Consider the following 144,179-nt stretch of genomic DNA (forward strand, 5'->3'; position numbering starts at 1 on the left):
TGATGAACAACAACAAATTTATGAAGAAGTCACAAAACAAATTGATCATGGATTACTACATGAAAATAAAGAGTGCTCATGCACATCATTTGAACCAATCAGAATGTATGTGAGTGGACAAGCTGGAACTGGAAAAAGTTTCTTAATTAAAGTAATTAGAAGCTACCTACAGAAAAAAACTGATTCAACTTTGTTTTGTGTTGTTACTGCTCCAACTGGGTTAGCAGCATATAACATAAAAGGAATTACCTTACATCGTTTGCTAATGTTACCAGTAGATCTTGAGAACAAAATAGAATACCACAAGCTAACAGGAGAAGCATGTTTTGAAGTTTCAAGAGTGTTGAAGAAAATGAAAGTTCTCATTATTGATGAGGTAAGCATGGTATCAAACTTAATGCTTTGTGCATTTAAGAATGCAGCAAATTCTAAAGACAGACTATGACGTGTTATTTGGAGGAAACCATGTTATAGTTTTTGGGGATCTACTGCAGCTCTCTCCAGTTAAAGGACAACCAGTATTTAATACTCTTGCACATGAAGACACGAAAAAGTAATTAGGAAGTATAGGTAATGTGAAGATTTGGTCATACTTTGAGTACAAAGAACTCATTACCAATATGCGGCAAGCAAATGATGATGATCATGCAAGTATTCTCAAAGATATCAGAATTGCACTACTCACAGAACATGGCAGAAAAGCTTTACAGAGTCGATTGCTATGTAATTTGTTTACAACAGAACAAATAGTTCCAGAGAAAATATACAAGAAAATTGCAGAAAAAAATACTGTAATCTGCTTAATGCCAACACTAATGCTCTATATTCAATGAAGAACTTTTGAAATTGGAAAATGAAGAGATTATAAAAATGGAAGCCGTGGATAAAATACAGCATGAAGGAATAACTATTATATTGACAGGCAAATTGAAAACTAAATTGGGTTCTCTAGAGAAAAACATATCTAAAACAGCTGGTTTAGAAAAGAATCTTTATGTATGTATGAACTGTCGAGTAATTTTAAGACGTAATTTGAATGTAGAAAAAGGTTTAGTGAATGGAGCTATGGGTAAAGTTGTGGGTTTTGTTAATTACCAGAAAAAAGATGGAATTGAATTTGTAAAAATAAAATTTGATCAGATTGAAGAGGTTAAAGACATTAGTCTTTGTTCAGTTCGTTTTTTGCTTGTGAAAGACTTATATGTACGTAGGAAGCAGTTTCCGTTTTCTCTAGCATATGCTGTAACTATTCACAAATCTCAAGGATTAACTGTAGATAGGGCTTTTTTAAACATTGGATATAGTGTGTTTAAAGAAGGTATGACAAATGTTGCTTTGTCACGAGTGAAAAAATCATCTGGTTTATACATGATAGACTTTGATGACTCAAAAGTTAGTGCTGATGCAAATTGTGTAAAGGAGTATAATAGATTAAGAAGAAGCTATGCTCCTCATTTAGGTCAGTATCCTGTGTTTGAAAAACGTGTTGTTTGTCGGAAAAGGAGAATTGAGAATATCTGTAATGAGGATGTACAGAAGAGAAAACAAAAAGAGAGTGATGTGATTGCAAGCAAAAAGAAAAAGGACAATGTTGAAGAGGTTGTTGGTTGTCATTTTGAAAATAGCTCTGGTGTCAACTGCTACGCTAATGTAGTGCTGAATGTTGTATTTTATCTTGAAAGTTTGCAAGAGCAGATAATACTAAATCCTGAAAAAAGATTTTGTTCTCTGCTGAGTTTCCTTTATGAGAAGTTGAGTAATGATAAAACTAAAATAGAAAGTCCTTCTGATGTTAGAAATCTTTTAGATGTATGTTCTGGATGTACACGTTTACACAAAATGTCCAGCAAGATGCACAGGAATTCTTAATGTATATGCTTATGGTACTGGAAGATGAAGGGGTAGAAATAGAAAATATGTTTGGTCTCTCTTATAAATGGGAACATTGTTGTGAAAACTGTATGAACACATGCAGCACTAATGTTGATTCTGAAAGGTTCATACATTTAACATTACCAGAGAGTAAATCAGTGACTTTTAGTAAATTAGTTAAAGATGCAAATCACAACATGGAATGTTCTCAATGTAAATCAGAAATGTTATCAACGTTATTTTTAAAGAAATATGGACAGTATATAATTTTAATGATGCAATGTTGTAGAACTGATGGAACAAAATTGGACACTTTAATAAAGAAGTTTGTAGGAAATCAATTATCAATATCAGGAAAGACTTTTGTTGCAGTTGCAATAATTTTCCATGATGGACCCTCTATAACTTCTGGTCATTACACAGTTTATCTAAAATGTGAAAAAGGCTGGACACTGTGTAATGATTCTCAATTGATTTTCAAGCAACGTTTGCCTGCAGAATTACCAAATTCCTACTTAATTTTTCTAAAACCAAAATTTTAGATACAAATTGCAGCATCTGAAGAAACCATTATTTCGATTTTATAGGATTACCATTGGATATTTCACCTAAAAGGGATTTAAAGGTAAATGTTTCTATTGTGGACTTCTTTGACAGATATTATTTTGGTGTATGTGCTTAAGCAACAAGATTTACAGACGTTATTTATTGCAAATAGTTATTGTTCTTAGAAGATATTTTTAATATATATGTTACATTTCTATCAAGGTATGTTTTACTGAGGATAGATTCAGGGCTTTTTTAAACAATCTTTCAGATTATTTATTTTTTTGCCCGCTGTTAAGTGATGAATACAATTGATATCACTATTTTCAGTGAAATTCAATATATTCTGAAAACAGCAAAAAAAAGGGGAAAAAATTACTTTGTTAAATATGAAAATATGTGTACTGTATTCTAAAATGTATTGTTAAATATTACTACTTTTTTTCTTTTTTTTCAGATCTAGAAAGAAAATTTAGAAAATTGAATCCATTTTTCTTGTAATTTAAAAAAAACATTTATTTCTAATTAAGTTATTTTGTTGGTCAGGTAAGTTTAAAATATCTGTATTTTTCACCCCTTCACTTTCATGCTCCCTTTTCTTCACTTCTCCTCACTCTGCTTTTCTCATTCCCCTTCCCTCTCTCTTCTTCCTTTACTGCTCTTTCGTAACTCCCTCACCCCTTCTCTACTACTCCCCTAGGTTTACTGCCTCCATCACTATTTTTTCAACCATGTTTCTCTCCCTGTCTCCATATGTCTCAGTCATTCTAACTGCCTTACTCCTTCTCAGTTCCTTGCTCTCTGTCTCTGTTTCTGTCTCTCTCCCTTTGTCTGTCTTACCCTTAATTTCCTTAACATCTGTTTCGACCACTCCTCCTCTCTCCATCACTCATTTTCCATCTATGTTAATTTTTTAACCTTCTCCGCCATTCTCCTTCCCTCACCTTCCCTAACTGTCACTATCCTTTACTCATAGTCACTCCTATTCTCCTACTTCACATCCTCCTGTCTGTATCTCACACCCCTTCACCTTTTCGCATTCTTTCCTTCACTCTCCCTCACTCTCCTTTGCTCATTGAAATCCTGACTCCCTTTCTCTCACTCCAGTTTCCTAAATCCCACCATCCCCTCACTCCCCATCTCTCACTTTCCCTTGCCCCCTTTTCTAATCCTCATACCCCTTATCTCACCATCACTCCACTTCTCTTACTTTCAATCCCTTTACCCTGCTGTACTTCATCTACTTCATCTGTTACTCCCTTGTCCTATCTCCGTCCCTTACTCCCCTTTTCTCACTCCCCCTCCATCACTCTCCATTACTCACTGCCATTCCCTTACTCATTCACTCTTCTTACCTATATCCTCTACCCTTAGTCCTTTTGTTGCAGTCAGTCTTTCACTTCCCTTTCATGACTGATCATACTTTCCTTTTCTCACTCATTCTGTCTGTCCTTTCCTCCTCTTCACTCAGTCATTTCAATAATTTCAATCATTCATGTATACACTACACATTCATTCAATAAAATTACAACACAGTATATTAGGAATATAGCTCTTCTTGGAGAAGTGAAGTGAGTTCTGAAAAGAACTGTTTTTTTGTCTTTTTTGTTTTGTATTTTTTTTAGTTTTTTAACAATTTTGTATTTTTTTTTTTTTTTTTAGAGGACCAAAAAAAAACTGGTAATGAAAAACTGTTCAACAGGAACAAAAACAATAAATGAAAAAAATGATGGGCTGGAGCATGTGTGCTGCTGTATTTTGTTTTCGATCGAGTTAATACTGCTCTCAGAGTAGCAAAGAACAGCATTGCACACATTACAATGTATGTGCACCTTCTGGAAAAGTGGGCAGATGTCCAGTGACCTGGTACACGGAGAATCTGCGGCCGAAGATGATGTGCTCGGCTGAGCAGGTGGAGGGTTGTCTCTTAGGGCTCTAGTTGACTCTCGAGCATAAGGTTCAGGATGCACTGTCTTGAAGTGTCTCAACATTGAATAACTACTAAACGAGTATTTCTTGGTGGGATCTCCTCTGGATAACACACTTCCACAAATAGTGCATGTCACCTTCGGGGCATTGATCTTCTTTTGGCCCTCTGGAAAGGTGAAGAATTTCCAGATAAAAGAGTCTTTTTGTTTGGTCTGCCTTGGTGGTACCACAAAGGTCTCCTCCTCACTCCCTGAAGTAGACTCCTGTTCTGCCATTTTCAAGTAAAATTGTACTAGAATAGCTGTTCAGCTCCTTGTTCCAGGAAATAAGAAGAAATAGTGAGGGGAGTGGGTGTGGTGTTTGAAGATTCTGGAACAGAAACTACTATGAACCAATGAAAAGTGTTGTTTCGTAATCACATGACTTGTCAAAGTTACTGGTGATAACGTTGACACAAAAGGCTGTTTGTTTCAACCAATTTTTAATTTATCCTATATTTAACTGTTAGTTTCTATAAAGAAACCTTGATGGATCTACACAAATGACCCCTTGCTGAATTCTGAATTTTGTCTACTTCTCTGAAATGTATAGCTTTCCAGGATCCATTATTGCTTTTATACCCATTTCTACCATTAACCGGAAGGAGGTCGAAAGCACAAAAAATAGCAAAAATAGGCTATGTCCCAAAAAAATGCCAAAACTGTGTAAAAAATGTTGGGTTTCTGACAAAAGTCTGGTATCCCCTAAAAGCTGGGAAAATGGTGATTTCAACCCCACAAACCCTTTTTTGATAACATTTGCAGGGAAAAACCCAGATGCTTTCATTTGCAGCCCGTTTTTACAATTTTTCTGAAAAAAAACCAAAATGTTGCTGTATTTTGGCTCATTTCTGTGACCCCTCCAGGGGAATCCACAAACCCTGAGTACCTTTAGAATCCCCATGATGTTGGAAGAAAAGGACGCAAATTTGGCATGGATACCTTATGTGGTCAAAAAGTTACAGGGGCCTCATCGCGCACTACCCCAAATAGCCAAAAAAAGGCTTGGCACAGGAGGGGGAAAAGGCCTGGCAGCGAAGGGGTTAAGAGTGCATATGTGATGGACTGTATGGGTGGGTGACTGTGTCTATGGTTGTGTTAGTGATTGAATGTATATCTCAGTGGTACATGTGCCAGTAACTACATATGTGAAATGCAGTGTATATGTGTGTAAGAGTATATAACTGGCTATATGTGAGAGTGTGTGATTGTGACAGTGGCTGTATGGATGAGTGTGTGTTTGTATCAGTAACTGTATAAGAGAGTCAGAATATGGTAGTATTTTTATGAGTAAGTGAACTTGTGTGTGTATAACTGTATAGGTGAGTAAATTGGAGTGTGATTAATTATTTGCATGACTGACTAGGTGTGTGAGTACGTCTATGGATGATTGGCGGTGTCTTAGTGTCTATATAGGTGTATAATTGCATATGATAGTCCTGTACTGAGTGAGTGTAATTATGTGTGACTGTACAGGTGGTTGAGTGGAGGTGTGTGTAGACTTAAGAGTCAATGAGTGGGTATGTAGTTATTGGTATTGGAGTATCTATGGTTTTGAGAATGGCCGTCTGAAATTTTGAGTCGGTATATCAAAGGTTATATTAGGGTGTCAGAAGATGCACTAATTTATCACATGGATGACATCATCAGTGATGTCATTTGAGATGTCATCAGTGATGTCATCAGTGATGTCACTGACCATGTCATGAGTGATGTCATATGTGACGTCATCAGCAGTGCATTGCGGGGGCGCGAGTTCTAGTTAGCTGAACTAACTATAACGGGGGAATTTCTAGGGTTTTGTACGAGGGAAATGTCCAGCTATCTATAACGCCCCTGAAACCTATGGTTTTTTCAGTGAATTTCTAAGGTTTTTTAAATGCCAATTCCTAACTATAACGTGCATGAAACCTTTGGTTTTTTTCAGTGAATTTCAAAGATTTTTTAATAATTCCTATCTATAATTTATCACTAAAGCTATGATGTTTAATGATTTTCATTGTATTTCGAAATTTTTCTATTTCAGTGTGTCAATTCCTTTAATTATGTTTTTTTTAAATTGATTTTTATCACTTAACGTATTTTTTCAATTAATTCTTTTAAAAAGTAAAAATATTATTTGTTTTAAAAAAAAACAATTTTTAGTTTTAAAATATATTTTTATATATTTTTAAAATATTTTTAAAACTATATTTTCAAAAATATTTTTTTTATTTTTTTCTCTCCATTTTTTGAGGATCCGCGCACCCTATGCGCACCCTTCACGACCTGAAGACAATGCGACCAGAGCACGACTCCAAGCCTATACGCGACACATTACGCGACGCTTGCGCGCTTCGACGATGCGTCATGTGCGTGCAAGACGCGGTAGGTGCGCGAATCCCGCAGAATATTTAACATTTCAAAAAACATATATATATGTATTTTATGTGAATATTAATTGAACACAAACTCTAAACTACTCATAAAAGTAATATATTTTTACGTTTAATCCTATATTCTTTTTAAATTCAATTTCGGGGATGCGCGCTGGGTGCGTGCTGCGTAAGCGCACGGTGCGCGGATCCCAGGTGACCTGAAAAAAAGAGATTTGATTGGTTCATTACACTTCCTGTTCTAACTATTGAAAGACCCCACCCATTTCAATCATTCTTCTTTGACCTTCTTTGGAGGAGCATCTCTTTGCAGAGAAGAAGCTTTTTTGGACTAAGTTTACACTTAGCTCTAACTTTTTTTCTAACAAAACAATGGCTTCAGGGCAGCAGGCATCTCCTGTATCTCCTCATTCATCTGAGGTTGAATTTTTGGAAGAGCCACCGCGCCCACCACGGTTTTCATCTGTGGTGTGGACATTTTTCACATATCCAGAGGGGCAAACAAAGACCAATGCCACCTTGGTCACTTGCAAGATCTGCCAGAGAGTGCTGTCTCATGGGGATCCAAATAAGAAATATTCATGCGGAACGGCGAGCATGATGAAGCATCTGAGGACCCTTCATCCAGTAAATCTTGCTCGGGAGGAATGCCAAAGGATGAGAGTCGCTCCTGCTCCTACGGATTCATCAGAGCCAAGCACTTCTAGAATGCATCCTTCTGCACAAAATGTGGACATCCGTCCGCAATTCCAATTTTTGAAAGTGCTCTGCACAAAATGCAATGCAACTTTATGCTATGAAGTTCATTGTTTTGTTCCTCCAGTTCTATTTTTTCCTTTTTTTTAAAAAAGAAAATCCCCCAAAATTTAAAAATTGTTCCAAAAAACAAAACAAAAAAATATAAAAGACAAAAGAAGAAAAAAAAAAGTTCTTCTAAGAACTAACTTTCCTGGTTTAAAAAAAAGAGCTATATACTTGTTTGTTGGTGTGTGAAAGTTTAGATGAATGTATGTGTAGAACGTAATTGACTGAATGAATGCATTAATAGCGTATGGTGAATGTAATAGTGCAGAACTATGAGGAAGTGCTGCAGCATCACACAGTAACCTCTTTAACTGCAGTGTGCTGTAGTACTTCCGAAGCACAGGGATGCACAGGGATGCAACATATATACATAAATATGTTGCACATCTATGCTTCTCTCTGCACGGCTACATAACCCCTTCCACGTGTGGCAAATTCTGCCGCGGTGCGAGGGGGGGCGGGGCTGGGTGTGGCGCCCAGGTACTCAGGACAGCTCCCGGCCGTCATGAATCACGGTGGGCGTGTGCTCATGATGGCTGGGAGCCGTCTGAACTCCGCCCACTGATTAATTCACCCGCACAGGTGGGGAATTAGCTGCGCGTGGGCAAAGCGGCAACGGTTGGACAGCTCCCGGCAATCATGAGCACCCGACTACCGTGAGGGAGCCATCCTGAGCATGGATGTGGTTAAATTGCAGCCATGTGGTGACACAGGCACCCTTGCACCATAGTGGAAGGATATCTGTCTCATGTGCTGTTTGTTTTTGTGAAGACACACCTTCATGCACAAAAACAATCAATAAACGCACTTTTCTCTTTCAATGTATGCTGAACATTTTAGCATGTATTGAAGATTTAAAAATGAGGAGAAAAACAATTCTCCTTGTTGTGCTTTCGTACACTAATTAGAGAATGGTGCAGCATTCACACACATCGAGATTTATGATTTCTGATAAATCTAGAGATGTGTCTTGTTCTATGAGTATTCAGTGCAATCATGCACAACAACACTTATAGAACAACCTTTCAATGCAAAGTGGTGTGTATGATGAGGTTGTATTTACATGGTGTAGAAAAAGTACACAGAGCGCCTTTTCCTCTCTTTGTAAATATGAAAGAGTGACTAGTGCAATAACTATGTTACAAAAAGTGACATATTCCTGTTTTAAAATTGATTTCGAATGATAGAAGGTAAGCACTGAGTTTTGTCTACAAAGATGCTCAAACAAGAATGATTGAAATGATTGCGGTCCTTCGATAGGTACAATGGGAAATATTATGAACCACTCAAATTTGTTTTTTTGCAGGTCACATAATATCCGGTAACAGAGAGATTTCAAAACTACATCGGTATAAACAGAGTGTTTTTAAAAAATTGTTCAATCTTTGTAGGTTCTTGCAGATCTGCCCATTCTGCATATTTATATTTACTTAAACTTACCTTCACAGTAATAGAAAATAAAAATGATATACATTTTTTTCAGATTTTTCAGATTTTTTTTACATTAAAAATTGATGTAAACTGCTTATTTTAGAATTAGGATCTGTAAAGAAAAGAAAAAATAGTTATAACATGTAATAATAAATTTTTTACAACACAGCATAATTTCAACAAAGTAATTTGTTTGCCTTTTTTGCTGTTCTCAGAATATATTGAATTTCACTAGAAATAGTGATTTCAATCGTACTCATCACTTAACAGCGGGCAAAAAAAAAAAACAATAAAAAAGATTGTTTAAAAAAAACAACAACATGCTATTCTCAGTAAAATACCACATGATACAAATCACACATATATAAAATGCTGATGGCTAACAAAATTTTATAAGTTTAACTTACAAAAACTGTAAATGTTGTTGCTTAAAAATATTCACCGAGTCACTGAGCACAAAAAAGTCCATAATTCAAACATATAGCTTTCCTTGAGGCCAAATGGTATTTTTGCACTCCTTTTTATGTAAATTGTCCAATGGTAGTCCTATTAAATGATAATAATAAATTTCTCAGAGAGTGAATTATCTTCCTAAAACTTTGACTTTACAAATATTAGGTAGGAATTTGGTAATTCCCTAGGCAAACGTTGTTTGAAAACCAACTGGGAATCATTACTAAGTGTCCAGCCATTGTCACATTTTAGATAGGCAGTGTAATGTCCAGATGTGGTGGAAGGACCAACATGGAAAATTATTGCAATTGCTACAAAAGTCCTTCCTGATATTGATACTTGTGTTGCTACAAACTGCTTTATTAAAGTCTCCAATTTTCTTCCATCAGCTGTACAACGTTGCATCATTAATATTACGTATTGTCCATATTTTCTTAAAAATAATGTGGATAACATTTCTGATTTACATTGCCTACACTTCATGTTTTGATTTGCACCTTTAACTAATTTATTAAAAGAAACTGATTTACAGTCTGGTAATGTTAAATACAGAAATCTTTCAGTGTCTACATTAGTGGAACATGTATACATGCAATTTTCACAATGATGTTCCCATTTGTAAGAAAGGCCAAAAATATTTTCTATTTCTACACCTTCATTTTCAAAAATGGTAAGCATATACATTAAAAAGTCCTGAGCATCTAGTTGTATTTTTTGTGTAAATTGTGTAGAACCAGAACACACATCCAAAAGATTGCGAACATCTGAAACAGACTGTATTTTACTTGTATCTGTTGTCAATTTTTCAAAAACAGAATGCAACAGACAACAAAATCTTTGTTGCCGATTCTGCATAATTTGTTCTTGCAAACCTTCAAGATAAAAAACAACATTGCCCACTACATTGGCATAGCAGTTGACACCTGAACTATTTTCAAACTGATAACCAACAACCTCTTCAACAGTGTCCAATTTCTTTTTATTCGCAATCACAACATTATCTTGTTCTATTCCCTTCTCAACACCTTCAGAACAGATATTCTCAATCCTTCTTTTTCGACCAATCACACGCTTTTCAAATACAGGATATTGACCTAAATTTGGAGCATACACCCTTCTTAACCTATTCTACTCTTTTACACAGTTCGCATCTGCATTAACCTTTGTCTCATCAAAATCAATCAAAAACAAACCAGATAATGTTCTGACTCGCGACAAAGCAACATATGCCATACCCTCTTTAAATACAGTAGATCCAATGTTCACCAATGCACTGTCTACACTTAATCCTTGAGATTTATGAATAGTCACTGCATATGCCAGAGGAAATGGAAATTGTTTCCTACGGACATATAAATCTTTGACAAGCAAAAAACGAACTGAACAACGACCAATTTCTTTAAGATCTTCAATCTGATCAAATTTAATTTTTAAAAAATTCAATTCCTTCTTTTTTCTGATAATTAACTAAATCTACCACTTTACCCATTGCGCCATTAACTAACCCTTTTTCTACTCCAAATCACGTCTTAAAATTACCCGACAGTTTACACACGCATACAGTGTCTTTTCTAAACCAGCTGTTTTAGATTATTTTTTTCTAAAGAATCCAGTTTTGTTTTCAACTTTCCCGTCAAAATAATAGTGATTCCTTCATGCTCAATTTTATCGATGGCTTCCATTTTTATAATTTTTTCATTTTCCAATTTCAATAGTTCTTCGTTGAATATGGAACACTCGCGCAGTGTTGGCATTAAACAGATCACTGATTTATTTTCAGCAATTTTCATGTACACTTTTGCAGGAACTACATTTTCATTTGGAAAGACATTGCAAAGTAATCGACTTTCCAAAGCTTGTTTGCCATGTTTTGTAAGAATTCCAATTCTTATATCTTGAAGAATACTTCCATATTCAGCATCATTTGCCTGTCGCATATTTGTTGTCAGTTCTTTGTATTCAAAATTAGTCCAAATGTTCACATTACCAACACTACCAAGAGACTTTCTGGTATTTTCATGTGCAAGTGTTTTAAATACCAGTTGTCCTTTTACCGGAGTCAGTTGCAATAGATCTCCAAAAACAATGACGTGTTTTCTTCCAAATAACACGTCGTACTCGGTTTTAAGAATTTGCTGCATTCTTAAATGCACAAAGGCAACCATCAAGTTTGAGACCATGCTCACCTCATCAATAATGAGAAGTTTCATTTTCTTCAAGACTCTTGAAACTTCACAACAAGCTTCTCCAGATAGCTTGTGGTATTCCAATTTGTTCTCCTGCTCTACTGGTAGCATTAGTAAACGATGTAAAGTAATTCCTTTAATGTTATGTGCTGCCAACCCAGCTGGAGCAGTGACAACACAAGACAAATGCGACTCAGTTGTTTTTTGCAGATAACTTGTAATTACTTTAATTAAGAAACTTTTTCCTGTTCCAGCTTGACCACTCACATACATTCGGATAGGTTGAAATGATTTACATGAGCACCCTTTCTTTTCATGAAGTAATCCATGGTCAATGTGCTTTTTCACTTGTTGATATATTTGTTTCTGTTCAACATTTAGTTATTCTTCCAAGTTTCCTAACTGTATTACATACTCTTGAGCTTGATACATTGCTGTTTCCACCTCATTCATGGCAGTTGCTGCTTCATTTTCAACAATTGGTTGTCCAAGTGGATCTTGACTCAGTGCCGCAGAACTTTGACTGTCTTGAGAACTGTCTCTAGCAATCTCAGCTGCAATTGTAGCCTCTTGGTGAATTACATCATTCAACATTTTCACATAATTTGCAAAAGCACTGCATTGTATGCTATCTTTACAGCATTAAATAAATCTTCATAGTTCTGAAAATCTCCAAGTAATTCCAGTTCTGAAAGCCATGGTTTGAACATTTGCAAAAGGGCTAAATAGTAAAATTCCCTTTTATCAGCAGTGTCGCAACTCAGTTTCCTCTGATTAATTAAATTTCCTTTCCTTTTTTTCACCAGACATCCTTCAGAACCAATCACTGCATATTTCCCATCATTGATGTTCTCTGTAGTATTCCGTTTAAAAGTGTAGTTTTGCGGCACTTCATAGAGACACATGTTCTCAAGATGATGACTTCTGTTTGGGTAATATGTGTCCAACATATTTGTTTTCAAACTATCTGTACTTTCTGGTTCTTTTTCTGCTAAATATTCAATTTCTTGCACAGATTTTAGTACCCGATTTTGCATTCCTGCAAGACCTAGACTCACCCAAATGATTCTTCTACTTTTGGAATATAGACTTGCAGATGATAACCGATCTGAACATTCATATGCTCCAATTTCACGATGCGATAACATCTTCAAACTGAAACTGTATAATTTTTTACTTAGAGTCTTCTCGAGAGAAATCTCTTCCCACATTTCTTTCAATTCCGTCTTTTCTGATTTAGGGCCATATGTAGGTAGCCTAATACCGGTCGGTAACGGCCGATTTTCGGTAAATATCCCGTTACCGACCGGTATTTAGGCTTGTGCTATGTAGGGGGAACATTTCAGGATTCAGTAATTTACCGAATCGGTAAAATTACCGAATCGGTAATTTTACCGATTCGGTAAATACCGAATCCTGAAATGAGATGTAGGTGACACTCAAATGAGTGATGTGTAGGGAAAATAATTTGGTATTTAGCACCAAATATATGTTGGTGCTAAATACCGAATTCATTGCAAAAAGCAATATTTTGCTGAACTAACAGTGCCATGTGGCAGACATACATGCCCTTAGGTCATGTATGTGCGCCACATGTGCACACATGCAGGAATCAGGGGTGCAACAGGGTGTCAATGTGCCACCCTGCCACCCTTGAATGTGCTCCCCCCATTACCGAATCGGTATTTACCGATTCGGTAATGAGGCATACCTTCCCATTGATTCCTATGGGCCTCCAGGCCCAAAGGAATCAATGGGAAGGTATGCCTCATTACCGAATCGGTAAATACCGATTCGGTATTTACCGATTTTCTCCGATTCGGTAATATTTACCGAATGATTACCTACATACGAGTTACCACTTCTTAAATACCGAATCGGTAAAGTTCGGTATTTAAGAAGTGGTAACTTGTATGCTACCTACATATGGCCCTTAGTAATGTAAGACGTTACATATCGAGCAACAGCAATGGAATTGTCCGCAACATACTGAATATCCATGTTAGCATTCCACATGGATAAAATAACTGGATTGTAGTCATGTATGTATTTCGATTCTTCACTTCTTTTTAAGTTGTAGGTATTTTTCGGAGACTTTCTTGTGTTATGGTATGCCGCATAGCTGACATAAAACTGTTCACTCTTCCTTTAGATAATGCAGGACGTGGAAATCCAAAAGGACATTTGGTATAGAACTTATCCTTTGACTTGTATTTTCGTTTACAGTATTTTCCACATCGATGGCTTTGGAATCATAAGACTTGTTGTTTTAAGTTTTTATGTTCTTTGCAATTGGGTACAGCACATGTGGCATAATCTTCAATGAAAAACAAAACAGTTTCATCTGAATCTGTTCCAAATTTGGGGGGCGTCCTTGATCCTTAACAACATATATATATGAGGAGCACCTCTTGCTTGATACTCCTTTCTCCCAAAAAAATCCACAACTTCTCCAAGAGGAGGATTCTTTTTATTGCAGATGAAAGACATCATAGCTTCAAATCTATGATTGAAATATCTGCATACATTAACAGGATCCAATGAGCACAATTCTCCAGGGGTCTTGTATTCAATATTTTTTATATTGGAATTTGCCTCTCGAAGAAATTCAAGTAAATCATCCCAAGCATACTCAGCACAGCTTAGTGTAACAAACCATGTAGGAGTTCCCAAGTTACGTAGCATACATTTCAGTTCTCCATGACGACGGTACCAATATTCATTAGTCCCACGCTGACATGCCATCAGATTAATCAACTGAGATTCTAAATGATCATCTCTCTGATGCACTTTATCCATAAAATCCTTTGCAGTTACATATTGCAGATGCAATCCAGTTTTTAAAATGTGATTTACTGCATATGAAAGTCCAGACAAGTCACTTTCAAACTGAAGATGAAACATATAAGGGATACATTGTCGAAATCTTGGATCTTCTGCATATAATCTTGTTGTCCGATATTCAGATGCAGGAATCTGCACAGGACGTTCATCATATCGTCCACCTTTTCCTGTTGGAAACAACTGCGGGAAACAACGAGCTTCCAAACTCTCTTCCCATACACTCATGGGACTTCCTGTTGCTTTTTTCATTTGGAACAACTCAATCGTATTCCCCATCACCTCTTTGGAATGAAGTGTATGTACACTGTAATGTTCATTGATTTCTTCACATCTGGACATGTTCACTTTTTCTATTTGTCCACTTAATGTTTCAGTATCTTCTGCTAAATCTATTTCTTCTTCTCCTACAAACACATTTCTATAGTACTCATTATTTTTTAACAGATACAATGATGCCTTTTGCACTTTTCCAACATCCACTAACTCTTGCCAGATTTTCTTATTCTTAGTAGGAATACCATTAACTAGAATGACTAGTTGCTCATTTTCTGCATGGTCTACACCAATAGTTTCAATATTTTTCCTTAAATCTAACGGTAAATACACAACTCTTCCTTTCAATCCTCTTTGTAACTCTGATGGAGGTAATTTACCTGTTTTAGGCTCCATACGAACAATAGCCTGAAACGGATGAACACATTGAATGAGAATAGACTCATACGTATTTAAATCTATCAGCTCTGGAGGAATAGCAACCAACTCTAGATTATTATGAACAGCTCTAGCAGGCATTTTATTCTCATCTAATTTGTTATAACAATATATGCAAATATGCTGCTCAGATCCCAAATCAAAACAATTCTCTACCAACAAATAAGTTGCAAATTCCATCCTCTTATCATTATCTTCTATTTCACTTTTTAAATACAGATTGACACCCCTAGTCTGATTTTCATAGTGAGTTCGCCGACAACAAATACAAGAAACATTTGGTCTTTCACCTGAAATTACCTAACTTTGTGATTTCATCCTCAACATTTTTTGTAATCACGGGTTCTACATTGTCTTCAACATTTTGTTCTACTAATGTGTCAGTTTCTGCACTCTCTTGCTGAGGACCAAAGTAACAAAACTCAATATCATCACAAACCTTCTTCACATCTGATACTGAGCCACGCAAAAGAGCACTGTTCAACTCATTTAACTTTAGTGCTGGATTTTTCGCATAATACAATCTTCTCACTAACTTTCGCATTTGAGTATGATGTACTGCCAGCATCCTGAAATGGTGAAAAACACTTTCACAAACTTTCCTAGAAAGACAAGCCAGAGAATGACCTTGCAAACCAGTATTTTTTCTCACTCTGCAAGGGTCTAGTCCTTGCAACAGCTTAATCTTTTGTTTAACACTTTTTTACTATATGCTCGTAAAAAACTAAATAATTTATCAATAGATTCCTGTCGTTGTCAGAGTACCAAGTATCCACAGGAGCCGATGATGGTCCCAACGCCCCGCTACCTCAGGTACCACCCGAGAATGCTCAAGGTAGCAACTAAAGCGGGGGGGGAAGGGGAAGTGGATGGGAAACAAGAGAGACAGCCTCGGAAGTTGATAGTTCTTCACACTGTGGTCTGGGTAGATCTTCTTACTGCACCTGGATTTTAAAGACACACATGTAAATGCTACCTACACCTTTTTAATACTCGATATTACACCACAACACTAAATTTACCCTGTAGACCTCAGGCTGTTGCTTCTCCCTTTTGTTTTTTTATTTGGTTTAATTCGGCATCTGTATTTGGGGGAAACAACAGCTTTTAAAATAACATTCCTATACTGAGTAACGCTGAATTTGTATATATTTTAGTAAGCCCCCTCCTAACTACCTTCACTACATGTAGTAGCGTGTTATTCCAACTGTCAACTGTAATTTTATCCAGGGAATGAGTTATGAACCCACTAAGATTCTCCAAGGTGTACGAATTTAACTTGAATACTTTGGTATAATTAAGTCAATGGGCAATATGCTCCTGGTTGTGTAAGTTTTAGATCATATCTTCAGTCACAAATACTCTGGTGTTCAGTGAAGGTGAAACCACAACATAGTTATCTGGAACACGAAGCGCTACAAATTTTTTTTACCTCAGGTGTTCATGGAAGGTGGAAACAAATACCGCTAACTGGAACATGAAGTCAATAGCGCTACACGAAGGTTCTCTTTCTTCAGTATTTTCTTGTCAGGATAGTTGACTCCCACGTTGCGCATGCGTATACTAACCACAAATTGAGATAATTATATTTTTCTGAGGTAAACACTAAAACGAGCTCTGCGCCTTAAGGAGACGCTACACACTCCCAGAAGACTACAGTTGAAGTGCGCAGTTCCTTCGTGGAACGCGCACCTTGAGCTTCCTAACTGTCGCGTGAGGGGAAACACTAGACCGCCAACCTGCTTTAGATCTGTGCTCACCTGCGCAGCCATTTCTCTCACCTGAGTTTCCTATTATTGTTATGCATTGTTTTAACAGGAGTTTGGGCGCCAAACACCTTCGTCTCCAACGCGGATACTTAATTTGTTTTGCCCAAGGGTTGCAGGGTTTTACGTTGCATCTCGCTATGGTTGAAGTTGTTGACAAAGTCTTGACAGTCGTACACTACAAATACTACTGCAATCCCAAGTGTACACAGGGTGTTTAGGACGTCTCCCTAGAACTTCATCAGCTATCACTTCTTCTGCATTTCTTTCAACCATTTTCTCTTTCTCAATTGGACAACCATCTCTAACTTCATAACCTCTACCACTGGTGTCAACTGCAAACAGTAATGTTTTGCTCTGTAAACAACTCTCTTCATTAAAGAAAGGCTCTGAACTGGAACTGTGTTTCCATTCTCCCAAAAAAACATCACAACATTTTTTTCTATTAATTACTCTTTTCCTCCTACTTTTGGCCTTCATTAAATTGATTGGTTTATCTAGTGATCGAATTCTGTTTAATACTAAAATGACTAGTTTCCTTTTTACTTCAAAAGTCTTTTCAACAATGTATTCAATATGCTTCTTCTTTTTATAAAATAGAGCTCTCTTTTTATATTTCTTCACATCTTTCAGCAAATTATGAACTACTCTCTTGTAAAATATTTTTTGTGTAATTCCTTATACTGATTTTGCCTTCTTTTAGCATACTTTGTCTCCTTTGACTGAAAATTTGTTGTTTTGCTTTTCCTGTTATTTTGAATTTTTTTTCTAGTTGTAACATTCTCAGTGGTTTCAGCATTCTGTACATTCTGTTTGCTCCTACAAACATTTTTAATAAATTGCTTTGTGATCTTACCAGAAGATTTTTTCTTTTTAGACACATTATCTTGTACATTCAATACTTGTGGTTCATGTTTCTTCAAGTAATTCTCCTGTCTATGTTCTTTTCTTTTTCTGGCATGAGTTCTCTATTTTAATGTTGAAAAACAGTATCTGTAAAAAAGAATCACAAATAAAATTATATTAAGAACTTTTAAATTTATACTATTCTATTACTGTAGAAACACATTTTATATAAAAAATAACTAAGAAACTATAGCCCTGAAGCACAAGTGTGACGACGGTAAAAACACTACATGCATAGTGCATACTACTTTGAAGCAGTTCATGCCCTAAAGCCTACCTCACTAAAAGAGTACATGCTAACTGACTGAATGATTACAATACTATAAGGAGACACACTGGGTGAGTGACAGGGTGTTTCTTAGAAGTGTATGAATACTGACATGGATATTGATGGTGTGAAAGACAAGTGTGTAGGTGATTAGAGACCTACATACATAGTGGACACATGTTTCAATCCATCCATATGTTAAGGCCTGTCTCACTCCAATACTACTTGGATACTGATTAAATGATTAGAGTACTGCAAGGAGAGTGCCTGGGTGAATTTATAAGTGTTCGGGTTTTGGCACAGTGAATGGATTAATCCATGGTGCTGAATGGGTCACTAGAGGACTGCAAGGGGAGTGACAGGGTGTTTGCTAGAAGTGTATGAATACTGACTAGGGAATTGAAGGTGTGAAAGACAAGTGTGTAGGTGGTTAGAGGACTGCATGCATTGTGGATAGGCATTTGAAGCAATTCATGTGCTAAGGCCTGGCTCACTGCATGAGTACTTGGGTACTGACTGAATGATTAGAGTACTGCAAGGAGAGAGCCTGGGTGAATTTATAAATCGGTGACTTTTGGCGCAGAGAATGGATTAGTACATGATGCTGAATGGGTCACTGGAGGAGTACAAGGGGAGCGATAGGGTGTTTGCTGCAGTGTATGTATACTGAGTGGGGAATTGAAGGTGTGAAAGACAAGTGTGTAGGTGGTTAGAGGACTGCATGCATGCTGGATAGGCGTTTGAAGCAATTCATGTGCTAAGGCCTGGCTCACTGCATGAGTACTTGGGTACTGACTGAATGATTAAAGCACTGCAAGGACACTGTCTGGGTGAATGTATAAGTGGTTGCCTTTCGGTGCAGTGAATGGATTAGTACATGGTGCTGAATGGGTCACTGGAGAAGTATAAGGAGAGTGACAAGAGTATTTGCGGAAACTGTATAAATACTGTCTGGGATATTGAAGGTATGAAAGACAAGTATGTAGGTGGCTAGAGACCTACATCCATAATGGATAGACGTTTGAAACAGTCCATAGAGTAACACTTGGATCACTGCAAAACTACCTGACTACTGACTGAATCATTAGAGTACTACAAAAAAGAGTGACTCAGTGAATCTTTTTAAGATTTTGGATTCTAGTGCAGTGAATAGGTTAGTACTTACTGCCAAATGAGTCAGTGGAGGTGTGCAATTAAAGTGACAGAGAGTTTATTGGAGTTTATAGATACTGACAGAGAAATTGAAACTCTGAAAGGCAATTGTGATGGTAGTTACAGGCCTCCATGCATACTGGAAACACGTTTGAATCGATCCAGACAATTGTCTGTCAGCAAATACATAATTTTACCAAATGCTTCTCTCACAGTGGTTCCCAAATGCACACAGACACACAGTGTGATTATACACAAGCAACATTATCCCTAGGAGTTTACCAAAACTCATTCACTACTGTGCAAGGGGTAAGGGGACTGCACACAATCTACATATTTCAGTACTGCACTTTAGTGTCAAAGGCTTACTCATCGTGGCGCCGCGGCCAGGGCGACTGACTCCGGACACTGGGGATCACGGTTCGATCCCCAGCACCAGAGGCAGATTAGTCCAGCACCATGTGACTCTGGGCAATAGCTTGCTTAATCTTCCCGACGGCCCCCAGCGCCTAGAGACCCTTACGGGTGTTTGTTCGCGCTTTACAAATGTGGATTATTATTATAAGCAAAGACTGTCTTCTAATGCTACTAAAACTTCACAACATGACAGGTTTTAATACAGTTATCTGTCAGCAAATGCACGATGTTACCAAATGCTTCTCTCACAATCCTTACCCGGAAAGAACACAGACTCACAGTGTTATTCTAGACAAGCAACACTATCCTAGGAGTTTACCAAAACTCATTCACTACTATGGAAGGGATAAGGGGACTGCACACAATGTACATATTTAAGTACTGCACTTTAGTGTCAAAGCCTGACTCATTTTATCAATGCACAAGCAAAGACTGGCTTCCAATGCTACTAAACCTTGACAACAAGACAGGTTTTAAAACAGTTATCTGTCAGCAAATACATGATGTTGCCAAATGCTTCTCTCACAATGGTTACCGAAATGCACACAAACTCACAATGTGATTCTAGACAAGCAACACTATCCCTAGGACTTTACCAAAACTCATTGACTACTCTGGAAGGGGTAAGGGTACTGCACACAATCTACATATTTCAGTACTGCACTTTAAAGTCAAAGCCTGACTCACTTTATCAATGCATAAGCAAAGACTGGCTTCTAATGCTACTAAAACTTGACAACAAGACAGGTTTTAAAACAATTATCTGCAAGCAAATACATGATATTACGAAATGCTTCTCTCACAATGCTTACCCAAATACACACAGACTCACAGTGTGATTATAGACAGCCAACTATCCCTTGTACAAAATACATTTACTAGTCTACAAGATCTAAGGTGACTGCACACATTGCAGAAAATCTTCTACTACAGATTAGTACCAAAATGTTTCTCTCAAAATGATTCCTAAATGCACACAGACTCACTGTGTCATTCTAGACAAACAACACTATGCCTTGCACTATACCAAAACACATTTCTTAATCTACAAATACTACATTTTAGTGTAGAAACATGACTCATTTTGCAAATTTATAAACAATGACTGATTTCTAATTGTACCAAAATATAAAAACAGCAGTTATCTTTCTGCAAACACATGAAAAACAAAATGCTGATCACAGAATGATTTCTACATGCACACACACTGTCAATAACATTGTAGACAAAAAAGGTAATCCCTGCACTATACCAGGAAAAATACATTAGTCTGATTAAAATCAAAATACAGCACATACATCCCCTCACAATTAAATAACTCACCTTTCAAGTTGTTTTGTAGATTAAGAAGTATATCAGTCACACACCAGATTTTCTTATACAGAATCTCTGCACTGTGCACCTGTCAGCAAAACCAAAGAACGGCAAAGTTTCCCTCTCATTTTCCACACATATACATGTAAACATCAAATCACATTCCTTCCCACATAAATTCAAAACCAAACACACATTTCTATTGGTTAAACATTTCAACCCTTTCCAAATGTCATAAATTTCAACCCTACCCCCAAACTGCCTTTTGCCTGTTACCAGAGAAACAGGTCATGGAACACTGAACTGAGCACACGGGTCACAAGTTCAGCACACAATGTTGCTAATCAAAATAGCAAGTGTGCTTGACTTTTCAATATATCAGCTTATCATACATAATGTTCCTTTCAATCACTTTTTGTTGACCAATAAGAATCATGCGTTTAAAAAACAGAAACATGCACCCTACCTTTCAGTGTAGAAGGTTGTCAAACAACCAATGATTTGTCTTTTTTCAAAACTGCATCTTAGCCACCATTTTAGAAAAATCTTACTTTTCAAACTGCCCTTTCATTTACAGAGACCATCTGAGTGCATCCAGACCTCCCTTCAAGATGCTTAGAGTGTGGATTGTGGGACACAGCTATATTTTCTGGAGCCAAAGGTATGCAGAAAACAAAGGCATTCACAAAGACCTAGGTTTGCAAATGTAGACATTAAATGGATTGGACAGAGAGGGTTAAAGTGGCACCAATTGATGCCATTGGTAAAAACCTTTATGCATATCCAACACCCTGACCTCATAATAGTGCACTGTGGTGGCAATGACCTAGGCACTTTGACTGGGGTAGGTCTGGAAATGCTTATGAAGGACACCTTTGCAGAACTGATTTCACTTTTTCCCAAAACTGCCTTTGTGTATTCCAACATATGCCAAAGGCAGAAATGGAACTGGTCCAATCATTTTTGTCCACAAATTGAGAAAGCTAGGAAACATGTGAATAAATCTGTTTCTGCTTTTCTCCGGGACTATAGAATGGGGTCCATTTACAATAACAATTTGCGCTTTCATATGCAAGAGATGTATAGGAGAGATGGAGTACACTTTACTGATGAAGGAAACAGAGTCTTCCTCAACAACTTTAGACTCTGTATAGGTACTTACTTATAAGTACCAAAAACTCTGAATGAACACAACGGCTCTTTTGAGAGCCACTCAAGAACAAAACACTTAAGCTTGATGTTTATCTTCCAAAAATTTCAGGTTTTTTCCTTGGATCCGCGCACCCAACGCGCTAGGAACCGCGCACCCAACGCGAGAGAAACCGTGCACCCAACGCGTCAGGATGCGCGACTCCTAATTTTACCGTAAAAAAATAAATAGCCCCTATGACTAATTTTTATTATCCCCGGGGACCCCATCCCCCGGGGCTTATAAAAAAAACGTTGGAGACCGTGGGGGGAGACCCAACGCCCCCAGCCGGCTCCCCGCGTCCTTCGGGAGCCGGCATTGCTTTTCCACATGGGGAGCTGCTGACATGCAGCTCCCCGTGTGGAAAAGCAATATCGTTTGGATTTTGAAAGAGAGAGCAGGTTTCTGCTCTCTCTTTCAAAAGCCTAACGAAGTTTGCTATGGGAGGGCAGGAGACTTCTGCCCTCTCATAGCAAACAAAAGTGTCCTGGGGGTGGGCACCCCAGGACACTGTAGGAGCCAGCCCTGGGGGGTGGCGGTCCCCAGGGTCCTCGAGGTCCCCAGGAGGGGGGCCACGCAGCCCCCTCCCCCTTTTAACTTATAACAATTTGCCCCAGGGATTTGGCCCACTCGGGGCTAATTATTAACAAAGCGCAAGTCTTTTATTTTTTTCGTCCGGATCGCCGATTTAAAAAAAAAAAGAAAGGGGGGCCCCAGGGGGTCCTTCTGGGACCCCCTAAGCAACACTAGAGGGTCAGACTATTTCTACCCTGCCCCCTTTATATGTTTTAAACACTTATTCCCCTTACTTAATCAGCCTCGCTTCTACCGAGGCACAAAATGGCTGCCAACAGTTCCTGGTTTCGAATGTAGACAGACACTTGACAGCCAATTAGCATTCAGCGCGTGATCGGGAGGGTGAGCGCTCGGTTCGGGGAGGGTGCGCATAGGGTGCCCTTAGGGTGCGCGGATCCTCCGAGGCCATAGATATATCTATCTTTTTTAGTCTAATTTTCTCAGGAACTACTGAAACAGATTTACACCATTTATGCAAAAGGCACGAGTTTGAACTGAGGACTACCTCTTTGCCAAATTTGGTGCAATTCTGTTCAGCAGTTCGGGCTGTAGCTGCGTCAACAGGTCCTATGGGAAATTGCATGGGGAAAACGCGTTTTGGGACCCCCCTTTTTTCTCATTCCCCGCTTGACGAATCACCGCGAAACTTTCAGGATAGGAGCGGACCGGAGCAGGACAAAAGTTTGGAAAATTTCGCGAAGATTCGTCAACCGGCACCAGACGTATTGGGAATAGAATGTTGCGGATTTCCTATGGAAAATAGGCCCTAACTATAACTACCTACTGGCGACCGCCAGTAGGCAATATATAGATATATATATTGTCTATATATTTTATCGCTTTTATGATTGTTTTTAATGATTGACTAAAACTATGTTAAACTTTATTGGAAATTAAGTGATATATAGGAATACAATTAGTTTTATTATATTTTAATGAAACTTAATGTTAACCTTTTTTAATGAAAAATAATAAGGTATTGCAATTTTGAAATAAAATATTTTTTTATATTAAAACGATTTATATTTGTAACAATTTTAATTTAATGTAACATTATTTGCCATAGGGTTTTATTAGAAATGCATACCACCATTATTTTGGAACAACAGATGCTTCATGTTTGAAAGTAGGGGGAGAGAGTTCCTTTAGATGCAAACAGCTAACGCAACCAAAACACTTGGTGAATAATCATGAAAGTGCAGGTGGTCATCTTGATTCATTAATATTCTACGGCGTATGATTCTCTAAACACACGTTCTTGCTGGTCCTGATATCTAATATAGATCGAGTCAAATCCATCTCGATATATACAATCCAATAGAGGTTATAGCCACCTGGGTGAAAAATGGCCACGCTGCCAACAGGGAACTTCTATTAGGTGGGTGGGCCATGGATGGGTTGACGGTGGCAGACTGTCCAGTGCCACACCCAGATGGGCTGCTAAATGAGCGGGGCAGACATGACTCCTGGGGCTATTTCAAAATATACTGGATCTGTATGATGGTAGCATATTTATCAGTAACAGCAATGCTGAAATTATTGAGTATTTTATTTAGTCTCTCCCTGCCCCTCTTTCTGTCCATCTACATCAGGTTTCCTTCCTATCCTCCGCTCTTGTGTTGTAGCTTTCTATGTTTGTTTTTATAGGTTACTGTTGAACATGACAGATGCATGAACACTGGCATGCTAGGTTTTTCACCTATCATTAACATACTGTATAGACGGGGGGTGGTGGTTTTTAAAGCTCTGGCTGCTGAAATTGTTTTAATAAACTGAGATCTCTCTTTAGGTCTTGTACTGTGAGCAGGTAAAATCTGTCTTTTCAAGCATGCCACCGGCCTATGTATTGAAATGGGCCAGCTATTGCCTTTTAATAACCTAATATCCTCACTTAAGTTGTTAGAATTGGGTCATATTCTACTTCCAAAACGTCTCCAGAATTGAGTTAACTAACCTTATCTAGAGTAAAGGCAGGATTTTCCGAAATATTTACAACTGCAGCAGAATGTACATCACTGTCCAAATTAGAATGACCCCTTATTACAATTACACTGAATTTGGAGCTTTTTTGGCAAACTAGTGCCATTGATGTGAAATTGTGTTTCTCTATTCTCTTTACGCAGCGCTAGATGGGTTCCTTGTTTAATGATTTCACATTTTATAATAAATTTAATTATTGTGGCTTTCCAATTTTTTCATTAAACAAAACATCACATTTGCCAACAACTCATCATCAAACAATTTCTTTTGCAGTAAAGTTCTGGTTTTCCGTATGTGGTCAGAATAAAAGATAAGGATATAGTATGATTATGTATGCATGGGGAGTGACCCATTCCTAATGACACTTAAGTCGGTGTTTAATTTGTCATGGGTTCATTATTTATCCCATCTGCAAAGTTCTCCTCCTGTTTATTTATATTTTTTACAATTTTGGACACAGCCCCTGGCCTCGTATATTCGGATCTCGGGGATATAGCACCTATTAATGTCAGGCTTCCATACCGGTGCATTTGAGGATGTTTGGCTTCTCCAATTCTGGGGGAGGCCTCCTTTCCACAATGTTAAACAAGATTTCTAAAATATCTTGTCAACATTTATAAAGATCTCGTCTTCCAATTTGTTAAGTATGGTTAATTTTGGACTTTGGTCCACTGGTTGCCCTAGAACAGACTGGAGTGGACAGAAAATCTCTGATCAAAGTCGAACAAGTCCAGACAGCATGTATGAAGCTCACTATTGCAGACTGAAAAAGAAATCATTCTGGCCATGGCCTCTTCCAAAAAAGTCAGAGTCTTTCAAGAGTCAATTATATCCTATTAAGATATGTAAATTGTATGATTGGCGCTTCATGCAGGGTCACGAGTGCAAACGTCCCATTCCTCCCACAATTTATTAAAATTAATCGGTGAATTAATCACTGGGGTTTTGTGTATATGAGATACTTTCTCTGTCAATGGAAGAAGAAACATTACCAGTTTCATCTCCATCTGACCAAACTCTGGTACCTCTTCAATATTGGATATGCATGACGTCAATGGATGTCTGAGTTGGAACAATCTGTAGAAATGAGTTTTCAATAAGCCATGATCCTCCATAATTTCTTAGAATGTCATCAATTGACCACCCCTGGTCGCATATCATGGATTAGAAATTCAGTCGGTCCAAGCCCCCAAAGCACTCCACTGCCAACACTTGAGAAAGAAAAGTACCCATTCACAGCATGTGCAGACCTGACCCACTAGTATGCTTGTTTGAGGCTATTCACGCTTCGCAGGCTACTCGTGTTGCTGGAGGTATTCTCAGGGGTAGTTGCCTCCATATAGAAAATGGTTCAGGGATTTCTCTCCCAGGGTAAACAACTCTACAGAATATGCAGGGTCCAAAGCAGATCCAACATTTTCAAAATGTATCCAATTGTTCACTACCATCAAGTGGGCGACCCAATAATAGGATCCTTGATCCATCATCGCTAAGCCCTCATCATATGTTGATTGGCAGCATTTCACGGAGGAGATCTGGAGATGGCCCTCAATCCATAAAACGTTTCTCAACACTGATGTCAGGGTCTGAAGATTACCTTGAAGTAGAGCAAAGGGATAATTTTACAGGGTATACAAGATCTTGGGGAGAATGATTATTTTTAATCAGGAGATTCTCATCATTGACAGCGACAGCCAGATCTGTGTATCTTTATGCATTCCATCAAGTAGGGGGATTATGTTTTCAGAGTGTGCTGTCTCTTCACTTCCTGTGAGTGACTCTCTAAGTATTTAATGCTATGGCTGTTAATCCAAATCCCTCTCTCCTGTATTGAAGCCCCATAGTTATCCTTATAAGATAGTGGATTTAGAATCATTTTAGTACAGTTAGCCTACAATTGTCTAATATTTGTATCAATGCTGGTCCAGATGTTTTTGGGGTTACACAAATTTATTAGAATATCGTCCCAATATAGCATCTTCCAGGTTCTCTGACCATCTAACGACAAGAACCTGATCAGACTGACACATTCTGAGGGCTAGTGGTTCTGTTGCAATAGCAAACAGTGTATTGGAGAGGGGCATCACTGGCACACCCCTCTCTCCTATTCAATCATGTCTGAAAGTGAGTTTCCTACCCTTACTCTGGCTCTTAGCCCTGTGTAAAGTGATCAAGTATGAGCTATGGATGAAACGAGGGCCGAAACCTACAATGTTCAGTAATTCAAAAAGATATTCCCAAAATATGCTGTTAAAAGCCTTTTCTAGATCTACTCAAAGCAAAGCAGCAGGTTCTTAAATCCAATGGCTTATTGCTAATACTTTAAAGGCTCATCTGGTGTTATGTCTAGTCGCTCTATGTGGCATGAAGTTGCATTGCTTGGACTGAACCAAATTAGTAGTTACTGCAGCCAATCTCCACCCCATTCCTTTGGCCAGGATGTTGCCATTTATGCGGATTAAAGAGACTGGACGATATTAATTTAGATTTTCTGGTGGCTGACCTGGTTTGATTATGTACATAATGTGTGCCTCTCGAAGTTCCGAAAGAAAGCACTTTTGGTCTCTTGCCCCCTCGAATACATCTAGAAGTGGACATGATAGCGGGTGGTGTGACATTTGAAGAATTCCACAGGAAGTTACCATTCAGCATCTGATTAACAGATTTTTTCCAAATCAATGGCTTCATCCATTTGTGCCATATCTATAGGAGGCTGGCTCAGTATATAGTGTCCATCTATTGATGAGGCATTGTGCACTGAGTCCAGGCAACCCTTAGTGATAGTGTTTAAGAGCCTGATACCCAAAGCTCTCAAAGGGTAGCTGTGGAAAGCTGGGAACACTTATTCAGGAGGGTGTAACACAGGTACATTTATCACATAGTCAGTCAGGAAACTTTCAAACAAGAAAGAACCACACAAGCATGTATAAAAATACTGTAGTATGTAGTAACACTAGGAACTAACTTGTTATATCTCCTACCTGAAGATATCACATAACAGGTAAGTAGCATAGAAGAATACATGGGGCCCTATGGCTGGGGGGGCAAACCATATATTAAAAGTGTTATAAGAGGTAAGTACCAAAACAAGATTGATACCCAAGGATGGAGAAGCCCCAGGGAACCTCGGAACCACCAGAGGTGAGTAGCTCAGTAATTCTAGGTGCCCGGCTGCAGAATGGTTACACCGGGTCAAACATCCATAGGATAACACAGGGGAAGTCACAATTGGTATTTTCTTTCCGGAAGGAGCCTGAAGACACCAATTGGATCAGGGTAGGTTGGAGAGCCATCCCACCCGTGGATATCCAGGCAACCAGGATACCTACACAAGGGAGCCCAGGTGCATAGGGGTGAAGTGGTGTTGGAACTGCCTGTTGAAGTCAATAGAGAATCTTGGAAGTCCGGCTACTGAAACGACACGAGGACCCTGGAATCAAAACGAGAATTCTGGACAAGAAGTGCCTGAAAGCAGAAAGGGGAAGAGTCAAAACCACCCGAAGTTGTCCAAGGGGCGGAGGAACAAAAAGCCACCCCTTGTCAGAGGTACTTGCTGTAGCATGACAGTCTTGATGAAGCAGCTGTGGACAACAATCCAGGAGCACAGGAGTCGTACACGAGCTGTCCCTTGACAGATGAAGAATGCGGGGTGGTCAGCGTCCGACAGGACCACCAACCAGCCTTCACAACCACAACAGTCGGGGCAATGGAAAAGAAGCTTGGTTGCAGACCAGCAAGGTCTGAGAGACTAACCCAGGAAGAGTAGGTCAGGGCTGGCCCTGAGCACGCAGGAGAGCCAGTAGGAATCGTTGGAGCGCCTCGAGGACCCTCTGGCAGGAGGCACAGCGAAGCCTATGCAACCCACAGAAGGTAAGAGGCCCACAGTAAAGACAATGCAGGCAGGACATCGTTCTTGGAGCTGTGCGATACTGGAGGCAGAGGCTTCTTGGAGCTTGAAGATCTTCCTTGAAGAGAATCAACAAACCTTGGCAATGGAAGACAGATGCAGCACACAGGGAGGTGGTTCAGGTCAGCTGGAAAGGGATTACAGTCAACCATGTTGCAGGGAAGACTGGTCAGGCTTCTGGGGAGCCAACAACCCACCACCTGTGTTGCAGAGCCGGGAGATGTCCATGGGACAACAGGATAAGAAAACCGTTCGTCGAGATAGACGTACATGTGGATGCAGGGATGTGAGGCCAAGGAGTAGCAGAAACTTGGAAGAGCGTGGAGACGAAGTGTCATTAGGAATCCTTCCACCAAAAGCAGTCTTGTCTTTGATCCTGGCTCGATCCAGCAGCAGAGTTCAAGTGTCCAGCAGCAGAAGTGTCTTCAGACAGGTCTTGACGAAGTCCAAAACGAATCTAAGGACCCATCCTCATGGGAGCCCTTAAGCAACGCTAAAAGGGGGAAGGACATCTTCTGTGGTGATCCACCTATTTGTGTAGTTTCATGCCAGAGCAGGAGTCGAGGGCTCCTGAACTGGGCCAAACTGGTTTATGCAAGGAGGGCACCAAATCTGCCCTTCCATGCAGTCTGGTGGTGCTCGGAAGGGCCCCCACCTGACCTAATTCTAAAGGAGAGGGGGTCACACCTCTCCTTAGCAGCAAATAATGTTTTCAGCTTCCCCCACCCGAATAAGGCCCATCAGCAGGGGGGAAGAACAGTGTCTGAGGCCAGCAGCAGACCCTGTAAGGCCACATAGATAGGTATCGGTGGGTCCTCTAAGGAGCCTCCTACTACATGGTATCATTCCTGCAACTAACACTGGAATCTGTGTAGCTGCATGATTTAAGCATATGTGACACCATTCATAACCATGTTTGGAGCAGCCATTATATAGTTTGCCATTTCGATTTGCCAGTGTTCACTACATAACTTAAAATGGCTGCCCTGCACTTACAAAGCACAGAGAATGGAGTCCCTTGGTTTGTAGGGGTACCTCTGCTCATGCAGATGTACCCACACACTTAGAACCATGCACCCTGCCCTTGGACTCATGGGCCTCCCTTAGGGGTGACTTATAGGTTTAAAGTGCAGTGAACGGAATATAAAGGAGACCTACTAGCTAAACCGAAAGGTCCAGTCACAATTTCACGCAGACAGAAATGGCAGTTCTGCAGACACAGTTTGCATGGACTCCCATGGTTGGCACAAGCCCATGTGTAACGCCCTGAACGTCTCAGGATCGTTTAACAGACACGATAATGAGAACGCAACCACTTGTGAAGGTTTAGTTATTTTAATGAAGGCAAAAATAATACAAGGAATAAACAAAGGTTATAGTCACTGGAATCCTCCAGGCTAAGTACGTTACCAGCCCACAGCACGGATGGTCCTAACCGTCCTCTGCATATACGCCGATCCCGGCGTATGCCAACAGAGGGCAGAAATGAAATGGCCGACAATGCCAATCGGTAGGCTGTGAGGGGCACGAAGAGTGTTGGGGAGAATCGAGGAGTTAGGGAAACACCCAGCCGGGGTCTCTACCTGAAGGGAGCAGCCGCTCAACCTCTTCCTCAGACTGCACCGGGACGCGGAGTCACCTCCTGGTGATGCGTCACCGATACCCCAATCACAAGCAAAGAAGACTGAACCGAGAGCAGCCGCTCGATCGATCCTGTGGACTTCCGAGTCTGTAACGCGGCAAACACCTCCTGGTGTGCGTTACAGCTGGCAGTCCCTGTATCTCTGGTCGGGCTGGGAGTTACGACTCCAACCAGCAAAAGCGCCAATGCGCTTTGACTCAGCCGAGTCAAAAAGCGAAGCTCAATGGTTATCCGGTAGAGCTTCCGGGTCCTTCACAGGTGACGATGGGGCAAGACACGGCCCAGGGAGTAACGACTCGACCTACCTCCGTTCTTGCCTTACTGGAGCACCACTCCAGAACACTGCTCTTCACTAAGCAGGTACGTCGGTGTAAACACAATATCCGACAGCGTTGTACCTCCCGGTTCCTCCCTTTATAGGGCGTGTTTTCCTTGAGTTATGTAACAGCTCTCCTGTTTACATAAGGGCGTGTTTTCCTTGAGTTATGTAACAGCTCTCCTGTTTACATAAGGGCGTGTTTTCCTTGAGTTATGTAACAGCTCTCCTGTTTACATAACCCCTCAACCGCTAAGCATCCTGGGAGATGTAGTCCGTTTTCGCTGGTTACCGTTTTCCTCCCCTCGCATGACAGGAATTCTTGACAGTACATCCTCCCTCTCAGCGGCTCCCCACGGGTCCAGCGCTGGCAGGAAAACGCCGATGGAACAAGGAGACCAAGCGCGGAGCATGAACCCCTTCAGCCGGTTCCCATGACTGCTCCTCCGGGCCATAGCCTTTCCACGCAACCAGGTACCACAGCTTCCCCCTGCGCCATTTGGACGCCTGTATGCCCGACACTTCATACTCCACCTCCGACTCCACGCATACCGGCCTAGGTGTCCCAGACGGCTTGGAGGGTGCTGGTTTGAGCAATGATACATGAAAGACAGGGTGTATCCGCAATGACTGGGGCAAGCACACCTTCACGTTCACGGGACCCATACACTTGGTAATTCGATAGGGGCCCATGTACTTGGGATGGAACACACTGTTCTTTCGAAACCTCATGTTTCTTGTGGATATCCAGACGTAGTCTCCAGTGCGGTACAGTGGCCCGGGCCTTCTCTTCCTGTCTGCCGCAGCCTTGTATCTTCTCTTGGCCTCTATTAGGACAGCCCTTGAGCGCATCATGTCTTTTATGTGTGCCACCCTGTCCGCTGTGGCGGGAATCCTGTCCTCTCTGAACGGATGTAGAAATGGCAAGAACCTGGGATGTTGGCCATAGTTGCTATAGAACGGAGATGACTGTGTGGAGCTGTGAGTGGCGTTGTTATAGGCTATCTCTGCAACCCATAGCAAGTCGACCCATTCTTCCCTGCCCTGGTCCACAAAACATCGCAGATACTGTTTGAGCGTTTGGTTCAGGCGCTCGGTTTGGCCGTCCGTTTGAGGGTGGTAGCTGGTGGACAGGGCGGTCTTAACATGCAGCGCAGTGCACCAAGTCTTCCAGAATTGCGCAGTAAACTGCGACCCCCGGTCCGACACGATCACCCCAGGTAATCCATGCAGTCGTACCACATTCTTTAGGAGTAGTGACGCCAATTCCCCGGCCGTAGGGACTCTCTTGCAGGGGATGAAGTGCCCCATTTTCGTCAAGTAATCCACCACCACCAGTATTGCCGTCATCCCCTGGTCTATCGGTAGGCCCACCACGAAGTCCAGTGATATGCTATCCCATGGTCTATCCGGGGTCGGAAGTGGATGTAAGAGCCCTTGGGTTCGGCCATGGTCGGCCTTCATGGTAGCACACGTAGGACACTCCTGTCCCCACCTCCTGACATCCACTCTCATGGTTGGCCACCAGAAATGCCGTCCCATGCTAGCCACCGTTTTTTCAAAGCCCAAATGACCTGCACATGGAGAGTCATGGCACCAGATGAATGCTTGTTTCCTTAGCCTAGGCGTGGGTATCAATAGGCACCTGCCCTTCAGGGGTATCCCGTCCTTCAGCTGCCATTCTCTGTGACTGAGGAGCCACCTCCGCCATGCGAATGACCTGATCCCTCTCTTTATTCCCCTCAGGAAAGTATCCGGTTGGATAACCCCCAATACCATCCTCGGGGAAATGATGGAATGCTCGGTCGCAGGCAATGGTCCCTTAACTGCAGATTGACGGGACAGGGCGTCCGCCTTCCGGTTTTCCGTCCCCGGCCGATATGTGATGCGGAAGTTGAACCCCGCAAAGAAGATCATCCACCGCAGCTGTCTGGGAGAAAGGTGTCTTGTGGCCGTCATGAACTGTAGGTTCCGATGGTCCGTGTACACCGATACCACATGTCTTGCCCCCATCAACCAATGCCTCCATTCGGTGAAGGCGTCCTTGATTGCGAGAAGCTCCTTCTCCGCAATATGGTAGTTGCGTTCGGCGTCGTTGAGTTTGCGGGACATGTACGCAACGGGATGAAGCACCCCTGTGTCGTGGTTGCGTTGGGACAAGATAGCCCCCAGCGCCACATCCGATGCGTCCGCTTCCACCACGTAGGGGAGATCCGGATCGGGGTGAGCCAACACCGGCGCCTTACCAAAGGCGCTTTTCAGGGCCTCAAAGGCTTTGTTCGCTTCAGGGGACCAGACAAACTCCTTGGACTTCCTCAGTAGCTGTGTGATTGGGGCCACCAATCCTGAAAATCCATCTATAAACCGCCTGTAAAAGTTGGCGAAGCCAATGAAACTTTGGACGTCCTTCACGCTTTGGGGCACCGGCCATTCTTTCACCGCCTTGATCTTTCGTTCTGCCATCTCCTGTCCCTCTGGACTCAGCATCACTCCGAGGAATTCCACGGATGTGACGTGGAAGTCACACTTGCTGAGTTTACAAAACAGCATGTTTTCCCTCAGCTTTTGGAGCACAGCTTTGACGTGGTGTACGTGCTCCTCCACACTGGCCGAATAGATGAGGATGTCGTCGATATATACGACCACGTAGATATCCAACTCCTCTCTGAATACCTCATTCAAAAAGAACTGAAAGGCTGCCGGGGCGTTGCACAGACCGAACGGCATGACGAGGTACTCAAAAAGGCCGAACCTGGTCTTAAAGGCGGTCTTCCACTCGTCTCCGTCCCTCATGCGCACCAGATGGTATGCCCCTTTCAAATCCAACTTGGTGTAGATACGAGCTTTCTTGACCTGTTCCAGAAGTACACTGATGAGAGGCAAGGGGTACCGATTCTTTACGGTTATCGCTTTCAATGCCCTAAAGTCCACACAGGCTCTCAGCTCCCCATTAGCCTTCGGGATGAAGAAGAGTGGCGAGGCGGCCGGAGACTTGGACGGGCGGATGAATCCTAGCTTGAGGAGTTTATCCAGGTACCCCCGGAGATGCACGTTTTCAGGCTCCGTCAGGGCATACAGCCTGCCGCTGGGAACGCTGGCCCCTGGCCGATCTGGCAGTCAAACTGTCTATGTGGTGGTAGCACTTCCGCCTTCACCTCATCAAATACATCCTCAAACCTGTGATAAGCCTGGGGGAGAGCCACATCTTTTTCTGCCGCTGTAGCCACCGTCTGACTCCCGCTCTCATCTGCGTCAAGGGATTCCGTTCTTATTCCACAATGCAGGATGCAATACGGTGACGTCAGTTCGATGCGATGTGTTGGCCAATCCACAGAGGGGTTGTGTTTCTGTAGCCACGGCAATCCCAATATGACGCCATATTGGGGCGCTCGGATGATGTTAAAATCGATTTGTTCCAAATGGTTCCTCCCACATCTCATCGGAAGGACCCCCGTGTGCTGCCCGATGGGCCCAGTCACCAATCGCCGTCCGTCTACAGCATAGACGTCTTCGGGTACAGCTTTGGGAAGAAGCACTAGCCCTAGCCTGCATGCCTCGTTGTGGTCCATAAACATGCCAGTGGCCCCTGAATCCACCATGGCCACAACGGGTATCCACTGGTCATGCACTCCCACGTGCACCGTGAGAAACAGGTGTCGTTGTCCCTTAGTGACCGAGTTGGAAAGTAAAGGGATGGATGAGTGACTCCGAGATGCCCCTTCTTTGGTCTGGGAGTCCTCTAGTTTTCCGCCGGTACGTCCACCACGGCTGTTACCGACCGGTTGGCCCGATAACGTGACGTCTTCGGTTTGGCAGGGCATTCACGTACGTAGTGGCCTTTTTTGCCACAATATAGGCACAATCCTTGTTTACGGCGTGACTCTTTCTCCGTGGCTGTGAGGCTCGCTCGTATTGCGCCGATGTCCATGGGTTCTCCCTTGGATGCGGTGGAAGTTTCAGGACTTCCCACTGTCACATAGGATGGAAGGGAGTTTCCTTTTCTCCCATGATCCCCCTTTCTTTCACTTAGCCTATGTTCCAGCCGTAATACCAGGTTGATAAGGCCCTCACATGTCTTGGGTTGTGGGTCAATATGAGCCACGGCGTCCTTGAGCTCATCGCACAGCCCGTGATGGAAGAGCGCCGTCTGTTTAGCAACAGGCCACTTGGTTTCCGCAACCAGCCTTCGGAACGCGTTGAGATACTGCACCAGGTCGTTGGATCCCTGTCTCAACTCAAGCATTTCACTGTCCGCCGTGTACGAGTCAGCCCTTCTGTCGAAGACTTTCAGGAATTCCTCGCGAAAAGCACCCCAATCACATAAGATGGGGTCGTCCCTGCTCACCAGAGGTACGGCCCATTGTGCCGCGTTTCCAGCCAAATAGGATATAAGGAAAGCCACACGAGCCTGACTCGTGGGGAACGCCCTTGGTTTGCACGATAAATGTAGCGCCACTTGTGTGAGGAATACCTGCACTGTGTTAGGATCCCCACTGTACCTCTCTGGTGTTGCCAAGGGGACGGCTACCGGCATTTCCACTACTACCGCAGGGGTCTGGTTCGTGAGGGAGGTGCTGGGCGTGAGCGGGTCCAATTGGATAGCATCCAGTCTGGCTTTTACATCGGCTGTTTCTTGCCTGGAGGCAGCCAATTCAATTTGCACGGTCGCTAAAGCAGCCAGCACATCATCAAGTGTTGCCATGTCTGTTATCGACCGGGAGACAGTTAGTGTTATTAAGGTCGGATATTTTGTAACGCCCTGAACGTCTCAGGATCGTTTAACAGACACGATAATGAGAACGCAACCACTTGTGAAGGTTTAGTTATTTTAATGAAGGCAAAAATAATACAAGGAATAAACAAAGGTTATAGTCACTGGAATCCTCCAGGCTAAGTACGTTACCAGCCCACAGCACGGATGGTCCTAACCGTCCTCTGCATATACGCCGATCCCGGCGTATGCCAACAGAGGGCAGAAATGAAATGGCCGACAATGCCCATCGGTAGGCTGTGAGGGGCACGAAGAGTGTTGGGGAGAATCGAGGAGTTAGGGAAACACCCAGCCGGGGTCTCTACCTGAAGGGAGCAGCCGCTCAACCTCTTCCTCAGACTGCACCGGGACGCGGAGTCACCTCCTGGTGATGCGTCACCGATACCCCAATCACAAGCAAAGAAGATTGAACCGAGAGCAGCCGCTCGATCGATCCTGTGGACTTCCGAGTCTGTAACGCGGCAAACACCTCCTGGTGTGCGTTACAGCTGGCAGTCCCTGTATCTCTGGTCGGGCTGGGAGTTACGACTCCAACCAGCAAAAGCGCCACTGCGCTTTGACTCAGCCGAGTCAAAAAGCGAAGCTCAATGGTTATCCGGTAGAGCTTCCGGGTCCTTCACAGGTGACGATGGGGCAAGACACGGCCCAGGGAGTAACGACTCGACCTACCTCCGTTCTTGCCTTACTGGAGCACCACTCCAGAACACTGCTCTTCACTAAGCAGGTACGTCGGTGTAAACACAATATCCGACAGCGTTGTACCTCCCGGTTCCTCCCTTTATAGGGCGTGTTTTCCTTGAGTTATGTAACAGCTCTCCTGTTTACATAAGGGCGTGTTTTCCTTGAGTTATGTAACAGCTCTCCTGTTTACATAAGGGCGTGTTTTCCTTGAGTTATGTAACAGCTCTCCTGTTTACATAACCTCTCAACCGCTAAGCATCCTGGGAGATGTAGTCCGTTTTCGCTGGTTACCGCTTTCCTCCCCTCGCATGACAGGAATTCTTGACACCATGGGAGGCCCCGGGTGTACCAATGCCCTGGGTACCTCAGTACCATATACTAGAGGCATACATTGGTACCCTAATATGACAATTGTCGGGTGTCCTAAGTACTTACCATCACATTTAGAGGAGAGAGCACTGCCATTGGGCTCCTGGTTAGCAGGATTCCAGTGAACTACAGTCAAACACACTGACACCAGGCAAAAAAGTGGGGGTATCTATGTCAGAAAGATCCTACTTTCCTACAATATCTATGTCTAAAAAGATAGACAAGGATATAGACGACAGGAAGGCTTGGAGCTTGTCTAGTGGATTCAGAGTGGTTAGCTGGTATAATGCCTTTAATGTTGTGCAAATGTAGTTGATATTTCATTCGGACTGGTTCTGGAAATTTTCCTTCCTTGTCTCAGATTTAGTGTATATGTCTAGGCATCACTTACCTGCATGCAAGTCAGTGTGTCAGCTTGCATGTTTTGTCTCCTTGCACGTAGAGTCTACTGTGGGCAGCTAACCATGCCTTATCGGCCATATTCTGTCTAAATTGTTCATGGTGAAGTTTTGTTTGCTTAAATTTACTTAAGTTGTCTTCTGTCATGTTGCTCTGTACTCCTGTTCTGCCAGGAGGACATCTTCCTCTAGTTTATTAAGTAAGTGTAGTTTTTCTCTTTTGTGATGTGAAATATAGCGGATGGCCGCTCTCTCCTAATTACTACCTTATAGGCTTACCATAAAGTTATAGATGAGTCCAGTGTTTCTCAATTTATTTCACAATATTGTGCTGTTTCTTTCATTAGTGTACCTCTAACCTATCTATCCTTAATCCACCAGCTGCTCGTTCGCTATCTATACTAGGCTCTCGGCAATATGCCATAGATTTGGAGTTCTATGGGTACGTGGTCGGAGAGACATCTGTTGTTGCCGTCATAGTCAGTCTAAGGAAGCTCACAGCATTGTGTGTTAGCTGATAAATCCTTAGTTTTCATGATTGTGTAAGGCTCTTTCTAGAAAACTTTCTAGTGCTGTAATCCATATTGTTATCCCAGTATTCCTTCATCATGCTGTTAAAGATTACAGGGATCTGTTAGCATGAGCTGAAAGCCATTTTGTACTTGGCAGCCATTTTAGTTAGCTATGTGCTAGCAATTTGCTTTCTCCCTCTTCCAGAGCCTTGCACATGCTCAGAGGGGCCTAGCTAGTAGAATGCACCTGCTCCTAGTATAGAACTGTCAGGCTGATGTCAGCAACTTATTACTCCTCCTACTAGTTGACTGTGCATTTTCTGTATGGCAATCTATGTGTGTAACTCTTCTCATGTGTACTTGTACCGCCTTCTTTTGAGCCCCTGTGTGGGTATATAAGGCCCCTGTTCTCTGTATTCCTTAGAATGCCTCCTACAGTGACTTGAGGGTACGGTGTGACGCAATCTCCCTCATCTGAGGTTAATAAAAAAGATGTCTTTTATATTACAGCTTCTGTGCCAATCTCTTCTTTGTTGGTTTGAAAGGACCAGGTGTATCAGTGAAACCCCTGAGAAGGTTTTGATTTCTTCAATGCACCTTTCTGCCTTACACAGACATCTGTGGGGAATAACACGTCTATTAGCATGGCCATAATTGGGAATTTGTCGCCTGACAACAACCTGTTATTTTATTTATATCTTGAATGTGCTATGTTACTGTAACTGACTTTTTTCAGTAATTCTGGCTGAATCAAAATCACAACCTCGGTCAGGTATCCAATGGATGAGATTAGCTACTCTGCTGTATCAGTTTCTTTTGTACTCATGTCAAGAGGCGTTACTATTCAGAAACCCATCGTGAGACAATCTACAATCTTGTACGAAAACACATTTATTGTCCTTTAGCTTTATTATTTCTTTATACAGTAAAGCAGTGTGGGTGTGCATGTCAGTTCCTGGATAATACAGAGATTCTCCAAAAGTTACTAGCATTTTCCAGTTGTCTTTTTTCTGTTGGTCTAGTTTTCTGATAAGTCGTTTTCCTCTTCTTGCTCATTCACCTTCTTCCTTTACTTCATTTAATGAAAGTCTATCTGCAAGGCACTTCACTTTGTCGAACTCCAGAGCAAGTGTAAAGATATTAGGAATGTTTAGCCCTGGCTATGGTTGGTGTTGATTTATGGTGACAAAATTCATTATTTGAGGCTTTGGTGACGTGCTCACACAAAGGTATTTTTTTTGCCTGACACTGTAGCATCAACCGGGCCTGGTGTTTTTCAGTTTGGGTATTCAGTAAAATTATAGTTTCTCGCTGACAAATCTGGATTTGGTTTGTAAAAATGCTTCAACACATTTGATTTTTCTATCTTATTGATATCACTGTTGTTTCCTCAAATATGATGCGCCATGGGAAGTCAGTATTTGGCTTGCCGCAGGTATGGACTTTTTCTACCTCTATCCAGTGTTCTTTTTGTACTTTTCAACTTCCTTTTCTAATTTCTGTTTTACTCACTCTAGGGTGCAACTGCGTACACACTGACATTTATTTCATTTGTTTTATCCGGAACTCCAGGTTGGATATTTTCAAACAAACTTTTTTTTTGTACAAGTTCCCAGTTTTCTAGCTTTTTAGAAACTATTTTTATGAATCAATGTTTCGGTCGTTTAGGGTATGTGGCCTAGTAATATCTGAACATTAGATTGTTCTTTTATTTGAAGGTTCAGGAAAGAATATCATGCCCTCTTCTTTTTCCTGTAAGAGACAGGTTCCTGGTTGTTCTCCCTGTTAAAACACAAACAGACTTACCATGATCTGGCAGTGCGGGAATTGTAGCTTTTGCACTATTTCTAACACCATAAACAACCCCTTTGTACAGGTGGGATGGGTTGCATTTTTGTTTTATTCTAGGTGAAGGTATTCAGCCAACGCTTGAAAATGGAGGAGCTACTAATCTACAGTTCTATAATTTATCTCTTTCCTCCATATTTATACGACATATGTGTTTGATGATGTGTTCTGGACTGGAGTGTTAAATCACTTCCCACATTCGTTAAACCTTATGGAATTTCAATGCGGTCAGTGTCTTCCTGTTGGGATTTGTTTTAGAACACACGAATAATGATTCTTATTGATACACCAAGGTTTTCTAGCATAATGTTCTAAACCATTTTTAATATTCCTCAATTTAGGTAATATGGTCCAGCCTTAAGGCTTTTTGGGTCTATGGCCTTCAATTTCTGCGTGCGGTCTTAAGGACAGAAACATTCACAATGCACAAATGCCACACCAAGAGTATTATCATTTGTATAGGACTGCATGAGTTGCCACCACCCCAACAGATCCCTGGGCCAGATTTGGTGCTTGGCACCTTTTGTGTGTGGTGGGCCCGTCTTTTCGGCAGCGTGGATGTGCAGATGCATAGTAATGACTGACTCAAACTCAATTCTTAATCCACATTTACTGCACACGTACAGTGCATCACCTGTGTGTGTTCACTGATAGGTTCTTAGATTTGATGACTGATTATATTTCTTCCCACATTTACTGCACCCATATGTTTTTTTCCTTTGTGTGTTTGCTGATGGCGCCAAAGGTGTGATGAGTCATTAAAGCACTTTCCACATTCACTACATGGGTATGGTTTTTCCCCAGTGTGTCTTCTCTGATGAACTTGTAAGTATGATGAGTTTCTAAATTTCTTCCCGCATTCACTGCACATATATGGCTTTTCTCCAGTGTGTATACGCTGATGGTTCCTTAAGTGTGAAGATTGAATAAAACTCTTCCCACATTCATTGCAGACATGTGCTTTTTCTCCTGTGTGGATTTGCAGATGACGCCTTAGTGTTGATGACTGGCGGAAACTCTTTCCACATTCACTACACATGTGTGACTTTTCTCCTGTGTGTGTTCGCTGATGAGACCTTAGATTTGATGATCGATTAAACCTCTTCCCACATTCACTGCACTCATATGTTTTTTCTCCTGTGTGCGTTCGCTGATGGACCTTTAGGTAAAATGACTGATTAAAACTCTTTCCACATATACTGCACCTGTACGGTTTTTCTCCTGTATGTATTTGCTGATGTATCTTTAGTGCTGACAACTGTGAAAAGTTCTTCCCGCATTCATTGCAGCTGTATGGCTTTTCTCCTGTGTGTATTCTCAGATGTACCATTAGATTTGTTGACTGAGTAAAGCTTTTCCCACATTCACTGCAGGTGTGTGATTTTTCTCCTGTGTGAATTTGCAGATGGCACTTTAGTGTTGATGACTGACTAAAGCTCATCCCACATTCACTGCACATGTGCGTCCTTTCTCCTGTGTGTATTCGTATGTGGGTTTTTAGGTGTGATAATTGATTAAAACTTTTCCCACATTCACTGCACCTATATGGTTTTTCCCCTGTGTGTGTTCGCTGATGGACCCTTAGGTTTGATGACTCATTAAAGCTCTTCCCACATTCACTGCAAGTATATGGTTTTTCTCCTGTATGAGTTCGTAGATGGCGCTCCAGCATTGATAAATATTTAAAGCTTTTCCCACATTCATTGCATATGTATGCATTCTCCCCACTGTGTTTTTTTAGATGACACTCTGGCTTTGATGAGTGTTTAAAGGGCTTCCAGCACACACTTTGGGTGTACAGTGTTTGTCCACTGTGTGTTTGCTGATGGAGTTTTAGGTCCGATGCCTCATAAACGTTCTTCTCACATTCACTGTAACCATATGATTTTTCTCCAGTGTGTATTTGCAGATGATCCCGTAGGTAGGATGAGCATTGAAAGTGCATCCCACATTCACTGCAGGTGTATGTATTTCCCCCCATGTGTGTTTCAAGATGACATCTGAGGGACAATGATTGGCTGAAGCTCAACCCACATTCACTGCATGTGATTTGTTTTTCTTCTGTGTGTATTTGCTGATGGGCATTTATTTCTGATTTTTCCCTAAAGATCTTCCCATATTCATTGCAGGAGTACGTTTCTTCTCCTATGTGTGTTCTATGGTGGATCTTTAAGTCTGAAGATTGACTGAAGCTATTCCCATATTCTTTGCACCTATATGGTTTTCCCTCTGTGTGTGTTCCCTGATGGGGTTCTAGGTGTGATGAAAATGTACAGCTTTTCACAAATTCATTGCATGTGAATAGTTCTTCTGTTGGGGTATGAGCCTGTTGATTTGTAACTTTTTGGCAAGCATTCATTGAATGTACTTGCTTATGGGCCATCATAGTAGCTAAAACACTAAGACAGTCAAATTATCTGCATGTATACAGTATTTCAGAAGTGTACATTCCAATTTAACTAAAGGGTTGAAAGGATACCAACATTGATGCCATGCTGAAGTGCATGGCACCTCTGCTGGAGGCAGTGTGTCTTTATAACTGATCACATTATTTCAAAAAGTAAACAAAGAACAAGTCTCGTTGTAGGGTCAGCCCATTCCAGAAAATAATTTACCTTGTAAAACAGCAGGGCCCCCTCTTTATTTTCACCTTACGCTGTGTGGTCACAATTCATGTATTTCCCATGTGTGGATTTGTTTCTGATTTGTAAGGTGTGGCTGACAAGGGCTGGTAATTACGTTAACAGAATAGCATGCTTAAGTTATACTGATATCAGACCAAGAGCACTGTTGGGCAAATTTTTCTGCTGGATTTTATGTAACAGTGTTGTTCCAATGATTACTTTTCAAATAGGCCTCATGGTTTCATAATGTGGATGTGCACATACTCTTTCGTCACTGGATTTCACGGGCAGCTTCTTGCAGCATGTGTCTGTTCACAAGGGAGTATTTCAGCCTTTTACTGCATTATCAAATTCTGAATAGCCAAGAGTACAATTTCTGAATCTTCTTCCTGAGATCTGATAGTTTTCCATTAGTATAATATGTTCTTCAACATTCATCGTCATCAATTTATAAATGCATGGGTCTGTTGGAAGTAAAGAGATCTGAAATCATTAAAAGCATAGGCTGTATGCAGAAGATTGTCTATAAACAGCTCATAACTTATCTAGAACACAAATTATGAACACTTCATAACTTAGAGCATAGAAAAAAAGTAAGGAGGGAGATGGTGGCAATGGGGGAAACAGAAAGAAAGAGGAAGGAAGGAAAAGAGAGGGAACGGTTGAGGAAAGATTCATGTTGAGAACTGAAAAAAGCAAGAAGAGATTGATGGAAAGAGATGAGAATATTAGATGGAAAATAGAGCTGGAGGGAGGGGAGAAAGAATAACAGATGGCGAGTGAAAGACAGAGAGCAACAGTGTAGAGCTGGAAGAGACAACATGCAGTCATCTACTTATGTCACATACCTCACATTATCACATTTTGGGATAAATCTTTGAAGAAAAGCAATGTTTTACCTTTTATTAAAGTAGCTAATAATTCTCCAAAATATTCTTCATATTTCAATACCTCAATTAAACTGATTACTAGAAACATGATCTTATTTTACGATTGACCTTTATTCAAAGTATACCGAGAACACTGCAGCCAGCACATTGGTTTTGATTAAATCAACATCATGACCCTCCTATATTAGGTAAAGAAGTGATGTTACAGCGGGATTTGCAACACCATTTCAGAACGGCATTGTTTAATGTTTTTGCTGTCTCACTTTGATTTGTGTTTGCTAGTATTAAGACCCGAGAACCAATCAAGATAGAAATAGTCATCACTCGGCTCTCAGCAGTGGTAGATGCTTTGGAGCTGGACTGAAATCCCACTGCGTGTGTCATCAGTGGCGGCTCCTCTATAGGGGCGTTTGGGCGCCGCCCTCCTGCTTTCTCGCAGTGCGAGAAGGTAGAAACATAAATGGTAATAACTACCATTTATGTTTCTGCCTTCTCGCACTGCGAGAAAGCAGAAGTGTCTGGTTGGGGGTGGGCGTTCCTGCTCGAGGGCAGGTTGGGAGTGGCTTGCCCACTGTTGTGCATACTGATTGTTTGGTCGGTCCTGAGGCCGACCAAACAGTCAGTATGCACAACAATGGGCAAGGCACACCCCCTCTGCCCTCGAGCAGGAACGTCCACTCTCCCTTTTCTCTATGTAGGCTGCTGCATGCAGCAGCCTACATAGAGAAAATGGCCCGGATGGGGCGCTCTCAGATTCACCTCATAAGTTGTGATTGGCGGAGGGGAGGGAGGGCTGATGATGAGGGGAGCAGCAGCCGGCCGGCCTGGAACTGGAAAACGCAGCAGGAGTCAGGACCGGACGGCGGGAGTCAGGACTCGGGACCCATCCAGAAGATGACGCGGGACGGTAACTTTTATTTCTTGTATTTTTTTTCCATTATAACACCTGCCTCCACTCGTGTATTTGCACTGGGGAAATTGCTGAAACCCAAATAAAAGACAGCAGGGCTCATGCACCTGGTCACAGGCTTCCCCCAACGCGATCCTAAACGTGGAATTAATTTAATAACAGTAAAAAGTTGAGCAGTTTTGAATAGGACTAAAACACATGGCAGACAGCTGCATATCCTAGTAGATGTTTAGTTTCATGACGTCATTGTAGGATGCTCATGAAGAAGAGACACAGTCCATCTGATTATAAAATGTGTTTTCTGTATACCACCTGCAACCTCAGTTTTACATTTTTGTAATTATATGGTATACAAGTGCAACTATCAGCCAAGTTAGCAGTAGCAACCGACTCAGCAGCACGAACGACTGAGTTGGCCCTGTCTTCTCGTGAGTTGAACTAGTCACATGCTATTACAGCGTTAAGCTTATAACTCACTGAGATATCCTAAAATGTTGCAGGGCTTCTACAGGAATCATTCACAACCTCTGATGCATTTCTTACAGAGGGATGCGGGGTGGACCCACTGTCACATTCGTTTCCTGAGACCTACTCTTTAAGTGGGTTTCTGATAGGGGGAAGTACAGTGAGGTGTGTTTTGGGTTTTTGGTAAAATGCGATCAAAGACGTCCGCTGCTGAACTGGCTGCCCTGTGCTTTCGGGCATAAAATACTTTCTAGTGAAGTGACTACTTTACCAGAATTGGGCAAGAACACATATTTCACTGGTGCAAGCCTGGGTAAATTCCCACTGACATTAGGGCAGGCCAACTAATGCAAACATTGCTTTTGTATCAGTCAACTTGCCAGGCAGGATAATCCCAGTATAAGGTTTCCCCAGCACCGGTGCAGTTTACATAATCTGGAAATATCAGCGTAAAATTGCAATGACACGAGGGAAATTGATCTACTCTGGAAAGGCTGATGCACGATTGCACTGCTGACACAGGACTATTTGGTTTTATTTAGCTGAAGCAACTACACTCTGCCTCTTGTAAATCCAGGTATGAAAATAATGCATTAATAAATGTGGCACTGCCACACGGTATCTGGTATTCTACTGTCAAATCTGCTTAAACCACATGGTATACTCCATACTCCTTCAGTGTGAGGTGAGTTGGTTTGCTTCGCTCCTGTACTTAGATTGTGACTTAACGTGCATTGCACATTACATTAACTGTTGAATATATAATGTAATAAGATAAGGCGCTGTTTTTAATGTGTTTAATATTTCAAGGCTATACATTTCCACTGATTTATAAGCTTTGCTTTATCACTAAATTAATTTGTTTTAAAATGCACCAGTTGTCAATCTTTTTTCATTTTTTTCTCGGCAATGTTCATCCATTAAGCTTGCTAAGGTTGCTTGCTACATAAAAGTCAAACCCAACTTTTACGACTCACCACTTTTGAATGTCATCAGCCGCCACTGTGTGTCATGTTTTGTCATCTTTAAGATGGTCCTACTTTTTCTTCTTAGCATCAAACTGCCAGCCCTAACATGGTGAATTAGCAGTGCTCCACTAGTGATACCTAAGTATACAGTAGTCACTAGGCCTGGGCAAAAATGTCGTTCCGTTCGCGGAAATTGCGATAATTTGACATTTACGCGTTCCGCGGAGAGCACGAAAATGTCAAAATTTCCGCTTTCCGCAGCTTGGCGATAATTTGTTTCTTGCTCGCGCTGTAAAATAATACATTCTCGCGCGCGATCGCCTTACCTGAATCCCTGCGCTCGCCGACAAGTTTTCTTGATCCGGTCGCGTTCTCCATGAGATGTTGGATTGTTTTTAGCCATTTGCGCTGTCTCGCGACAGTTCGCGCCTGCAGTGACGTCATTCGTCGCGCGATCACGTCTTTCTTCTCGCGATCATGCACCGCGAGACAACTCAAAACAAGATGGCCGCGCCCGCGAGCAACCACATGGGTAAGTTGGCGACCCGCAACCATGCAGAAAATCTCGCGAACATGCGGGGAAAAAAATTCTGCATCTTCGCGATATTTCCGCTTATTTGCGATAATTTTAAACATTTTCGCGATAATTTGCGAAAGTGGATTTCACAAATTCCGCCCACCCCTAGTAGTCACAACTATTCTCCCCATCCTTGGTTTTATCTCCAACATCACCTAGAATGTTGGCCCCCATTAATAATACGAGCATTTTTAAAGCGCGCAATTGCCTCAGGCGAGGTGTTCTGGCGCTGAAAATGGTGGACAGCAGAGCAGAGGGGTCCCTGCAGTTATTCCGGTTGTCTAAAGAGTCACGTTTTCAGCACCTTTCTGAACTCTAACTCGGAGTTGGTCCGAGATTGTCATCTTAACTCCTCACGCTGCCATAGTATTGCTGCCTAGCCACTAACTATGAGGCTGTGGTAGAGGTGAGACAATTGCCAGGCAGACAGTGCTAGTCTCACCCGCTGCCACCAGCAGCCTTGTAAGAATTGGACAGCGGTATTTGTTGCTGTATGCTTATATGGTCTGAGGGGACAAAAGATGTTAGTTAGACTTGCGAGGACACTGTATGAGAGAGCAGAAGACAGATGATATTATCCCTGCATCCCAAAGCACCACCTGCTCACGTTTAAAAGGGTATGTAAGAGAGGCCATGCTTTATAAATTCAAAATTATTGAATTCTTCTGCTCCTTATTTTATGTTCATGTTATGATTCACTACTTTTGTAGTTGTTGGGTGTTTTATTTGGGGTTGCTGAGTATCATTTAAGGGTCTGAAAATATGAACTTCATTAAAAAAGTTGTTTAATAACTTCCTTATCTGGGTAGGAATTCAGTTCAACTATTTCCGTGTGTAGAATGAGAAACAGCAACCTCCAAGTCGAGTTCTGTTGAGATGTAGCAGTTTGAGGTGCAAAACTTTTTTGGACCATTGTTTTTAAAGGACGGTAGGTCAGAAACTTTGTAGTAGAAATGGTGGTCTCAATCCATGCAGTTCTCGGGTGTTATGCACAATGATTTAAGTGTGATCTAGCAAGAAAGTGGATGCAACTACAAGGTCCCAAGGGATGGACTGATGGGGTCCCAGGTTTTTAGGTCTAGATATAGTACAGCAAGTGACTTCTGCACACACCGTGTTATGTTTAGGAGGGATTTCCAGGACCCTCTGCATAGTCCATTTGAGTAACCCAGACGAGAGAGCACAAGTGCGGCTGCCGCTTGAACCCTGTGGACGAAGCTTAGGTAAGGGTAAGAGTACATATTAAAATACTAATACTGCTAACTTGAAAAAGAGACCAGCTAAAAAATATTTTAAAAACTCTTCTTTAATAGTAATTAAAAATCCAATTTAATGGGAAACAGATTTTCAATAACTATTAATGAAAAGTAGCTTTAAGAAAAGTAACTATTTCTTTTCCTGGAGTCTAAATTGCAGTGTGAAATGTCTCCCAGAAGCAAACAACAGGCTGACCAGAATGGGTAGAGAGGATTCCTCTCAATTCCACAGGCTATTGAGACTGGGAGCTGTCAGCACCTTGACACCACACTGTCGAGTCCTGGCTGACAGGTCTGTTGAGCTACATGTAACACTCAGGGCATGCTTAAACTGCAGAGTACAGGTTGCCAAGAAAATTCTTGTTAGTCCGCTATCTGGTTGTTGAAGGACGCTGCTTTTGTCCTACCAGACTTCTTTCTCTGGGTCTGTTGTGGGAACAGTACCCGCCTCAAACTGGATTTTCGTGTTAGATGTGTGAAGACACTGGTGATTTCACTATGACATTTCCACCCATCCGCAGCTCTCAGAGTCCAAGTTTGGTGTAGCTGAAGACTTTCACATTCTTGAAAATACCCTGACACCAGGGCTGGACTGGCCATAGTGGGCACCGGGCATTTACCAGGTGGGCCGGAAGGGCGGGGCTGGTTTTGTACCAGTGGGGGTTGGTTTTGTTGCTGGGGGGTGGTTTTGCAGCAGTGCTGCAAAATCGTCTCCTTGTAACAAAAGCTCAGCAGCAGTGTTCCAGCCCTAGCAATTACGCCCCCCCCCCGATGGCCAGTCGGATGTAAGTGCCACTGCTGGTTTACGATCCCAGTCTGGCCCTGCCTGACACATGGTATTTTGGGCCTAAAATAGGTAGATGTTGGCCCTGGGTACATCTACCCCATTGGTGAGCGTGTCCATGAGCCCCCGTCACCCACTAGCTGGTACCAGGCATAAATGTGGCATCTCCAGGCACCCATATCAGATGATCAGAAGAGTTCTGGACCTGCTGCCTGTGATCTGAGAGGAGTCCTGAAAGACTGGACCGACTTCCTCTTGTACCCAGGACAAAGGAGTGTACAACAGCAGTCAGATGGCTGACCTCCAGTGGAGCTACAGGGAAACTACAAGTTGTAAGAGGCCTATTTCCTGACATACAAAGCTGACTGGGCGCGACTGGACATGGACTGGACTTTGCTGTTGTCCTCTGCCTGATACCCTGAGAGTTTCTAAGTGCCCTTCTCTGAGGTCCTAGGGGCCCTGGATAGGTAATTCTCTGGCTGGTTGGGACATAAAAGACTAATGCCTGATTTACATCTTGGCGGATGGGTTACTTGGTCACAAAGGTAACGGATAGCCGGTCCGCCGACATATAAATCCCATAGGATATTATGGGATTTATATTTCGGTGGACGGGATATCCGTCACCGTTGTGGCAGAGTAACCCGTCTGCCGGAACAAGGGAAAATCTTTGGCCAACACGAACTTAGTTGGTGTATCCAACCCGCCCACTGTGGTCGGCCTCAAATCTCATCGAGGTCCTCGTCTGCAGAGACCCATTGACTATCGTTTGTGCTTTGTAGTGCTATTTTCATTTCACCTTTAAAAATTCATCTCTTTGGTTCCCCTTCCTGGATTATTGTCATTATGGTGTCATTTTGTGTACTAACGTTTACTCTATTTTTCTGATTTGGTTTGGGATTTTGATTATTTGATGTTTTGACTTTATTTCTATTTTGGTACTGCATAAATACTTTACACATTGTTTTAAGTTAGGCCTGTTTGTACTGTGCCATAGACACAGGGGTTAAGCTCAGGTTAGATGAGTGACTTTGAGGGTGCACCCTGACAAGGGTTGTAATTATTCCCTGAAGTGGGCAGTCACTCACCCCAGATAATAATCCAATTTCTTACATTGAGGATTTAATTACAGCATTAATTTCTGGTTGCAAGGTAACATCTACAGCTAGGACAATATCTAGGTTGTTTTATTGCTTTTCTTAGGAGGGTGCTTCTCTTAGTCTCCCGTCCAGACCGGAACTCATTTTGTTAGTGGCAAATTTCCTCAGCTGAGCATTTCAAGTTCACCTCAGTTGCCAGTCGTTCAGTCTTTAACAGCAAGCATGCAACTAGTGTTAGCCCCGAAGTCACGGTGTCGTTAGATTTACTGAATTTAAGGATGCTCTGTGTGTCATCTTTGAAGTGGTAAGTAGACAGAGAAAAGAATTGAAATAGTCCAGGCAATGGTCTGCGGTCGATGTTACACTGAAAGGAAGAGCTGCTTGAGCCATGTGGACTCTGATACTGAGGTGGCAGCGGTCATAATTGAATGTTTTTAGGGAGATCATGTGGCTCAGGTTAAAGAAGGAGGACATCTAGTCCAACACTTCTGCTTGTACGCGGACATTATCCAGGCTGGACAGTAGTGTAAGTGAAGGATTTTGTTGAAAGCTGCAGAGAGTCCTACTACGATAAAGATGGTTGTCCCTTTGGTAGGGTGGACTCTACCAGGGTTTGTAAAAAGGTGTTTTCCCTGTAAATTCCCACATCTGGATATATGCCAATGTTTCCAGTAATTTAGCCAAGCGGCCTCCATTTAGTATTAGTCTGTAGTTAACAGACCAGGTTTCTTTAGAAGAGCTTTGATAAATGAGTATTTGCGTTAACTTGGGATGGTACTAGGGCAAGGGGGGTATTGATAATATGTGAAGACCTCCGCATCAGACTTGATAAATACAATTTTCTTGAAAATTGCCAGTGGGAATGGGTCAGTTCATGAACCAGATCTTTTGCTTTGTGATACTTGTTCTTCAAATGATTAATCCAGTAGGGGTGAGAAGGTACTTACGATGATTCCTTCCCTGGTTTGGTTGTCTGCTTCTGGTTTGGGGAGTGTATTGCATCTTGGTACATTTGGGTTGTGAATGGTGCTTATCTTTTTGGCTTTTCCTACAATTTGAGAGGCCAAAATATCAGAGCGTTTGGAAGGGAGCCATTTTATTAGAGCAACACATATGGTTTTGAAATTCAAAGAGAATTCAAAATAACTCCTTTGCAGGGTATGATGCAAAGGCACAGCAATAGTATTATTTTTTGTCTTTTCTAATTGTTTCTCTGCAGATGTTAAATTTAGAGATGCATCAATTTCTACTGAGTTTGTTTACATTCTTTCCCCAGTTCTCTATTGGCTACGAGAAGCTTCAAGGTAAACGTCTTTGTGGGTCTAGTGCAAGTTGATTGTGAAACTCTATTTGAGAAAACTGTATCAAAGGCCATTTGTTGAATTTTGGAATCACTGATACCAACCAGCTGAAAGTTTTACAAGTATGTTGAGAGATGGAGTTCCAAGGGTGTCCAGTTTCAACTTCTTCAGACATGCTCTACAATTCTTAAAGGAACTTGGTTGGACTTGCAATGTTTTGGGATCACATTATTGAAAGGGATAGCAAGATAGTGACTCCATGACAAGTGTAAACAGTTGAAAATGCGTATGTTTCCAGTGTTGCAGAAAGTTCTGTCAAGGGGCAACGCTTCAGAGTTTGGGTAGAATCAATAATGAGTTGTGTCCATCCAAAAGCTCAAACACCTGAGAGTAGTGTTTTAGTTGAGGGTCTATCTGGTTTTCCTCAAACCATGCATTTAAATTAGATTAGAGTGCTTTAGTCTGAGAGTGGCAAGAATAGTACATCTATTGCAGAAAGAATCCCTTAATGTGTTAGCAGGAATATAACACTAGCCTCTTTCCAGCTACTAACAAAGTAGATGTGCGAGGAAGCATATTGCTTGTATTTTTTAGAACAATTGACTGTTTAATCCTCAATGGGAGAATCAATAACGGTATTCCTGCTCAGTATAGTCATAGCTGAAAATCAGCATTTTCCATTTTTGACTATATCATTTGATCAGATTTTACATATGGGCTTTTGTCTACTTTGTGTGCCATCATTGCTGCTGCTGCCTGGTTGTTCAGTGGGGGACTGCAGGTCCCAGAAAGCATTGCCCCGACGAAGGAGGGGTCACCAAAGCTCTTAAAAGCGCCAACTGACTCCCGTGGCGCAGGATGCCTCCATCGTTGCTGCTGCTGCCTGGTTGTTCTTTGGGGGACTGCAGGTCCCAGAAAGCATTGCCTCGAGGAGGGAGGGGCCGCCAAAGCGCTTAAAAATGCCAACTGACTCCTGCGGGATGTGCGCGGGCTACTCTGGGCAAAGCCTGGGCCAAGGGCCGGCCCATCCTTGCCAGTCATTGCCAGGCAGGGCAGGGCCACCTCCTTTGATCCGTGGGCCATCTAACTGTGAGTGAAAACTATTCTAACTTTGATTCTGACCCTAACTTTGACTCTGTTCTTGCCCCCCCCCCCCCCCCCCCTCAGCTGTGACACCAGTTGAGCATCTGGTCCTGGCCCATTTGTCCTTTGGGTTGTATTTTCTGGTCCCTTGGACTGTTTGATCCCTGCCTGTTGTCTGCTTACTGACCCACGCCCTTGTTTTATTACAGACATAACATAGAACTGAAATTTTATTGCACGGGTACAGCGACACGCAAACTGAGGCCAGCTGCAGTATCTCCTGTTGGTTATTGCGGTTGAGATCTTTGTGCTCTTTAGGCTGCATGCTGGGTATTCTAGCTTTAATTCCAGTAAGTGTGCAGGGGAGGTACTCAGGCTATGCCTTAGATTTTGTAACACAAAGCCCCATAAATCATGATAGGGAAAAGAAAGTCCAGAGTCTTAGAAAATGGGGATGGAGGGGTACAACCCAAACCAAAAACTAACAAAACCAATAAAGTACGCAAGTCGGCAGGAGGTAACTGCGTCCTTGATCGCATAGACGATCATCTTGTCGAATGCGAAGATATCTTAACTCCGCCAGCCACCTTACCTTTGACCCCTTCCCCCCTTGTCCACCAAATCACTCTAATAATGCAAAGTCTTGCCAGCCCAAACGTATTCCATCTATGTTTAGAAAGCCTAAAACACGCAGTACAAAAAACTGTTCTCCCAACCACTTATTAGTGTCTCATATTTCAAACGATACTGCAGAAGAGGTAGAGGAGGTGATACGTTCTGAACTCCCTGCTAGGGTTCTAAACAACGCTTCAGATGTTACTAGTTTAGATACTGATCTTACCCTTTCTAATAGGTTTCTCCCACTCCAGCTCATGCGTGAGCCCCCAGTGGTAGTGAGGTTGGTGCTAGGTGAGTCCCGCAGCCTAGATGATGGGAGACAGGAATCGAGAGTCACTTCAGCACGGGCTATTATAGATTGCCACCACCGACCAGGTCCTGAAGGGTCAAGATTCACTTAAGACTATAGTTGATCTGAGGTCCGAGGTAGACTTTCTGAAAAAGGCAGTTCAAGAGCTAACGTAACAAATTAAATTATTAATAAACAATGGTGTCACCGAAGCCCAACCACTTAAGCAGCCTCCCGTAAAATCTTTGGCACGTACCACTACTCTTGATAGCCCGTCTGCTTCAACTTCAGGATTGAAGAGGCGAATCTCCAACTAAGGCGTGTCTCAGGGGCTCTGATGAAAGAGCACAAGATCTCATCGAACAAGCCAATAGCCGCCCCCCTTTGCATTTATGATCACAAAGCAGTGGGATCAGCCCTTTATGGGGCGGAACTCTGGGGGTTCGAAAAACTGGATGCACTCCTAGTGACCGAAAATAAATTCTTGAGATCACTTTGTTCTCTCCCACAGAGTACCCCCCTGCAACCACTGACATTAGAAATGGGTAGATTCTTGATTGTACAAAAAGCACAGCTACGCCCTCTGCTCTATTGGCTATGTTTAAAAACCACCCTGAGCTACACCCATATGCTGCTGCTCTCGACGAGGTCTATGCGTTGGACGGCCATAAGAAAATTGGCTGAGTAACCAGGGTGAAATCACTGATGGCCACTCTAGGGATGGAATGTACATGGGTCACAGATACTTTAGATTCTCTTCCAACCAAAGCTCAGGTTAAGAAACATTACTGGAACTGGGTGGCGCAGTCCCTTATTTCCCATCCATCCGGGGGTCGTTTGACACTTGATTTCATGAAGTTTAAACTGGAAGGTGCCTTTAAGCATTATTTGGAGGTTATTACAAACTCGAAAGGATAGGAAACTTTACATGCAATTTAGATTTGGTTCCCTTACTGTTAACACTTTTGTTGTGTCCTGGAGCCAGACCTCTTCCACATCTAAGCTCTGTCCTGGCTGCTCTCTTGCAGCCGAGTCCATCAGTCACATTCTTTTTGCATGTCCTAGGTATCACCATTTGAGATCTAGGTGGATAGCTCCTGTTTGTAGACAGCTAGGCACCCGCTGTCACAACGATACTCTACGTATCTCAAAATCTGATTCTAGCATGCTAATCGTCTGTGCTGTTGATAACTTTCTGGGCAAAATGTGGATCAGTAGGAAGTACGCATTGACCACGTAACTGATGCAACCCTTTTGTATCTTAACATTTTTAAATGATTTTATACATGTATCTATTAATTAGACGGGGCATGCCGTCAAATTGTATGGTATTGACTTTTGCTGCTACAGTCCTTAGATAAAATCTTAGCTGTTTTTATTGCTCTTTTAACCCTGCTTTATTATTTGTACTAGATGGTCTGAGCTGAACCAGCTTATGGGAATTTGTAATCAAACTTTAGTCTCTTTGCACTTTAGGCACTGGTACGATTTGATAACTGGGGATCAGGCTGATTTTATCCATCCTGGGCACCTGCTTTTTGTATGAAGGCTACCAAATCTTTTACACTTAACGCACTTGCACTTTTGTGGACCTCTTTCATTCCCCAGAGTATTAGGAAGTCTGGACTCTTAAAGGAAAACATCTACATGTCACTACAGACTCTGATCTTAAATTCGAATGTTTGACTATGTCTGTATTGTACTGTATGCATGTGACACTTTTATGGCCGCAATCGCCGAAATAAAGTTATTGACTGACTGGCTTTGTGTGTTGTAGATAATTTCCTGAATGATCATTAAAAAAAATGTTTCATCAATTTGTTGTCAGTTGAAATAACTTAATGGAATAAAAAGAAAAAAAGTCCCGGTCTCAATGAATAAAACCAATGGACACACATTGGAATAAGGGAAAAGTAGGGGCCTTAAATGCTGAGTTAACTGTGATTGAGGACATAACTTGCCCAAATAAAATCTGCTGGTAAAGTTTGAACTTCATTTAAAGGGCTTTGTGAGAGTGGAAAAACAGGCATTAATTGCTCAAGGCAAAAGTTTAGCTTGAAAATAAATTGTCTAGGGAAATAAAGCGATTGATTAGGCGTCAATTTCAATTCTTTTCCATCATGAGGAGTAATTTAATTAATAAAATGAAGAAAAAAGTACTAGAGAAAGAGTTTTAACAAAAAAAGTAACACAGATGAAAAAGGGATCACAATTAGAGAGGATGTGGTTTCCAATAACTCTAGAAGGCTCTGAAATTCAACTGCTGAAACAAGCAGGACCAGAAGAGATGCCTCTCCAATTTTTATGAGTGATGAAACCTGGATGAAACATATACCCGCTTTATTACATGTAACAGCTTTATATGCAGCAAAGACTGTGGACTCCCATGAACCATTGCCTACGGCTGTTTCGTTCACTGATGCTCTTAGTAAATATGGCCCACCCTCTGCTGGACTGATTAGGAGTTTTATACTAAAATCAAGAGCACCAGATAAGATGACAATTTCAGTAAAAGAAAATGCAATACCCTGGTCCTTTTTAGCTCCTATCTGTAAATACTATTATCAACATGGTGTTATTCCGTCATCCTGTTGGGCAACGGTCTTCAAAGTGGGGGGTGGGCCTCCCTAGAGGGGCCTCCACTGATCCCAGGGGTGGCGCCAGGCTCTGACCAAAAGAAGCATTATGCTGATAACAGTGCTTTGTTTTAAGCGGGAAATAAATGAGCGGCGAGCTCTGCAAAGGGCCCTCATGAACATCTTTTGTCATTTATATCCTAGCTAGGAGTATGTGTCAAAAAGGAAAGGGCTCCAAATATTCTTCGAAAACCTGACCCCCATTTCAGATAGTCACACTGTGAATACTTTTACACATTAGTAAGGCCTGCCTGACCAGAATAGTATGTTTGGCAATGATGCATTTGGTTGCATTTTTAAAACGGTGACAGAATGTACCTGCAATCTTTAAATATGTCGAGACATATTGAAACATTGCCAACTTAATAGACTAATTGAGAAGCGTGGGGCTCGATGAATTTAATCTTTTCACTGGGGGGGGGGGGGGTGGTTGGGGGGGGGCATTAAAACATTTGAAGACCACTGCTGTAGGGGAAGCATAGTAGTCCCATCACATAAAAAAAGCATTGGCAAAGCCAATAGGTCTCAGCAATCTGAGAGCTATTGGCTAGATGTTAATGCCCTTTAGCCATGTTGAATAACAGCACATCTGCAGTTCAGCATGGCTGAAAGTAAAGTAAAAAAAACATGTGTCATGGTTCCAGCCGGGGGTGTTCTACGGCAGGAAACCGACTTCTGGTTTTCGGAGCACGCACCGCTTTCAGGTCAGCGGTCTAGTGCTCACGAAGACCATAGGAAGCACTTCCGGGTGAGACCGCATTTAACCGCGGCGGCCACTCCCGTCAGTGCTTTCAGTACTGAGACGTGTTGCTGCTTGGCTGCCTGCTTCCACAGATTGCCTCACCGCCTCCAGACCCCTGGGGAAGAGAACCACAAACCTCCTACGAACCACGAACGTTCTACACTCCCTTCGCAGGTAATTGCCGTGTCACGCGGGAAGCGTGGTCACGGGCTTGCTTTGCCTCCTCACCGTGCCGGAGCGCTTCAAGTCCAGTCTCCTTCCGTGACCCACGCAGGAAGCGTGGTCACTGGCTCACTTTGCCCCCTCACCGCGCCGGAGCGCTTCAAGTCCAGTCTCCTTCTGTGACCTACGCAGGAAGCGTGGTCACGGGCTTACTTTGCCCCCTCACCGCGCCGGAGCGCTTCAAGTCCAGTCTCCTTCCGTGACACACGCAGGAAGCGTGGTCACGGGCTTGCTTTGCCCCCTCACCGCGCCGGAGCGCTTCAGGTCCAGTCTCCTTCCGTGACACACGCAGGAAGCGTGGTCACGGGCTTGCTTTGCCCCCTCACCACGCAGGAGCGCATTTGTACATACCTTCGTGACACGCACAGGAAAGCGTGGTCACGTATTTGCCTCCTTTGTCCCCTCACCACGCAGGAGCGCTTTTACACCTACCTTCGTGACACGCACAGGGAAGCGTGGTCACGTATTTACTTCCTTTGCCCCCTCACCGCGCAGGCGCGCATTTGTTGGCTCCATCACATGCTGCTGTCCAAACAAGCATGTATGACGGCCATTGACCCTCTGCACGTAAGACGTCGGGATCACCAAGACAACCCTCTATCTGGAGTAACACGAAGGGACCTACAACCACCAGGTGACTATAGACTCCTACTACCAGCCCTGTAGTATGGTATGGTTGTTGCGTCTGTACGTGTGATCCACGAAAGGAAAGCAAGTGCACTAATCATTGTTGTTCCTCTGTTTAGCTGGCGATCCCCCAGAGAACATCCCCAGCCTAGCGTGACTCCTCCTCTGATCCTCTTCAACAACGTCTTTCCCCTGATCCCATTCGGCATCTTTCCCTGGTCTCCTCCGTGCCTGGGTCTGATTCTTCCCTTTGATCAGGTAGGGAGGGAGGGGAACGGTGGAGGTTGCTCACGGAGTCCCTGCGAGATAGCTCCACGAGTACAACAGGTAAGACTTGTGGGGTCCTGACAACATGAAGCCTGTAGACGTGTAGAATGACTACAGGTGTGAGCATAGGAATGAACTTGGTGCGCGATAATGTTTTATTTGCAAAATTGTTACAACAAATAAAAAGATCATTCCTATTTTAAAATGCATTCCAGAATATTCAGCAAGATATCACCTTTTTAGTTTCTTTCAGTTTTATACCGCGCAAACTCTATCCGAAGGTATCGGAGCGCTGTCCATGAGCACCCGCTGCATTCATTCATTTTTACGAACAGAGAAAGTAATTAGCCCAGAATCACAGGATATTGAGCCAATGCTGAGGCTTGAACCAGGACGGCCGCTCAAGTAGTTGCGCCACAACCTCTCCCGGTGGCTACAAAGGAAGCACAGGGGAACATTAAAGAGGAAAGCTTTTGAAAAATTAGAAGGCAAGCTTTTCCACTGCACATGTCAGGTGAAAATAAATACAGGCAGTGGCAGGCACCAAACATTGCACGTACAAAGCGAGCCAGGATTTGCCGGAACAGCAGGATGTTGAGCCTGCCGCAGACTCGAACCCAGTTCCACAGCTTCAAAATCGGCCGATCATGCAGTTACGCAATATCCTCCCCCACTGCTTATAAATGGAAGCAGTGAGGGAAAGCTTTTAACAAACTAGGAGACAAGCATTCCTACTGCACACACACAACCAAATCACATCAACGAAATGTGTAGTTTTGTAATCCTTGGTGGAAGTTTAAATTGTTGATGCAATCATACATTGGACATAAATCAGACTTAAAGAGCGTGCATTGAACTCGGACTCGTGTTGCAGAGGCGCAGTGTTGTCATGGTTCCTTCACATGTGCAGCTGGCATCAAGGAGGGCGAGCAAGTCAAGGGAGCAGCAAAGCGCGCCATATAGTTGGAAAGGTAAAGCGAACAACAGGATATCACAGAAACAACATTCCAGTGGTGTGCTAGATTGTAAATAAAACAAGCAAGTCAAGGGAGCATTAAAGTTTGCTGTAAAGTTGGAAAGGTATTGGAAGGGGGTGAGAGTGGGTGGGAGTAGACGGAGCTGGTAAAAGCACGAGTTCTGTCTACAGTGCTGAAAAACAAAAAGAACAAAGTAGGTCCTAAAACGGGAGAAGTGGATGTTTACAAGTACTTGGTCCATGCTCCGGGGGGACGGCTAAACACAAGAAGATGCATCACCATGCATGCCAGGAACAAATGGTGACAAAGTATATGAGACAGACCATGGAGCAAGCAAATGGGAAGCCTGCGGGCGTGCTGAAGCCCACAGATTAAACACTGCATGTCTCTTCATGACAGCGCATGCGCTGTCTAGCCGAGACCTAAAAAGGGGGATAGGTCGGTAACCCCAAACTATAGACAGATAGCTTTCCTAGATCCAGTAGGTAGGAAGATTCTTCACTAAAAGTATTTTAGAACGTTTATAATCGGTCAGAGAAGGAGATTTTGCTCAATGACTAAACTGGATTTAGGGCTAACAGCTCCACCACGGATAACACTGCAGTAGCAATCATAGATCTTTCCACCGCAGTTGACCACAGAGACAGTTCTCCCAACCCCCCCCCCCCCCCAACCCCCACAGAAGAAGCTTTTAGCACTTGGGGATCCTTGGGGAGAATAGTTGATCTCCACACTTTCACTTGGGTCATGTTCTCTCTAGGGGAGGATCAGGGCCTCTCCTACAAAAATCCCAATGAATAATGGATTAAAAGCAGGATGCTTACTGGGCCCTTGATTATTTTCCCTCTACATATATGATCTACCGGATGCCCTTTCAATATGCGGATGATATCGTGATATACAGTCTGACTCCTATAGGCACCCAAAAGAGATTGGATAGTCTCAAAGACTACGCTGAAGGGCGTTTCTTGAAAATTAATATGCTTAAACGTGAAATTCTTGTAGTCAAAAGAAAACATAATCAGAAAAAAAAATACTCATGGCATTTGGGGAAGCAAATTCTTGAAGTCACAAAAAACGTATCTATACTTAGGGAATTTTTTTTATCTCATCTAGTACAAAAAAACGTGTCACACAAATGGGTTGAGCTTATTCTAATGCTCATTGCCATAGGCATAGGCATTTTTCTTCTTTTTCTATTGTTGCACTGGCTAAACATTCCACCGAGCATTTTCTATGAAACAGAGACAACTGATGTAAAAAATTGGTGCTTTATGGACACACCTGGAGGAAAGATTTTATGTAAATTAAGTCAAGTGCAAACAAACAGGGGCAGTACTACAACCCTCAGGATCCCTAAAGGTAAACTCTTCCCGCCAGGAGGCGCCAACAGCGCAGCATACCGTGCGCATTTGAGGCACCGTAGGCCCCCGTGGGCCGGGACGCACCCAGTCTGAGAGCAGGCATGTCTGCACATGTGGGCGTCCAGACAAGGCAGGGTTGGGATCCACCATTGTAGCCCTGGTATAGGAATATCGATCTTTGATGCCCCAGTCCTTGCCGTTCATCTCTGCTACTCTGTTATATACTTGGATATATTATGGGCCACAGGAAAATAGATCACACTAAGGGTAGTAAAGACTCAGCAGTGACTAACCCAGTGATAACCACTTATCTCACAACAGCTATCAGGACATCACATGTGAAGACTGGGCTAGTAGAAGAGAGAATTGCTGCAGTCCGTAGACTAACAAATGACCTTAATATCACCACTGAAGTATCGCTCTTTGAGCTGGTATCGGAGTAAGTACGAATTTGGAGGAAGAAGGGGGCAAGCATTTATATGGAAGATACGAAGGAAACTCCAAAGGTAAAGGGAAGCAGCACAGGGGTGCAGGTCAAACCTGAGCGTCATTGCGGACCCTGTTTTGGATGCAATTGATCCTGCACCAAAAACAGTAAATTTACCCCCATTAAAGAGAAAATTGGCAGCTACACAAACTGTTAAACAGGATAACAATCCCAGCAAAAAACTTCTGCCAAGGCTGCACAAAGTAATGTTCATTTATTGTACTTGAACTTAATACAATCTAGATCACCCAAACAATGTCAGACCTTCCTCAAAAAATTTAAGATACGTTGAGGGGCTTCCACAGGTTATCACACATTAGATGGCAGAGTTACATGATAAAATGTCCATGTTAAGAGGAGCCCAATGTATATATGTCTGTTGTACCTGCAGTCATAAGTCTTTGAGGCATCCACCACAATCAGCTGATCCATAGAGGCGGCATGAAGTTGAGCTCCGTCACCAATATCGAGAAGACCCACAACCACCTCTGGACACTAGAAACAAACCTGTATCGGACAAAGCAGGATTACAAGAAGCGGTGCATCCCCCATATTGCCTGTTAGAAACTCACACACAGTCTGCAATTGCAGTTTCAACCTAAGTGTACCCCATATGTTATTATAGTCCTGGAGGGCGTTCCCCCACTGGAGATCACGCAGGAGTGGAGCCACACAGCAGCACACTGGTTCATTTGATATGTAATTCTGCCGGGTACCAGATTCTTCGTATATCCCAGACCTGTATTTTTTTTCAGATATAATACTTATCGATTTTTATTATAGTAACTTTGATCAGCTGACCACTGACATTATAGATTGGTTGAATGAAGTGATATCAGGCATCGATGACAGAAGCGAAGCTGACCCTTATTGTGTGGGCAGAGGATTTTATGATTACAAAATGCCGCTTCAGTGGCCAACCCCTTTGCAGATGGTCGTGGAGAGGACTGTTTGCATTTTAAACATTCCTCATACGGTGATGCAACAAACAGCCTGGTTATGAAGGCTAATCTGATATTTGCCAGTGTTTTTTGTTCAGGTGACAATTCATATATCCCACTTTTACTGGCCTTAGATTTTATATTATTATCCTTTGCTTCGTCTCCCCCGATTGTGGAATTTAAAGTCATAGTAAATTGTACAAGTGATCACAATCCATTATTACTAGTTATAAATGTTAACACTATAGAGGAAGCTCAATGTTCAGAAGGGCTGGTATGGATTATTCCAAAAACAGAGAATTAAATGGAACAAGAGAGATACAGCCAAATCCTTTGAAGATATAATAACAAAAAATGGAGAGGAGATCATGAGAGGCCTTATGTTAGAAGCAAACCGAGCGTCTATCACAGATACTTATAGAGATATTTACAAATGTATGTCAGATAAGTGTATAGCAAGGAAAAGCGCGCGAATCCCTCCTGTACATGGATGGCTTAACTCAGCTTGTTCATATTCACATGGGCAACTCAAAGCGGCTCTGACAGCGCTTCCTGAGACACTGCGGCTATAAGAGAAGCCAGGCAGGTATATAAGGCAGCTCTAGTGCACAGGAAACAAGAAATCCGAAGATCTGCCTGGAACAACCTAGATTTACCAGCCCACTCTAGGGACTGCAAAAAGTTCTGGGAAGTTATAAACTACCCTCTTTTCTCAGAAACAATAATGCGAAGGTTGAAGGCCACATTAGGGCTGATTCTTGGGTAGCGCACTAGAAAAGGTTTTTAGTAGCTGAACTCTTGGTTGAAAAGATTATCAAATCCATAATTACTAAGGAAAAGGCCAAAAATGTAAGTGATTCCATTGAAATTGCTGAAGTAATAAATGCTATTAGCAAGAGTGTACCGGGCGAGGCTCTGGGCATGATGGTGTCCAGTGGATGTTTTTAAACAGAACGTGAGCTTCTGGCCCCCACTACTCATGAATGTAATTTAAGCATCGATTAGGGAGGAACTGCCCGGCTCCTTGTGCGAGGCAATAATAATCCCAATTTTTGAAAAGGGTGATAGGAACCTGCCAGGTTGTCATAGATCACTCTCATTGATCGGTTTAAGCATGTAAATTCTGGGCCGCGTCCTCTTATCTAGACTCGAGGACTGGGCAAAACAAAATTATAATTTAATTGATGTACAAAATGGCTTTTGCCCTGGCCTGGGCACAGTCTTTAAACTTACCATTGTTGAAGAGAAAATATGTCAGAGCCAGGAGAGGTTCAGTGCACATGGCCTTCATGGACTTCTCCCGTGCCTTTGACACGGTCAGTTGTCCAAAGCTGTGGTCCTTGCTGGAGAGGATGGGAGCTGAGTTGAAGAGGTGTGGCGCAGTTGGCAGGGTGGCTGACTCCGGAGCGCAGGGCTCATGGTTCGATCCCCGGTGCCAGCGGCAGCTCAGCTCAGCACCGTACTCTGGGCAATAGCTCACTTAATCTCCTCGACGTCCCCCAGAGCCTTGAGACCTTTGGGGGGGGGGGGGGGGGAGGGGGGAGTAGTTTGCACTTTACAAATACCAGATATGGATTTGAAGGTGCACTAGTAGACTTACTGAGAGGTTTACATCGATACAACAGTAAAAGTACGCTATGGGCCAGAAGGGGAGTGCTAATCCTCATACATTCTAGTAGGGGAGTGCGGCATGGCTGTATTTTACCTCCAAACCCGTTTTTACTTTATATAAGTGATTTTAAAAAAACTCTACTGAATGGAGGAAAAGATATGCCACAGGCTGGGAAGGGCACAGTAACTAGTCTTTTAGATGCAGATGATGCGGTTCTCCGGCCAAGAACCGCAAATGGCTTGCAGACTATTTTAGATGCTATTAATGATTTTATGATGGAACTTGATTTAAAAGTTAACTTGTCTAAGTCCTTTGTAATGATTAGCTACCCAAAAAATACAAAATCAAGGGTAGACATTATAGTTGGGAGAAAATTAGCCACTGTAAGTCCGTGTAATTATCTAGCCGTTACTTTTTTACTTTGATTTGGGATGGGGACATCTAATAAATCAGAGTACTCAATCGCTTGCAAGGGCAAATGAGGCAACCTTTAGGTTTGCCACAAAACCAGGTCACAAACCAATAAAGAAAATGCTACAGTTATATAAATGCAAAAGCATTCCAGTGGGCACTTATGGGGCGGGAGTTTGGGGATACATAAATTCTGACAAAAAAAGAGAAGGCAGAAAATAGTTTTCTAAGCAGGCTCCTTTCTGTCCCAACGAGCACCACAGCTCAGATTACCCATAATGAACTAGGGATGAGATACATGGAGGATAGCATAAAAAGTGCCCTTTACTCCTCTGGCTCGAAATTTGGTATTCACCTGTAAAGTCTTTCTCAAGGCTCATTCTGAGGGATTGTGACGCCCTTGAAGATACGGCTTGGATTCCATGGCTTGATTATGTGAAACAAACTTTTACTGATAAAGGAGTGCCAAAGTATTTTAGTACCCCAGAGTCTCCTACTGCTAATTCAAAAAATAAATTATGAAGATTTGCTTTTGATTTTAGGTTCAACATAAGAAAGTCTCAGACAGAATCCATGCATACACTTCTACAGTATGGAGATTTAATTACTAATATAGGAATGGAATTACACCTAACTTGAATTTCTTCATCTGAGCAAAGGCTTTATTTCACTCGCCTTCACTTTGGCCCTGTGCACTTTCTTGTAGCTTTTTGCACAACAGGGCAGTTGGTTCCCTAAACTTCCAAAATGCCCATGTAATAACATTTCTGCACAAAGCCCTATGCACTTTATGTTATTTTGTTATTTTGTTCACTATATAAATCAGCGCGTCTCCAGTTTTTGCACCCAATGTTTCGTGGTAAAGGTCTTAGAAGTACAAAGAAGGACTTATGGCCTTACAAAGATGAGAGTCATAAACAGCGTTCTGCAGTCATCAATTATATGCAAAACTCTTTTGTAATCAGGAAAAAAGATTACATTTTTATTGTATTCTTTTGCTGCCTGTTTTATCATATTTTTTTTGTCTCACCAAATAATAGCTGATAACGTTTATCATGAACATTGCATGTAATCCTGAATCGCGAAGTAAGAAATGATGTATTATTGATAATATGTACTTTTATAGAGATTAGCCGAATCAAGTAAATATTGTTTCTGCTTCAAGTAACTTAAATACACGAGCGGCAACCTATTCGATTCACTTAGTACTTGGTCTAACCAGCAGTTCTGCATGGAGAGTTGTGGCTCTGAAGCCCTGAGGAAAATGCTGCTTTCTGATATTTTACATCCAGGAGAGAAAGGACAGTACATTCAGCAGGAACCTCTTTGCGCCTCTAGATTCGTTTAAGTTTCAACAATTAGCTTCTAGGTCAGGTTTATAGTTAAAATCTTTGCTCAAACTCACTTGTCCAAACCTCAGTATGGAGCAAGATACAGCGTTATGCCTTAATGAGGGCAAATGTGAAACCCTGACCTCTCCCTGCAGGGTGAAAGGTCTGCAGCCGTATTTGGAATGGGATCTGGGGCTGCGATGGAGTGGCCTCATTGATTCAACAAGTTACCTTTGGAAATTGTTGCTGCGACATGGAAATATTGAGGCGAGATGATGAGGGCACTGCACTGTGTGGTTTCAAGACTTCTGTCAGGTCGCCTTTGTTTGTCCGACATTGCTCTTTGCACAATGTTTTCATTTGAACCCGCGTTTTCTCTGGCACGGCATTGTCTCTGTAGATAAGGCTCATTTATTTGTACATTTTTTAGAAGATGAAATAGGTTTTAGAATTTGTTTTTTGAAAAAAATAATTTGTATTGATGCATGAATGTATTTTTCTAACATGTAATTGGTGTTAAATTAATATGTGAACATCTTTGAAGGTTCAAATCTTTTTACAGTAAAAATTGAGAACCTGGGTTAGAAGTTGTTGTCAATAACTTACATGGAGAGTTTTTTGAGGACCCAGGTAGAGGAGTGACTGATAGATTATAGTAGAGAGAAGGACGTAAAGATTATATGAGGGAGGTGAAGAGGTGACTACGGGAGACAAATAAAACAAGCATTTGCAATGCAATAGGTCTCGCATTTGCAAGGGTTTCAGCTATTGGCATTGTAAATGGCAATGCCTTTCTTATGTGTTGATTTTTTAAACAGATAAATTAAAGGCATTGCTATGTACAATGCCAGTAGCTTAAACTCTTGTGAATGCGAGACCTGTTGCATTGCACGTGCTGGATCTGTGCCCCCCATGCAGCCTGCAGGCTGTAATGTTGTCACGACTATGGAACCAGTGAGAGTTAGGAGAAAATAAAATGATAGTTATGCATAGCTGGCAAGGTGTCAGGTTGATATGAGTGACATTTTAAAAAAAAATCAGTGTAATTATGAGTGACATTTCAATGAATATGAGTGACGCTTTCTCCCGATCAAAGTAAAGACGAGGGAAACACACAAGTATCAGAAATTACACCCATTTGAGCCACAAGAAACTCTAAGATCTTGAAACTGCCCCAGACACTAGAAATGAAAGGGCACTAACATAGCATCCAGTAACTCCCAGCGATCCTCACACGGGTTTCCAATTTGCATAGTAGGGACGTTCTTCGCAGCAGGGATATTAACCCTCTGCGATAGAACATGCAGAGTGAACTGCCAGTAGACAAATCTACGACTTTCGAACAAGAACAATTCATGATAGCAGCCTTAGTTTTTGACTTTCCTGTGTCTCCGAGTCACAATTCTGCTGCTGCCGATGTGTTGTTACTGAAGTGTCTCTGTGAGTCACTGTCAGACTCACTGGCCGCAGACACAGCTGCTGGAGTGAAGTCGAGATTTAAGTCTGTATCACATGAGGGGCGGTGAGAAGAGCTGCTTATAGGAGGAGTCGAGTCAGGGAGGGCGCTGCCGTTTCGAGAGCTGTGCTGCCGTGTGCCGCTAAAAGACACTGACGGCGCCTGCTCGCGGACTCACCGGACCCCACGGCAGGGCAGCCGCCCTTGTGAGGTCAGATAAGGGTTGTCCTAATTTAACTTTGGGGGCCTGGGCACGCAGGAAATTGAAATCATTTTGCCACATCCTGGCCTGTACGGGCCGTGTCCGTTCTCCCTGGTATCATTGATTAATTGTTGACACTCAGTATGTCCAGACGACCGACTTGAGAGGCACCAGCGACCCCATTCTGGCACCGGAGAACATAGAAAAAGTTGCACACAGCTGCCCAATAAAATGAACGTTATTAATACATAAATCAAGAAGAACTGCATGTCAGCCATGAACAGTACTCTCAGACCGGTGAGCGGCCGACGACTCTTGCAGAATGGCTCGGTGAGGCTCCAGACTGGCAGCAATACAGCAGCGCGCAAAGAAACGACTGATGCTCGCCGCCTCACCCAAACAGGGACTACTTCTGTATGCAAATCACATGGACCCTACTGTGCGATTATTGTTGGGGACGTCACGGGACGCCAATGAGGCGGGCCTGGGCTGAATCTTACAGCAGCAGATGTGATTAGATAATGCAGCCACAGTCGCGACCTGGGGGCGACCTGTGAGAGCCTCAGGGCTCAAAAGGAAACAGGTCACTGACTGGGGATGGCACCAGTTTAAGTTGCCACAATTCAGCATTACTCGCGTGCCAACCCCAGATAACTGCGCTTCCTCGTCTCCGTGGACGTTTGCAGGCCAGCTAGATAAGTCAGGCTCAAAGTTCACCAAGCCAGGCCAGTGGGGTCTCAGCTGCTGCTAAAAGAGCGCCGGAGCTAGCCTGGCTGCCGCAGGTCTCCTGCTGCGCCCGTGCACCGTCCCCGACCTGCAGCTACCCCCAACAGCCAGCTGTGCCGCTGTTCATGCCTGCTGCTGCCCGCCATGATTTCACCCGATCTCAGCAGCATCCCTCCCAGTAACATTGTAAACAACAATGATCACATTTTCAGACGCACGGGTTTCACTTCCGGTGACTCAGTCACAGTCTCAGTCACTGTCTCCTAGAGACAGGGGCGGACTTTTAACTGATCTCGCATTTGTAGTGAACAAGCCACTTTTGCGGTCTGACACCCTATGATGACCCTCAACCACCACCACTTAAGTGTGTTATGTTACCCTAGCCTTAATGTAGGACGGGTTTGCATATGCCTGCTTCTCTTCTGTCCTGTAATCTTGCTGTCTTTTAGTAGAATAGTCTTGCCAAGAATAGAAGGTATGGGATGTTGAGGTGCAGTGTTGTGGTTGATGGTGCACACATGTGCTCAATGTTGTATACTGAGGGATAAAGTCTATAGTGTTATTTGGGTTAGGTGAATTATGTGTTGAACTATTGCCTTTGACATGGCTTCATGTCATTCTGTTTTCTGACTTTACCTTGCTTTATGGCAGTGCTGACTTTTGCCTTGGACATGTTCTCATGTCATCTTGCTTTTCAATTTCATCTTGCTTTCGGCCTTTCTGTGTGCATGGCTTAACTAACTCCATTTTCATGACTGAAGCCATTTTCTGTGCCTGCACGAAGCTGCAGAGGTGAAGAGGGCATGTTTTGCTTTCCTCCTGTTTTCACACTTTACTGACTAGAGAGAACTGGTTCTTGTCGGAGGAATGTGCTCGCTCTGCTCTGAAGCCATAGCAGACGCCTGGCCAGCTGAAGCTGTGGCCTCGGTGCGGAGTGGTACCGACTCTGATGGGAAAAGGGGGCGAAGCTCACCAGGAGCTTCATCTTACGTCTCCACTTGTACTAAAGGAGGTGTCTGGGTTCTGTTCGGTGGAAGTTCATCACAGGGCAGACGTGCAGCTGTGGGAGTGGGGCGTATAGTGTCACTACTGTCTCCTGTTTCGCCCGAAGAACCGGACTCCCCTTTGGCGAAGTGGAAACATGATGGACAGACAGTTGGTGAGGTGTTCCACTAATTTCTAGTTTTCCTACTGTTCTTGCTTACTATAACTTTTTTTTAATGTTCCATACATTTATATACATGTATATATTTCTACATATATCTTTGCCTGGATTGTGTTTCAATCATACTATTGATATGTTAGAGTCTGCTATGAAGTGTTGTGTGTGTTATCTTGGTCTAGAGGAGACTCATGTGATATTGTTTTCTTGCCTTGCCTTTGGGGGAGTGTTGAAAGTTTGCCCACCTTGGGAAGTGCTGTGTATATGTTATATTCCATAAGTTTGGAACTGATATTCTCTCCCTGGGAAAGTGCCTTGGTCCAGGGGAGATCTGAGACCTTTCATTACATTTTGGCGTAGTCGGTTGCAGGATGTGAAAGTTGATTTAAAAGGGGAAGAAATATGTTTTCTAGATATTGCAAGCAGACTCTTAGATATCAATTGATTTATTTGCATGGGGGTAGCCCATTTGATGTGCTGGCTCATGAGTGAGCTAATTGTGCTGGGTTGAGTGAGAATTGGTGTTTGTGTGTTTAAGTGTGTTTTGTAAAAAGTGCTTATAAATAGCTTGCTACGTTAGGCAGAAAGGGCTGGATCCCTTTCAAGTGTTTGTTAAGGAATACATATAAAATGTTTTCAGTTGCAAAGTGAATGTAAAATATCAGAGCATAACCCTGAAACGTGGGACTCCTCCGAGGTTACAGACTCCGGAGTTGCGATGAAGGGTGTTAATCAGTAGGAGATTAATGACATTTTAGACAGAGACAGCGTTGTTACTTTAAATGTGTTGGTTAATATGCATCAAAAATGTGAGCATTTGCAAAAAGAACGTAGTGAGTTGAAAACAGAGCTAGTTGATTCCCAGTTTGAAAATATATCTTTGAAGACAGAATTAAAGGTGTACCAGGCTCTAAAACCGTTTGTTTTGCCCAGCTATTCCAATAGCCAGGATAACTCAGATATGAAAAATGTGACAGAGAACCCAGTCAGGCTACAAACTGCACAGAGGGTCCTAATTAATTCTTTTGAGCAGCCAGAAAGTAATGTACAGGGAGATAAACAGACAAGTGTTTTAGACTTAACGATCACCGGTTGCGGACATAAATTAGACATGACAGTGAATTATACATTTTGCTTCAAAAGAGAAATGCAACAATATGATTTTGAATGTAAACAACAGCAGATTGTGTACAATAATTCTGATATGTGTTTAATTCAGAAATGTGAAAATGTATTTTGTGAGTTAATTCAAGATCAATGTGCCCTTTTTAGTTACAGGGGAGTGCAGGGAAAGAAGAGGTCACTTTTAAATTCAGATGCTGGACAAATGCAGATGATTCTGTGCTTTTGCGCACCAAAAGATACTGGACAGAACAGAGTTAGAGGAAATGTAATTTGCCTATGGGAGATTGCAATGGTTATTAACTGGCATGTACAGACAGAAAAGCAGTTTGCGCAGGGCTTGACAGAGGCAGGTTTGGTGACCCCAATCACTAATGCTTAAAATGATTTTGTGTAGCTGGTGCGTAAATGTGATAATTCTTGGCGCATGACAGTTGATTATTGCGAATTGGACAAACATATACCTTCTTTGACTGATGCTGTCCCAGATATTGTTACAGAAGTAGCATGGGACTTGGTATGTGACTTTTGATATTGCCAATGCATTTTTTTCTTTTTGATAGCAATGGTCCCTGAATGTCAAGAGCAGTTCAGTTTTTTTTTCCATGCTGTGATAGACTAATGACAGTTAAGAATTTGCTTGAATTAGTTAGACAGAATGGTGGAGCATTTTCAGATTAAAGAATGTGAAGTCTTTCTGGAGGTCAGGAGAGGTTAAAGCTGTTTTTCCTCTCAGACATGTAAAGAGTTGTTCTGGGAGTGGGTGCACGTAGAAATCTGGCACACGGGAAGAAATGAAATACCTGGTTGGTGCTTCATTTGAAAGCTTCTTTGAGATAGATGTTCGGGAGGCTTGCAAATAGGAGCAGTTTTCCCTCCTCCCCTCTGCAAAAGAAGAGGGAGGGGTTGAGAGGAACAGGGCAGACAGGAGAGAGTTTGTTGCTGGCTTGCCATGACCTTGGTGTGATAAGAAGGCATTCCACTGCGTCTACGAAGACTTTGTAAAGGAGGGGCTAGAGCATGGAGTGAGAAGCTCTGCTTGTTATTTTTGGCAAGGGACCAGTTAGTGTCCGCAGAGATTTTGTGAAGGCGGGGCAGCGCCTGTGAGGGGTGCAGTGAGTGAAGGAGACTGCCCCAGCCCTTCTTGCTGTGTAGAGAAAAAGAGAGATTTTACCAAGAATTCAGAGGCTAAAGCGTGGGTAGAATTCTTAGACAATTCTCCAGAGCTAGAAGAGAGCTATGTAGATAGAAATGAAAATATTGTACTTTCAGAAATGCAAGACAGAAAACGTGTGCCTTTGAAAAATGTTTTTTGCAAGAAGAGTGATGCTTGTTTCTTTTTCAGATTCTCCCAGTCCCACCGTGTGAGTGAGACTCCCTTCCTCCGTGTGAGTGGGACTCCCTTCCTCCGTGTGAGTGGGACTCCCTTCCTCCGTGTGAGTGGGACTCCCTTCCTCCGTGTGAGTGGGACTCCCTTCCTCCGTGTGAGTGGGACTCCCTTCCTCCGTGTGAGTGGGACTCCCTTCCTCCGTGTGAGTGGGACTCCCTTCCACCGTGTGAGTGGGACTCCCTTCCACCGTGTGAGTGGGACTCTCTTCCTCCGTGTGAGTGGGACTCCCTTCCTCCGTGTGAGTGGGACTCCCTTCCCCCGTGTGAGTGGGGCCCTCCCTTCCCTCCCCCAAGCCTGGAGTGATCGCCAGACCAGATGATGGCGGCTGATATCATGTGGCTGATGGAGGCTGATGTCCTGTGGCTGACCGGACCGGATGGGGTCCTCCTTTGTCAAGGAGATACAGATGAAGATAGATGCCGGAGAGCTGTGTCCTACACAGATGGACTGTTTCTTTCCAAGCGAAGAGGGATCAGCAGAGTGTGCTGCGATTGGAACTGTTTCCTTTACGTGAGGCCGACTTTACATGCATGAGGGCTGTGTGTCTTTCACACAGGGAATTGCTTGTGTAGAAGTGAGGAAGAGGGAACTACAGGATGTGCTTTGCCAGAACTGTGAACTGTTTTATCAACGTGAAGTTCAGATGTGATGGGAGAAGGCTGTGTGTTTTTTCACAGTGAAGAACTTTTTTTTTTAGGGATGAAATAATAGAGACACTATAATTAGAGTAGATATTTTCTGAGTTAGAGACTGAAGAGAAACACCTGTTGCTGTTGCTACAATATATGAGTTTGGCAGTAGAGTTTCCAGTTTAACCATTAGAGACATTAGGAGCATTCAAAAGCTTGATTCATTTATTTTGTGTATCCATTCAACTTGTATTCAGATATCTGTGTGCTATTTCTAGATGCACCTGAGTTATTGCGTTTACATGTATTTAGGTAATGCAGCCTTTGCTTGCTCTATAGTGATTATCGTATCTTTTGCTATGTTTTTCAGTTATGTGATGTCGTTTTTTAAACATAGTCAGTTGCGTTTTTGACATGCAGTGCTTCAATGATAGTTTTGTTTTTATATACAGTTGCTATTTGCTTTGCAATGATTCCATTTTGCAGTTGCTTCACTCATAGTTGTGCCTTTAGTTAAGAGATTTTGTTTTTGGTATATGTGAATGGTGATGATCGAGGGTCATGGGGTGCCATGTAGTGAACAAGCCACTTTTGTGGTCTGACACCCTATGATGACCCTCAACCACCACCATTTTGTACTGACTTAAGTGTGTTATGTTACCCTAGCCTTAATGTAGGATGGGTTTGCATATGCCTGCTTCTCTTCTGTCCTGTAATCTTGCTGTCTTTTAGTAGAATAGTCTTGCCAAGAATAGAAGGTATGGGATGTTGAGGTGCAGTGTTGTGGTTGGTGGTGCACACATGTGCTCAATGTTGTATACTGAGGGATAAAGTCTATAGTGTTATTTGGGTTATGTGAATTATGTGTTGAACTATTGCCTTTGACATGGCTTCATGTCATTCTGTTTTCTGACTTTACCTTGCTTTATGGCAGTGCTGACTTATGCCTTGGACATGTTCTCATGTCATCTTGCTTTTCTATTTCATCTTGCTTTGGGCCTTTCTGTGTGCATGGCTTAACTAACTCAATTTTCATGACTGAAGCCATTTTCTGTGCCTGCACAAAGCTGCAGAGTTGAAGAGGGCATGTTTTGCTTTCCTCCTGTTTTCACACTTTACTGACTAGAGAGAACTGGTTCTTGTCGGAGGAATGTGCTCGCTCTGCTCTGAAGCCATAACAGACGCCTGGCCAGCTGAAGCTGTGGCCTCGGTGCGGACTCTGATGGGAAAAGGGGGCGAGGCTCACCAGGAGCTTCGTCTTACGTCTCCACTTGTACTAAAGGAGGTGTCTGGATTCTGTTCGGTGGAAGTTCATCACAGGGCAGACGTGCAGCTGTGGGAGTGGGGCGTTGTTGGACCCGGCCGCGTGGCGTGGTCCCTAACCCCCTGGATTGTGCCCGTTCCCCGCCCCGGCCTTCACGGGCCACCCGTCTGAACTGCACCAAGGCCCTTCACCCGGAGCTGCACGTGGTCGCATACTCCTCGTGGCTCCGCCATCTTGTTGGCATCCACGTCACACCGTGCACCCCCGCTCAACCCGGCCTCGACCCCAGCGAAGCCCCGACATCGAGGCACCACGAACTAGCCAGGGGGTGCCGCAGGAACCATTCATCGCCCCCGGCGGAGGACAGTATCGATGGGACCCCCAACTGTCCTCCCCTCTCGAGGTGTGATCGCCCTGCAACTCCCATGGGCCTGGCGCCTCTCCTGCTGGGCGTCTGGCCACCTCCACCCGGCCACTCCGCCCCCTCGGGCGCATAGGTCCGGACATCAAAGGGCTCCAGACCTATATCTGGGGCGATCCCACCACAGCTCGGGAGTTGTATCCCGGAGTCGAGAGCCCTGCTGATTGAATCGCGGCTGACCCTACGGAGAAGAACTCTTGTCGGAACCATCACGAGCCCTGCTGACTGCGTCGCGGCTCCTTCTTGTGAACCCTTTCTGAACCACCTGGAACATCGGAGCCCTGCTGACGCAGACGCGGCCCAACCTCGCTGAAACCTTCCTAGGAGCCCTGCTGACGACGTCGCGGCTCGAGCTGAGCAGAAACCATCTTGAGAGCCCTGCTGATTTGATCGCGGCTCTCCACGAACTGTACGCCAGAGCCCTGCTGACGCCGTCGCGGCTCGACCCATCCGAGATCCGGAGGTCCTCCAGCTTGAGGATAAGAACTGGGCCCCAGGTACCCTCGTACCGCATTCCTGCCAAAGACTGTCCCGCTACCCCGACCCTTCCAAAGAGACACTGAGACTTTTGGTGGATCCCTCGATCCCTTCGTGTAAATATTGACCTCGTAACCTTTTTATTGCTGATAAAGAATTGCTTGTCACAAGACAACCTCCTTGAGTCCTGTGTGGTGGTGTTACTGTGCTAGTACGTGATAGGAGAAGGATCTCTCAGGAGACTTCTCGGCAGCGCTCGGCTGCTTCGTGCAGTTTGAGGGCCCCCCCCTTGGTGGTCGTACCGACTCCTCGGGGTCCGCCTTCCAACAGGCGTATAGTGTCACTACTGTCTCCTGTTTCGGCCGAAGAACCGGACTCCCCTTTGGCAAAGTGGAAACGGGATGGACAGACAGTTGGTGAGGTGTTCCACTAATTTCTAGTTTTCCTACTGTTCTTGCTTACTATAACTTTATTTTCAAGTTCCATACATTTATATACATGTATATATTTCTACATATATGTTTGCCTTGATTGTGTTTCAATCATACTATTGATATGTTAGAGTCTGCTATGATAGATACATTTGGCTTCCCGGTGGTGCTATTTACTAATAAATTTATCCCAGATATACCAATTCATCGTTTCCTTGTAGCAGGAGGTGTGGACTCTTCTTGGCCAAGTATTCTGTTGTAGAAGGATGGGTGAATTCCCTTCTAGCAGGTAATTGTGTTATAGGAAGTTGTTCTACTCCTGGCAAGTGATGTGCAAAGTATATCTCGCTCTAGAGAAGTGTTGAGTGTGTTACCTTGGTCTAGAGGAGCCTCATGTGATATTGTTTTCTTGCCTTGCCTTTGGGGGAGTGTTGAAAGTTTGCCCACCTTAGGAAGTGCTGTGTATATGTTATATTCCATAAGTTTGGAACTGATATTCTCTCCCTGGGAAAGTGACGGTACATACCTTGGTCCAGGGGAGATCTGAGACCTTTCATTACAGCATTTGTCTTTCAAACGCAAGCCAAACATGACTGCTTCTGCCCCAGCCCTTCTGGCGCTGAGACCGGGATCAGGAGATGTTACTACTCCATCCATTCCCTCATTACCAGCCTCACAGACGCCCTGGACGGGGTGCGCCTGACCCCGTCCCAGCTCCACCTTCCTCGGAAAGGCACAGGCCTGACGCAACGGACTGCCCCAGCATGAGCAATGCTGGGTACACTGAGTACCACAGACTAGTAATAGCTGGGAGGCTAGCTCAGTGAGCTGAAAGCTCGCCACGGCGAGCTATGGTGCTCTGGAGGCAATGATTTTCAGTTTGGGCAAGGCACACGCCACCGTCATCACTCTGAGGCGGGAACAGCGAGTACCATAATTTGGGTAAGCTGGCCTCTATTCTGTGCAGCGCTTAGAATCAGCAGGGCTGAAGCGTTCATTCAGCATTATTAAAAAACAAAAAAGTCACTGGGAGAGGATGTGGCGTAATGGACAGAGCCGCCTATTTTGTTACTGGGGAACCGAGGTCAAGTCTCGGCGGCAGTTCAACATTCTGTGATTTTGGGCAAATAACAATCTCCCTGTGCCTACAAAAAATATAATGATGTGTCATTGCGTAACGAAATGAAACCAGCCCTCATGTAAAGCACTCTGATACCTTCGGGTCATGACACTGTACCCTCTGCTAATGTTTTTTTCTGGCTGAACAGGCAGCGTTCCAGGCTGGTTATGTTTTTATCTCTCAGCGGCTTCACTTTCTCGATATTCCCACATTTGTCTCAGCCGAGGACGGGGCTGAAGTGAAGGAGACGCTGTTTGGGCAGCCAAGCTGGGCAGAAGGGAAAAGCCGTGGCTAAGGCCGCAGTGGGAGAATGGTGTGCAACCGCCATTTATATGAAGCTTAGTGTGCCGAACTTCATAAAAAATATACATTTTTATAGAAAAGGATTTAGGCGGCGCGCTCTATAAGAAAGTTGCGCGTCCGCCATATGCACATTGCATACAAATTTAATTAACATAAAAATCAAGAAAGGATTTAGTTGAGCCGCGCTATGTAAATGGCGCTGGTTCCATTACTAAAGTTCAAGTCATCGGGGAGAAATGGGCGCCACCATGAATATCAAGCTTGGCGTGCTCTGGGGGAGAGCATGTCCGACAGCAGGAAGGAGATCTCTTGTCTTTATGGGGCCATGTGTTTCAAATTAGAAACACATGGCCCCATAAAGATAAGAAAGTGCTTTGTGACAGACGCAAAGCAGGCCACCCAGTCCGGCTGGGAGGCGAAAGGGCGTCTACAGAAAACCCTCATTTCCAATGGCAGGCCACCGTTTAGCATAAACGGTGACGCCAGCCAATGGAAACGAGGGGCGGGGCTTAAAGCCCTCTTCTGAAAGTCCTTGTTAACAATAAATCTCGTGAGGCGAGCAGCGCATGCGCTGCCACGGGAGACCTAAGAATAAATCTGTCTCATCAGGAAATGTCAAGTTGAGCTCCCTTTCCATTTGCCCATTGACCCGTTGTGCACACTTACATTTCTTACAGGCACTCTGCCAAGAAGGCTTGTTTCGCTGTCTGCCCGCCTGTGGCTTCACAGCACAGGAGACTTACACTGCAGCTGGAGTTATCTTTTCACAGAAAGTAGGGGAACAGTTTTCCTGAAGTTTAAAAAAATATGGGCGCAAAGTGCCCCTCCGATCCCGCCCACTACGACCACTGTCATTGGCCTATTGTTTTTTAGGCCTAAGCTCGCTTTTTGGAAGGCGTTTCTTCTCTGGTGACATTTTTTTAGAACTGGATATAACTATACAGCTCTGAAAGTGCCATTTATAGAATGCTTAATACCTCTGAAAGGCGCTGAATCGAGACCCAAAACACTCAGCTAATAGCGACTTCATGCAACAGTGGATGAGTTTGGTGAAAGGTCCTTACAATAAATAGAATGCCTTTCATTACCTCACAGAAATCCACACGCACCTTAAAGTGTTTTACTGCTCAGGATACATAAATCTGCCGCTGCCGATTTCAGTTGTTTGTTGAATAAGACTCGGTGAATTTGTGAGCAATAGAATTCTGGACGCACTTTATTTAGACCCTGCCCTTATTTAGACTCCGCCCCTTATGAAGCACACTTCATGAAGCCTCTGTGGCCACACCCCTATTAGAGACGCCCCCATTTAAAGTCGGGGAGGGGAGGCGTGAAAAGTGTGTGTGGTGCCCATTCTGCTACCGTGACTTTTAGAATTTTTGGGGGAGTTTTATATAGTGCGAACTAGACCCGAGAAATCGGGTGTCAGAGCGCTTTACATAGCACCAGTTTCGTTACACAGGACACTTTCATGTTTCTTAGGCACGTGGAGATTAAGTGATTTGCCCAGAATCACAGGATGTTGAGGGACGTAGCCGAGACTCGCACCCCGTTCCCCGCTCTTCCTCTCCTCTAGATGAGCCGGCACACTGTGTGTAGGTGCCTGAACGAGCTCACATGTAGAATAAACTGAGGCCAGTAAAACTGAAGGACAATTAAATACGCGGACAGCTGTTACATGGAAGAGGTGTGGCGCCGCGGCCAGGGCGACTGACTCCGGAATCTGGGGATCACGGTTCGATCCCCAGCGCCGGCGGCAGATTAGACCAGCACCATGTGACTCTGGGCAATAGCTCGCTTAATCTTCCCGACGGCCCCAGCGCCTAGAGACCCTTACGGTGATTGTTCGCGCTTTACAAATGTGGATTATTATTATTATTATTATTATTATTATTATTACATAAGAGCAGTCATCTGTCTACCCGGCGTGTCAAGCTTGAGAAGAACAATGTTGGCAACAGAAAGAATACTACTCAATGGACCTTGGAAGGATGAACGTCGGTATTGTCCCTGCCGCGATGAAAGCCTCTGCCCATCGGCCTGTTCATAGATCTTTCGAGTGACCTTTCCTGCTGTCCTTTCAGACGTGAGTTCTGATGTGCTGTGTGCACGTTTTGCAACCCCTTACTCGTATGCATAGATCTGTTTCCAATCAATGAATACTGAATAGTGGATGGAAAGATGCGGGTGGCTAGTAGGAAGGGTTTCCGGTAGCGAAAGCCAGAGCTCGGGGAACCAGTCACGTGAATTATTTGTATGTCCCAAACTTGAAACGTGTGTACACCGTATCATGACAGCCACCGTCACTGCTTCAGTACTTCATTTAGTTTGTCCTTGACGCAGGTCCTGCTAATTCTTTTAAAAAGATCCGTTTTTTTTCACCTCCGAGGTAAAAAAAAAAAAAAGCTTCAATACGCTGTCGGTACAGGGCACCCTTTTAGATTTGAAAAGAATACATGTAACTATACGAGCATGTTTGACCTTGAAGAGCAAAGATAAAATGCGTACACATATCGAAAGCTCAGGGGGCCTTAACTACATTCTTCCTCACTGACTCAACAATTTCGGCTGCCCCAGCTCGGGGTAAGTAAAACGGAACACATGTACACAGAAGCAGTGAAAGCTTGCTAAAGCCTTAGACATATTTTCCAGGCACAGTAATAGGGACGATTTGTGGAACAAACTTCGTCAGTTCGAAAATCTCTGCCGTGGAGAGATGTGGAAAACCATGAAGGGAACAGAATCTTTAATTTCCCCCAAAAGAACACAAGCGTTGGCATAGCCAATAGGTCTCGCTTTTGGGACCTTATAAGTATTTCGTTTTGCAGCACAATATCCTTGGTGCAACAACATTAACTGTTGCATGACTAAACACTTAAAAGGTCCCAAAGGCGAGACCTAATGGCTATGCCAATACTTGTTGCGTTATGCCATTACAGGATTTGTGCACTAAACCATGTGCATGAAGGTGATACATGGTTCTTAACCCCAACCATAAGTTGTAGGTTGATTTTTTTTATACATTATTTTTAATTATAGGGATCGCAGTTATGACATGCATTTGCAACAAAAAAAAACCTTTCCTTGCAAAAACAATATCCAAATACGCATTTTGAGATATGTGCTCCAAACAGAAATGTGTTATTCCTGCTGTCCTGTGTTTAATGAATTTTCAGTGGTGTTTGCCCCTGTCTTTGTGCAGATATAACATTTTCAACACACTGAAATAGTGATGCACTTTTAAGTTATTTTTCTCTTATTTACTAACTGGAAGTGGGCCAAGTTTCTCAATAATGACTTAAAGTAGGATAGAAAATAGAAGGAAAGAAAAAAATAAGACTAAGAAAAAGGAAATAACGAAAGGACAAAATAAAGTCTAAAAAGCTGTTGAATGAAGAAGAAAGAAATGATAGACAAAGAAAACAAATGGAGACATAAATCATATAAAGGATAGATAAATATCAAAACAAAAGAGGTAAAGAAAAAGATTAATAGGGTAAGGAGGTAAGGGAATAGAGAAATGATGAAAGAAGGAAGACTAAAAAATAAATAAATAGAAAATAAGAAAGGGGGAGGGAGAGAGGAAGGAAAATAAAGAAAAAGGAAGTGGGAAAGGAAGGAACTAAACGTGTGCGTGCAGTTTTGAAGGCTTTTTTTGCCATGTCAGGTTTTTGTGTCCGCCCTGGTTAAGTAATCACAGCTGCCTTGTGTGGCTGAAAGAACTTCTCACCACTGCTTTCGTTTTATACCGCTTCTCCTTTGCTCTATACAAGTGCATATAAATAAAACGTGATTATAAAATTTCCCAAAATTGTCGAGCTTTTACTTCTGAAATGTAATTCGCAAGGCAGTATGCTATTTGTTGGAAATCAGAACATTCGTTTTCCTAGGTAATCTGCAAGTACATGAGCAAGTACATCTGCATGGACTCAAGTGGAGATTCACAAAAACATTCGGAGGAGTATGCCAGGAAACCTTTGTAAAACTCTCCAACTCAGGTTTCTGCACCCATGCAAAGTGATAGAATTTTGAATGCAAACTTGTGAACGTTTATGTGAATGGGGCCGAAAACCCTTTACTAGCCCTTTTATTTCAGTAGGATACGTACAATCAGAGTTTACTGAAGCTGAACATTGCAAGCACTGCCAGTCGTTGGTAGGGCACAGCGCTGCCCTTCACGAAAATATTACAATTACATACATGCAATGCAATGCATGAAGATGGCAGTGGCACATGCGAAAACACACCAACGAAGCAAACTTCCAGTCACGTGATGCGAGGCACGAATAACTAACGCACTGCTCACTATTTACTCTAGAATGCACTAAAAAGCACAAGGAATGGCCAGGCTGCACAGACCTACTGGTAAAAATGAAACACTGCCACAGCATCAAAGCCTTCATGCAGGCCCAACAATTACCATCCTCATTAGAAGATTGCCCTCCAATTGTGTGCACAGACTTGGCGATTATCCAGGCTCGTGGCTAACAAAGCACAGGCTCCCCCTGTGGCTGACTGCAGTCATCTGCTGATGGCTGACAGCTGTGTGGCACATGAGAACGCTTTTGCATACTGGCTTCCACATTTAGATTGCCTGATGCCAGTCCAAAACGTCAGAGGCTCTGAAGATTGAAATTGTATTTTTAAATGACAGCATTTTGAAAGCTGCCATCCCTGTGCAAAGTTAGAAGAGACACGCTGGTATAAATGGCTAATGTCTTGTTTTAGAAAGCATGTACAATAGATCAGATACGCAAATCACGTACAGCTGTTGATGAAAAACATAAAGAAAGGACTACTGGTCAGCGAGAAAAAGATTTGAACTGGAGCTGCCTTCATAGCGAGGGAAGTGCAGTTTAGGCCAATTGGAATTCATTTCAGAGAACCCCCAATAAATTCTTGCATACAAGCCATTTTATTTCAGTAGGATACGTACAATCAGAGTTTACTGAAGCTGAACATTGCAAGCCCTGCCAGTCGTAGGTGGGGCACAGCGCTGTCCTTCACGAACAAAATTACAATTACATTCATGCAATGCAATGCATGAAGTTGGCAGTGGCACATGCGAAAACACACCAACGAAGCAAACTTCCAGTCACGTGATGACCTAAAAATGAAACTGACGCGGCCGCGGGAAAAAAATAAAAGTGAGCGGAAAGTGATCGCAGGGACGCGCACTGTGGTGGGAGAAGGGCAGAGCGGGGCGCATGGTAGACCGCTGTACCTTATGAGCCATGCCGGCCAGACGGAGGAAAGACAGATGGCGACTGCGCGCGTGCACGCGCTCGTGAACGCATGATTGAGGCCAGGAAAAGCCTCCGGTAGCACTTTAAAAATCCACTAACTAAATGTCTTGCAGGGCAGCGCATGCGCTGGCTCAGACGAGACCTAAAGAAGAGAGGGGAGTTGTAAAGTAGAGTGGCTCCACAGTGATCTAGTTGGTTTGATTGAAAAAAAGTGGGTAGATTTCTTAAAAGAATAAAAAAGGGTAAGAGTGATTGGACAGCATTAAGTGTACAGCCTTATAGGGAGGGAAGAGAGAGGGGAAATGTTAGGCCAAATGGTTGGTTCTCCATCGCTAGTTAAAACGTGCAGATAGAGCTAAACTAGGATGCAATGTCATTGGAGGCAAGGGGAAATGTGTAGAGAAAAGGGGCCCATGAAGGGGTGTATAGGAGTGGTGGATACTCCGAGAGGTTTTGTAAATAGGTTTGAGTAGGCATGATATTACTTTTGGTCTCCCAGGTGCTTGGTGCAGGTTTCTGAGCTGATTCTGAATTTAGCTGTTGTGTAATATTTTCATCATGTGATCTAGTCTGGGATCATTAAAGACAGCAAACTTGTCTTCGTTGTTGTATATGCCAATGCTTATTATGTGACCTGATAATTTGGAAGGCTTAGTGTGGTAAATAATAGGTCATCAACAGCTTTCTTCTTGTAAGGTGGTTTATTCAAGTACAGAGAGGACACAAGAGCGGACTCTCCACAGCAGAAGCCAACCGCAACTGCCGTGGAAGAGAACCTAGAATTATAAGGCAACAGAGAACATAGGGAAAGGAACATTCTACTAGCATTGACAATACCCAGCATGTACTACACATCTTCTTTCTTTCTAATGAAAAAACAACACAAATTAACGTACAAAATCTTGCAAACAAGCTGGAGCCCTTAGAAACCGTGGAACACGATTTGGGGCCCAAAGGCAATGGTAGTGAAATGGAATCAGGAACAGACTGAACACCAGATGTGCACGAATCTCCCCACCCACCAACCACATGAGAAGCAGAAACCCCAGAGTTAGGCTCAGGTGGCAATGACGCCAAGAGATAACCACTGTTCTCTTCCAAGGGAGGAGATTCACTACAGCTGAGCGTTGGTACACCTCTTTTATAAAGAGCCACTCGTCTGAAATTCCAACACTCCCCATTATTGAGGATAACACAATGATCCAGAACTTTTTTGACAGTAAAAGGTCCCTTAAACTTAGATAGCCCTTTGGCAATTCTACCACTCTTGACCTTGACCAAATCCCCCACAAGGAAAGGACGAAGAGGGGAAGTAGGAGACAAGGTTGAAGGATACTTTTGCAAGGACACCACACGCTTCATCCAAGCAGGTACTAGTTTAGAACCAGGGACTCGCCCTCTCATAATCTGGAAAGGTGACAGCTGCCCCTCCACTAAGGGCGTAGTACGATAGGCCCACAACTTTTCATCAACCATCTTCCTTACAATAGAACCATCGGAAGAAGCCATTTGTATAATGCCCTTCACCACCCTATTGGCCCTTTCACAGATCCCATTACCTTGTGGGTTGTACAAGGAAGTGCGATGATGAGTAACTTCACAACTCGTAAGAAAGGACTGCATCTCAGAAGAGGCGAGTTGAGTACCATTGTCCGTGATGATGACCGAAGGAAGACCCTCATCCTTAAACAAGTTACCCAAAAATCTAATAGTTCTTTCAGTAGTTTTGTTGTTGGTGAAATCCACAACAAGCCATTTTGAGTAAATGTCAACAACCACTATAGCAAACCTATCCTTCTCATGTAGTTCCCCCATGGGCCCAATAAAATCCAAACAAATACTGTGCCATGGTGAACCAGGGTTTTGTATATGACTCTGTGAGGTGCTGGGACCTACCTTAAGCCTCTTTTCTCCCTCCCTACAGGTAGAACAGTTCTCCACCCAGTCCACCACTTGGAGAGTCCATACCCGGCCACCAAAAGTGGTCTTTCAACCGACGTTGAGTGAGAGTTTGACCCAAATGGCCCTCATGTGCTAGAGCCAAAAGTTTTCTCCTCAAACCACAAGGAGGTATAAACCTTTCCCCTTTAACAATAAGATTATCACTAATAAGAGAAAGGTCCTCCAAAACTTTAAGAAAAGGGCGCACAGAAACTGAAACTGCACTCTCTCTTCTGGAGCCTAATGAGATAAGCTTAATAACCTCTTGTAACGTAGCGTCAGCAGACATTTCACGCTCCCAATCACTTGCTTGAAAAACTCCCTCCCCCACAAACACAGCATCCTCAACAGAAGCAACAGCAATGTCATCCCCAGACGAAGACGGAACTGCCACTGTCCGCCAATCCAAGGACAACCTTGAAAGGCAATCAGCTTGAGTGTTTCTCCAGCCCTGAATGTACTGAACCGTGTACTGGAATTCTTGGAGCTTTGAAGCAAGCCTAGCTAGTCTAGCAAAGCCTTTACCCGTCCCCCCCGGAGAGAGAACTTTAATGAGAGGTTTATGGTCGGTTTTGAGCACAAATTTCATGCCCCACAGGTAGGTCCTAAAATGCTCCACAGCCCAAGAAGCGGCCAGAGCCTCCCTTTCAATAACCAAGTAGTTCTTCTCAGCTTCGGTTAAGGTTCTCGAGGCAAAAGCGACAGTACGCTCAGACTGACCAGAGATTTGTGAAAGCATAGCCCCTAGACCAGTGGCACTGGCATCCACTGTTACCACAGAACTCTTTTTTATATCAAACGGGGTAAGAACTTTTGCCTCACAGATCTCTTTTTTGATAGCCTCAAAAGACTCCTGCAGCTGAGTAGACCATACAAAGCTAACACCCCTCTTCAAAAGTGACCTCATGCAGGAAGTCTTGTCAGAAAAATTCTTCACGAATTTAGAGTAGTATTCAATAAGCCCCATAAAGGACCGCAACTGGTCCTTGTCCTGAGGTTGAGGAGCAGAGTGAATAGCACGACACAAGTCTTCTTTCGGACTTACATCACATGCACTGATAGTGTAACCTAAGTAGTCTATTTGTTCCGACAAGAACTTGCATTTATCCTTGCGCAATGTCAGTCCAGCAGCTGAAAGTCTGTCTAACACCATCTTAAGAGTAACATTATGTTGCTCCACAGATTGCCCATAGACCAATATGTCATCCTGAAAATAGACGGTATTGCCAACCCCCTCAAAAAGATCAGACACCATTCTTTGAAACACACTGGCCGCCGAATTGAGCCCAAACGGCAAGCGAGTAAATTGGAAAGTGCCAAAAGGCGTGATAAAGGCAGTTAAGTGCTTTGAATCTTTATGTAGGTTAATTTGGTGGTAGGCACTTCTGAGATCCAGCTTTGAAAACACTTTAGCGCCATGCAGTGTAGTGACCAACTCGGATATGTTAGGAAGGGGAAAAGTGTCCGCAACCACACAATCATTCAAAGACCTTAAATCTACACAGAAACGGAGCTTGCCGTCCGATTTTTTCGTGACGACAATGGGAGAAACCCATGGTGAAGCTTCTACAGGTTCAATGACTCCAGAAGCAAGCATGTCATCAATCATATTCTTAACCTCTTGCCTGACCACTATTGGAATGCGCCTGACCTTGTGTTGTATTGGAACAGAATTTTCCTTCAGGACAATTCGATGAGAATATCCTCTGCGTTGGCCTAAACCCTCTCTAAATACAGAGTTAGCATCTCCCAAAATTTTCTCTAACCCACTATCCTCGATTATCATCACTTGTGGGGAAGCACGAGGATTAACAATAATTCCCAAATCGTACTGATGAACCCAACCCAGTATTGCTGGGCCCGACTTGGAAACATAAACTTTGCCCTGTATGCTCCTATGTGAGAAGACAATGTTCGCAGTAAAGTACCCTAAGATATCAATGGTCGCACCTTGATAACCCCCCGGGGAGATATCTTTAGGTAGAAGATTTCTGGTACCCCACTTGTTCACCAAGAGCTCATGTGGGATAATAGTGTACCTTGAACCTGTATCAACCATTAAGTACATTTCTTTACCGTCTATGGTGAAAAGCGCCTTAGGCCTAACCTTGCGCTTCTCAACTGACTCCAAAGTAGAATCACCATCGACAACTAAGATCTTGTGACCATCCTCATCAAACAATGCATAATCTTCCACAGTAGCAACAGAAGAACGAGATTTGCTGCGGCAAACTCTCGCATAATGACCCATGCGACCACATTTTAAGCATTCTTGTTTGGCTGCAAAGCAAAATTTTGAGTCAGAAGAATGAACAGTGCTGCCACATCTGTTACACAAGCGAGATAAAGGCAACTTTTGTGTAGTGAGGGGTTTGAGAGAATGAACTTTTTTTATAAACTTCTTATTTTTCACTGCAGCTACGTCGACCTGTTCTCCAGAGGCATTGGTTTGTTCCAAAAACTCTTGACCAGAAATTTCATTGACATCGCTGAAACTCTTTTTTTCTAGTTCTTTCATGCACCCTTGTGATTCTTCTGCAATTTTAGCTAATTCTATGGCGGTTAGTAAATTGGGATTTTTCGCTGCCCAAAGACGCTCTTGAATTTTCTTGTTATTGCACTGCACAAGAAGTTGATCCCTTATAAGTTCATCCGTCATACTGCCAAACTTGCATTTCACGGACATTTCTCTCAGTCTTGCCACAAAGTCATCAATTGATTCCCCCACTTTTTGACTTTTGGTGTAGAACCTATATCTATTCATGACTAAGTTTTCCTCCTTCGCATACCTGACTTCTAAGCGACAAATAGCTTCTTTGTACTCGTCTGGAACAGGTTTCCCATTTGCCTGTAATGCTTGTGGTAGATAGCGAAAAATGTGTTGACCTTCTTTGCCCAAAGAACCTAATAAAAGTGCTTTTTTCCTTTTAGCGGAATAATCTTGTGCATCTAAAGCGTCTAGGTAGTTCTCAAACATCAGAAACCAATCATCCCAAGAAATGCTTGGTTGTCCAGGAAGAGCCAGAAAACTTGGAGGAAGAACTATGGATGGATTTTCATTCGTCATAGTGGCCCAAAGATGCAAGCAAAACAAGAAAAGAAACCCAAAGTAAGGCACTATGTGTAGGAGTTACTAAGAATCGATAGGAATGCACAAAGAAAAACAATTAATTTCTTGAGTCCACTGAGCACTGAAAAACGTTCTTATCTTCTCCCCACCAGTAAGAAAACGAACCAGCAGTACAGCATGGGCAAAGAATGACAGTACCTGTATGACACCAACACACCCTGAAGACCAGCAGAGTCGAAGACCTTACGAAATAACACACAAAGGCGTGTGCATCACCGCTGAAAGCAATATGCTGCGCGGAACCGAAAGATCACAGAGCGCTGTAGCTGAGGAGGCGTCGTCTTGGTAACCGCATAAACCAAAGATGCCCGCCACGTAGATGACGTGCAGACGTAGGAGCGTATGTGAGACGCTTGACGTAAAACACACACAGAGAGTTCTCACAGTGTCGCAGTGCCGCAGGATTCTCGCCACGAAGGATTCCGTAAAGAAGATTCTATGATGTCATCAGAGGAGCGAAAGACACCGACAGTAACGGAGCACCTCCCGCAGCAACTGTCACTCCAACGCCGGTCACCACAGGAAGCAGATCCTGGAACCACGGTGAGTAGGGCGAAAGAGTTTGAGCTAGATATTGACTCCTCAAGTTTGGCTTAGCCTCGCACCTCACATCACATCCAGAAACATCCAGTGGCTAAACGTGCATATCAGGAAAGCTCGAGACCAAGGTGGAGCTAAGTTCCTTTGCACCGGTGTTCGTCAACGTCCCTTGTGACAAGACCGAAAGCCAGAAAACAGCAACAGTGAAGACCGATGTGAAGGTGGAGGAGTGAAGATGCTCCGCTCTTGTGGTAGAAGCGCCGTGTGACTTGAATGGTTAGCGTGGGTTGAAGAATGAATCGTTGCCAAAATTGTGGTAAATAATAGGTCATCAACAGCTTTCTTCTTGTAAGGTGGTTTATTCAAGTACAGAGAGGACACAAGAGCGGACTCTCCACAGAAAAAGCCAACCGCAACTGCCGTGGAAGAGAACCTAGAATTATAAGGCAACAGAGAACATAGGGAAAGGAACATTCTACTAGCATTGACAATACCCAACATGTACTACACTTAGCCTAGGTGTCAAGGTAAGAAATGAGGTCCTATAGGTCGAGCAGAAATGTTGTGTGGGTGTATGCAGAGGGAAATCAATTATTTGTAGATAGTAGTGGGTATGTGATGACTAAACCTTGACAAAGCGATACCGGTACCCAGGAATGATGCTGTGTGCCCTGTTGTACGCATTCTAAAAAAAGACACAGTAATAAAAGGGCCTATGATGTCCACCCAGGAGAAGGTGCTTCTCTTGTATATTTGCAGTCATCTCCGCACAGAGTATGGGGTCCTCTAAGGTGCAGAGGAGGCCAAGGAATTAAGAAGATATCGCTAGAACGTCTATTAAGTTCACCCAGAAGCTGCTGGGGTTCAACCCAAGGAAATTAACATACATGGCAGTAGAGAATGTACGGGGACTACCGCGAAGCACTGTGAGCATGGCTCAAGAAAATAAGACAATACCTCAGTAGAATCTTGAGGCTCGCCTAGACGTGAGGGAAGGATGACACATGGAGATAAGAAGACACCTCAGCAGTGGAGAATGTGCCAAAGAAGGTAAACCAATCCAAGACGATGTGAAAAAGCAGAAATGGAAGGGTCTCTGGCTCTAGGCTCTTCCCCGGCTAAATCAAGGAAGCCCTCCTTAACCTCTTCACCCTTCAGCTGCGTGCCTCGGCTGGACACACTCTGTGGAGGAATTCTCATGTTTACAAAATATCTAAAGTGCTCAGTCACCTGAGGGTCTCTTCGCACTACATAGTAACTGCAATATCAAAACTAGCGTTTAGTTGCAGTATGCCCAAAGGATTAACAAAGAAGCAGTGTTTTCTTAGATTTTTTTAAGAGTGAAATGGTTGATGTACAACTGGAGTTCAATGGGAAGAAAGTTTCACATCTTTGAAGCACATACAAAGAAGGACTTTCTGACATCTTGGGACTGGGATAAGCAGAGGCTCAGAAGATCGCTGGTGTCTATTTGAATTCTAAATTCAAAAGACGTTTAGAAATTAAGTCAGGAATCTTTACGTAGAGTGAATAATGAACAATACGAAGAGTTTCAAAGGTGACACACTGAATGGCTTCTCATCAATGTAAAGATTGACAGACTGAAGAAGAGCGAACCTTTGGGGCCCTAAAAGAAGTCGTCACAGCTTGCAGACGATGAAGAAGAGAAGACACATGAAGAAATAAGAATATAACCAACACAAGTCAATGAACTTGCAACGATCTCAACAAATAGTATCTCAGACCAGAAACTTGACGAGAAGGAGAAACAAAAATACCACCTGCGAACCATGAAGCCCCACAACCCAAATGGCAACTGCTAGGAAACTCCCGGAAACTTTTTACCCAAAGATAGCATAAAGGCTACACACAGACTGAAACATTTACATGTACCGCAAACCATGTACTACTCAAAATCTGCCATACCATAAAACTCATCAGTGATTAAGGGTAACAAGCACAGGTGACACAAAACAGCAAACTTGACAGAGGCCTATAAAATGATTCCGGAATACCTGTAACAGAATATTTGCGATCACATTTGTACAAATTATCACTCTCTTGTAATGTACAGGTCTCTATACACTAGGGTCAAGTATGCACGATATAAAACATTCTAAAAAGAAATGAACATTAGCCTGATGTCCAACGATGGGCAGGGAAAAAGCAGACAACATCTTTAAAGAAGGCTCACGTTGAGGACCGCACAGGGTTAGACCTGACGGGCACAAGGGATGATGAGCAAACCCCAGAAACCTGCTGCAAAAATAAAAGCCACGTGTGGGAAGTAAAATGTGAACTCATTTCAGACTAATGTAAACATTCAGACACTGTCAAACTGAAATAGTACCACTTGTTTCTACATTGTGTGGACTTCCTCCAAATTCATACACTTTTCAAATTAAATCCTGTTTGTGGTGTGGTTATTGGTAGTACATTTGGGGCTTCACACTTTGTTTTTTAGGTTGCTACGGTGGACGTCGGGCTCAGAGGAAGCTGTTGAATCTCCTGTTGGTGTCAAGGTTTGATCTGGAGTCTATGATGACACCCAGGAATCTTGCTGATAGATTTAGGTGCAACACCCAATTTGCTCAGATCAGTCAGTTGCCAAATCTCAGTTTTATTTTTGAAGCAGCGTCTAGTTTTCACCATATATTGCCCCAGGCCCATCCTGCCCCACACCTGAAGCATGAGATCCCCATATGGCCCCACCAGCCAGCATGAAGGGATTTTTTATATTGACCAAAGTATTGTAACTCTTTTTTCGGAACACAGTAGTCCCTGTAGCTCTCTGACTAAAATCACAAGACATCTCCTCAGTGAAACCCTGGCTCCCCCAAACCCCACTCTCTTGTTGCATCCAACGTGCACTTCTGTTCTCACATCTAATGAAATATATCAAAACCACAAGAACACGGAACATCTCAAGCTAAGAGAAACTCTTATAAACTTATAAAAATGTCCCTGAAGTGACGCAAATCCCGTTCGATAGATGTTCAATTTCATTATGATTTACGGTCAAACATCAAGTGACCTTTCGGTAAACTTTTGTTATGTGGGTGTCACTTCTGTGTCCCTAATATTTCCGAGAAGTGGTCAAAGGTCTACGGTCAATAGTTCCTCATTTATTGAGGATAAATAAGCTGCCCACAGTCCATTCGTCGAACTACCTCGCACAAATGACCCCTTGGGTCAAGACGCATGTGTGGGTCCCCTCAGCCATCCAGCTAGGATCCTTGGCTGAGGCCATAATCCTTATTGTATTTTGAAAAGGTTGTCTTCTCTCTCTCTCCTCAGCATTACCATTGATTTAGAAATATATTTGCATTGCATGAGTTTGTTCTTTACTTAAAAAAGTGTTTTTGATGCCAAGTCTTTGCTGAGACTGCATAATCATTTATTAAAGTGTGTCTTTACACTTCTTATTGAAGTGGTTTCATTGTAATAAAGTACAGGCAAAGTCTTGATTCAGTTCCTGCCTCACACACATGTATTTCCTCATTTTAAACTGGACACCCCGGTTCAAGTTAAGGTGCCCCAAATCCTCCCTCCAACATTTAGGTTAAAGAAAAGGGAACTCTCTTTTAAAGGTGTTGAGCTCTGTTTCTTATTGAGCTCTGTTTCTTATTGTACACTCGGGATAAATTGCTGATGTAGATGGGGTTAGGGCTAAGATGCTGTTTGGACAATTCGGTGTTAGGTATAACCAGGAGTCACCTGCCTGCTGGTGAAAGGATTCACAGAGAGCCTCATTTAAACTTTTGCTGGAACCTCACTCCAGAAAAGTTGAAAGTGTTTGGGTAAAAGCCAAAAACCTCACCCCCTTGAGACAGACAGAGGTTCCATCACAATCACTTGAGTGAGTTAGGTGCTCTACTACCCCTTGGCTGGGTCTGCCGTTTGACTTAGGTGCTCTACTGCCCCTTGGCTAGGTCTGCCCTATGAGTTAGGTGCTCTACTGCCCCTTGGCTAGGTCTGCCCTATGAGTTAGGTGCTCTACTGCCCCTCGGCTAGGTCTGCCCTATGACTTAGGTGCTCTACTGCCCCTTGGCTAGGTCTGCCCTATGAGTTAGGTGCCCTACTGCTCCTTGGCTAGGTTTGCCCTATGAGTTAGGTGCTCTACTGCCCCATGGCTAGGTCTGCCCTTTGAGGTAGGTGTTCTACTGCCCCTCGGCTAGGTCTGCCCTTTGAATTAGGGGCTCTAATGCCCCTGGGCTAGGTCTGCCCTTTGAATTAGGCGCTCTACTGCCCCATGGCTAGGTATGACCTTCGAGTTAGGCGCTCTACTGCCCCTTGGCTAGGTATGACCTTCGAGTTAGGCGCTCTACTGCTCCTTGGCTAGGTCTGCCCTTTGAATTAGGCGCTCTACTGCCCCTTGGCTAGGTATGACCTTCGAGTTAGGCGCTCTACTGCCCCTTGGATAGGCCTGCCTGATACAAATACCACAAACATAAAAACATGCGCATTTTAGTAACAGATTTGTTGTCTTGCTCCTCAATAATAATTTTCTAAACTATTTGATTACAACAGTGATTAAATCAAAAGGTCCTGCTGGTGAAATTCCCTTGTCTTCATAACTTGTCTGCACCATGGTTCAAAATGTAATTGGCTGATTCCACAAATGGAGGAAAAACTTATAAGCTCACAAAATGGAAAAAAGAATAGAGGAATAGGGCAGAAACAATTAGCGAAGTATGTGAGGCGACGTATCAGAACAGGCCAGAACACTAGACAACATTGAAGTGAAACAGGATGTGCGGAAGAGAAGAGAAGCAGACTGGGAACAGGAGCAAGAAGAAAACAGAGTAGGAACAACAACAAAATTGGCAGAGGGGCCAAAGATCCAGTAGTAGAAAGGAACCTGAAGTGTGTGAATGCAAACACCCTTTTAGCGAAGAACTATTTCTATCTACTTATTAGGATAGGAAATGCCTTCCAAAGTTTATGGAGAAGTGCATGGTTTATGATGATCTGTAACAAATCGGCTGAACAGCAGGAATAAAGAGAGGTACCTTCTATTTAGAGCTATAAAAGCTACGTGGCTGCTCAGGAGCGAAGTCAGAGTCCCTGCCAAGAGCTGACCATGATGTCAGTTTAGGCAAAATGGGAAACGGCTGTTGCTATCACCAACACGTCAGTGTCCCTGTGCAAAGGCCCGCCTGTCACAACACAACAGGAAAGAAGGATGGGGGTGCAATAAGAACACACTTAGCCAGCAGGTATGGGCAGGCTATGCAAAAGAGGACAAGTGGCGTGGCCAAAGAGTACCCAAAGGTCCTTTTCTTAACAACTGCTATGCTGGGGTCGGATGAGCGCTGGCCAGGATTACTCAACAGCCAACCAACCATCCAAGACACCCGTTTCCCTCCCTCAGAATGTGCTGGGGGGGGGGGGGGAGGGTCGATCCAAGGGTTGCAGGCTTAAGTATTCTATGAAGGCTTGTGGTATTCGTGATGGGTATAATGTTGAAAGTGAGGCTTGCACCGAGAGGACGTATGTATGCTGTATCTGGAACACCAACAAATAATTAAGATGACAATATCCCTATTGTTTGCTCAGCTACTCTTCTCCCTCACACACCTATCTTACCAGTGAGTAGCAAAAGAAGGCGGTGCAGGCCACAAGTTTAGGAACCATGATGGGATGGCCGCCACAGGAGGGCAAGGATAGAAAAGATGGGATGCTAGTACACAGATGGTGAAATAGGTGCACAGTCTGGCCCAGGGACAAAAGCTACAGAACAAGATTTGCATGCAGGGAAAAGGTGGATACCACCAACGTCTCAGACAGAGAAGGGGCACATAGAACAAGCATCCAAAATCGGCATAAAACAAGCAAAAACAAGGAACAATGAGAAGTCAGACAGCATGAACGCTTCGTACAGAGACAGGACACAAGGAAATGTAAAACGTAGAACAAAAGGATTTGAACAGGAGTCATTCTAAAATGTTGTTTGTTAGTTTCTAAAGGACATCATATGCTAGTAAAACAAGATTCAATACTGTTAAATAGACAGTTTAGTTAATAGTAGCATCACCCAGACATATGTAGGAAAGCATCCGACAATGTGTATAGATTGCCTCTTCTGTAAACATCCCACTCATGCTGGGAGTATACAAATTGGGAGCCGCATCGTCCTGAGAGTGGAGTTGCCAGCAAGCGGGACTACGTTGCCCAGAGGGCCCTGAGCCTCACACCTGCAGCGCATCGCTAACCGCCACTAGAAGAAACCTCGCCGCTCCCGCTGGCGCGGGAGCCGCATCGTCCTGAGAGTGGAGTTGCCAGCAAGCGGGACTACGTTGCCCAGAGGGCCCTGAGCCTCACACCTGCAGCGCATCGCTCACCGCCACTAGAAGAAACCTCGCCGCTCCCGCTGGCGCGGGAGCCGCATCGTCCTGAGAGTGGAGTTGCCAGCAAGCGGGACTACGTTGCCCAGAGGGCCCTGAGCCTCACACCTGCAGCGCATCGCTCACCGCCACTAGAAGAAACCTCGCCGCTCCCGCAAGCGCGGGAGCCGCATCGTCCTGAGAGTGGAGTTGCCAGCAAGCGGGACTACGTTGCCCAGAGGGCCCTGAGCCTCACACCTGCAGCGCATCGCTCACCGCCACTAGAAGAAACCTCGCCGCTCCCGCTGGCGCGGGAGCCGCATCGTCCTGAGAGTGGAGTTGCCAGCAAGCGGGACTACGTTGCCCAGAGGGCCCTGAGCCTCACACCTGCAGCGCATCGCTCACCGCCACTAGAAGAAACCTCGCCGCTCCCGCTGGCGCGGGAGCCGCATCGTCCTGAGAGTGGAGTTGCCAGCAAGCGGGACTACGTTGCCCAGAGGGCCCTGAGCCTCACACCTGCAGCGCATCGCTCACCGCCCAATAAGATACCACCACTATCTCCGCTGCGCGGACGCGCGCGATCGCACGCCGGACGAAGCCCGGACCAAGGGCGGGCCCGTTTGAGCCCGTTAGAGACCGTGTAAGGCCGGGCCGGGCCCTCTCCCGCTGAACTACATTGAAAGGTCTGTTATTTTCTGATTATTACCTTGGTTTCCGACTTAAAGGGTCAACCTCCCTATGTACTGAATCTGTATTACATTAACTAGTGTACAGAGTGTTTGGTGGACAGTTGCGGCTGCTCGTAAGGAGTTATATAATCTGCCATTGAAGAATGACCACTGCTCCTGTAACTGGTCGAAAGTCCCTTGTCGGCACACTAGACCAATTTTTAGTAAGAGTCTCATCTATTCTGGACAAGGAGATTGATGTTACCGAGAAACGATTGTCGCTGGGTCCTCTCACCAACAAACGCTCCTCGTTGGGCTATTTGTCACAAATACGTTCTCCTGCTCGTAATGTGGAACAGGCAACCGACATCAATGATGCTAGCCTTGTGCTGGATGTTTCTGGAAATAATTCCCTCTGCCATGTTACACCAACGCATTGCATCCCAGAATCTGACGGAGCCAACCTTAATACCAGACCTAAAAAGGGCCCTCCAAACTTAACCCACATCATCGGTGTTTCTGAGAGTGTAAAGACCCGGTCTGCTACGAACTCAAAGGTTAAGACACCCGTTCCGAACAACAAAGAATGTCTGAAATCCCTGAAACCCAAGAGAAAGCGTAGAGAACCGCCAAATGCCGGACATACAGCAAAGTCCAGAAGAATCACCCCCGGGGTCATACCTGAGAACATCCCTGTTCCCCAAGAAGTAACTTTAGCTGGTGGGAAGGAGAGCGCCCTAATGCACCCTTCTTCGGCCCCACCTAAGGACTTGCAAAATCTGGGAGAAGACTTTTGGGGGAAATTGGAGACAATCTTTTATAAAACTTGCCAACCAATCTATGAAAGGCTGGATAGTATTGAAAATAGATTGACTTGTTTGGAGCTGATGTATTCGTCTACGCAGTCTCGGCAAAAATATGTCACCAATTGCCAGGGGTGCGATAAATCATCTGCGAAGCCTCCCTATAAAAATGCCCCAACTGTTGATACGGTACTCATTTCCAACCCAACTATTGCTAAAACCAACCCGCCAGTGCTGGGTAAGGTAACCCGGAATATAACCCACACACCAACTGTAGGTAACTGTGAGAAGTTGGCCTGATATGTAGTGCTCACTATTCTAGTGATCACTGTGTATCATTCCAAACGACCCTTATTGATGATTGGTTGTAAGTCAACCTTTTAGACCAGCTATCCTAGTAGCGTGGATACGAGCAGTCTTTAGGCTAAACTCTAGAGGGCGTGTTAAGCCAGCTGTTTACCATCACATATACCCCTTGAACACCAAGTGAAAGGACACCACACAAGTTGTTATGAAAATAAAAGGATATTTATTTATAACAAGACTACCCTGGCTCTTTATGAGTCAGGGAGCTAAGCACACTACAAAACTCTTAGGAAAATACTTCAGTTGCACAATTTACACAAATGCCCGAGGGGCACGAGAAACCATCTACACTAACAGTGAAATGCGAATGGTTAGAGTCTGGAGGTACTGATTCCGGAGTGATCCGATCAGTGGGACTAAATGAAAAAGGAACTGGACACTTGTAGAGCGAACCTGCGATGGAGCACCGAGATGCTCGAGTTACCTAGCCCGGAGGCTGCGGCTGCGTGAAGTTCGGCAAGATGTCGGGAGTCCTCGTGTAGTCTCAGGAGCCTGAAAGAAGAAGTTGCTGGCAGGCGACCAGTGACGATGTTCGGAGCGATCCAAGCCTGGATCGGTGATGAAGGAAACCTGAAAGCAGAGGGGACTCAGTTCTCAACCGCTAGCCAGCGATCGTGTGGGTACCAGGAGGGTACCGGCTGAAGTCACCTCGACCAGGTGAGTGGGTGACGTCGGACTCGGCTGTTCCTCGGACCAGGAGGCGCGGCGGCGACCAGGATGGAGGGCGAGCTGTCCCACGAAGGTGTCTGCTGTCGATGATGCTGGGCCCAGGCAGGGGCAGCGGATCTTGGCAGTGGCAACCCAAGCGGGGGAGTCAAGATGGCGTCGGGAGTGGACCAGGAGGGTCCGTGGTACTCCTCTGTTGAAGGGGAGCAAGAGCCAGTCTGGAGCAACCAGACTAGTGATGAAACAATCGTGGTGCGTCGTGAAGAGGGCCACACGCCGGTCGGCAAGTGGTCGAACAACGCGGTGAACAACAAGGAGCGGAAGGGCCCCCACGCAGATCTCGGGGATGCTGGGGAGGCAGACTTCGATGCTGGAGCTGCTCAGGGTTAGGGCTTCTCAAACCCTAGGTGCACTCACTCGAGGGTCCCTCGGTGGGCGTGCTAGATAAGCGTCGTGCAGGTTCTGAAGATAGCCGGTCCCGCAGGTCTCGTCACACCTACGACTCTCAGCTGGGCTGATGAGGTAGGTAAAAGGTCAGAGATGGCAGGGACTCGGGTCTCGTCGAGCTGGGCAGTCTTGATCCGTAGGAGAGACTTACAGCAAACCGCAAGCGCTTAGTTGGTGCCTGCTGGTGCAGGGTGGCTACTCCTTAGCCACAAGGGAGAGTCTTCAGAAATAGTCAAGAGTTCCTTTCGTGGAAAGTAGTTCGTGATTCGGAGTTATCCGATTATCTGATTATCCAATTTGGGAAGGGGACTCGCTCCTACCTTTATTCTAAGAAAAGGGGCTGGCCCGTGACTAGGTTCTACCTATGGGTGGAGCCAGGAGGGGGGTGGTTACACCCCTATCCTTTGTCCGGCTTCGCGCCAGCTCAGGGGCTGGTGTGCCCCCGAAACTGGTTTGAGCCGGGCTATGCACAGTGAGCACCGGGGTGCCACTTGCAATCACCTTCCTTTCAGCCCTGCCTACCTGGGATACACAAACCCTGTCTGGGACGGTGCTAACACCGCCCTCCACAGGAAACCCTTTGTCCAAGCTCCCCTTGCTGGAAGGTCCCCCAGCAGCAGGAGGTCAGAATTGTGTCTGGTGGCAGCATCCATTTTGTGATGCTGAGGCTTGAGTCAACTTTAACCGGGGTTCAAGGTTACTTCCATGTCGTGTCCCTCTAAAAGGGGGGAATGCTAACCCCGGCACCAGGACTGGCGAGGGGTTCGTATTCCCATTCGTATGACACCTTACTCGACATGTATAGGTGATGCGATGCCAAAGTTAGCAAATAACCGCAAGGATTATACTGCATTAAAAGTAGTTGGCCCGCGTCACCATGGAACGGCTATTAGGACTTGGTTCCGCAAGCCGTCGACGGGCTCAGCTCGCGCCAGAGCACCGTCCCACATGATTCCCTGCACTCTGCCTTCAGGATTGATAAGGCCTGCTATAGGAGTGACTGATAGGAATCCATGTGTCCATTTTAGGGTTTAGGTGTAGGAATACTACACCTACAGCAACGGGTGATTACACCACGTGGCCCCAGCTGTCGTGCAGCCAGTTGTGTCAGATTTGGGCGGCCATTCCAGGGGTGGCATAATACATGCTTCAGCCCCTGGTAGGCCCTGGGTACACCGATGCCCTGGATACCTGTGGTATGCTGAGACAGGGACTGACAAGGCGGCCCAGTTCCAATTAGTGGATGCACCTAACGTACATGTGTGTTAATTTCGAGAGAGAACAGCTAGGCTGTGGGTCTGATTGGCAGGCCCACAGCCGGAGAAAGTCGTAAACCAATGAAGCAAAAGCAAAAAATCTGGGTGATCATAGGATTGCAGACCCTACTCTCCTACATGACCCCCCCCCAAACTTTGGGACAATAAGCTAACCTTGACCAGGTGAGTCTTCTTGCTCTAAGTGGAAATACCTGGAGAGCCCATCTGCATTGCCATGATCAGTGCCAGGTCTATGCTCCACTGTGAAGTCCATCCCCTGTAGGGAAATGGACCACCTAAGTAGTTTGGGGTTTTCACCCTTCATTTGATTTAGCCACAAGAGGGGCTTATGGTCGGTCTGAATCTTGAAGTGAGTGCCAAACAAGTATGGCCTCAACTTCTTCAGGGCCCAAACCACAGCAAAGGCCTCCCTCTCGATAGCTGACCAATTCTTCTCTCTGGGGGTCAGCCTCCTGCTAATAAAAGCTATGGGCTGGTCATGACCATCAAAATTCAGTTGCGATAGAACAGCTCCCACACCCAGCTCCGAAGCGTCTGTTTGGACAATGAATGGTTTGGAGTAGTCTGGACTCTTTAGGATAGGTGCTGTGCACATGGCCTGCTTTAGGTCATCGAATGCCTTCTGACAGCTTGCTGTCCACTGAACTTTTTTTGGCATCTTTTTACTTGTCAGGTCGTTTAGCGGGGTCACAATGGATCCATAATTTCTGACAAATTTCCGGTAATAACCAGTCAGGCCCAAGAAAGCTCGAACCTGAGTCTGGGTGGTTGGAGGAGCCCAGTCCTGGATGGCCTGTATTTTGCTCTCCAATGGTTGAACCTGGCCTCCACCTACAAGGTGGCCCAGGTATACAACCTGTGTCTGCCCTATCTGGCACTTGGTGGCCTTGATAGTGAGGCCTGCCTTCTGCAGGGCCTCTAACACTTTCCTCAGGTGGACCAGGTGATCCTCCCAGGTGGAGCTAAAGACGGCGATATCGTCCAGATACGCCGCACAGAAGTCGTCCAACCCAGTGAGAACTCGATTCACCAGCCTTTGGAAGGTGGCAGGTGCATTTTTCAAACCAAAGGGCATCACCACGAACTGATAATGCCCACCCGGGGTAGAAAATGCTGTTTTGGGCTTGGCCTCCTCAGCTAACCTGATTTGCCAATACCCAGCTGTCAGGTCAAACGTACTTAAGTAGTTGGCCGAGGCCAACCGGTCGATAAGTTCGTCTGCTCTTGGTATCGGGTGGGCGTCGGTCTTAGTGACCGCATTGAGACCTCTGTAGTCCACGCAAAACCTCATCTCTTTCTTACCGCCCTGGGTGTGAGGTTTCGGCACGAGCACTACGGGACTAGCCCAGGGGCTGTCCGAGGGTTCAATGACTCCCAGCTCCAACATGTTCTGCACCTCTGTCTTGATGCAGTCTCTGACATGATCAGGTTGCCGATAGATTTTACTCTTTACGGGCAGACTGTCCCCAGTGTCGACCTCGTGGGTACACCACTTGGTCTGACTGGGTGTCAGAGAGAACATATGTCGAAAGGATTGAAGAACCTGTTTACAATCCTCTTGTTGATGTCCAGAGAGGCTGCCACAAAAGACAACACCATCTACTGATCCATCGTCAGGGTTCTGAGAGAGCAGGTCTGGGAGAGGGTCACTCTCCTCCTCCTGTCCCTCATCTGTGGCCATGAGCAAGCCCATGCCCTCCCTGTCGACATATGCCTTGAGCCTGTTTACATGGAGCACCCTGTGGGGGCTCCGGGGAGTTCCCAGGTCTACCAAGTAGGTGACCTCTCCCTTTTGCTCAATGATCGTGTGGGGCCCAGACCATTTGTCTTTGAGTGCTGCTGGGGCCACTGGCTCCAGCACCCACACCTTCTGTCCAGGCTGGTACACAGTCAGGACAGCCTTTTGGTCGTGCCAAGCTTTCTGTAATTCTTGGCTCGCCTCCAGGTTTTTAGACGCCTTTTCCATGTACTCCGCCATCCGCGAGCGGAGACCGAGCACATAGTCCACAATGTTTGATGCTGGCTTTCTGAGAGGTCTCTCCCATCCTTCCTTTACCAAACAAAGGGGTCCCCTTACAGGATGTCCGAACAGAAGCTCAAAAGGGCTGTAGCCAACCCCCTTCTGCGGGACCTCTCTGTAGGCGAACAAGAGGCAGGGTATCAGGACATCCCATCTCCGCCGAAGCTTTTCAGGTAGCCCGTGAATCATCCCTTTTAGGGTCCTGTTGAATCTCTCAACAAGCCCATTGCATTGTGGGTGATAGGGTGTGGTGAACTTGTAGTTGACACCACATTCCTTCCACATAGCAGTCAGATATCCCGACATGAAGTTTGCACCTCTGTCTGAGACGACCTCCTTAGGGAAGCCCACTCTGGAGAACACTCCAAGTAGGGCCCGTGCCACCACAGGTGCCGTAGTGGTCCTAAGGGGAATAGCTTCAGGATACCTGGTGGCGTGGTCCACCACCACCAGTATAAACTTGTGCCCTGATGCTGTCTGGGGTTCCATTGGTCCGACAATGTCGATCCCCACTCGTTCAAAGGGTACCCCCACCACTGGTAGTGGTATGAGGGGGGCCTTTGTCGTGCCACCTGACTTACCACTGGCTTGGCAAGTGACACAGGAGCGGCAAAACTCCTTCGTATCTTCGGACATGTGGGGCCAGTGAAAGTGTGGAACAATTCTGTCCCAAGTCTTATTCTGGCCTAAGTGACCTGCAAGGGGAATCTCGTGGGCCAAGGTGAGAAGGAAACCTCTCAGAGACAAGGGGATGACCAGCCTCCTGGTCGCACCAGGTTTGGGGTCTCTTGCCTCAGAGTACAGGAGTCCATCGTCCCAGTACACTTTGTGGGTACCTGTGGCGTTCCCTGCAGCCTCAGCAGCGGCCTGCTGTCTGAGGGGTTCAAGTGAGGGGCAGTCTAACTGTGCCTTCCCCAGGTCTTCCCTGGAGGGTCCCCCTGAGCCCAGAAACTCAACCTGACCAGGTTCAAGCTCTTGCGGCTCAGTTTCCCTCAGTTCTTTAAGGTCAGCCTCCTCGGAGACTTGATCCACGACCTGGGGCAAGGGGGAAGGCGAAGCCTTACCCTTACTGCTCCTTTTCTTGGAAGGTGTCTGGTCCGTTCTTCCAGGATCCAGCACCTGTTCAGTGGGGCATCTTTTGGCCTGTGACCTGGTCACAGCAAGGACATGTGCTGGCAAACCTAACATTTCCATGTGAGTCCTCTGCTCCACTTCTGACCATTGTGACGTTTCCAAATCATTGCCCAACAGACATTCTACGGGGAGGTCTGAACTAACCACAACCTTTTTCGGGCCACTTACCCCTCCCCAGGAGAAATCAACAACTGCCATACTGTGATTGGTAGTGACGTTGCTGGCATTGGTCACTAGGTAACTGGTACCTAGCATGATCTGTCCAGGGTCCACAAAGTTAGGCGTCACCATGGTGACACTGGCACACGTGTCCCTGTAGGCCTGAGCCACTCTTCCATTTATCAAAGGTGTCTGCCTGTATTTGCCCAAAGTATTGGGACTGGCATCAGGGGACATATCCATATCCCCTGTACAGACAAGGACGGCCTGAGTGAGCGTGCCGACTAAGTCGTCACTCCCCTCGGTTCCCAAGGTTAACCCAACTAATGCCTTGGGAGGCGCACTACCACTGCTGACTGTACTAGGGGGCGCAGGTGCCTTAGGGGCTGCAGTGGTAGGAGTTTGCCCTCCTTTCTTGGTGCACTCACTAAACCAGTGAGTCTTACTTTTACAGTATTGGCACCACCTTTTTGACTGGCCTTCTTGAGTCTTCTTGTTCTGTGAAGCCTGACCCCCACCCTCTTTGGTTTGTTGGGGACCTGTCGAAGACTTCTGGTCATTTTGTTCGTTCTTGTTACCCTTTTGGTCTGCTTTCTTCTGACCACCCTGGTTCTGATTCTGGTTCTGCTTGACCCTTGTTCTGACCCATCTGTCTGCCTTCTTTCCCAATTCTTGGGGAGAGGTCAGATCCGAGTCGACAAGGTGCTGATGCAACAATTGGTTCTGACAGTTGTTTAAAATCTGTTCTCGCATGATAAGATTGTACAATCCTGTGTAATCAGTAACCTTGCTACCCAGCAACCAGCCTTCCAAAGCCTTAGTGGCACAATCGACAAAGTCAGCCCAATCCTGAGACTGAATTTTCTGGGTGTCCCGGAACAGCACCCGGTACTGTTCCGTGGTTAAGCCGAACCCATCAATCAGTGTGTTCTTCAGGACTTGGTAGTTGTTAGCATCCTCAGCTCTTGTAGTGAGGAGCTTGTCCCTTCCTTTACCTTCAAAGGAAAGCCACAGTATAGCTGCCCACTGACTTGGGGGGACGCACTGGACAGTGCAGGCCCTCTCCAAGGCGGTTATCCACTTGTGGATGTCGTCCCCTTGTTTAAAGGGGGGCACTATTTTACTCAGGTGTCTAGTGTCTATACCCCTGTCTTTCTCTCTATTGAGAATGCTGCCACCAGCGGGATCTAACCCACTTAATTTCTGCTCTCGGGCCAAGGCAAGTCTTTCTTTGGCGAGGGCAAGTTCTTCCCGCTCGATCCTCAGATTGACCTCCCGCATCTTCGCTTCATGCTCCCTCCTCTGAGGGGGAAGTCATTCCTCTCTGAGAAGGTGCCTGAGAGACATGTGTATGAACCGATCTGCCAGATCCTCTGGAGAGAGACCTAGCTCGTCCGTTCCCAAGGTTAAGCCTGCTTGAGCGTGGGCCCGGGGCTCCCCCAGTTCCATTCTCATGCCTGCTTAAGTTGGTCCTTGTAAGCCTGCCGACTACCACTGGACCTTTGTCTGCCTCGTCTCCCGATAACTCGTCCTCCTCCTCTGTGTGGAGGTCGAGGTCTGGGTCACCGAGGGTTCCCTCTAAGGGGGGCATGTTCCCATCGGCACTGGGGGGACCTGGGTTAGAGGACCTCCTAGCATCGTACGCCTCTAAGAGACCTATCAGTATTGCGATGGTAGGGTTAGAACCCTGGTTTAGCTTCCTGGAGGCACACAGTTGTCTCATCTCCTTGAAGCTAAGAGTTGCATATCGTGACACGACCTGTGGAGGGTCACTGACCACTAGGGGAGTCCCTGCAGACTCTCCGTGGACCGACATGCTTTTCTAGTGAGGTGTAAGTGTTGCACCTACCTACACTATGGGTTTACCTACTGATCCCTTGCTAAGAGTTGTAGTCAGGGTGTGCTAAGCCCTGTTACACTACAACAGCCGGTTCAGTAGAACTCGGAGTATTCTAAGTTAAGTTATATGTACCTGGGTACTTATGTGATCTTTCACTGCGATATTCTTAGGATACGTGTGTGGTAAAACAACAGCAAGCTCAAATCCCAACCGCTGCTCACCAATGTGAGAAGTTGGCCTGATATGTAGTGCTCACTATTCTAGTGATCACTGTGTATCATTCCAAACGACCCTTATTGATGATTGGTTGTAAGTCAACCTTTTAGACCAGCTATCCTAGTAGCGTGGATACGAGCAGTCTTTAGGCTAAACTCTAGAGGGCGTGTTAAGCCAGCTGTTTACCATCACATATACCCCTTGAACACCAAGTGAAAGGACACCACACAAGTTGTTATGAAAATAAAAGGATATTTATTTATAACAAGACTACCCTGGCTCTTTATGAGTCAGGGAGCTAAGCACACTACAAAACTCTTAGGAAAATACTTCAGTTGCACAATTTACACAAATGCCCGAGGGGCACGAGAAACCATCTACACTAACAGTGAAATGCGAATGGTTAGAGTCTGGAGGTACTGATTCCGGAGTGATCCGATCAGTGGGACTAAATGAAAAAGGAACTGGACACTTGTAGAGCGAACCTGCGATGGAGCACCGAGATGCTCGAGTTACCTAGCCCGGAGGCTGCGGCTGCGTGAAGTTCGGCAAGATGTCGGGAGTCCTCGTGTAGTCTCAGGAGCCTGAAAGAAGAAGTTGCTGGCAGGCGACCAGTGACGATGTTCGGAGCGATCCAAGCCTGGATCGGTGATGAAGGAAACCTGAAAGCAGAGGGGACTCAGTTCTCAACCGCTAGCCAGCGATCGTGTGGGTACCAGGAGGGTACCGGCTGAAGTCACCTCGACCAGGTGAGTGGGTGACGTCGGACTCGGCTGTTCCTCGGACCAGGAGGCGCGGCGGCGACCAGGATGGAGGGCGAGCTGTCCCACGAAGGTGTCTGCTGTCGATGATGCTGGGCCCAGGCAGGGGCAGCGGATCTTGGCAGTGGCAACCCAAGCGGGGGAGTCAAGATGGCGTCGGGAGTGGACCAGGAGGGTCCGTGGTACTCCTCTGTTGAAGGGGAGCAAGAGCCAGTCTGGAGCAACCAGACTAGTGATGAAACAATCGTGGTGCGTCGTGAAGAGGGCCACACGCCGGTCGGCAAGTGGTCGAACAACGCGGTGAACAACAAGGAGCGGAAGGGCCCCCACGCAGATCTCGGGGATGCTGGGGAGGCAGACTTCGATGCTGGAGCTGCTCAGGGTTAGGGCTTCTCAAACCCTAGGTGCACTCACTCGAGGGTCCCTCGGTGGGCGTGCTAGATAAGCGTCGTGCAGGTTCTGAAGATAGCCGGTCCCGCAGGTCTCGTCACACCTACGACTCTCAGCTGGGCTGATGAGGTAGGTAAAAGGTCAGAGATGGCAGGGACTCGGGTCTCGTCGAGCTGGGCAGTCTTGATCCGTAGGAGAGACTTACAGCAAACCGCAAGCGCTTAGTTGGTGCCTGCTGGTGCAGGGTGGCTACTCCTTAGCCACAAGGGAGAGTCTTCAGAAATAGTCAAGAGTTCCTTTCGTGGAAAGTAGTTCGTGATTCGGAGTTATCCGATTATCTGATTATCCAATTTGGGAAGGGGACTCGCTCCTACCTTTATTCTGAGAAAAGGGGCTGGCCCGTGACTAGGTTCTACCTATGGGTGGAGCCAGGAGGGGGGTGGTTACACCCCTATCCTTTGTCCGGCTTCGCGCCAGCTCAGGGGCTGGTGTGCCCCCGAAACTGGTTTGAGCCGGGCTATGCACAGTGAGCACCGGGGTGCCACTTGCAATCACCTTCCTTTCAGCCCTGCCTACCTGGGATACACAAACCCTGTCTGGGACGGTGCTAACACCGCCCTCGACAGGAAACCCTTTGTCCAAGCTCTCCTTGCTGGAAGGTCCCCCAGCAGCAGGAGGTCAGACTTGTGTCTGGTGGCAGCATCCATTTTGTGATGCTGAGGCTTGAGTCAACTTTAACCGGGGTTCAAGGTTACTTCCATGTCGTGTCCCTCTAAAAGGGGGGAATGCTAACCCCGGCACCAGGACTGGCGAGGGGTTCGTATTCCCATTCGTATGACACCTTACTCGACATGTATAGGTGATGCGATGCCAAAGTTAGCAAATAACCGCAAGGATTATACTGCATTAAAAGTAGTTGGCCCGCGTCACCATGGAACGGCTATTAGGACTTGGTTCCGCAAGCCGTCGACGGGCTCAGCTCGCGCCAGAGCACCGTCCCACATGATTCCCTGCACTCTGCCTTCAGGATTGATAAGGCCTGCTATAGGAGTGACTGATAGGAATCCATGTGTCCATTTTAGGGTTTAGGTGTAGGAATACTACACCTACAGCAACGGGTGATTACACCACGTGGCCCCAGCTGTCGTGCAGCCAGTTGTGTCAGATTTGGGCGGCCATTCCAGGGGTGGCATAATACATGCTTCAGCCCCTGGTAGGCCCTGGGTACACCGATGCCCTGGATACCTGTGGTATGCTGAGACAGGGACTGACAAGGCGGCCCAGTTCCAATTAGTGGATGCACCTAACGTACATGTGTGTTAATTTCGAGAGAGAACAGCTAGGCTGTGGGTCTGATTGGCAGGCCCACAGCCGGAGAAAGTCGTAAACCAATGAAGCAAAAGCAAAAAATCTGGGTGATCATAGGATTGCAGACCCTACTCTCCTACAGTAACCTAGCGAGCGGGGGGAATACACTAGCGACAGCCAACAGCAGCCAAGCGATAAACGAACCAGAAAGGGAATTACCTAGCCTCTTAGAAACTAGGAAACTACCAAGCATACACCTCCCTCCCGAGTCAAGTCCCTACGTGATAATACTGGCAGGAGTCAAGCCCCTGGGTCTAGACACTAGGGAGGACTACAGGGAACTGAAGAACAAGTGTGTGTATTGGCTAAATTCCAACCGCTCCTTTCCACAGAATGTATCAACAGAAATCCTCTTTGTGCGCCGAGTCAACTGGGTGGGCCCAAAAAAGAAAAATATAGAAGGAGATTGCATAATAATCAACTTTAGAGATCTAAGGGCAGTAGAGCACATTTGCCATTGGCCGAATTTCAACTCTTGTACTCCTATTCTCTCTCTGCCCTTGTCCTTCTTCTATGGTAATCGCCTACAGCCCAACATAGAGGCCTTCGGGCATAGAGATATCGATATGTGGCCCAGAAACAACAGATGCCCCAATGCGCAGTCTGAGGAAATTAGGTCTTCCGGTTTGGAAGACTGCGATTGACGACCAAACTCCTACTGTATGAGGAAACACCTAAGTAATGCAGTTATAACCCTTGCAGAAAAACAGGTAGCTTTAACCGCTTCAATCGAGGATGATTATGTTGGTAATAAAACCACCAACAATATAAAATTGGATCAGCGCCAGTTGGGGGAAAAACACCGGACATTAATTGGGACCGGGTTAATATCCCCACTGAGTTCTGCTACAGTATCAGTTGGTACAACTGGCAAAACTGAGCTTGGTACTACAACTAATGTGAGTACTTATAGTACTAATAATCTGACCCCTTTAGCAAGGGAAAATCCAAGCCCATTACAATGGAATCCAAGACCTTACAAGGGAGGATTGTTAGAAAGTGGCCAACTGACAATAATGTCTTGGAATATAGCAGGCCTAGGCCAAAAAACAGCAGACCCTGACTGGCTGGGTTTTATATCTAAATTCGATATATGTCTCTTCCAAGAGACTTGGTTGACAGATCCCCTGTTATGCAGAGGATTTCTTAACTACTATATCCCAGCCCTAAAAAATGCAAGAGGTCGCCCATCTGGCGGGTTAACTATATGGCTAAAACAAGATCTAGGATGTCGAGTCACCCAAAGACCCAACACTAGCGACGATATCTTATCTGTAAAGATTGTTTCAAAGGATGGGACAAACCTTGAAATTTTTAACGTCTATGCTCGAGGTTTGCCGGGGGAAAAAAGTCCCCAGTAGTACAATTACTGGAAGAAATAATCGACTCTCTGCCCTCGAATTACTTACCCATTATAGCCGGCGACTTTAATGCCTCGTTTGAGCCCCTGGACCATGACATATCCCAGCTTGCTGCTGAAGAAGACGCAAGCTGGTGAATTCCACCCCTTGAGATTGCACCAGTAAAAAGGTGGACAGGGGCAGCAATCCAGTTAAGTGGACTATGCCTAGGGAACCAACTGAGAGCAGCCAATGGCAGGAGCCTGTCTGACAAACGTGGTTTAAACACTTTCGACAATGGTCGTAGGGCAAGTAGAATCGATTATTTATTGATTCACATCAAACTCTGGCCCTATTTTATAGATATGGAGGTAGTCAACCGACCAGAGAGTGACCATCACCCGCTAGTCTCTTCATTTAACACGTCCTTACTTGGCCTTACATTAAAGCCACAAGGTATATAAGAGTCAGAGCACCATCTGTCAAATGATATGCGCCACCTAAAATGGGATCGGATTGCCGATGACCCGAGGGCTCTACTAGCAATTAAAGGAGAAGTCATCTCTGCACTAGAAGAATCGGGCTTATTGGTAGAGGGACAAGACCCTCATCAAATAATAGTGGGAATACACGCAAGGCTTTTTGCGGGCCTGCGAAAATATTTCCTTAAACCCGCCCCTACCAGAAATGTTAAGACTCAAAAAAAGGAGGGTTGGTACAATAACTAGTGCAGGAAAGCCCGGGACGAACTAGGTAGAGCACTCAAACAGAAAGATCCAATACTCGTAAGATCTGCCAGGTCATACTATGGGAAGAGTCTCAAAGAGGCAAAGGTAACCTGGGAAAATGAAATATGGAAGGATCTTCTTGAAGCTTCAAGGAACAAGAATAGTAAAGTCTTCTGGGACACATACAAATGGGACAGGGGTGGCACAGCAGAGCGTCCCCAAAACAATGTGGCACAGAACGCTTGGATAGATTATTTCAAGCCTCAGTATGCCGCGCCCCCTCAAAATTCTCCTATTGAGACATTTCCCAATGTACCTTACAAAAAGGCTATATTTTCATTAAAGGATGTGGATAGAGCCCTAGATGGAGTGGTTAGGGGAAAGGCCCCTGGAAGGGATGGAATCCCTGCAGATATGTTTATCAACGACAGAAGTCTCTGGTCCAGTTATATTATGCGACTAGCCAACGCAATTGCACAGGGAGCGGATATCCCGCCCTCGTGGAAGGGTGCTGAAATCGTCCCGGTATTCAAAAAAGGGGACAAATCAACCCCAAGCAACTATAGGCCAATCAGTCTAATTGACTCGGTCCAAAAGATCATAGGCCGCATATTTTTCCACATAACTCAATCTTGGATGGATGACCATAACATCTTAAGCCCAATGCAGGCAGGGTTCCGTTCCCGGATAAGTACAATTGACCAAGTCTTCCGTTTTGTCAACCTATATTGGAAGACGGTGGTCTTGGGGAACGGTGCCCTTTATGCGGTCTTTGTGGACCTAAAAGCAGCATTTGATTTGGTCCCAAGAAGCAAGCTCTGGCAGGTCCTGATGGAACTAGGAATTGCACCCGAACTTCTCACTGTGATCATCCGCTTGCATGAGGGAAATGTTGCCAGGGTGCGGTGGGGGGGTGCGGGAGAGGTGACCGAGGACTTCCCGGTTGGCAGAGGAGTGAGGCAGGGGTGCGTCCTGGCGCCGACCCTGTTCTCGCTTTTTGTCAACGGGGTGGCCGGTCGGCTCTCGCAGACCCCCACTGATGCGCCGGTTCTGGCAGGAGTGCGCATTCCTATCCTCATGTTTGCGGATGACACGCTGATTATTTCTAAGACCCCTAGCGGCCTGCAAAAGGCTGTCGGGTGTTTTGAAGAATTCTGCACAGAAAGGGGTCTGGAAGTAAACACGGGGAAGACGAAGTTCATGTCATTCAATGGATCAAAATCCTTTAAAGGGAAAATATACATGAACAAGTCACCCTTGGAGGAAGTTACTTAATTTATATATCTGGGGATATCACTACAAAAAGATATGCGATGGGGAAACCAACTAGACCGCGCTGTGCTACAACATAAGCAAAAAGCGGGGGCCTTGCTGACTAGATTCAAAACCTCACTCACAAAGCCAATCTCCCCAGCCATAGAAATCTATGGAACTAAGGTCCTGGGCTCGTGCCTCTACGGGGCCGAGCTCTGGGGCTTTAATAATTTGAATAGTTTGAAGGCTTTAGAAAACGCATTTCTGCGTAAAGTCACAAACCTTCCTCCCAGTACACCACTGCGACCCTTATTATTGGATTTGGGCAAAAAACCTTTGGAACATCTGGTGAAGCTACGTCCAATATTATATTGGCGTCGTCTCTGGTGTACTGATGAACTAATTCATTATAGGAGTGGCTTTGCGGATATTATAGAATCTGACAGGTCCCAAAAAATATCATGGCTACTTGGGATAAAATCTCTCTTGGGCAGTATAGGCCTGATTGAACTTTGGAAAAACCCTGCAAACACTGTTTTCCCATCTAAAGAAAACCTGAAAAAGATGTATTGGGAATGGGTTTACAAGCTGGAAACCACCCAAGGCCTTTCTACCCATCTAACATCCCGCTTTCTTGATCTAAAAGCTCATCCCCAGTTAGAGAAGTACTGGGATATTATTGAAAAAACCTCTGACTGCAAGTTATATTTCCAGCTGCGGGTGGGAACACTACCCTTCGCAGAATTCACTTTCAGATGGGGGAGGCAAGGTACCAACAATGATAAATGTTACAGATGTGTTGAAGTATGTGAGAACATTGGACACGTATTATTCTTCTGCCCAATGTACGTGGTACCCCGGAAAAAATGGCTACAACCCATTTGTAAGCTTTTGGGTATCAGAAGATATGCTATTGCCCTTCGCATTCTGTGCACAGATCCTGCTCCCCCAATATGTATAGCAGTGGCTAAGTTTCTGGGGTGGGCCTGGAGTATAAGAACAAAAGCTCTGAGGTAAATCGCCAATTTTCCCCCCGTGTAATAGCATTGTATCCTGTAAATATTTCTTGCAGTAACTACCTCACGTATACAGCTAACGTACCGGGTCTATAAAGCTATGTCTAACTGCAGCCGGTATATTACAAGTTGATATGGGCTGGTCTCATTCTCACGTCTTGCTTTTTATTCACTTTTCTTAAAAAAAGTAATCAAGCTTGACGGCTATTTACATATTTAATTGCAATTTTAATATTTTAGATAACTTATATGTATTTATATGTAATGTTTGTAAATGTGCTTTTATGACTTAATTGCCGAATAAAGCTAATTGAATTGAATTGAATTGAATCTTCAAATTTACTCTTGGCTACAAACACCCCTCACGATGTAAGTAAAATGCAGTGCAGTGTCTAGATTTTCTCTAAGCTGTAAGAGATTCCTTGTGGTGTTGTATACAGGCTTACTCTTTTGTACATCCTCCTTACTCTGGAAGAATAAACGGTGCCACGTTCACAGACTTACCCTGTAAGCAGATTTCCTCTGCAAATACCACTCGCAGTATGAGTCAACCGCAGAGCAGTGAGCATTGATTGCCCCCTTTTGTAAACATCCCCCATTGAAGCAGTAAAAAGCAGGGGAGGGTGTCGTTTTTCTCCTTTTGTAACCCCCCACCCCCTATAGTGCGAGATTGCAGCGTGCACGTTTTATCCTTTAGCCATAAATGACCCCCTCAAAGGGAGAACAAAGCGGAGCCGTGTGAAGAAATTTCCTGGCTCAACTATAGCTAGAGGTCGCGTCAGTAAAAAAAAGAAAAAAAACTGCAATGTGCATATTCACTCAGCAATAAGCACCTCAGATTCGGAGTACACAGGCATGGTCCTGTGCAATAGCTGATCCATAAATAATACTCAAATTGTGCACTGATAATCACAAAAAGCCCCAGAGCTGGAAGGAAAGTCCTGCCGAGGCCGCTGGAAGGATGTCCGGCCCAGGCAGACATCTCCTCCAGGATCATCCAGTTTATTTCTATACACACAGCAGAAGGACTGATCATCTCCTACCTGAGCAGAAGAAACGCGTGCAGACATTTCCAGGCTCTTCTCCTCCTGGAGCTGGGATGGGGCGGGTGCAGACGGGCGGCCAGGGTGCAATCTGTAAGGGTCTGAAAGTGAGGGCGAGTGCAGAGACAGAAGGGGCTCCGTCCTCTGCACCGACAGACACGGGGTCCTCAATCCTTCCTCCTCTGCACACACAGGAGCTCCTTCATCTGCACAGAGAGGGTCCTCCGTCCTTCCTCCTCAGCACAGGCAGGAGCTCCTTCATCTTCCTCCTCGGCAGCAGGCTGGATGCACCGAAGAGGCAGGCAGCCGTCAGTATTCTCTGCTGGTGCTGACTCTGCCGCCGGTGACCCGGATACGGAAACACGTGCTCCCCCTAGCCAAGGGGAGCTTACAAATACATCTATAGCCTAACTGGATGAGCACCCCCGTCGGTTTGTGCTCCCTACGTCAGAGGGGAGCTTACAAATACAGCTTTTACTTAACTGGATGTGCTCCCCCGTCGGTTTGTGCTCCCTACGTCAGAGGGAAGCTTACAAACACAGCTTTAACCTAACTGGATGTGCTCCCCCGTCGGTTTGTGTCCCCTACGTCAGAGGGGAGCATACAAATGTATTTATTTATTTATGCATTTTTATAAAGCGCGGACTTTACCCGAAGGTGTCAGAGCGCTGTACAATAGAACCAGTTACGTTACATGAGAGAAATGTTACAAAATAGAACGTACAAAAATATCAGGACACAGAATCAAACACAGCAGGCAAGATGAACACAATATCAACCACAGCAAGCAAGGAATGTACAAAAAATAAATAAATATAACAAATTTACAAAGACTAACAAACTTCCTGGTGGGGTCTGAGAATGAAGGAATTAGTTCTGAAAGTGTCTTTGGAAAAGAAGAGATTTGAGGTCCGCTTTGAAGATCCGGATGGAGGTGGTGGCACGCAGCAAAGGAGGAAGCTAGTTCCAGATTCTCACCGCATTACCTGAGAACGATTGAGCCATCAATTTTTCCCTTTTGAAGGAGGGGGGCTCAAGCAAGAACTTTTCCGCATTCCGAGAAGGTCTCAAGCCTCCGGACAATTTCAGTTTATTCGCCAGATAGCGAGGGGAGGAAGAGTGCAAGGCTTTGTGGGTGATGCAAGCCGTTTTGTAAATAGCGCTAGCCTCGATGGGAAGCCATCGGAGAAAGACAGGATAGGAGTGATGTGGTCACTTTGTTTGGATCCTGAAATGAAGCGAGCTGCTGAATGGAGGACGGATTTAAGGGGGGAGAGGTGAGATTTGGGAAGGCCAGTCAGAAGAGAATTACAATAATCCAGTCTAGAGAGAACTAGTGATTGGACCAAGGTTTTTAGGTCTTTCTCCGGGAAGAACCGACGAATCCCCATCAGAAGACGCAGCTGATAACATGCGTTCTTGGCAATGGAGTTGATGTGTGAGATTAGGTTGAGTCTTTTGTCAAGTATGACACCTAGGGATTTAGCGCAGTTGACAATGATGGGTTTACTGTTGAGTAAATTCAGCTGATCCATCCAGGATTGAACAGGAGGCGGGGAGAGAGAGGTAGATAGGAGGAGGAATTTAGTTTTGGAGGGATTGAGAATGAGTTGGTGAACTAACATCCAGTTGTGAATAGAGTTGAGAGTAGAGTTGAGTAGTGAGAGATCTTGAGAGGAAGACACCTTGAGGTAGATTTGGGTGTCATCTGCATAGAGATGGTAGAGGATTCCAGATTTGCTTAGGAGGTTCCCTAATGGTTCCAGATAGAGATTAAACAGAGTGGGTGCAAGGATGGAACCTTGAGGGACGCCTTGACCAATCACCAGTGGAGACGAGAGACTGTTCGCAATCTTGATCATTTGGGATCTGTCCGAGAGGAATGAGGCAAACCATTTAAGCACTGTGCCTTCCACACCCATTCTCTGTTGAAGAGTGTTAAGGAGGGTGTTGTGATTAACAGTGTCAAAGGCTGCAGATAGGTCAAGAAGAATCAGGCACGATTCCCCCGAATTGAGTATATGCAGCGCATCATCGATCACTCGCAGCAGCGCCTGACCGAAAACTGTTATGGCATGCGTAAAGTTGGCAAACAATTACTGTTTTAAGCAATAATTTTGAATCTATTTTCGTATTTAGCATATGCAGACAGGAAAGGAAAATGTTTGTTTTCACAAAATCTTTGTGTTTAAAATATTTTTATTTGAACAAAAGAAGCTTTTTTGTTTCAATAATAACATAATTTATAGAAATATGTTTATATTTATACCTAAATATACCTATATATATTACAATACATTTAACAGTGAGAAAGATGAATCCAGCAAAGTACAATCAACATGCTATTTTTCAAAAGTTGATAAACTGAGAACCATTAATGTTATCAATAGAAACGTTTTTTAAAATGCACTTTAAAAGTCTAGGGTGAAGCACTATGTGCATATCTGAGCAGTTGTATTTTAACCCCTTCGCTGCCAGGCCTTTTCCCCCCGCCTGTGCTCAGCCTGTTTTTTTGGCTATTTGGGGTAGTTCACACTTAGGCCCCTGTATCTTTTTGTCCACATAAGATTCCAGTTTTAAATTTGTGCCCTTTTTTCCAACACCCTGAGGATTCGAAAGTTACCCAGGGTTTGTGGATCCCCCTTGAGGGGATCCAGAAATTTTCCAAAATACTACAAATTTTTGCTTTTTTGTAAATAAAATGGGAAGCAATCGCTGCAGAAGAAAGCGTCTGGTTTGTTCCCTGCAAATGGCATTAACAAAGTGTTTGTGGTGCTGAAATCACTATCTTCTCAGATTTCAGGTACAGGCAGAATTTTGTTCGTAAACCAACATTTTGTATAAAGTTTTGTCATTTTACTGAGCCATAGCCTATTGTTCCTATTATTTGTTTTTTTTAACCTCAATCAATCAATCAATCAATCAATCAATCAATCAAGCGTTTTTAAGCCCGACTCCTCACCCGTAAGGGTCTCAAGGCGCTGGGGGTGGGTGGTGCAGGTTCCAGTCCATTAAGGAGGGGGTCCATCGAAGAGCCAGTTCTTGAGGTCTCTTACGAAGATGGGAAGCGATGTTGACTGTCTGAGGTGGAGCGGAAGGGCATTCCAGGCCTTGGTCGCGAGGAAGGAGAAGGAACGGCCTCCCGATCTGGTTTTTCTGATGCGTGGGACCAAGGTGTAGGAGAGCTGGGCTGATCGTAGGGTCCTTTGGGGTGCGTGGAATTTGAGTCGGCTGTTCAGGTATGCTGGTCCGGTTTCGTGGAGGGCCTTAGGTGCGTGGGTGAGCATCTTGAAGGTGACTCTTGCCTTGATGGGGAGCCAGTGGAGTGTGCGCAGGTGCTGGGAGATGCGGCAGTGTTTTGGCAGGTTGAGGACCAGTCTTGCGGCGGTTTTCTGGATGTTCTGTAGCTTGCAGTGAGGTTTTTGTTTATTCCGGCGTAGTGTACCTTGCCGTAGTCGAGTCTGCTGGTGACCAGGGCGTGAGTGACAGTCTTTCTGTGTTCAAGGTGGATCCATTTGAAGGTCTTACGTAGGAGGTGGAGGGTGTGGAAGCAGGAGGACGAGACTGAGTCCAGGATGATTCCCAGGTTGCGTGCATGGTCTTTTGGGGTGGGCGGGGGGCCACCAGGTGTTGTTCCAGGCATCGGGGTTTGGGCCCATGATGAGTACCTCCGTCTTGTTGGTGTTTAGTTGTAGGCAGCTGTTTTTCATTCATTTGGCGACGGTTTCCATGCCTTCTTGAAAGTTGTATCTGGCGGTGTTGGGTTCGTTAGATAGGAAGAGGATGAGTTGGGTGTCGTTTTCGACGAAGGGGGCGAGCGGAGCCATGTAGACGTTGAAGAGCGTCGGGCTGAGGGAGGACCCCTGAGGGACTCCACAGGTGGTTGGTGTAGGGTCCGAGAGGAAAGGGGGGAGTCTGACCCACTGCGTTCTGTCAGAGATGAAGGAGCTGATCCAGTCAAGGGTCTTGTCCTGGGTCCCTGCGTCATGGAGTCTGCGTATTAGGGGGCAGTGGGATACCGTATCGAATGCCGCTGAGAGGTCGAGGAGGATGAGGGCTACTGTTTCTCCTTTGTCCAACAGGGTGCGGATGTTATCTGTTGCGGTGAGGAGGGCGGTTTCCGTGCTGTGGCTTTTCCTGAAGCCGGATTGGGAGGAGTCAAGGATGTTGTGCTCTTCTATGAATGTGGCGAGTTTGCTGTTCATGGCTTTCTCGATAACTTTCGCAGGGAACAGGAGCCGAGAGATGGGTCTGTAGTTTTTGAGTTCGGTGGGGTCAGCTGAGGATTTCTTCAGAAGGGGATTTTACCTCAGCGTCTTTCCAGTCGCCGGGGAACAAGGTGGTCTCCAGGGAGCGGTTGATGGTGTGGCAGAGCATGGGTGCGATGGTGTTGGTGGCTCTGTTGAAGATGTGGTGGGGGCAGGGGTCCGTGGGGGCCCAGTGCGGATTGACTTCATCGTCTTCAGTATGTCGTCGGTGGTGAGGGTTGTCCAGCTGGTAATCGTTGGCTTCAGGGTGTCGGGGTGGTTGGTGTGGGTGACGTATGTTGGTTGTCTTCGTCGAAGTTGTCATAGATGCTCTTGATTTTGTGGTGAAAGAAGGTACTGAGTTTGTCGCAGAGGTCTTGTGAGGGAGGGATGTCAGTAGACTCGCTGGTGGGTTGGGCGAATTCCTAGATAATGTTGAAGAGTTCTTTGCTGTTGTGTGCGTGTGTGGAGATTCTGTCTTCAATCGCTTTTTTCCTTGTTTTTCTGATGAGTTGGTAGTGGGCGTTGATAGCGGCTCTCAAGTTGTTGTGTGTTTCTGTGGATTTGGTGTTCCTCCAGGCCTTTTCGAGGTGGCGGCAGGTGCGTCCGGACTCTCGAAGTTTGGTGGTGAACCATGTGGCTTTCTTGGCGTGGGTGTTGTTGCTATTCTTGAGGGGGGCTATGGTGTTGACGCTGTCGGAGATCCATCTGTCTAGGGTTCGGGCTGCTGTGTTGGGGTCATCGTTTTCCACGATGGTTGGGGTGGAGTTGCTGAGTGAAGAGGTAAGCTGGTCTTCGGTGATTCTGGTCCAGTTTCTGCGTGGAGCAGGTGCTGGTGTCTGTGGATGATTGGGTGTACTGAAGGTGAAGTGGACACATCGGAGGTCAGTCCATGGGAGTTTGGTGGTGTGGCTGAAGGTGATGGAGTTTCCTGTTGTGAAGAGGGGGTCAACGGTGTGTCCTGCTGAGTTTGTGGGTTCGGTCACGGTTTGGCAGAGTCCAGTGTTGTGGAGGTTGTCCAGGAGGGATGTGGTGTTGAGGTCCAGTTGGTTGTCAATGTGGCAGTTGAGCTCTCCCAGCAGGATGTACTTAGTGGATGCGATGGCATGCGGGTAGATGATGTCCGTGATGGAGTTGGTGGACAGTCCGTGGGGTCCAGGGGGTCGGTAGATGAGTGTTCCTCGGAGGGTGGTGGTGGGGTGGGTCTGTATCTCGAAGTGTAGATGTTCCATCATGTCTGTGGGCTCGTCGGGTGTGTGCTCAGTCGGAGGGTACATTTGTGGACGATGGCGATTCCTCCTCCCGGGCTAGTGTGGCGGTCCTTTCTGGAGATCTTGTATCCTTGGGGCTTGGCGATGTCTGGTCCCGAGGTGGTGTTGGTCCAGGTTTCGGTGAAGAACACCACGTCCAGGGTGGTGCTGTCGAGGAGGTCCCAGATTTCAGTGGCGTGTTTGTCGAGGGATCGGACGTTGAGGAGGATGTATTGCAGGGTCTTAGGTCTGGTTGTTTTCTTGTGGTCGGGTTGTGCTGGGTCCGTTTTCCTGGCGGTGCTGTGGGTTTGACGGCAGCGGTGGCAGCTGAAGGGTCCGTGGGTGTTGGCCTGGGTTGAGTGCGTGGAGTGCTTTAGGATTGTAGTTTTGGCAGTGCGGAGGTCCAGGGTTCCTGGCACTGGTCACGGTCGGGTCGCGGACGGGTGCAGACGGGCTTCCGTTTGGCATGTGATGGAGCGCAAAAACCTTAGTAACAGGGAAAGCAAACCCGTACCGGTATCCTCCCTGCGTCACAGACCCGACATCACACTAACTCATTCACACATGCAATCATTGGTGGGGCCCAAAACACCAACACACACACTAACCATTCATCGGTCTGCACACAGTTGAAGGGATGAGCGGTTGAAGCGCTCAACATGTGAGGGGAGTACTTAATAACCTATAGGGAAAGAAAAGTTAATTTACAAAATATACATCAATATCCTTTTCCACCTACAGATCTCGATCTTAAACATCAAGGCACTCCTCCCACGTGGTCAATGGACCAAATAGTTGGATTGGTTGATGGTGATCTAGAACTAGCTAAAACACATTTTAAGATTTAGATCTTACCCTTATCAATAAACCACAAACTCATTCTTTGTTAATCAATATCTGTTTATCTAAAATTTCTTAGCAAAGTTAAATTTTCGTTTGGAGAGTTTATATCAAAATTAGATCGCAGAACATCATATTTACCTAGTCTGACTATCTGGAGTCCTCTAAGTCAGTTGTCATTCGTCAAAGCAGATTAATGTTCAAATTCTGTGCTCAGCACGCCACAGTCTCAAAGATCGGGAAAGACCAGAGACGTGCAAGCATCTGTCAATGCCCATAGAATTAGGAAACGTTCGAAGTCATCAGGTAATTGGGCAGCATCCAGACCATTTAGGATTCAGGTACGCAGCAGTCACCCTAAGTAGTAGAGTTCGCGTAGCGTCACCGTCGTCGTCGTGGTCATCAGTCAGTAGGGTAGGTAGTAATCAAGTAAAGCAAGGATCCCTCTCTATTCTACCATGTAATTTTATAACAAAATCACAGTTAAAGTTACATTTTGTACAGTCGTGATTGGTTGGTTGAGATCGTCCGATGGGGTTTAGCACAGTTTGAGGGGTGAGGTCACAGTTCAGTCCATTCCGGTTTCTTCTGTAAACGTCCTTTGTTTTGTCACTTGGCTGTTGTCCACCGTGGCCTTGCCTTAGTACAGTGGGATACGGGTCATGCAGAGGCTGCAGTCATCTTTGTCGCACATGCACTGTTCGCTCGGTGCCTCGTGGGACAGTGGCCACATCGTCAAGTAAGATTGCCCCTCCCTACCAGAGTGGGGATGACATCCACAAATGGATAACTGCCTTGGAGAGGGCCTGCAAAGTACAGAAGGTCCCTCAAGGTCAGTGGGCAGCAATCGTATGGCTCTCCTTTGCAGTCAAAGGTGGAGACAAGCTCCTCACTGTAAGAGAAGAGGATGCTGATGATTACCAGGTCTTGAAAAGTGCTCTGATAGATGGGTTTGGCCAAACCACTGAACAATGCAGGTAAAAGTTCAGAGACACCCAAAAAGCACAAAATCAAGACTGGGTCGACTTTGTTGACTGTGCTGCTAAGGCTCTGGAAGGTAGGTTATTGGGCAGTAAAGTGTGTGACTTCATAGGATTGTACAATCTGATGAGGGAGCAGATTCTTAATAACTGTCAAAATCAGCTGTTGCACCAGTACCTGGTAGACTCTGATCTGACCTCTCCCCAAGAATTGGGAAAGAAGGTAGACAAATGGGTTAGAACCAGGGTGAGGCAGAAGGTACAGAACCAAGGTGGTGACCCAAAGAAGCAGGATTCTAAGAACTCTGACAAGGGTGCGACAAGGGGAAAGACCAGAAGTCTTCTCAAGGGCCCTAAAAATCTTTTTCTAATGGGGTGTTACAGTCAAGTAAGGGTAAAGGCCAAAAGAAACCTTGGTGCAAAATCTGTAAACAGAAAGCTCACTGGACCAGGGACTGCACCAAGTCCAAAGAATCTACTCCAGCCACCATTGCCCCTAAGGCACCTGTTCCCCCTTGTACAGCTACAATAGGTGGTGGCAATGTTCAGAATAAGGGTGTCGTAGGGTTGACTCTGGGTTCTGAGATGGACTCTGGCCTAGTCAGAGTTCCAACTCAGGCTGTGCTTGTCTGTGATGAGGGCATGGATATGCCCCCCGTGTGAGTCCCAGTAATCTGGGCAAATACAGACAACAGCCTTTGATAAATGGAGTAGAAGCTTGGGCATTCAGGCACACAGAAGCAAGTGTCACAATGGTGACAAAAGATCTTGTGGATCCTGGGCAGATTATACTTGGTGAAATGTACCAAGTGACCAATGCTAGCAATGTCAGAACAGACCATTCTCTGGCAGTTGTTAACTTCTCCTGGGGAGGGGTTACTGACCTTAAGAAGGTTGTGGTAAGTGCAGACCTACCTGTACAGTGCTTGCTTGGCAATGATCTAGAGACTTCAGCTTGGGCTGAAGTGGAGTTTAGGACACATGCAGAAATGTTGGGGATCCCTGCTCATGTCTTTGCTGTGACTAGGTCACAGGCCAAAATGCCTAAAGCTGGACAGGCCCTGGATTCTGGAAAAATGGACCAGGTGCCTCACAAGAGGAGAAGCAGTAGGGTTAAGGCAGAGCCTTCCCACCTGACTCAGAATGATGATCAGTCTCCTCATGGAGATGATCTTGAGCCTGAAGAAGGAACTGTCCCAGAGGAGCTTGAACCTGACCAGGTTGAGTTCTTGGGGACAGGGGGCTCTTCCAGGTCTGATCTGAGCCAGGAACAGAAAACCTGCCCCTCTCTTGAAACCCTCAGACAGCAAGCTGCTGATGAGGCTGCTGGGAATGCTAGTGGCACCCATAATGTTTATTGGGATGATGAACTCCTTTACTCAGAGAGTAGAGACCCCAAGCCCGGTGCATCCAGGAGGTTGGTTATACCACTGACGTTTAGGGGCTTCCTATTGACACTAGCCAATGATATTCCCCTAGCAGGACACCTGGGCCAGAACAAGACTTGGGATAGAATTGTCCCTCACTTTCACTGGCCCCACATGTCTGAAGACACTAAGGAGTTTTGTCGCTCCTGTGTGACCTGCCAAGCCAGTGGCAAGGCAGGTGGAACTACAAAGGCTCCCCTGATACCACTACCTGTGGTGGGGGTTCCCTTGGAGAGGGTTGGGATTGACATTGTTGGTCCCATGGATCCTCAAACAGCATCTGGGCACAGATTTATACTGGTGGTGGTGGATCATGCCACCAGGTACCCAGAGGCAATTACCCTAAGGACCACCACAGCACCTGTGGTGGCAAGAGCTCTCTTGAGTGTATTCTCAAGAGTAGGCTTTCCTAAGGAGGTAGTATCTGACAGGGTTGCAAACTTCATGTCTAGTTACTTGACTGCTCTGTGGAAGGAGTGTGGAGTGAACTACAAGTTCACCACACCCAATCACCCACAATGCAATGGTTTAGTTGAAAGGTTCAACAAAACCTTAAAGGGCATGATTAATGGACTCCCAGAAAAGCTTAGGCGAAGATGGGACATACTCTTGCCCTGCCTTTTATTTGCATACAGGGAGGTGCCTCAAAAGGGGATTGGCTACAGCCCTTTTGAACTTTTGTTTGGTCATCCTGTCAGGGTTCCATTGTGTCTGGTTAAGGAAGGATGGGAGTTACCTCTCAAGCCCCCCAAACAGGACATAGTGGACTATGTACTTGGTCTCCACTCCAGGATGGCTGAGTATATGAAAAAGGAAAACAAAAACCTTGAGGCTAGCCAGGAACTGCAAAAAGCCTGGCATGACAAAAAGGCTGTACTGACTGTTTACCAGCCAGGACAGAACATGTGGGTGTTGGAGCCTGTGGCCCCAGCAGCCCTCCAGGACAAATGAAGTGGCCCTCATACACCTGTTGAGTAGAAAGGGGAGGTTACCTACTTGGTAGACCTTGGAACCCCTAGGAGTCCCCATAGGGTACTTCATGTCAACAGACTTAAACCATATGTTGACAGGGCAGACATGGCTACTGATGAAGGACAGAAGGAAGAGAGTGACCCACTCCCTGACCTGCTTTCTCAGAACCCTGATGATGGGTCAGTCGATGATGTAGCCTTGGCAGGTAGCCTCACTGCCCAGCAGCAAACTGACTGCAGAAACCTTCTCAGCCAGTTCAGACATATGTTTTCTCTGACTCCAAGTCAGACCACCTGGTGCACTCATGAAGTGGACACTGGGGATAGTCTGCCTGTGAAGAATAAGATCTACAGGCAACCTGACCATGTCAGGGACTGTATAAGGCCAGAAGTCCAAAAGATGTTGGATTTGGGAGTGATTGAACCCACATTTAGCCCTTGGGCTAGTCCAGTAGTCCTGGTACCTAAACCTCACACCACAGATATCAAGAGAGAAATGAGGTTTTGTGTAGACTACAGGGATCTCAATGCAGTCACTAGGACTGATGCCCATCCCATCCCCAGGGCAGATGAGCGAATAGATACTTTGGCCTCAGCCAAGTTTCTAAGCACATTTGACCTGGCTACTGCAGATCAGACTAGCTGATGATGCAAAGCCAAAGACAGCATTTTCTACCCCTAGTGGGCACTATCAGCTTGTGGTAATGCCCTTTGGTTTGAAGAATGCACCTGCCACTTTCCAAAGGTTGGTGAATCAAGTCCTTACAGGCCTGGAAGACTACAGTGCATCATATCTAGATGATATTGCTGTCTTTAGCTCCACCTGGGAGGATCACCTGGTCCACCTGAGGAATGTTTTGGAGGCCCTGCAAAAGGCAGGCCTAACTATCACGGCTGAGTGCCAGATAGGGCAGAGTCAGGTTGTGTTCCTGGGCCACCTTGTAGGTGGAGGCCAGGTTCAACCACTACAGAGCAAAATCCAGACCATCATGGACTGGGTTGCTCCAGCTACCCAGACTCAGGTTAGAGCCTTCTTAGGCCTGACTGGGTACTATAGGAGATTTGTCAAGGGGTATGGATCAATAGTGACACCCCTGAATGGCTTAACTTCTAAAAAGATGCCCAAAAAGGTTCAGTGGACAGCTAGCTGTCAAAAGGCATTTGATGACCTGAAGCAGGCCATGTGCACTGCTCCCATTCTGCTGAGTCCTGACTACTCCAAGAAGTTCATTGTCCAAACAGATGCATCTGAATTGGGGGTAGGGGCTGTACTGTCACAATTGAGTGATGAATGTCAGGATCAGCCAGTAGCTTTCATAAGCAGAAGGCTGACCCCTAGAGAGAAACGTTGGTCAGCCATTGAGAGGGAGGCCTTTGCTGTGGTTTGGGCTCTGAAGAAGTTGAGGCCATACTTGTTGGGTACTCACTTCCTTGTTCAGACAGACCATAAGCCCATCTTATGGCTAAAACAAATGAACGGTGAAAACCCCAAACTGCTTAGGTGGTCCATTTCCCTACAGGGGATGGACTTTACAGTGGAACATAGACCTGGGAGTAACCATGCCAATGCAGATGGACTCTCTAGGTATTTCCACTTAGAACATGAAGATTCAACTGGTCAAAGTTAGTTTAATGTCCCTGCGTTTGGGGGGGGGGTTGTGTAGGAGAGTAGGATCTGCTTCACATGGGTACCCCCACTTTTTGCTGGTGTTTCACTGTTTTTCAACCTTAGTCTGGCTGTGGCCCTGCTAATCAGGACCCCAGCCTAGCTGCTTCCTCTCTAAAATGGTTTCCATGTACATTTGGTACATTTCCAATTGGATTCTGTAGTGCCTTATAAGCCCCTAGTATATGGTATACTATGTACCTAGGGCATAGGTACCTCAGAGGCCTACCAGGGGCTACAGCATGTATTATGCCACACCTGGGAAGTACTCCAAAATGACACCACAGGTCTGCTACTGCAACCTGGGTAAGGGTGTGCTTGCACCCCTTACTGTGGTATAGGCTACCTATATCACTACCTTATACAGACACATATAAACCTATAAGCCACTCCTATGGCAGGCCTTGACAATCCTGAAGGCAAAGAGCTTGGTTTTATGTGAGAGGGTACCCAAGCATGAGCTGAGCCCCTCTGCAGCATTTGGAAATGCTTCCTTATCGCTGTTCTGTGATACAGCCATACCATATACTCCTAAGTGCATTATAACCTCGTGGTAAATGCTAACTTTGGGATGGCTGCATCAAAACATGTTGTGTTTGGTGTCAAAAGCTGTGGAATACTACCCCCCCCCCCCCGCCAGTTCTGGCGGCGGGAGTAGCATTCCACCCTTTTAGAGGTAGAGACATGTTCACACTGGCTAAACCCGGTTAAATCCTTTCAAAGCCCTGGCATCACAAAATGGATGCCACTGCCACAGGTGTCTGGCCTCCTGCTCCTGGGGGAAACTCCAGCAGGGGAGGCCTGGACAATAGGTTTCCTGTCACAGGGAGGTGTAACCACCTCCCCAGACAGGCAGATGTGTATTGGGGCAGGGTGGGTGCATTCAGAGAATGCTTTTGAGACACTGCCTGGGGCACACAAGGTGTCCCTGTGCATAGCCCTGTTCAAACTGGTTGCAGGGGTACTCAGCCCCTGCTCTGGTGTGCAACTGGACAAAGGGGAAGGGGTGTAACCACCCCCCACCCATAGGTGGAGCCTTAGAGTTAGTCAATCCCCTAAACTTAGTATAAGTATAGGAATCCAGTCCCTAGGACTTTAAATTACCCTGGACGAACCTCTGAAACATATATCCTGGACCTTTGACTTTCTATCACGACTAGAAGATGGAAGAAATCTCCCTTGGGGTCAAGGAGTGACTCCCCTGCTTGGCAGGCACCAAAGAAGCAACTGACCGGTCTGCATTGCTGAAGCTCCCGCCAGACGCTGAAGTCTCTGCATCACCAGAGGTGGATTTCCAGACTTCCCCAAGGCTACCCTGAGTCCACAGCAAAGCTGAGGCCCATGGCTATCGTGGGTAATGTGGAACCGTGACCCCTAGACACCGTGAACTTTTGCAGCAACAACACCTTCCTGGTCATCCTCGAAGTTGTGCTTTGGGCTCTCAGTAGCCCCAGCCTTGAGCACCTCCTGCACTGAAGATTGTTGGTCTCCACTCCAAGTGCGACCGCTCGAGGCTCCTTCGCGATCACTAGCCCGTTGGCTAGCAGGTCCCCACGAAGGCAACTCCACTTCTACTTGTGCATTTCTGGTTGCTCCAGACTTGCTCCTACTTACCCTTGAAGTGTGAGTCCATCAAACCTTGCTGGGCTGCACCGCAGTCCTTTCTCTGATTTCCTGAGACTTGCCGTTGCCAAGGCTTGTTGGGTCTTTCCTGGTCGCCGACACCGCAGCACTCAACAGACTTTGTGGGACAGCTCGAATCCAGTTCGTGGACTTCGTCGACGCCTCCTGGACCTCGTGGCTGAAGAGTCAAGACACTCAACAACTCACCTGAAGCACCCGACATCTGTGGGCATTGGTCCATCCTGCCCTAGGTCACTTGCCAGTGACCCAGACTCTGTCCACTCTGCTTTCAGGTTCCTTACATCCTAGATCCAGGCTTGGATCTCTCTGGACACTTCTCTCCACGGTAGCAGCAGTTCTTTGCAGGCTTCTATTGGAATCGACGACGTGACCCGACACCAAAAGACACCTATGCACCCGGCTTCCCTGGGTGAGGTAACTCAAGTTCTCTGGTACTCTCGAGGGTGCTAGCCCTAGAACTGTCTAAGTCCAAAGGGCTTGGTCCTAGTTCGATTTGAAGTGTCCCTAATCTTTAAAATTCCAACCACGACATTCCCCAGAGAAAGTAATAGGAACCCGCGGTTGTGTTTCCACACTGCATCGCACCATGCAAGACAGCCTGCCGCATTAGGATTGCGGGTGGATGGTCAGCGGGCAGAGAGACCGTCCAACACTAATCCGACAAGCTCAAGGAGCCCATCGGGCGGAGTGTAAGGCCTACAATGGTGGCGGTGCCTGCTCAGGTACCGCCGTAGGTATTACATTGTGAGTTTCTGCCGGTATAACAATGTGAGTTTCTGCCGGTATAACAATGTGAGTTTCTGCCGGTATAACAATGTGAGTTTCTGCCGGTATTACAATGTGAGTTTCTGCTGGCCGTTTCATGGTGGGTAACCTGCCATGAAAAGGCTGGCAGAAAGTGACTTGGGGGCCCGTAGCAGGCCCCCTTGCCCCCTGGACTTATGATATGGGTCCTGGAGGGCACCTATGGTGCCCCCTACATATCCCTGCACCATGTGACAGGCACCACATAGTGCCTGCCACATAGTACAGGGATATTTAAGATGTGGGGGGTTTTTGTATTGCAGCGAGTGCTGCAGCCCGCAGCACACGCAGCAATACAAAGACTACACATAGCGACCACCTTGAAGCGGTTGCATCCTAATACTGATGGCAGGAACGCCGACAGCAGGTCGGGTGATCCCGTCTGAGACAGGATGATAACGAGGCTCAATGTTTTTACCATTTGGTAAGTCTATTATCCAGAAAAGGCCTTTGTAGCAGAGCTCATTGGTCAAACTACACAGACTGTTTGGGGGTAACTCTCTCACCACTCCAAATATACTCACCCTGCACGCACAATTCCATTCGCACTTCCCAACAAGGCTTTACACCTGCTTCTAAAGTTCCTTTGAGGGGCCATCCATTCTGAAGATAAACTATAACTCTTTATCCTTGTATGCAAGGTCCTACACATCTCTGTTTATGCAAACATTATAATAAATGATGTACATACAGAATTTGAAAATCATTCCAGACCTCATCCTCGCATTCTACCAACCGCTTTGGATACAGGAAAGGAAATCAGCAATTACGTTGACTTTACACAGTACATATTCCCCTTTGTATTTGTAGTCTTGCAATTTTGCTGACAACCTTGCCAACCTCGCAGAAGTATTAACAGTTCCTTCTGTGGTCAAAAGTTCTACCAAAGGTTTGTGATCACACCTCAGTGTAAAAGGTCTTCCCCACACAAAAGCCCTGAAATAATCAACCTTCCATGCACATGCAAGCGTCTCCTCTATCACTGAAGGCCTTTCTTCCGTAGGACAGAATGATCTTGAGGCATGCGCAATCACATTCTCCTTGCCATCCAGCTCAGCCGGTTTAAGAACTGCTCCTAATCCTTTACAACTAGAATCAGAGGTGATTACACGAGGAATAATGGGATCAAAACCTTTAAGCGATGCCCCATTGGCAATGCAATTCTTTAGCATTTGAAAATCCATTTCACACTCAGCAGTCCATTCAAACTTGCACCTGCTTTTGAGTAATTGTTTGATATTATATTTTTTGCTGCAAAATTTGGTATGTATTTAGGACAGAATTCAGCCAAACCAAAACAATGCCTCACTTCCTCTTTTGTACTGGGAGCTGGTGCATTTTGTATTGCATCCACTAAAGGTGGCTTAGGTCTAATTACTTCACAATCAGTTATATGCCCTCTGTACATAACAGTAGTTTATGCGAAAGCACACTTTGAATATTCAATAGTTAAACCACACAACTCTTAAAATCTTAATACTTCTTCCAAAAATTTGCCATGTTCTGCCTTATCCTTCCCATATACAAGGATATTGTATTGGAACGTTTTTACACACTTCAACTTTCCAAAGAGTTGGTGCATTAAACGCTGAAAAACAGCTGCCGCCGATATCAACCCGAAAGGCATCAGTTTAAATTGATAACATATAAGTATTTATTCTTAGTACTGGTAGGATCAGACAGATAAACGTCCTACAGGCTTCTCCTCCAGTCAGCCGTTTCACTTGCTCATGCGCTCTCCACCTACGCACCTACATTCTACCCTCGACTACACATTCTATAATGACGTAAACAATTTTAAAGATCACAACACCATAGCAAGAGGAATCCCCCATTAGCATTGCCAACCTCCTTCCCCTGATCCATGAGTACCCCAATGACAAGGATGGCACCCTCCTCGCGGAAGGCTTTGTGGAAGGTTTTCGTATCCCATACCTAGGCCCCCTAGAGAGCAGGGATGCGGAGAACCTCAAATCAGCGAGGGACCACCCCGAGATAGTGATGGCTAAAATAAAGAAGGAAGTGGGCGTGGAGAGGGTGGCGGGCCCTTTCAGCACCCCACCCCTTCCGCATTTCGTAATCTCCCCTCTAGGGGCAGTGCCAAAGAAAGAGCCCGGGTCCTTCAGGCTGATCCAGCACCTGTCGTACCCGGAGGGGGACTCAGTTAATTTTTGGTTGGAGGAAGGGAGGTGTTCGGCAGTGGCGTCACTAGGGTTGGTGTCCCCCGGTGCGGGTAACTCATGGTGTCACCCCCTCACGACTTACCGCATGGACCTCCTCCGCTCTGAGTCCGCCAGTGGACACAGTTTGCAAATAACGGGACCATACAGAATCCTTAGTAACGTTTGTAAATGTAGGTCATATATTTACAAAATGTGCCTGTTAACAACAGTGTGATAATGACTCATTAATCAGGTTGTACAGTGGGCTACCTGCTAGTCAACAGTTTATTGGAATTTATAATATCATAGGTATGGTACTTTGTACTGGTGTGGTGTTCCCACTATCCAGCAACACGATATATCAGTGGTCGAAGTGGGGGGGGGGAAAGTAGGGGAACTGTGGGCGGAGAATCAGAGGGCAGGAATAACCCAAGGATTGGATCAGTGGGCGGAGCCAGAGGTGTGGCCAGAATGCGCAAACATCCCAATTTTTTGTACTTGTTTGGTTTCACTGCCCAGTTTTATCAACCAATGGATACACATGATTATTTAAGGTTATAATGAGTTATTGACAGTAAAATGTATTCACAAAGTGGGATATACTTCTAATCACAGAATTTCCCCAAATACGATAACAAGCACAACCCATTTGTCTCCGAGCCATGGAGTTTCTGTCATCAGCACTTCTCCATTTTCCACAACAGCAGTTCAAACATGAATGGCTAAAAATCCTAGTTTGCAAATGTTTTCTAAATAATAATGGCTCTGCCATATTTGCCTCATAAGGCAAGATCTGCAGCATGATCTGACCATTTCAACTAATAAGTTGTTTGTAGCTCAAACGTATCAAAAGTTAATAAAAAATGTGTTGCTGCGGAGTAAATGACAGTTAATAGCTCACTGTTCTATGTTAGGATTTTAACTTATAAACTGCAAGTAACAAAAGGATCTCTCTGACAAAAGCAGTAGCCCACTGACCTATTTACATTATGTGCACTTTGTGATCTGCATGGTACATGTTCTTTGCAGCAGGTACATTAACCCTTTGAGCTACCTTTCCATGAGTCAAATCTTCCATTAGACAAAATTCCGATCTCTCTCTAGGAAGAACATTAATCACCAGAGTCATCATGACATTTTTATTGTTACCGAAAATTGCTGGAGGCCAGGAAGGAGGCAGCAAGCGCTTTTAAAACCATAATAGGCTTGCAAAAATGATGCCTCCACCTAAAGTCAGCACCTGGTGCGGTCACACCAGTTGCACCGCCCTAGGGCTGGCCCTTCTCAAGGGTCTTGTGATCTCAGTGACAGGGTCACTCTTGTTCTAGGGTGTGCTGCTTCATAGGCCTGTCCGCAAGACTGGAGGTGAACTTCAGTATGAATAGTGGTGGACAAGCCTTGAAGGTTAACCTACACTTGCCATGCTAGGGTCCACCTGCTGGTGCTACAACACCAGGGATTCTAATGTCTTGCGAAGCCTTCTAAGGTCTAGCATGAGATAGTGCTCTCTCAGGAGAGTGGTCTGGTGGACTGGTTATTAAGGCTGAACCTGGTTCCCCAGTTCCAAATTCAGCAGCTCTGGCCATAGTGCCATATCCTCTCCCCCACTGAACACCATACTGCCCCACTGAGAAAAACTCAGACTGCCTTCAACTACAACCCAATTGTTGCCAGCTATAAACACCTGGATGCGGCTCAATTTAAATTACGCACTGGGCAAGAGCAATATGTGGCCTACAAAAAAAAGTGACAGCATCCTGGAAAAAGCAAACAATCATAGGGAATGCAACATTTTGAAAACCATGTGAAATGTAAGCAGGAACAACATGGTTACCTTAACGCTTTTACACTCACTGTTCAGAAATCAGTGAGTGCTTTTGCCTGAAAAGTTAAGGACATGACAACAGGGCCCTGAATGGACCCATTTCAATGACCATTGCTTATATCCTTACAAAACGTTAGCAGTATGGTAAAAAAAGACAACATCCCTAGATGCAGAGCAGCAGTACATATTTTGTTTTTCAATCCTCACATTGCAGTACCTCCAGGATTGGTGCACTAGCTCCAAGCCCTGGGAAAACAAGGCCAAGACAACAAAAATAGCGCTTCACTGGCAAACTCTGTAAAAGTGGCGCTAATGTGTTTGGGTGTGAATAAAATCAATCTGGCCAGTTTGCTACCACTCTGTCTTACTTTATCTTGTTATTTATTTTGTATATTTTTAAACTTTTATTCCCAATGCGCACTTTGGAATTAAATGTCAGAAAAATACGACATTGATTTTCCAGCAAAAGTTATTTTCTTTTTTGGATCCATTTCACAGGGGAGCAAATAAAAGAAAGGAGAGGAAAGAGAGTGAGAACCCCGTCTTGCAGTCACTGTCTTCAGTAAGAGAAGAACTGCCGGGCTAGCGGGCGCGAGGCCTCAGCTTGTACACAGAGCTGCTGTGCCTGAAAGTCGTCTTCGTAGGCCTCCCGACAGCTCAAAAGATGGGCCCACAACTCGGTGATCAGAGGCAGGCAACCTCGCTCCGCACTGCCTTCGCCCTCCCCCTGCGCCCTGCCGGGTGTCACCCCTTGTGAGGGTGTCACCTGGTGCGGTCCGCACCCCCCGCACCCCCATAGTGACGCCGCTGGTGTTCGGTGTCCTACTGCTCCCTAGACCTGGCGGTGAACATGATCAGGAGGGCAGGGAAGGGAACGTGGTTGGCTAAATCGGACATAGAGTCGACGTTCAGACTGCTGTCGGTCCACCCCGAAAGCCATACCTCCTGGGCTTCAAGTGGCAGGACAAAGTTTTCTATGACAGGTGCATGCCCATGGGCTGCTCAGTGTCTTGCGCGTACTTCTAGGCTTTCAGCTCTTTCCTTCAATGGGTCCTAATGAGCAAGTTCGAGGTAGAGGGAGTGACCCACTACTTTGACGACTTCTTGTTTATTGGGGGTGCTGACACGCAGGAGTGCGCTAGAGCACTGCAGTGTTTCCAAGACTTGGCAAAACACCTGGGTGTGCCGCTAGCACCTGGCAAAACTGAAGGTCCGGCGCAGGTACTGATATTTTTAGGCACTGAGTTGGAAACAGTCAAGGGCGAGTCCAGACTCCCTGCGGACAAGGTACAGGCTTTGCGTCAGGAGATTCAGGCATTGCTTGGGAAAGACAAGGCTACCCTGGGCGACATCCAATGCCTTTTAGGAAAACTTAACTTTGCAGCCAGGGTCATCCCCGTTGGGGAGGTTTTTGCTCAGAGATTAGCAAGGGCCACAGCAAGAGTTAAAAATAAGCACCACTGGGTCAAACTTGGGACAGGTTTGAAGTAGGACCTCGCCATGTGGGATGACTTCCTCTCACAGTTCAACGGGACGGTGATATGGTGGAAACCATGGGTGGACAGTCAGGAGCTATGCCTATTCACGGATGCCTCGGGTAGGGAGGGCTTTGGGGCAATCCTGGGTGAGAACTGGTGTGCCCAGGAGTGGGCCAACGCCTGGCGCAGGCGCCAAATCACCAAGAACATCACGGTGCTCGAGCTGTTTCCCATCGTGATTTCTTTACACCTTTGGCCAGAGACCCTGTCGGACAGAAAGGTCCTATTCTGTTCTGACAACATGGTGGTAGTCCAGGCCATCAATGGGCAGACAGCCAGGTACCATCTTGTCCCATGCCTGCTGAGGGAACTAGTTAGGATGTGCCTGCGCGCCAATGTGGAATTCAGGGCAAGACACATTGAAGGTGTGAAAAATGTGGCAGCTGATGCTCTTTCTCGTTTTCAGTGACTCCGCTTCAGGGAGGCCTGGCCGCGGGCGAGAGCACAGATGACCCCATTCCCGGCGCACCTTTGGGGGATCCTGCAGTGGGCCAACGACCGAGAACCATGGGGGAGAGATCACTGGCCCCAGGCACCAGGAAGCGATATGGCGCACACTTGGCCACCTTCAGGACTGTGTCTCAGTCATTGGGTATTTCCGCTGCACCAATTGAGGGTAGAGTCAGGGCATTTGTGGTGTGGGCCAGGGAGCATGGGAAGAGCCACTCATGGGTGGGTAGCCACCTGGCGGCGGTAAGCAACGACGTCAAGCTGTCAGGGGGGACAGACCCAACGAAAACTTTCGCCATAAGGGCTGCTCTCAAGGGGTGGGCTAGGGATGAGCCCAGGGTTCCGGTCAACAGGGCCCCCATTGATTTCAACATCCTCATGGGCATGCTAGGCGCGCTGGAGGGGGTTACCGATTCCAAGTACAAGGCTACCCTCTTCGCAGATGCTTTCTGATTGGCCTTTTTCTGCGCTTTCCGAATTAGTGAGCTGGTGGCTAGGTCCAAGACCGACAGTTCAGGGGATGCCGTAGGCATTTTAGATGTGTCCATAACAGACTCCCTGTCGATCCGACACCGGAGGTCAAAGACCGACCAGGCGGGTCACGGGATTGACGTGGTCCTCAGGCCCCTCGGGGACCCTAGGTTTTGTCCGGTCCACTAGGTCAGGGAATATCTGGTGTGCCGTCCCCCTGCCCCAGGCTATCTACTGATGCTATGGACCAGGCCCCCCTGACCAGATACCAAATGGAAAGAATCATCAGGGCCAGCTTGTCCAGGGCAGGTTTGTCTCAGCCCGAGAAGAGATATTCTAGCCATTCATTCAGGATCGGGGCTGCCACGGCTGCTTTCACGGCAGGCTTGGAGCCCGGGAGTGTGAAGAAGGTGGGGCGGTGGGAGTCAGACTGCTATAAACGATACGTTCGCCCATGAGGTATCTTGCCAATTCTTTGTGTTCAGTGAGTTGTAGTGGTTACTGTTTTATTGTGCGTGTATTTTACAGTGTTATTAAATGATCAGGAGTGTAAACCGTGTCTCTTGTTTTACTAGCGCTCCCGGTGTGGGTGATCGGGCATTCATTTATCTCCAGGGTGGCCCAATGGGCGTCGCACCAGAACTGGATGAGGCACTTCCCACAGACACAGTTTGAGTGGATGGGTTTCCCTTGCATGAGATGGAGCGGGCTCCGGAACAGACTGGAGCAGAGACTGGTTGCACAGGGGGCTCCCCCCAAAATCTTAGTGATTCACCTGGGTGGGAATGACCTCATTGCTCTGGGTAGAAGGCTTCTTCTGCAGGCCATGAAAACGGACCTAGGCGAGATCTGCAAGCGCATAGGGCAGTGCGATGTCCTCTGGTCAGAGATGATTCCACGCAGGACGTGGCGAGGGGCCAAATCAGTTGAGGGAGTGGAGCTTTCCCGGAAGCGTCTCAATGGGGCTTTGCACAAGTTTGCTGACCAGAGGGGCCTAGGTTTCATAAGACATGAGATGATCAAAGAGAATGTGAAGGGGGACTTTGATAAAGATGGGGTTCACTTATCGCCAGTAGGCATGGACCTTTTTCTTTTAGACCTGACCGAGGTGCTAGAGATGAGAGGTTGCAGGTAGACTACAGCTGTGATGGGGGGCCCTGGCGGTGACGGGGGCCACCTCCAGAGCTGTGGCGGAGTTACAGGGCGATCTGGAAGCAGGCCGGTAGAAAGGGTACCTCTGCGCGGCACCATAGGGGGTGCCTGAGCCAAATCCGCGGAGCCTCATGGGAGGGTCCTGGATACCGTGTCGGCGCCCCGCTAGTCCTTTGGGCGGTTGTGGGCCTGAACAACTGGGGGGTTGCTATGCGACGCTCCGCCCTGGAAGGGCCGTGAGTAAGAAGTTACCAACGGTTACGTGATCCTGTAAAAGAATCACGGGTAGGGCAGCAGAGGCTGGTTTCACTCCAGTGCTGCCTGGGACACATCAGGCGGGCAGGCGGCCCAGTTGGTTGCCTGCCTTTGGATCGCCCGTAAGATAACCCACCATTACATAACGGTGTATGTAATAAACCTGCGTCATTTGTACCCAATCTGACAAACTTGTGTTGTGCTTATTATTGGGAAATGTATATATAATTTGGGAGGGGCGTACAATGGATGCCAATGACGACACTAGGGCTGTGATCAGCAGCGTCTCCCGCACACCTTGTTCACTTGACTCGTTTACCTTTGCTTCACCCCATGCTCTGGTGCTTTCTGTCCCTCTGGTGTCCCACAAACTGCCACTTCCATGGCTGCCAGCTTGGACCGGTCACCGCAGGGTCTATGCCAGACCCGGGCCTGCCTGTTATGTAAGAAGCTTCCCTGCAGTTTAAGAAGGTGTGTGGGCGAGCCTCCCTTATAGACAGGGTCTGTTCCCTCCCTTCCTTCCTTCTCAAGGGAGACCCGGAGCTCCAGCAGGGCTCGGGGCTCCTTGTGTGACCCCCCGGGCTCCGGCAGTGCTCAGGGCTTTGCCTGCAACCACCCCACCCAGCAGGACATCGGGGCTTCCCATGTGACCCCCTCAGGACCCCCCTTGTAACCCACTGGCAGGGCTCAGCACTTCCCTATTACCCCACCCCCTGGGTTCCGCCAGCTCTCAGGGGTCCCCGTGTGACCTGACCACCCCCTCGAAAGCGCTTGGGGGCCCCTGTGGGACCCCATGACTCCGGCAGTGCTTGGGGGCCCCTGTGTGACCTCCCACCCCTGGCAGCGCTCGGGGGCCCCTGTGTGACCTCCCACCCCTGGCAGCGCTCGGGGGCCCCTGTGTGACCTCCCACCCCTGGCAGCGCTCGAGGCTCCCCATGTGACTCCCCCCAGCTCCGGCAGGGCTAGGGCTCCCTGTGTGATAGATCTATCTCTCAGCACTCAGGGCTCCCCGTGTGACCCCCCCCCCCCCCAGCTCCGGCAGGGCTCCCTGTGTGGTAGATCTATCTCTGTCTCTGTCTCTCACTCCTGCAGTGCTCCCTCCCCTCCCCCCCCCCCCCCCCCAAGGCTACCAGTCCCCACAGACCGCCCGCCCCTAATTCTCTCCTTCTCTGTCTTTGCCCTGTGTGGGTCAAAGGCCTGCTTGACCATCCTGATTGTTGGAAAGTACATAACAATGACCTTGGTGATTGGTCAAGACAGCGGGGGGAGGGGGGGGGACAAATAACAAGGTCGGAAATAAGACAATACTATCTGCGCAGCGTGCAAGGGTTTTATAAGAATAGTTAACGGCGTGGCTAGGTTAAAAAAATAATACTGATTTTAATTTACAAAACACACATTTACCGTTGTGGCTTTTCCAAAAAACATAGCTGCAAAGTTTTGAGGCTGCTTATTTGTGACATTTCCGTATTTTCACTGAGAACATGCCTGACGTTTAAATTCCTTATGAGAGACACTTTCCGAGGTGCGCGTAGAGCAGAGTCGTAATGTTCGTGTAATGAGGGTCATCTCAGAAATAATGGGGTGACACCTTCAGCCATTTCTGGCATTGAGCCAGCCGCATAGTACCCCCAGGGGCACCCCGCTTTACCCCCTCCCCCAAATTAGGTTACCCAATGAAAACACAAGAAACAGTTGTAAGTGGGTAACAAATGCTGCAGGTTTATTACATAATTCCAGGATATGTAATAGGTGGGTTCTCTTACGGGCGATCCAAGGGCAGGCGGCCATCTACTTCACCTGCCCGCCTGATGAGCCGGGCAGCACGGGAACGACCCGCAAGTGCTGCCCCCCAAGTGATTCTTTTTTACGATCACGTGCCGTTGAAATTCTACTCACACCCCCCCTCTCGGGGCGGAGCGTCGCATAGCAAGCCCCCGGTTGTTCAGGCCCACAACCGCCCGCAGGCCTAGCGGGGCGCCGACCGGCTTCCGGGACCTCTCTGGAGGCTCCTCGTTTTGGCTCAGGCACCACGTGGTGCCGCGCAGAGGTACCCTTTGTACCGGCCTGCTTCCAGATCGCCCTGTAACTCCGCCACAGCCCTGGAGGCGGCTAACCGTCGCAGCCAGGGCCCCCCACCAACCTAGCTCTTACCTGCACCTCTCCTATCTAGGGCTTCCTGCAACTAGCTGGAAGGGAACCATCCCTGCAGACAGAAGAGTTTGACATTCTGCCACCTCATGACAGTTTGACAGTGCTCGCGGGACTCAAACCCTGTGAGATCCCTTATAACCACAGGCCCAAGACTTACCAGTGAGCTATAGCTCCTGGAGTTGAAGATGGCCCCATCTATGTCCCCAATCCCTAGACGCTATCCTAATCGGATAGGGTCTGTTGACATAAAGGGGCCTGTGAAGATGTGCAATAACTATTCGCCCCCCAGCGGGAAGGTTACACCTATTCACAATCCTGGGCCTGCCCGCTTTGACTATTATGACGAGAAGGGTTTTACTTAACATTTGCCTGGGCCTATCTCCAATTGATGGTGATTACACCCAGCTGAAGGCCAGAGGCCCGCCTAAGGAGCCTATTCACTTGTTTTGCTACCCGGCTCCCTTCTGGGAGGGCCACAGAGTTAGGGCAACGCGTGTGCTCCCAGGGCACGGTGCTGCTGGAAAGCAGATATCTGATACTCACACGCTGGTACCTTATCTGTTGCTAAATGCCCTACTGCAGGAAGTTTCCCAAGAACCGTAGACTTCGCGGTCCCACCTAACTTGATCCCATCACCTGGGGGGAACCCAGTGGTGGCAGGACCTGCATGGTAACTCCATCCCGGCGTAGCTATCGCTTATTTGTGCCGCCGAAGCAGGCAATGCCCCCTTAGTCTCAAGTTCTACCCCTAGAGGATAACCTTGGGAGCAGACAAGTCTGTGGGAACCAACCGGAAACTTTGGTGCAAGTACCGGCCCTATTCCGAACGTAGCGAATGCTGCACGGTCAATAATGCCCTGATGCCCTGGGGCTCTACGTGGTCTTTACCAAACTTTGAACGACCGCACACTTGTTATATAACAACCATACCACCCACCAGCCGGGTGGAAGGTCTTCATTGAAGCAACCCGAAATCTGTCTTTGGTTGCAGGGGAATGCCCCCCAAAGTACATCTGGACCTATTCCTATATGGTTCCTTCAGCTACTCCTCCTGCAGGCCTAACTCTTGGTTATGGTGCCCAGCTCAGTGTTCTGCAGGCCAATCGGCTTAACCATGAACTATCGGTCGATTTGAGACAGAGGTAAACCACGGGTTGCAATCCGCTCGCGAGCGGCGCACCCGCAACCACTTGGACAATCACGCCGGTAACCTTGTGCCGTGATTTAGGCCCTAGTGATGCGCTATGTGGTGACCACTTATTCTTTTGCCGCTATGTCAGTGCGTCCCCGAATTCAATGCGATTGGGGCACTGAGCTGCACCCATATCTAACCCATCTAGTGGCTCAATCCAGACTTCCTTTAGCATTAGATAATAACTACCATTCTATCTCGGTTGCGTTGCCCTGCCCGACTAGGCACCCACCCGGGTGTCTAGGTTACAGTTAGATATGTGTGAGTTCCCCATATCAGTGACCGTTGAAGGCGGCCCACATAAGCATGTTGGCGGGGCCAAGTTGCGGGCTTAAGCATACCTCTTTTAGACTGTCGGCAGCGACCCGTGTTTAACTGTTACTAACATGACAATGACAGTTCTACGTTAGGACTATCCCCACACTGGTCCGCCCTGCCCAAGGACTGATGCACCTGGGAGGGCGAGGCCGTAAGCAATGGGGGTGGGTATCGAGACAACAACAATGACAAGCGACCCAAGCCCCCTTTCAGCAAAAGGTTGGAGACGAGCGACACGTGGTCACGTGTGGTCAGGATCGGACTGCGCGACCCTTACTGTAATTAGCACTTATATGTCGCGCGAACTCGACCCGAAGGTAATGGCGCGCCGTTCATGAGCACCGTATATACATACATCATCAGGCACGTGGATAATAATTATCTGGCCAGAGTCACCGCGTGACCCGCCCGAAGGTGTTGGGAGTGCAGTACATGAGCCCCGTATTTACATACCTTATTCGGGCACGGTCGATTAGTGATTAGCTCAAACCGTACTGCGCACCAAATTATTAGAGCGCCGGACACAAGCACCGACCAAATAACCCGTTCAGGTGCAGGAGGAGTCGTAATGCCCGGGATCGCCTAATGCGCGCGAATGTGGGCACGAGCAACTTCTTGTGAGTAATACATGTACCTGTATCATGTGTCTGCATCATAGGAAGCCAGCCACCACATGTTGCCTATTTATCTAGCGCGCGCTCGACCGGAAGGTATTGGTGAAAATTTTGTGAACAATGCCTGCACTTGTATCAAGTATCTGCCTTATAGGAAGCCAGCACATACATGTTGCATATTTGTGTCGCGCAAACTCGACGCCAAAGGTATTGAAGCGCTGTATATGAGCACCGTACTTACACAAGCCGGCACGGGGAGAATAGGGGATTCGTACCATATAACACGATCGCCGTGCCCGGCCACACGAGCCCCGCACCAGATTAACCCTTGAGGAGCGGGGGGGATTAGTAGTACCCGTAATCGCGTGATGTGGACAGTGCATGTCTTGGTATCATGTATCCGCCTTATAGGAAGCCTGCAATTACATGATGAATAGTTATATCGCGCGAACTTGACCGGAAGGCATTGGAGCACTTTAACATGAGCACCGTATTTATATTACCTCTTCAGGCAGGGGGTGTTTACGACATTCGTACCATATTACCCGCTCCCCGACCGAACCGCGCGAGTACCGCACCAGATTCTCCATTGAGGTGCGGGGGGGTTTATTAATGCCCGTAATCGCGTATGTGAAAATTGCATGCACTTGTATCATTTATCTGCCTTATAGGAAGCCAGCAATACATGTTGCATAATTATATAGCGCAAGCTGAAGGTGTTGGAGCGCCTTACCTGAGCACCTTATTTACATTACACATTCAAGCACGGGGAGCTTACAAGATTCGTATCATACTAAACGATCCCCGTGCCAGGTCCATCGCGCCTGCCGCACGCAGCCCACTGCATGCCCCCCCACCCTCAACGGCAGCGTAGCCGACGGGAGGGGGGGCGATAACCTTAACCAGGGAGCGCCACATGTGTTGCACCTCCCGCGATCAGCGGGGACCCAGGCAGCTCCCAGTCGTGCAGTGCTGGTGTTTTGGGGCCGTGAACCCACGCTAGTCTTCTACCGGCTCCCACGGCACAGGGTATGCGGCTTCTTAGCCGGACGCACCCCCCTTAATATACTTTGCTCGCGAGGCCGACCGCCATTGCGAAGTATGCCCCACGGACGAAAGGCCGACGGACACGCGATCACTAAAATGTGTGCTCTGCCGGACGGTAATTGATCTTTACACCGCACTATAGCTCCCGCGTGCGACGCGTGAGCAGGGGGTGACTTAAACCGAGCCCATGAGACCCCCGAAACCTAAGATGCGCGGGGGGTGAGGGGTACGCCACGAAAGGTACGCCAACGGAAACAGAATCAATGTAACTTGAACCTGCGACCTTGCGAGCAAGCGTCCCAGGGCCCAGGACCCACGCACGCTCATGCCCGCTCCCACCGTGCGCCGGGTGCGTGGCTTATTGGCCAGCCGCTCCCATATCAACTAACGTGCGCGAGGTCCACCGCCATCATGAGCACCGTAATTACATTACACCTTCAAGCAGGGGGTGCTTAAGAGAATCGTACCAAATTACACGCTTCCCGTACCGCATCACGCGAGCACCGCACCAGATTATCCATGGAGGTGCGGGGGGTTTAGTAATGGCCGTAATCGCGTAATGTGAACAATGCATGAACTTTGCTCGAACTCAAACTGCGGCGCTGTGATATGAACTAGAGCCTGCCATCTGCCAAGTGATTAGCCCAAGATCACAGGAGGTGGGCACATCCTCGTCGCGGCGATTACGTGGTTTGATCACGGAATACACAACTAAACCAGGCTATCTTTTATAGCCACAACTTTGTGTACCTGTCCCACTCGCTTGAGTCAACCATGCTAACCACACTCCCAAGCCAGTGAACTTTCCCTTGGACGAGAACTGCACCTCTTTGAAAGGTTGTGAAAATTGTTGCCTATTTATATAGCGCGAACTCGACCCGAAGGTATTGGAGCGCTTTAGTGGGGCGCTTCCCCCAGCACAGCGTATGGAGCTGAAAGGCCACCACGTCAAACCTGCCGGCCCCAAAAGTCGCGCGGCCAAACAAACATGGAAGCGCGAATGCCTGCATCCGGGTATGTATATGTTTTGCCCCTTGAATGGTAGGCCAGCTAGAGGTGCAGGGGGGTGTCGTAATGTCCAGAATCGTCTGATGCGCGCAAATCTGGGCACGTGCAAAAGGCACTGTCGCGCAGCGCACGAGCACCGTATCCCCGAGACGCCGCACGAGCCCCCGAAGGCACCGGAGCGCCGCGGGAGAGCATCGCAACCACATACATGGCCGGGCCCAGGGAGACTAGGCGAATCGTCCGGGGCCACCGTGCAGACTCGAGACCCAGCGCCCCGCCTCGCGCCACGGACTTACTCCGGCCTGTTTTGCGTAGTCATCAACCCATATAAGAATTTTACCCATTTATTCTGAGGAGATTGTGGACATGTGCAAGGGCAAAAGCGCCACGAGATGGCGCTGCACATCTCCGCCATCGCGGACACTGCCTGCAGAAGCATGATGCAAGGTGAGCGCCCGCCCCGTCCCTTGTGATACCGTTAGCGATTATTTGTAAATCCGATACCTCATAGATGCGGTTGCACTGAGCCAGTTTGAAAATCATGATTTCACTATTCAGTGCGTCCACCAGCCCAGCCTAGCCTTCATTTCTGATGCGCAACACGCGCGGAGAATGATGAAACGAGCACCAACGAGATGCGGAACAGTTAGAACTCGTGAGCCGTGTGTAAACTACTATGTTTATCATTGTAAAATAATGTCGGCAGGGGGGAGATCAAGCGTTTTGTTCAGAATCACAGTCAACCACCCGAGAATAATTGACATACAGCGAGACCTCGTAATTGCCGAGGGAACAAAATAAAATGTAGAGGCAATACTAAATATAAATCGTTTCACTGGAAATCCAGTTAGAGGCCATCTCTTCAAAGTGCACTTCAGCTCGAAGAGTTGTTAGCATGCCTCTGCTGAAGGAGTTACTGTAAACAAAATAGAGGTTTCTCACTTAGAGCACCTTTTCTATGTTAATTTGCACAGTGGGATTCTTGGTAATTATTTTCTTTCCCGGTCGCGTGCCCTCGTTCTCTCTCACACATCCTGTTTGTCAAGCTCGTCGCCGTGCTCGGTGGGCTTGACGAAGACTCCGGAGGCCGCGTGACGCATGGCCCCCATGGCACGTCTTCCCCGCAGCTGCAGAATGGCGCAGGCTTCCAGGCCAAAATTATATCTTTATCGAACGCATTCCACAGATAGAGGCAGCAAGTGCAGAGAGAGTGTGCGCTTGGTAGGGCAGCCCAGCGACTGTCACCGGGCCTTGCATAACCCCTCACAGAGGGAGGGAGGTGGTGTGGAACGTCAGGCTGTGTGCCCTCCACTCACCAGAGAACCCGGTTATGTAAGCCTTTGGTTTAAACCTACATCGCGCAGGCATGCCGGGGCGACCACGAGGGTGGCACGCCCGAGACGGCCGCGCTCGCGGAGCAGCATCCCCCGCCCTCAGCCAGCCTGAGGGCCCCCCCCCCTTACTCACCGCTCATAGGGACCTTCCCCCAGATCTACCCGCACCCCGGCAATGGGAATTGACACCTCTACTTGTGAGGGGGGGAGTTAATGAACAGAGACTCGATACACTGGGCTGCTGGGTGTACTCATTAACCGGGATCGCCAGCGAGAGAAAGATAAGCGCGACCCCCAAAGCATGGACGCCAAAAGCGGGGGGGGAGCGAAATCAGTGGCAGAGCCTAACCGTATATGCGTAGTCAAGGCCACTGGGACCTCTTCCATCCTTGTCAAGGGGAGTGCTAACCTCCTCTCCTTTAGTACAACACAATAGGCCCAAGACTTAACCATAACCACCGTAACGCTCGGCACCAAACGTGCCCTACACGCTGAAACTTCCGACGGCGCACCCGACAATAATGCTCTCACTCCCCCACGGGCGCCCGCAGGCGCTTAAACATACTGCTCATCGCCGCACAAATCCACGCCGCACTATATACAAATTCGGCTCCCGCTTTGATCTTGTGCCCCCTCCGCCCGTGGTCATCCAAGCCACAGGGCCCCGTCGACCTGGTACTGCCCAGGGACGGGGCCGGGGCGGAGCGGAAGCAACAAGACTCACCGGTAAAGGGGGGCAGCGACGATGACCGATGCGGCGTGGAACCCGGGAATCAGCGACGAGCAGCCAGCGACTGTCCAAAAGGCGAGGTGGGCGACAAAAGAGGTCGCCAGTGAGGGTGGGGGAAGGCTAAATAGCCTCCCCCTCACACCTGGGCCCGGAAGTGACGCGCATTGCGCGTCACTTCCGGCCCTGACACGGAGGGGGGCACCAGTCTGTGTCCCTGCCCCCCCCTTCCCGAAGGAGGGAGTGGGGAGGGGTGACCGGGGCCCCGGGGCCACTAAGGCGCCGACCGCCGAGTGGCCCCCTGCGGGGGCCGCGGTCAGCGGCAAAGCTGCGTCCTGGGACTTGTCATTTTGTTTTAAAGATTCCTGGAGGCTAAAAAAGCACAGGATGAAAGTGGCGCCCATGAGAGTAGCCTGGATGCATGGTTCTTGAACTTTAAACTGCCGAAAAAGTGTGTGGGAAGCTGCAGTATCAGGTTCACTACAGTAAAAAGGTGAAGGTAGAAGCCACAGAGTGCGCTTCAAGTCCAGTAATAAACCCCTGTTGACCATATGTACGAAGCCCAGAAGAACAGCACTCATTGTGTGCACATCGCCTTCTAGACAGCACAGGCGCTGGCTGTCGCGAGACATTTGTCCACTTCCGGTGCGCTTGGAGCCCGCCCACATTTTACCATGGATTGCCTTCATCACCACGCTCATGTGCTCGGTTCTTCTTCATTAGATTGAGAGGGCTTTACTTCCTCTCCTTATGTTTGTCTCTCCCCACGAGCAGGGATGCGTTATGTGTCCTTTCACTGCTCCCTCTTCAGGGACTCATTTTTTTCTTTTTGGAAAAGCACTCCTGGCTGTGTTTTCCAGCTGTCTCACTCATGTACTTCTCTTACCCCCTCCGCGCTGCTATCTCTCGCCTGTGTACTTCGCCTTTGCACCGTTCAATTACTTGCTCAACCATGTGTTCTTCTCCCCCTGTTTTGCTTTCTTGCCTATGTGCCTGTCTCTCTCACCTGTGTGCTTTTCTTCTGTCTCCCCATGCTCCACTTTGCTCTCTTGCTCGTTTGCTTGTCGTCACCCCATCCTCATTGTTGTTTTCCTCACCCACCCTCCATAATGCTTCCAACACCCTGTAGTGCTTGAGCCCCTTGACCCCCATGTTGCTGCCACCCCCAACTAGCCCCTGTGTTGCTTCCAAACCCCACCCGTTTTTGGAAAAAAAATACTTTCACACGTCTTATATTTTTATTTACCAATCCAACTCTGATCAGTAAATCAAAAGAAAAGAAAACCCCCTGTTAATGTCAATGTTAGTGGGATTTATATAGCGCACAAATACCCAGGGGTGTCTCGGCGCTGAGGACACAGTAAGCCCTACCAGGCATCTAACTCTGGAATAACCAGGTTTTTAACTCCTTCCTGAAGATGGTGAGGAAGCCAGCACTTCTGAGCTCACTCGGGAGCGTATTCCAGAGTTTAGCGGTGCCGCAGAGAAAACTACGGCCGCCCCAGTGAAAAGATCGAATTCTAGGTTCTGTCAGGAGTCTGGCCCCTGTGGAGCGCAGTTGTCTGGCTGGTTCATACCAGACAAAGAGAGTTTTGGAGAAAAGAAGGTGCTGTGTGGCTCAGTGCCTTGTATGCCAGACACAGGGCCTTGAATTTGATACGTTGTGTTACCGGGAGCCAGTGCAGGCCACGAATCTCTTTGGAGACAGATTTGTGCCTGGGGATGTTGACCAGCAGCCGAGCCGCTGTGTTTTGAACAGTCTGAAGCTTTTTTAGATATTGCTTCTGTATGTTAAAAAAGCGCCCATTGCAATAGTCGAATTTTGACTGAATTAGGGATGATACCGCTGTCTTCCTAGTGTCTGCGGGAATGTAAGGAAAGATCTTCCTTATTTTCTTAATGAGAAAATGGGAGGCAGAGACAATGGCATTTGTCTGATGTGAGTGCTAGTTTCTTGTCGAGCCATACTCCCAGATTTTTAGCCTTGTGCACTGGTTTTGGTGGCTCACCCGTCTCTGCCGCCACCACAAGTTGTCCCAGCTGGGTTGCATGTTGCCAAAAATTAGGACCTCAGTTTTTTCAGAATTGAGTTTGAGGCACTGTTTACCCATCCAGCTCTTTATTGCACTCATGCACTTCTGAAATCTGCATCTTTTTTTGTTCTAGGTGCACGCATGGGTGGTGCGCATGTCTATAAAATGAGGCAGGCAGCCACGAAATATGCTTTTTAAATAGTATTTTTAGCCTTGCTTCACAGCATTGTTAAAAACCATTGCCAAAGCCAAAACATCCGAAAGACGAGACCTATCGGTTTTGCAAATGCTCATTTAACACTGCATTCTGCTAGATTACTAATGTTGTTCTCGTTGGGTATTTACAAATGAGTTGTCTATTGTTATTCGCTGTAAAAGTAAGTGTGCAACAATAGTGCTGCTCACATGGTTGTGTGCTGAAATTGAGATGCATATAAAAGAATGCCTCCAGTTTTGTGACATAGTCTAAAAGAATTGTCAAACTTAATGCTGTAGCAGAATTTACTAAAAACCTGCCCAGCCTTGTGCCACGCAAGGGGACGCAGGGTGACACAAAACCTAGAATGGGATTTACTAAGCCACGTAAGTCCATCTCGGGTGGCCCTGCGTGGATTGGTAAATCTGGTGTAACACAAGGCAGTGCAAGTCGCTGCCTTGAGTTACTCTGCGTGGTAGGGGCACTTTATGGGTTCAGCGGCTGGGTTCCAACACATCCATTCATGTATTCTGACACATTCCCAGATACCTGGGAATGCATCAGATTTGTACGCCTTCCCACCAGAGGCGCAGATTCATTGTTTCCTCTTTATAAGTGCGCTGCCTTGCTACCTTGGGTGAGAGGAGTGTGACACTTCCACAGAATATTAGCTGGGTCTTGTTTCTCACTCCTCGCCGCACGCCAGCATTTATATTATAGCAATGAACGCGGATTGAACTTAACTCTGCCTGGGAACTTGCTCACATCCATCTATGTCTGCCCATGGACTCAGCTTTGTCTGCTATGGAGCTCAGCTTTGTCTGCTATGGAGCTCAGCTTTGTCTGCTATGGAGCTCAGCTTTGTCTGCTATGGAGCTCAGCTGCAGAATTGGAAGAGCTCAGCTCTGTCTACAAAGGGCCGCAGCGCTACAAATGCAGGAATTCAGCACTGCCTAAGTTAAAGAAATGACCTGTAAGTGCCTGGCCTCTGCTCTATCTATTTAGCACTTTGTATGCAAGGACTTAGCTACATCTATTATGCTGCAGCTCTGGTCTATATACAAAGGAGCTTAGCTCTACACAATGATGGTGTCTGTGTGTGGCAAAGTCCCTCTGTCTCTGTGAGCGCAGGAACTTATTTCCATCTATGTCTTCTAGGTTCTATAACCAGAAGAACAACCAATGTGCACCTTCCTCTCCTTAATAAAAGAGGTGCCACACCCTTTGAGTGATACTTTGTGCTGCAAACTTTGGAAACCTGGTTGGACCTCTGATCTCTAGTTACCTCTTCTTCTTATCCTCCCTTGACTGCACAGCCTCTTCCTCCCCGAGTATGCTTTGCATTTAAATGTCTTCTTGAGATTTGCCATGTCATTTACTTCAGCATTTGTATTGTAATAATTTAAATAGAGTATGAGGATCAGGTAGCGACAAGGAGACCATATTAAATATAAATTGAGACAAAGGTAAAATGCAAGGTGGCAAGACACAAGAGGTGGATAAAAATGAAAAGGGAAGTTGGCAAGAAACAGGATAGGATGCAGTGGCTTGTGGAGAAAGGGACTACAGGGACAGACGGCAGGATGGGAAGTGCTGAGGTCTAGGTGACAACCTATGGGCAATGCAATAGAAGTTAAAATGCACTGCAACACATAGGAAGGAAAGAGCTGACCTGAGCAGAAAAGCAAAGGCAATGAAAAAGCATATCACAATGGAACTCTTGTCTCCGCACTAAGCTTGAACTTCAAAATCCAATCTTCAGGCAGACATTGGAAAGAGGGGAGTCACCTAGACCATGTCTCAGAAGCGGGTCCATTAAACTACGGAACTACACTTAAAGATTTGGCGAAGAGGCAGGGTAGTTAAAGGCCGGGTGAGCACCAACAAAAAGTAGGTCAGCGCGAGAGAGAAGGTCCAGCAAATGCACAGCCTGTATACATTCACCATTTTACTTGAGCCTTTGAAATGTATGTGTCTCTTGAATTTGGAGCCGGCACCCTTATCCCTTCGGCTCAAGGTTTTCCAACCCCCAACTGCTACTCATAAAGATGGTAGGGATGATCAAGAGGTTGACCTCACAAGGGCAGGATGGTGTGGGCAACACCATGCTACTGTGGCAGTGCCAGGTACAGGCCAATAAAAAGCAGTGTCCTTTGATCTCCCTATTCAGTCTATTACATTTCAGGCCACCAAACACCCAGGGGGCGAGGCACACAAGGGCAGACTGCGAGGTGGAGTTAGAGAGGTCAGAAACCGACAGCCCTCGCGACAAGGAGATTGTAGCCCTGCTGTGGTGTGTATGTCCAGCACTACCCGATTGGATTGAAAGAGCAGGCATGTTATTGGCATATGTAGAGTGCACTGTCACCCAGGAGGGCATCCTGGCGCTGCGCAGAGGAGCCTGGCCAAGCTTAGGGAGCGGTGGGACTGCTTGAAAAAACAGGTCATCAGCTTCTTGTGGAATTCAAGAAGTGAGGAGGAGGCTCTAATGTGTAGTGGCCAGCCGTTCCACGGTTTAGGAGAAAGCTTGACTGCTGTATCTGTGGGATTTGTGCAAGTAGGAGTCCGGGTGAGCCGAGGTATCTAGAAGCTTTGTGGCAGCAGATGCGATTGTTGAGGTATGCTGGGCCAGTGTAATCGAGTGCCTTGAAGGTGTGGGTAAGGAGTTTGAATTGTGCTCATTTGTGTATTGGGAGCCAGCGAAGCTCCTTTAGGGGTGGTGGGATGTGAGTGTGGCGTTGGAGGTTGAACTGCTGATTCTGGGTGCAGAGTTCTGAACGGTCTGCAGCCTTCTGGTGGATCTCTTTGC

At 45.9% G+C, this 144,179-nt stretch overlaps 2 pseudogenes across 1 annotated transcript; both read right to left on the minus strand.

Annotated features, from left to right (window-relative positions):
- Positions 1-38,221: 38,221 nt before the first annotated feature.
- LOC146799801 (uncharacterized) lies at positions 38,222-109,423 on the minus strand (annotated as a pseudogene). The gene is made up of 2 exons (XR_014968970.1): positions 109,066-109,423; positions 38,222-42,289 (listed from the first exon to the last, which is right to left on the minus strand). The product of XR_014968970.1 is annotated as an uncharacterized LOC146799801 (transcript).
- A 29,317-nt stretch (positions 109,424-138,740) lies between these two features.
- On the minus strand, positions 138,741-138,845 carry LOC146799802 (U6atac minor spliceosomal RNA; annotated as a pseudogene).
- Between the last annotated feature and the right edge of the window lie 5,334 nt (positions 138,846-144,179).

The sequence above is a fragment of the Triturus cristatus genome, chromosome 9 (assembly GCF_964204655.1).
Source record: "Triturus cristatus chromosome 9, aTriCri1.1, whole genome shotgun sequence".
Classification (NCBI taxonomy): Eukaryota; Metazoa; Chordata; class Amphibia; order Caudata; family Salamandridae; genus Triturus; species Triturus cristatus.